At 40.1% G+C, this 107,865-nt stretch overlaps 6 protein-coding genes and 1 pseudogene across 13 annotated transcripts; 4 read left to right on the top strand and 3 right to left on the bottom strand.

Moving 5' to 3' along the window:
• Positions 1-24,693: 24,693 nt before the first annotated feature.
• Positions 24,694-26,363, top strand: LOC104604435 (jacalin-related lectin 19). Its single transcript, XM_010268764.2, has 3 exons — positions 24,694-24,820; positions 25,030-25,254; positions 25,777-26,363. The coding sequence occupies exons 1-3, from the start codon at positions 24,818-24,820 to the stop codon at positions 26,164-26,166; spliced, it is 618 nt and encodes a 205-aa protein (XP_010267066.1). The 5' UTR covers positions 24,694-24,817; the 3' UTR covers positions 26,167-26,363.
• A 1,752-nt stretch (positions 26,364-28,115) lies between these two features.
• Positions 28,116-45,891, top strand: LOC104604434 (uncharacterized). 5 transcript variants are annotated; one of them, XM_010268763.3, is made up of 7 exons: positions 28,116-28,485; positions 28,792-28,833; positions 29,117-29,199; positions 29,889-30,178; positions 33,437-33,542; positions 44,155-44,298; positions 45,510-45,891. In XM_010268763.3, the coding sequence occupies exons 4-7, from the start codon at positions 29,922-29,924 to the stop codon at positions 45,729-45,731; spliced, it is 729 nt and encodes a 242-aa protein (XP_010267065.1). In that variant the 5' UTR covers positions 28,116-28,485; positions 28,792-28,833; positions 29,117-29,199; positions 29,889-29,921; the 3' UTR covers positions 45,732-45,891. The 5 variants fall into 5 exon arrangements, with proteins under 5 accessions (XP_010267065.1, XP_010267064.1, XP_010267063.1 ...); XM_010268762.3 differs by lacking the exon at positions 29,117-29,199; XM_088890808.1 differs by lacking the exons at positions 28,116-28,485; positions 28,792-28,833 and adding an exon at positions 28,859-28,943.
• A 2,216-nt stretch (positions 45,892-48,107) lies between these two features.
• Positions 48,108-59,538, top strand: LOC104604433 (uncharacterized). Of its 3 annotated transcripts, none has more exons than XM_088890788.1 (7): positions 48,124-48,380; positions 48,690-48,751; positions 48,845-48,928; positions 57,301-57,355; positions 58,307-58,442; positions 58,880-58,951; positions 59,026-59,538. In XM_088890788.1, the coding sequence occupies exons 1-7, from the start codon at positions 48,263-48,265 to the stop codon at positions 59,123-59,125; spliced, it is 627 nt and encodes a 208-aa protein (XP_088746914.1). In that variant the 5' UTR covers positions 48,124-48,262; the 3' UTR covers positions 59,126-59,538. The 3 variants fall into 3 exon arrangements, with proteins under 3 accessions (XP_088746915.1, XP_088746914.1, XP_010267061.1); XM_010268759.3 differs by having other exon boundaries at positions 48,134-48,380; positions 58,880-58,930; positions 59,026-59,484; XM_088890789.1 differs by lacking the exon at positions 48,845-48,928 and having other exon boundaries at positions 48,108-48,380.
• Positions 59,539-62,696: 3,158 nt separating this feature from the next.
• Positions 62,697-65,653, bottom strand: LOC104604432 (putative protein phosphatase 2C 12). Its single transcript, XM_010268757.3, has 5 exons — positions 64,813-65,653; positions 63,981-64,316; positions 63,733-63,847; positions 63,326-63,549; positions 62,697-63,212 (listed from the first exon to the last, which is right to left on the bottom strand). Exons 1-5 carry the CDS (start codon positions 64,984-64,986, stop codon positions 63,036-63,038), a joined length of 1,026 nt encoding a protein of 341 aa, XP_010267059.1. The 5' UTR covers positions 64,987-65,653; the 3' UTR covers positions 62,697-63,035.
• Positions 65,654-76,612: 10,959 nt separating this feature from the next.
• LOC104604431 (PITH domain protein (DUF1000)) lies at positions 76,613-83,991 on the top strand. Its single transcript, XM_010268756.2, has 9 exons — positions 76,613-76,855; positions 77,671-77,751; positions 78,525-78,574; positions 79,965-80,042; positions 80,872-80,929; positions 81,007-81,056; positions 82,472-82,580; positions 82,681-82,742; positions 83,720-83,991. Exons 1-9 carry the CDS (start codon positions 76,772-76,774, stop codon positions 83,760-83,762), a joined length of 615 nt encoding a protein of 204 aa, XP_010267058.1. The 5' UTR covers positions 76,613-76,771; the 3' UTR covers positions 83,763-83,991.
• Positions 83,992-85,552: 1,561 nt separating this feature from the next.
• On the bottom strand, positions 85,553-91,339 carry HAG2 (histone acetyltransferase of the GNAT family 2). Its single transcript, XM_010268755.3, has 10 exons — positions 91,172-91,339; positions 91,024-91,065; positions 90,597-90,706; positions 88,768-88,836; positions 88,385-88,423; positions 88,229-88,305; positions 87,538-87,637; positions 87,033-87,114; positions 86,757-86,914; positions 85,553-86,430 (listed from the first exon to the last, which is right to left on the bottom strand). Exons 1-10 carry the CDS (start codon positions 91,245-91,247, stop codon positions 85,786-85,788), a joined length of 1,398 nt encoding a protein of 465 aa, XP_010267057.1. The 5' UTR covers positions 91,248-91,339; the 3' UTR covers positions 85,553-85,785.
• A 6,992-nt stretch (positions 91,340-98,331) lies between these two features.
• LOC104604428 (ESCRT-related protein CHMP1B pseudogene) lies at positions 98,332-102,342 on the bottom strand (annotated as a pseudogene). The gene is made up of 2 exons (XR_016077904.1): positions 101,526-102,342; positions 98,332-98,631 (listed from the first exon to the last, which is right to left on the bottom strand). The product of XR_016077904.1 is annotated as an ESCRT-related protein CHMP1B pseudogene (transcript).
• Between the last annotated feature and the right edge of the window lie 5,523 nt (positions 102,343-107,865).

The raw sequence follows: 107,865 nt of genomic DNA, 5'->3' as shown, positions 1-107,865 counted from the left end.
ATCCCTTGCTAAGGGAGCTAGCTCCGACGATTGGTGGGAATCGTGGGACAAGCTTGAGCTGAGGCCTTCTCCATCTCCTTCTTCACAACACCCGCATTGCAGATATCGGCAAAGGGGTCGCATGTATTTCATCCCATGCTCAACGTGTCTCAAATGCCCTCACCTGCACATTTCATCAAACACAACCTTCAGAGGCTGACCATCATCGGCATTCGGCAGAGACCCCAGAGTTGGTTTTCTCTGTCAGACTCAAACCATGGATGACTGAGATCAAATGTAACCATTAGGCTATGTTTGGATGGATAAAAAGTAGGTGTACAACCGAAAGTTGAGATAAAAGTTATTAGGAAATTTCACTTTTATCACGCACTACTTTCTGTTACTCTCTTGCTTTTTATAAAAACCAATACACACTTGATTAGGATTTTTCATGGAAGTGTAATATGTTAGTGGGGATGATGGAGTCCCCCTCCCCCTTGCCCAGGAGGGGAGTTCACTTTTGCTACCACAATGTTGTAAGCACACGGCGAAAACCGAGAATCATGGATTTATTGTTATGACGTTACTTCATCTAATTCAAGGTGCGGCCATATCAATACATCAAAGGGTTTGATTTTGTTGTTTCGGCACAGCACAGAAGTGATTTTGCACTGTAGGGGCTAAAGTCACATCACCAATACCTTCAAAAAAAAAAAAAAATTAGCCTTAATGCTAAGGAATGGCTGATCATTAGGCCTCTTACCATAGTCCTAAGGAAAGCCCAGTCACCTACAGCAGGCTGCCCTGCAGGCCGAACAGTGTTTGCTGTTTAGCACGTCAGGGCCTTTTGCATTTCCGAACAGAAACTTCCCAATGAGCTTAATGCTATTGTCTATGTGCCTCGGCAGGATTGGTGCCCATATACAAGGCCAGAGGCGCCTCGCTAAGCCCTAAATCCCCATATTGCATCAGCATCACATGTGAACCGCAAGTGTAATTCTTAGTTGCAACCCTCGTTTTAACCTGCACAAATTCTCACACAAGCAAAAGAAAATCCTCAAATCGACCAGAGACAAAATTAACATGGAAATGTAGTTTGTTAAAAAGTAAGAACATCCTCTGAGCAGGAAAGGATCCAGCCCACATAATAGCATCCATACAGCCCTCAGCCCCTCACTTTTAAGGATGCACACTGGACTTTGGACATTCGTTTTCTTGGAGCCAACTCAGGCCATACCTGGAACTTCGAACCCATCCTTAGGTTCAGTCCATGGCCTCGACTCAAGCCCAATTCGAGCCAGATGTGACCTAATTTTCTAGGCCCAGGACCAGAACCACGTCTAGATCAAGCCCCCAAACCCAACCTGTGCAGTGTGCACCCCTTCGGTTAGAGTAGGGGTGTCAATTGAACTGGATTTGGTCCAAACTGATCCAGTCCAACGTGAATCCATTACGAATAGACCAGGTCCAATCTGTCCAATGAATATTTTGGATCATTTTGGACCAATCCAATTCAATATCTGAACCGTTCAAATTCGTTTTAATTTAGATTGTTTCCAACCCAAACCTGGTCCATCAACACCAATATTCTTATCTTATATTAATGGACCAGATATTGGCTCAGTTAAACCCAATCCAACATAAAATTCATTATGGATGGACCGGGTCCAATCCAATCCAATAAATACTTTGAACCATTAAATTTGGATTGATTCAATTCAACATGTCTTGTTAGTCCATCCAATCCGTTAAATTGATTTTGGTTTGGACGGGGTCCAACCCAAAACCGGTCCATTAACACCTCTACGTAGAGTACATAGTTGTCACTAGGTAAGAATACAGTATAATAAATACTCTATGGGTCCTGTCCATCAGAAAGGAGATTCATTCTTGTTTTTCCTCCAAGAAATTTATACAAGTGCAAAGTTAAGAGTCTTTACCACTTGATACCGCTGCTTCAGACTCAGTCTTCAGATTGTATTTGTCACTGTACATGAAGTGAAGAGGTTATACAATATACAGCCAAAAATAAGGCAAATTAAACACAACAGTGCAAATAGATTCTGCAAACAAACAGAGCCTAAATAATAACATTAAAATCTCATAGATTTTGGCTGAACTAAAAAATAAAATGCAAACCTGTCTTCCAGCCATGCAACACTATACAAGTCCCCCAAACAGGTATGATATTCTGGTGGAGGATTTGGAGAGCCTGGACAGTATGTTGCCCAACTACTTTCTTTTGCATTTGCTGCTGTAGTTGCATAGATATTTAATCCCTCTCGAAGGAGACCTTAAAAAATACTCCCAGACTCACGAGCTTCAAGATAAAAGACCTAACAGTTTTGCAGTATAATGGTCCATGATCAAGTAATTTTACCACAAACCATATGTATTAAGTGCAACTTAATATAATGAGTAAGTTACCAAGCTCTTATAGGTTCCTGAAGCATGCTTTTTCTTTAGAACTTCAATCAAATCATTGGCAAACATGTAATGATCGTTTGGCATGTCTGTTTTAAATCACAAAAAGGACATTGAAGCGACAACTCAGCATTAGTCCAGTGCGACCAAGTGACGGGCCCATAAAGCAGCTCGCTATATTGTAGCTCACAAAAAGAGGAGTTCATCACAACACGAGCTCCGGGTTCCCCGAGCTACCTTTGAAGGGATACTCCGAGGCAACTTTAGCTCGCGAGCTAGGGGAACTAGCTCGCCCGAGCTCCCAAGCAGACAAGTCATCCCAAGGACCAATTCTATTAAGGATAATCCTGAAGTATTCCGAGCTCGCTACAAAGTAGCTCGCGAATGAGCCACGTGAGCACTCCTCAGGAAGCTTCTATCTGACAGGCCGTACCGACCGGACTGTGCCACGTCCCTTACTGACGGCGCAATTTTTGTCCTTTCGACAGTCTGCGTCCACGTCTCTCAGCAGGTGGAGGCGTGCCTGCCACTTGTGAGACGTGTCACTCACTCGAGCGAGAAGTACGTCACAACAGCCACCTGTGCAGCCCTGGCAGGAAACGGCTGTGGCAGGATCCCAATGGCGGTTATGCCTGACCTGACATGAACGCCCCTATAAAAGCCCTCAGGGCAGAAGAGAAACTTCTTCTTGAGACTTCTAACTCTCGAGAATAGTGATAATGCGCTATCTGCACTCTTAGCCTTCGTCTTCTCCTTGCTTCTCCTGCAGAGTACTAACTTAACCATCAGAGTGTTCCCGCCGGGTGGCCCCTGTGGATTCTTCTTCTTCTTCATCTCAGGTATCTTCCAGGAGCCACGTGAGTGCCAGGTAGGAGTGACCGGATCGCGCTACATCATTTGGCGTCGTCTGTGGGATACGCTTTGAAAAAGCCTTTCTCTAAACCTTCACAACTCTTTCTTCCTTGAAAACTTGACACTCATGGCTTCCTCAAGCAACATCAGACGAAGCATGAAGATAGATAACTCTAGGGAACAGCCTCAGCTTCCTATTGTCTGCATCAAACGTGCCTCTTATAGGGGCACTTGTCGTTGCTCCACTCTCTACTACAATTGGAGCAACCATCACCGAACCCTCGGTTGTGCCCCCAGTGGCCAACCCGAATCAACTGGAGGACTTGGTGCAGAGCATGCAGGCCCAAATGCAACAATTTCAACAGTTCCAACTCTATCAGCAATAGGTGCTACACCAGGTCTCCCAATACCAGTATCAGCAGCAATTCTCTCAGCTGCCTCAACCCTAGCTTCAGCAGCCGCAACTCCCTTCTCGGTACCCAGCCTCACAGCGAGCTAGGTCTCGCCGTCAGGAGGAGCACCTTTCTCGCCAAGGAGAGGCCCCCTAGAACCCTCCTAGGAGCCAAGCCTCCTCCCGCGGCAGACAAGAAAGACCGGCCACTCTGGTCTCACCGCGGGCAGTCAGGTCGGAAGGACCTCAGCTCGCCAAGTCCATGTCGCCTAAGCCCTCCAAGCCCGATACCCTGTTCCTAGAGAACCGGTTCGAGATTCTGGCCGCAGGCTCTAAGCAGGATCCCTCTGTCCGCAGTCATCACCAGCGGCCTGAGCTACTCCCTACGCACACCATTCCTAACAGTATAGAGGTGAGCAGCACCATCGTCGAGCCCACCAAGAAGCAGAGACGCCGCCGCCGCCGAGCTCGCCGATCTGCCACCCACGACCTGCCCGAGCTCGGAGGCAAGCTCAGGCAAAGTCAAGGATCCCCTCCTTTCAGTTCAATCTCCCCTATCTCCTGAGCTCCTAGCAGTCCCAATGCCTAAAGATTTCAAGCTCCCCCCTCTTGACAAGTACGATGGGTCGTTCGACCCAAATGATCACGTGGATGCCTTCCAGTCGCAGATGCACCTAGCGAGAGCCAGTGAGTCGTGCATGTGCGTGGTCTTCTCCACCACTTTCAGAGGAGTAGCCCGCACATGGTACCGGAACCTGGCGCCCAAATCAATAAAAAGTTGGGCGCAGTTCGCGCAAGCCTTCACGTCCCACTTCGTTACCAGCAAGCGGTGCCCGCGGACTGAAGAAAGCCTCCTTAACATAGTGCAGAGAGAGGGAGAATCCATCTAAAGCTATGTCAAGCGGTTCAACGATGCTTGCATGTAGATACCGCGCCTGGACCCTGTCGTGCGCCTCGCAGCAGCCAAGAAAAGCGTGATGCACAAAGAGTTCAAATGGCACATGGTCGTCAACCAACCGGCGACCATAACCGAATTTCTTAACCTCGCAGACAGGTTTATAGCCACCGAAGAAGAGATCATCCAGAAGGGCGAGGGCGTGCCCGAGAAGAGGAAAAGGAAAGGAGAGCCTTCCAGTCAAGGGGACAGCCGAAAGAAAAAGGATGTAGCTCAGGGGGCAAAGCCGGGTCAGTCATTTTGAGCTCCTGTAGCGGACCAAACTGATTACACCCATTGAACACGAAGCAGGCCGAAATCCTAATGGCGATCAAGGATGCCCCGTATGTGAAGTGACCACCCTGTTTGAGGGGAAATCCCAATGAGAGAAACAAGAATCTGTACTGCAGTTTTCAAAGAGATCATGGTCATAGTACCGAAAATTGTAAAAACCTCTGCGACGAGATTAAGGAGCTCATCCGTTGTGGATATTTAAGGAACTTTGTACAAAATAATAATAATAATAATAATAATAATAATAATAATAATAATAATAATAATAATAATAATAATTAAGCAGGTCGGCAAGGGGAGCACGGTAAGGATTCTCCAGAGTCCAGCAGCAGGCCGACCGAACAATCATAGAGGCAGCCTCCGGAAGAGAGGCCGGTTCGGGGCACCATCCACGTGATAGTGGGAGGTTCGATCGTCGTGGGTTGTACTTCAGCAGCAGCTCGGACGTCAGTTCGTGAGGCCGCCCGGGAAGAACAGAATCCTCCGAAGCGGCCGAGGACAGAAGAGCCAATTTTCTTCACGGAAGATGATGCGCGAGGGGTCCACTACCCCCACGATGACGCTCTTGTGATAAAGCTGAGGATTAATGACTTCGAGGTCAGGCGCGTACTCGTTGACTCGGGTAGCTCGGCAGATATCCTCTTCAAAGCCGCGTTCGACCAACTTCAGTTGTAGAAAAGTGACTTGAAGCCCGCGGACACTCTTTGGTGGGCTTCAGCGGAGAAGAAGTCCGACCCCATGGGAAAATAACAGTACCTGTGGAAGTCGGCACATGACCCTGCGTAGTCAGACTCAACCACGACTTCCTGGTGGTCGCGATCCCCTCCCCATACAATGACATAATAGGTCGGCCGATCACCTTTGTCCTACGAGCGGTGGTCTCCACCTATCATTTGGCTATGAAGTTCCCTACAGACTTCGGTGTGGGGGTAGCACAGGGTGACCAGATCGAGTCCCGCAAGTGCTATGTCGCCGCCCTGAAGGGAAAGACCAAGGTGGCCGACGACCTCGAACTGGAGTGGCCTACAGAACAAGGCGAAGAACGAGCCGCGCCCACGGAAGAAACAATCGCAGTTTCGACCTCAGCAACAGACCCAGCTTGGACGCTTCAGATCGGTGCTTCCGTCCAAGAACCTCTATGATCCGAACTGGTATGTTTCTTACTTCAAACTTTAGATATTTTTGCATGGTCCGCGGCAGAGATGCCCGGTATAGACCCCGACCTTATAACTCACAAGTTGAATACTGATCCTGTAGTTAGGCCCGTTAGATAGAAGAAACGCAACCTAGCCCCGAAGTGGTGGAAAGCAGTCGACGAGGAGGTCAAGAAGCTCTTCGCAACTGACTTTATAAGAGAAGTCCGTTACCCGAGCTGGGTAGCCAACCCCGTCCTAGTAAAGAAGGCCAATGACAAGTGGCGTATGTGCGTTGACTACACCGACCTAAACTGGGCTTGCCCAAAAGACTACTTCCCGCTCCCCAAAATTGACCGCTTGGTGGACGCGACCTCAAGGCACCAGTTGCTAAGTTTCTTGGACGCCTATTCGAGCTATAACCAAATCAAGATGGACCCAGCGGACGAAGAAAAGACTGCCTTCATCACGGAGTTCGGTTTATACTGTTACAAGGTTATGCCCTTCAGGTTGAAAAACGTAGGGGCAACCATTCAAAGGCTTGTAAATAAGTTGTTTGCGCCATTAATTGGCAGAAAAGTAGAATGCTATGTAGGCGACATGGTTGTCAAAACTCAATTTTTGCATGAATTAATACAAGACTTCCATTATGTTTTTGAAATTTTGCGTAAGTTTAATATGAGATTAAACCCAAACAAGTGTGTATTCGGTGTGACCTCGGGCAAGTTCCTAGGGTACATCGTCAACCGGCGCGACATTGAGGCCAACCCGGATAAAATTACGGTCATCTTAGATATGAGACCACCCCAGAAGTTGAAGGAGGTTCAGAGGTTGAACAGCCGCATAGCCGCCCTGAGTCGCTTCATGTCCAAGTCGGCGGACCGCTGTCTGCCGTTCTTTAAGGCAATTAAGAGCAAAGGGTTCGAGTGGACCCAAGACTGTCAGCTTGCATTTGGCGAGCTCAAGAAGTACCTCGCTAGCGTGCCGATCTTAACCCGGCCCGAGGAGGGCGATGTTTTAGAACTGTACCTCTCGACAAGCAACGAAGTGGTCAGTTCGGTGCTAATAAAGGAAGTAGATCGGGTTCAACGACCCATCTATTATGTTAGTAAAGTATTGCAGGGAGTAGAGGCGAGATATCCAGAGATAGAAAAGCTAGCATACACATTGGTAATTGCAGCTCGGAAGCTCCACTCGTACATCTAGGCTCACACTGTTAACGTCCTCACCGACAAACCTCTGAGGCAAGTCTTACTTAAGCCCGAGGTCTCTGGTCGGTTGACGAAGTGGGCCATTCAGCTCAGCGAGTAGGACCTCTAGTACAATCCGCAGACTGCCATTAAGGCCCAAGCCTTAGCAGATTTCATCACTGAGTACACATTCAGCTCTGAAGTTCCCAGGCGGGTTGAGCACGAGGCTCCCAGCTTGGGTGAGCCCGAAGCTCCCAGGCCGGTCGAGTCCGAGCCCCGTGAGGTAGCAGCCAGTGTGGCATCTCTCCTAGTTCGGCCAAGCGTGAGCTGGGATGAGGAGCACTGGATCCTTCACATAGATGGCTCCTCAAACCAACAGGGCAGTGGAGACGAAATAGTTCTGCACGGCCCATGTGGCACGAAGCTGGAGTACGCGCAACGCTTCGAGTTCGCGGCATTTAACAATGAAGCGGAGTACGAGGCATTGATTGCTGGACTAGCTCTAGCCAGAGAAGTAAAAGTCAAGCACATCGTTATCTGCAGCGACTCCCAACACGTGGTCAACCAGGTTACTAGAGAGTACGAAGCTCCCGAGCCAACCATGGTCGCCTACTTAGCAAAGGTTAGAGAAGCCCTACTCAGGCAAATTCCTAGGTCGGAGAACGCTGAGGCCGACACCCTGTCCAGATTAGCCAGTGCCAGCGACATCGCCATGAGAACCGTGTACATAGAGGACCTACCTCGGCCTAGCTTTCCCGGGGGGCAGAGGAGGTCGCTCCCGTTGTTCAAGCAGAGCCGAACTGGATGGACCCGCTCATGAGCTTCTTGTTACACGGGACCCTCCCTGCAGATCGCAATGCAGCCAGAAGGGTGCAGCGCCAGGCAGCCAAATACGTCATAATTGACGAACGGCTATGCCGGAGATCCTACACACTCCCCTACCTGCGTTGCTTGCGACCTACCGAAGCCGAGCTCGTACTCCGCGACACTCATGAGGGGGTGTGCGGCGGGCACTTGTGGGGCAGGGCCCTCTCCCAGAAGGCACTTCGACAGGGGTATTGTTGGCCAACAATGAAGGCATATGCTATTGAGCTCGTTAGAAAATGTGACGAATGCCAGAGGCACGCCAATATTCACCACCAACCCGCTGCCGACCTCAAGTATCTCACCAGCCCGTGGCCCTTCGTACAGTGGGGCATTGATATACTCGGGCCATTCCCGACAGCAACGGGTGGGAGGAAGTTCTTAGTAGTAGCAGTGGACTACTTCACAAAGTGGGTAGAAGCTGAGCCCCTTGTAATGATCACAACTTGGAACGTCCAAATACGTCATAATAGACGAACGACTATACCGGAGATCCTATACGCTCTCCTACCTGCATTGCTTGCGACTTACCGAAGCCGAGCTCGTACTCCGCGACACTCATGAGGGGTTGTGCGGCGGGCACTTGGGGGCAGGGCCCTTGCCCAGAAGGCACTTCGACAGGGGTATTATTGGCCAACAATAAAGGCAGATGCTATTGAGCTCGTTAGAAAATGTGACAAATGCCAGAGGAACACCAATATTCACCACCAACTCGCTACCGACCTCAAGTATCTCACCAGCCCGTGGCCCTTCGCATAGTGGGGCATTGATCTACTCGGGCCATTCTCGCCAGCAACGGGTGGGAGGAAGTTCTTAGTAGTAGTAGTGGAATACTTCACAAAGTGGGTAGAAGCTGAGCCCCTTGTAACGATCACAGCCCGGAGCGTCCAAAACTTCTTTTGGAAGAACATTGTGTGCCGCTTCGGGTTACCTCGGGTATTAATTTCTGACAATGACAAGCAGTTCGAGGACATCAAATTCCGAGACTGGTGCCAAGACAAGGGAATCCAACAAAATTTTACTTCAATCGCACACCCTCAATCAAACGGTCAGGTAGAAGTCACGAACAGAGCCATCCTCCGTGAACTGAAAGCACGACTGGACCGGGCTAAAGGGTTGTGGGCAGATGAGCTGCCCAGTGTTCTATGGGCCTACCGAACCACGGAGAAGACCGCCACGGGAGAAACACCCTTCAACCTCACCTACGGCACCGAAGCAGTTATCCCCGCAGAGATCAAAGTCTCTACACTGCGACTAGAAGCATACAGTGACGAGACAAATGAAGATGAGCTCCGTACCAACCTTGATCTACTCGACGAAGTAAGAGACCTCACGTACATCAGGACCGCAGCTTACCAGCAAAGAGTAGCTCGGTACTATAACACCAGGGTCAAGAAGCGGAACCTCCGCGTCGGCGACCTGGTCCTTCGCAAAGTTATGGTACCTGAGCCCGGCGCTGGCAAGCTCTGGTCCAACTGGGAAGGACCTTACCGAGTGAAACGAGTTCTCGGGGAAGGAACGTACAAGCTCGAAACTCTCGAAGGGAAACAAGTACCTCGGGTATGGAATATTGTCAACTTAAGACAATACTATCTGTAAGAACAGAGTAGGCCACGAGCCGAGCCTAAGGGCCAAAATGCCGAGCTAACATGACCTCGGCGCAATAAGACCCAGTCGTCTCCATGACATGGGCAAACTCCAAGAGTGGACTATAAGTCACTCCCAGAACCTAAGGGCCAAAATACCGAGCTGACATGACCTCGGCGCAATAAGACCCAGTCATCTCCATGACATGGGCGAACTCCAAGAGTGGACTATAAGTCACTCCCAGAGCCTAAGGGCCAAAATGTCGAGCTAACACGACCTCGGCGCAATAAGACCCAGTCGTCTCCATGACATGGGCGAACTTCAAGTGCCGAGCTGACCAACACCTCGGCATCAAGAAAGACTTAGCCATTTCGATGATGAAGGTAAAGTATGAGAAGCGTAAATAGCTCGGGCTTAAACCCCGCCAAGCATAGCTCGTTCTAGTACGATAATCGAACTAGGGAATAACCAACAGGCATATAGTTCGAGCACACGTGGTAACCACTTCGCTGTGCACCATAGAGATGCTTTAAATGATTTAAGGGACAATTCGAGATAACGATTATCGAGGAGTCCTACTTCGGGTATGTAGCTCTAATAGCTTGGGTGTTGAGATCACCTTAGCAAAGATAAAGAGAGCACATCATACTTGGAAGAAAAAGGGAGAACTTTCATTACCATTTCAAAAAAAAAAGAGAGAAAAATGACAATGCAATAATCGAGCTAAACAGCTCGGGAAAGTTTGACAATCACAGGGCACAACCGCCCAACCAAAGACCTTTGAAAGATCGGGTTTATGGCACCCGGGAGCCACCAGAAGTCCAGAAAAACACCGCCTCAGGGATCCGCCTCCACATCCTCATCCTCTGGGGAGTCAGACTCCTCTTCCTCCGCTTGATCCGCTGTCTCAGGAGACATGCCCTTCAAAGTGATGCCGTCGAGGTTGAGCCCGGAGAACTTCTTCCGAACCAACCACCGGCAGAGCTTAAACCCAGAGCAGTACGAACTCGAGCCATATTCCACCTGGAGGTCATGGTATTCCTGGGAGTCTCTGAAATCCCATACCACTTTCTCTCGTTCAGCCTCCACCATCTGGTCAAAGTTTCAAGTCCGATCTAGAAGAGTGGACTCCAAGTCCCGCACCTACTGCCGGAGGAGCTCCCTCTTCGCCGCCACCCTCAATGACTCCTCCTGTAACACGCTTTCTTCAGAAACCCAGGCAATTTGAGCCTCCAGGTCACGGACGAGCAGCTCTTGAGACTCACTCCCCTTGCGAGTGTGATGGAGCTCGCCCCAGATCTGGTCGAGCTCGCCCTGAAGCTTATTATTAGTAGCCCGCTGGTCGAGGGCGTCAACGCGGTGGACGTGCGTCTGGAGAGACATGGCATGGATGGCGGTATTCACCTGCCAACAGAAAAGAAGATCAGAGGACAGTGAAAGGAAGCAAAATGAGAGAAGAAGAAAGGAAAGAATCACTTACCACCATGTAGTGGGAGGAGGCGAACGCGGCGAGGTCCCCGAGCTCCATATTCCCCTAGTGAGCGACCTCGTCATTGTTAATCGCCTTCCGGCTCCTCTGGCGAGCCACGAGGTAGTCGTTAACCCCTTCTCAGTTCCCCACTGGGAACGGAGGGTAAGGGTATGGCTAGAGGGGGTTATAGGGAGCCGCCCCCTGCTGAGGGAGCTCGTCCCCTCCGAGACCAGCCCCACTAGTTCCCTCGGGTGGAGGTGCCGGGATCTCGGGTGGAGGTGCCCCCCGAGGGGGGATCCCGGTCGGGGCGCGACCTCTTCACTTTGCGCCTCTGGTTGCTTGAGAGAAGGCGACGCGAATCGATACCAGACATGATGGCTGCCAAGAAGAAATCGGTGTTATTTCGGTAAGAATGAAATATATATATACATATGAACACAATGTCGTGACAAAAACCATGCAAACTAGAAGGACAACCTACCTAGGCTCAGGCCGGCCTGCACAAGCTTCTCCTCGGCCAAGTAGTCCGAACAGAGGAAGCCTACCGATGCCTAGGACAGCATCGTTTTCCGAGTTTCGGGGTCCAGCTCGGCCCCGGGGTCCTGGATGGTGCCCCTCCAAGAAGTTGGGAAGGGCCACCCCTCGGGGTTACGGACCACAAAGTAATCCCGCTTCCAGGCGGGAATCTTATTCGGTAGCTCGTACAAGAGCTTATAGCCGCGGCGGGGAGAGAGGTAGTAAAAGCGCCTCTCCGGTGGAACCCCAGGAGTGGCATTTTTTATACAAAGAATATAGGCAAAAATATCAAGGTCCAAGGGAAGACAATACTCATAACACAAGGATATAGTCCCAACCATGTTCCGAATGGCGTTGGGATGAAGCTGATCGATGGTGATGTTAAAATGGTTTAGCACCTCCATTATCAAGGGGTGCAGGGGGAGACGCAGGCCAGCCTCGAGCTGTTCCTGGAAGATAACTATGTCATTGGGACCATGCTCCCAAGGGAAGTTGCCAGTGGGGAGGCTGTAGGCCAAGTCCCCATGGAGGCGAAAGTAGCGGATTAGAGACCTGAGTCTCTCCGCTGTCATGGAGGAAGGGCCAAAAGTGTCAAGCTCCCTCCCCCAAGAAGTAGATGCTACATCACTGGAGGCCTCCCAAGCCTCCGGGACCTGCTCCCAAGCTCCCCCCGAGCTCGAGGGAGCATCGACGTCCTAGTTGTCGCCCCGGCGGTAGGTGTGGTATGGGTACCCATACATGGTTGACAGCGATTGGGACTCACCAGAAGAGACAAAACGAAGTAAACTGAGGAACTCGGGTAGACTAGATGAATGCGCGACCTCGGAATCCGAAGACAGCAAGATGGCGTGAGAGAAAATGAGGCCCAAAGGGCCTTCCTATTTATAGTCTCCACACCTCCAAATTGATGGCCCAGATCAAAGCAGATCCAACGGCTCGCAGGCGCACTGACCGCACGCCTTCTGAAAACTGAATGTGATTGGCGGCACGTCTTCCACGATTAAGGTAATGGCGGCCACACAACGTCCGGAGTTAAGAGCCACTTCAGCACGTTTTCGGAATCCGAAAAGTCAGGAAAGTCAAAAAATCTCTTGATTCCCGCGAATGCATTTAATGTGAGTAGTCAATCAAGTTTGAATTCTGGCCAAATCAGTCCATCACGCTTCATGAACTCCTCGCGCTAAGGCAATGCTCTCAGCTTAAGGAGTGGGGGGCAATTGATGGAGGACGATTTGTCTCGACCTATGAAACGGTGACATGTGGACACTGACTCAGCACGAGCAACAGCTCAGCATTGTAGCCTAGTGCAACCAAGTGACGGGCCCATAAAGCAGCTCGCTACATTGTAGCTCACAAAAAGAGGAGCTCGCCACAACGCGAGCTCCGGGTTCCCCGAGCTACCTTTGAAGGGATACTCCGAGGAAACTTTAGCTCGCGAGCTAGGGGAACTAGCTCGCCCGAGCTCCCAAGCAGACAAGTCATTCCAAGGACCAATTCTATTAAGGGTAATCCTGAAGTATTCCGAGCTCGCTACAAAGTAGCTCATGAATGAGTCGCGTGAGCACTCCTCAGGAAGCTTATATCTGATAGGCCGTACCGATCAGACTGCACCACGTCCCTTACTGACGGCGCAATCCCTGTCCTTTCGACAGTCTGCATCCACGTCTTTTAGTAGGCGGAGGCGTGCCTGCCACTTGGGAGACGTGTCACTCACCCGGGTGAGAAGTACGTCACAACGGCCACTTGCACAGCCCTGGCAGGAAACGGCTGTGGCAGGATCCCAATGGCGGTTATGCCCGACCTGACATGAACGCCCCTATAAAAGCCCTCAGGGCAGAAGAGAAACTTCTTCTTGAGACTTCTAATCTCTCGAGTATAGTGATAATGCGATGTCTGCACTCTTAGCCTTCGTCTTCTCCTTGCTTCTCCTGCAGAGTACTAACTTAAGCATCGGAGTGTTCCCGCCGGGTAGGCCCCCAGGGATTCTTCTTCTTCTTCATCTCAGGTATCTTCCCGGAGCCACGTGAGTGCCAGGTAGGAGTGACCGGATCGCGCTACATCACTGAGAAAAAGAATTAAGGAAACATGGTTTTAAGACATATATCCAAACGATACACAATCATGTTGAGGAAGGAAATTCTAGAATTTTTTTTTCCAAGTTTTGGAAACAAGTGGGAATGGAACCATTTTTGGATATCTAGGTCATAGTCAATTGTTCAACCATCTAGGCCAAATCGATTAAGCCATGACATGGTAAAATTGATAATAAATAAATATAGATTTAAATTGTATAAAAATAAATAAAATTACAAAAAAAAGTTGGACATGTGTCTCTAGTATAATATGTTCATCATATTAAATAAAATTAGGTCTAATTAATATTACTATTAATGATGAAAATGAGTGGAAATACAAAAATCAAAATAAAAAATTAACGTCTAAACCTGTAACTTGTAACCTGCTGATCAGGGGCGAAACAAACCCAGAAACATTATTGAGTTGTAGATCAACTAGTCCACCTGACATTCAACCATGGGCTAAAAACACTAATTTTTCATTTTTTTTCCTTTACTTCAAACATTAAAATTTTTTCTGCTTTCTTTTTTTTTTCTATTTAGAGCACATCAGTGATTAGTTAGCTTCCAAGCCAAATTGAATGAAAAATATAAGGGTCCGTTTGGTTTGCAGTAATAGGGGGTCTGGAATCGGAATCAGAATGGGCTATTCTGATTCTAACTGTTTGATTGAGCGGAATCGGAATCTCATTCCCATTTCTGCTAGAACGACATTCCCCCATTTGAGGGAATGGCCATTCCCTTCCCCTCCTTTGGGAATGAAATCCCATTCCTGCTGATTTTAATTCCCATTCCCATTCCTGTCTGAACCAAACAGACTGTTTGGTTGGGCGGAATTGGAATCTCATTCCCATTTTTACTGGAATTACATTCCCCCATTTGAGGGAATGGTCATTCCCTTCCCCTCCCTTGGGAATAAAATCCCATTCCTGCTGATTTTAATTCCCATTCTCATTCCTGTCAGAACCAAACAGACTATGGGAATGGACCTTTCCGATTCCGATTCTGAAGGATTTTGATTCCGATTCCAACTACGAACCAAATGGACCCTAAGAGTTGTTACACAAGCACAACTATCCTGGTTAACAAGCAAATTCCTAATTAAAAGGATGAAGATAACTAGTATAAGGCACATGTGCAATTAAGGCTCCGTTTGAAAAGAATTCAAATACAAATATGTGGAGTGCAAAGCCTTGTATTTTGTATGTATTTATGTTGTATATATTTATATTTATATTCCCTCTAAATTCAGTTTATTAAAATTATATTATTAAATTTAACTTTTATCACGTACAAGACAAGTATCTACATTATATAGTATTGATAACAATACATTGTTGATCACATTCACTCAGCCACACATTGAAAGCATATCTCTTATACTTTATATCGCTGATATTCCTAATATGTGGCTTAGTGAACGTGGCCAGTAATATGTTGTGATCAGCAGATCTAGACTAATAATAATAATAATAATAAAGAATTTTCTACCTACTTATGAGAAAAAAGAGTGCAAATGTTTCAAACACCTTGTCCGTGCATATAAAATAGAGGGCAAATGCTCTTTTACCCCTCACCCATGTCATGCTCAAGAATGTTTCAAAAAGCTTACGGCTGAATTTTTTGTTTTTTTTTTCGTGAATAAGGTTCTCCTTACCTAATACATTAGGCCTAGGTTAAAAGAGTAATTACATCTCATTTTCTGCACATGACAAGTTAACATGTGAGTGGGATAAAAGAGTAATTACATCTCATTTTCTTTTCACCAAAAGGTTAAACATGGACATAAATAGACTAATGCGTAGGGAAAAACTTTGGCTGTTGGGCTATGAGAATATTCTTGGGAATGCCATGTTATCATGAGAGTGGGGTATAATTGTCCCTATATCCTTTTTGACAAAAAACATAGACATGGGCATGAGAAATGGTAAATGTGTCTAATCCAAAAACTCTCTCAGGCTGTTGGCCCCAACAGTCAAGGTTATCCCAACGTGTAAAGTCCACGAATGCTCTCAAGTCTCAACAGCTTAGGCTGTTGGCCCTCAACAGCCAAAGTTAACTCCATTAGTTCACCCAGCAATGCTTCTGACAACATTGCCGCAAGGAGTCTGTTGGCTAATGTGCCCAGCATGGAGAACCCAGCTGACAGCCCAAGTTATCAAATTTAGACAGCCTTTTTTTTTGTGGTCAGCTGCACTTGATCTACTGCTCGCCATGTAGTTCTCAACCCGTTATGTATGTAACCTATCACAACTGAATGCGGCAGTATTGGTTATATAATGACTTATACACAGTGTGGCGAGCAGCAGATTCAGTCTCAGTCAGTTGGCATCCCTCCCGTTAAAAGGCATTTTCGGTTGTATCTTGTGTGGGCCAACGTGTTGCCAATGGGTTTTGCACACAGAGAGCCGGCTAATCAGGTCTAGTGTATAGAACTCAGTCCTATGTGGCCCAAAGCTACAATGCCACACATCCAAAAACAAAAGAAAAATCATGTCAATGAAGCATCTTGGTATATATTTATGGGCCGAATATTTGTCATTTCTAGTTTTCTACAGGTTTTCAACATATACCATTCTTCTATCTTGCTTTTTTTCCTTTTTTTTTTAAATCCTGTGTTTAAGAAAAAAGAAGAAAACTCAAAACTCCTTCCTCATCTATATAACTCGACTTTAAGAGGTCAAGAGAGGGAAAATTGATTACCAATGGTAATGAAAAGAAATTAATTTATTTTCCATGTGTTCAATTGGGTTGTTAAACGGTTACAGTGGTGGGATGGGTGGCCGGGCACATCCCATTTTGTTTGATAAATCTGAGTGAGCCTACTTGGATATGGAGAAGGTTTCCTCATTACGTCAATGGGTTGTTTGTTTATGCCTGTTTATGTACAAAAACCGATGCAATCTGCCAATGACATACTTGAGAATGAGCTATTGCTACAGCACCCCCACAATGGAAAATGAAAAAGAAAATCACTTTTCGTAAGTTGCTCTGTTCTGATTTTAAGTATTTTAAATGCCTAATCAACACACTTCTTTAAAAACGTCAAAGAATCGGCTTTACAGTTTTTTTTTTTAACTAAAGGAAACTTGAATGGATCCATGATGTTACAAAACCTTGAACTAACATGTGAGATTTTAGCTTGGATTATAAAACATAACTCAGTAATGTGATGAAATATCAGTATTACAATTTAATAAGTTGTAATAGTCAAAATGTGAAAAATGAAATCTTGAGACCGAAAACTTTTCAACTATGTCAAAAACATCGCAGAGGGCAAAAATATAACTAGAATTTTTCCTTCTTCATGATTGAGCAAGTCGGCTGGGTACTGCTTTTTTTTTTTTCATATTAATTTGCGTGAGAGTATTCAGTTTTCTAGTATCAATGGAAAGGGGATAACTGTAACTGAGCTTTCCCCTCTACCCAATGAACAAGCAGACTAAAGTAAGGTGCCTTTAATGGCATATTGTGTCCTATGCTTATTAATACCCTTTCCTAGGGGTGTCAATGGACCGGTTTCGAGTTGGACCTCCAATCCAAAGGTCTAATGGACGGACTGGATGGTCTAAACAATTGTATGGATTCGGATCAGTCCAAATTTTAGTGGTCCATATATAATGCGGACCGAATTTGGACAAAACCGCTGAATGAATGGTCATTCATTCATTTGAAGTTTTCTTCAAAATTTTCTTCGAAGACCTGGTTAGCGGCGCTCTACAGCTCCACCGCTCCCTCTGGCAATTGAACGAAGAAGAAGGTTTCTCTCCGGCGGTGGTATTCCTTGAACTCCGTCGATACTTCCGACGGTGGTTTCTCTACAGCGGTGGTATCTCTCCAGTTATTTTCTCTCGTCTCTCTCTAGCGAATAGCGCATTAAGGGGTATTTCTCTGGCGACCGGCGACACTTTGAATTTCTATCTCCCTGGAGCGTCCAACCGCTCTCTCTACAAGCTCTGCTGCGGAATCACTTTTTCCCACATCCAATAGTTGTTCCTCATTATTTGTTTCAGCTGGGACAAAGCTTTTCTTCATCACCAATGGAAAGAGATGAGACGCAGCGGCGGCCGGCGATTGACAAACATTGGTTCCAATAGCTCCAAGTGTTGCTTGCATTTTTTTTTCTTCACCACTGCAACGACAACCAATGACTAATATTGGGTTCATGTTGCCTCTCTAGTCTTTCGGCCAACACAAATGATATTTTGTTTGTTTTTTTTGTAGTTGCAGCGACAGCCAGCAACGGAGGTTCAAGATCCGGTGCAAACCCGAATCTATGTTCTCCCAAACCTTCTCACTAGGCACCATTTCTCAATCTGTTCTCTGGTGTTTCCACCATTATAGAGCACCATTTGCTTTTTTTTTTTTGCAGTTTATACAATTTCCTATATTTTTATTTGTAATTTTTGTTTTTTCTATATTTTTTGTTTTTTTTTTTTTATAATTTCCATTATTTTTATGAAATTTCTTATAATTTCTATTATTTTTTTTCATTTTTGTAATTTTTTGCAACTTCTATAATTTTTTGCAATTTTTAATTTCTGTTTTCCATTTTTTATAATTTATGTTTTTCTTTGTTTTTATACATTTTTATTTTCTTATTTGAAAATTACTTTTCTTGAATTTTGTCATTTTTTATTCTTCCACAAGTTTTGTGTTGAAATGTAATCATTTTATTTTTTCAATTTAGGTATTTCTTTCAATTTCTACTTTTTAAAACAACGCTTTCACTTTTTTTTTGCAATTTTGGTGTTTTTATTAATACATGCATTTTTCAATAATTTTTTAATATTTGTATTTTTGTTTGGATAAACTATTTGTATCTTTTGCAGCCATATTTCTGCATTTTTATATTTTGTGAATTACTTATATATTTTTGTAGGTTTTTATAATTTCTGGGGCTTTCATGTAATTTTATAAATTTCATTCAATTTGGACTGGATTGGACCCAATTCGATCTATTTGCACCTCAATTGGACCATTTTGAACTTGGTCTGTATGGATTTGGATTAGATTGGATCCAATTTATTTGTGAATGGACCTATGTTAGATTGGATCAGATCGGAACAAATTCGGTCTAATTTGAATGCTCTTGTTTTTATCCACTTTCCTTTTTTTTAGATCTCTCGTATTTTTTTTTTTTTTTGTATTTTCTATTATTTGTTAGTAGTGTTAATTGGATCAGATATAGTCCAGCCCAATCTGGTCCAATATGAGTCATTTTGGACCATTTGGATTGGTCCAATTCAATGCTTTAACTGTCCAATCTGTTCAAATTGATTTTAATTTAGATAAGTTCTAACCCTAACTTGGTCCATTGACACCTATATTCTTTTCTTCTATCAATGGACCAGATATTGGTCCAATCCGATTCAATCCACTATAAATCCATTACTGGCCAACCAGGTCCAGTCCAATCCAATCCAATAAATACTTTGGACCATTATGTTTGGACTAGTCCAGTTCAATATGTCGTATTGGTTCATCCAATCCATCCAAAATGATTTTAATTTGGACCATTAAGCACCTTTATGAAAGTACTTTTATAAAAGTACTTTTGCAAAAGCATTTTTACAAAAGTACTTTTATCAAAATACATTTATGAAAGCATTTTTACAAATATACTTTTATGAAAGAACTTTTGTTAAAGTACTTTTATTCATTCACTTTAGATTGGATTGGACCCAATCTCATCCGTTTGCATTTTAATTGGATGGAATTGGAATGTAGCAAGTGTTGTAGTTTTTTCATATATTTTTTAGATTTTTAATATTATTTTGGTGTTTGATTCAATTTGGACCGAATTGAAATCCGGTCCATTTGCATTTTATTTGGACTGCATTGAACTTAATTTGTATGGATTTGATCCAATCCATTTGTAAATAGACCAATATTGGATTGGACCAAATCAAATCCAATTGACAGCGGTACCCTTCCCAACCGCATTTCCTCGTTTAAGTTGCTAGGAATCTTCCAAATAACCAGAATAAAAGACCCATTGTTTTGTTTGTCATCAAATCAGACACTTTTTGACCATTGATTTAGGGCATATATGCCTGATAATAAAAACCCAAAATACCAAAGTCACAACCCCACTAATGAAAGGGGCAAAAGAATATGAAGCCAGCAGGTAGTGGAGATTATGGGTCGCTTTCGGGTATCATTGATCCCAAAGTCTTCACTGATGCAATCATGCATTATTTTAGTGTTATATGGAAGAAATGCATAGAAAAGGACCATGTCTCCCATTTTCTCTTCATGGGAAAACAACTCATCAAATATTCACATCACAGGAAATTAAGAATTTTTAAAAAAGCATCATCAAGCCAAATTGGAGGAGTATCAAACATGTGCAGCAGCTTAAATGTGCAACACCAAACACATTGCCCTTGTTCTAGGAAGTCGATTATTGGTGCTTTGCAGATTAGCAACCATGGTGCTGGTTGCTGTCCATGTGAATGGATTTATCATATCTTAGGGTTTGTTTGGGTTGTAGTCGGAATCGGAATCTAAATTGAAATTGGAATGGTCTATTTCCGTAAATTATTTGGTTCAGACAGGAATGGAAATGAAAATTTGAATGAACAGAAATGAAATATCATTCCCAAAGAAAGGACAGGGAATGATCATTCCCTCAAATGGAAGAATGTGAATAGGAATAGGATTCCAATTCTATTTAAATAGGGGTATTTCAATCACAAAAAAAGCCCACTATTCCATAGACTATAATGAAAATAGGTTCACTAGTCAAGTCAAGTGGAGAACTTCCTGCATGAACCCACCATTTTTTGCCACGTGAAATACATTAGGACAACTAAATTGCTCAAATGTACACTCCAACAGTCCAATCAACCATATTCCCACCTTATAATAATGGGTTCCACTATCATACTGGAAAAACATGATATTTAAACAATTTGTGATCAATCAATCAGTATCTTGAAAGTTTAAATAGAATAAATTAACATGCATTATTTAAAAAGTGGGCGGCCCAAAAAAGGTGAGAATGTGGTTGATATGCAAACTAATGTAAAAAAAAAAGGTATTTTATTCAATGAATCAGATGAGTTGTAACCAAAACAAGTGAGATGTGAATTCAAATTTTACACTTATGGAAAATATGAACTGATTCAGTGATCGATGAAAATTGGGACTGCAAGGTGTAAAATTCAATGAAATTATTTTATTGTGTGTTAAGAGAATTCATCCCTAAAAACTAGCTGTTAGAGGAAAGGAATCCAAACATATAAATACCCCACAAGAGCATTCCATACCATCGATGTAGCATACCTCACATTAACAATATTGGACAAATGAATCATAACATATTTATGAGTGTTTGAAATATTACATCACTGTAAATTTCCGATCCAACTAACTCCTATTGCCGTTAATTGAGTTATTGCCATATATTTCCAAGGTTACCAGGATGGGTCATAGCCGTTGAATGTTGACTCCGGTATCTTATGACCCCTACCCTCGTGGGGCCTAAACTGGCAGCAACTCTGAAATCTGTAACGCCCATTAACCAGGTTCATGTGAATTGGTTTAGCGGCATAGATGTAGCTTGTGGTAATTGCTTTTAAAACCATAAAGGTACACCTTTACTAAAGTGCCCATGTTTTAACAACAAAAGGCAATAAGTACCATTGGGCTTGCATGTTGCCACTGAAGCTCTCTGATACACATACCCGGTCTGGGACTGGTGGCATTTTGGATATTTTCTTGTAGAAAGACAGAAATACAATATTACAGAGACATCTCTGCCTTGTCAAAAGATGAGGCATCCTTGGATGATCAACTTTAATTAGCTAGCTAGGAAGATCAAGAGAACTTTCCAATTTCTATCCGGAAAAGGCAAACAACAAAAACCAAATTATAATATTTTTCTTTATATTAGAGATTAGATTAGCAAATTTTTAGCTTTCTTCGTTTGAAAAATAAAAACCAGTTTAACAAGGATGCTTGCTGATGAAGGAAAATTTGGCCCGACTTCGCAAATTACGGTACGTGGCAAAAAAGGCAAGTAGCTCGGCACTCAAGACAGCATACCAAAGGTACAAACGCCAAAGGGAAGGGAGCAAGAGGCCCGAGCTCCCTACTTAGCTCGAACTCCCTACTTAGAGTTCGAACTCCCTAGCAAGAGGCCCGAACTCCCTACTTAGTGATCAAACTCCCTAGCAAGAGGCCCAAGTTCCCTACTTAGAACTCGAACTCCCTAGCAAGAGGCCCGAGCTCCCTACTCAGTGCCCAAGCTCCCTATTTAGAGTTCGAACTCCCTAGCAAGAGGCCTGAACTCCCTACTTAGTGATCGGACTCCCTGCGAGGAGCCCGAACTCTCCCCTTTTGACCCCGTCACACAAAGCAGGGACCCGAACTGGCCCGCCTTATGACAGTTCGGGGCCTCCCCTTATCCGAACTCAAGACTTGGCCTCACGCACCGCTCCAGGCACTTCGCTCCCGGAGCATTGAACTAGACGAACCACGCCGTACCTGACACCGAAGGAGTCCGTATCCAGGGGCGGCACACCTGACTGACTTGGGATCTGATGCTTGACGGCCGCATTTCCAACGGCCACCTGCCACCGTCACCTGTCACCACTGCCTCCAGTTACAGAGACGGCTCCGACAAAAGGAGCAATGACAGTTCTGCCCCAGCAGAGGCAATGACGCCCGGACTGGCAGAAGCACGGAAATACTCATTCCCGACCTGACAGGAGTCTAGGAGTGAGTGCGCGAGGTGGTTATAAAAGGCTCTCCACCCCCAAAGAGGAGGTATGCAAACTTTGCGCTATCTGGTTTATCTTGCCTTTGAAGGATTCTAACTTAAGCTTCGGAGCCTCTACACCGGGTTCCCCCCGGAGCTTCTTCATCTCCCCCGTTTCAGGTCCCCCGTTACTCGATTCAGAGGCAAGGTCGTTGACAGCTAAGACCGACCGGATTGCGCATCATCACTTCCATTTTACATGATAAGCTTGAGCTAATAAATGTGAAGGAAAAGTAGAATGATACCATTTCATTTCAACAATAATCCAGATATGCCTTTTTTTTAATTTACAATTTAAAGAAACCAATTATACTATCAATTAAATTTGCTAAAGTCAGCCAAAATTAAAAAAAAAAACTGTTAAATGGAAATTCCATGTAACAGCTGAAGTGGCAACCTAGAAAGGGTAACCCATGTTTTGAACATCACCCTCTTTTAGTAATGTTGTGAATATCGGCTTGAGTGTGCCTCTTCAACAATGCCAAATGGGTGTTATCTTCTCAGTATACTCTTCTAAAATATTAAAATAAATAAAATGTTCAAGCGAATTATAAATAAAAAATGAATCAATTATTCTTGTGAAAATGACACAACATCTGTCCAGGTATGGAGATTATATAAGCAGAGATTGGATGAGACTCTAGAGTCAATTCCCCTAACACAAAGCGAAATGAGTATCTAATATTGAGCAGTGAGCTCTGATTTTTGGGTAAATCCATTTCATTTACCAGAACAATACAAACTTCCAAATTGATAAAATATCACCAAATCTATACGCTCAACCTCTGCTTAGATGGTTTGTCAACAGATGTGAGACAAATTGGCATCATTCGCTCAAATCTAGTGGCAAGCATATAGGTTTGGCTTCACTTGGTCGGAATAGTGTATATACCTTGTTCATCGCAAGACAAAGACGATGATGCACCTTGAGTGTTTTCTGTATGAACAGAACTTCGAACCTGCAAAAAGAGATTTGTGTGTGTGTATGAGAGAGAGAGAGAATGTATCTTGTACCAGATATTCAACAGAGAAGTAGTGGCATCGGTAAGAGAGAAACCACAAGCAAGATGGAGCATACAGAGAAATGGAGAAGAAAGACGAGAGAGGATTTTTACTTCAACGGTAGAAAGGGGATAAGTTTTATATTGATAATTTTGATGTATTTTTTACGTTGATTATCCGTGTAAAGGCATTTGAAAATGGAGTTTTACACTGATTTACCGTACAAATACCTGCAAAATTGAACTGGGGTGTAAAGTTTACCCCACTTTGATTTTTTACCGTACTTTAAATCAAACACAAAGTTATGTTTCTTGATCTTTTTATTTCAAATACCGGTATGTTTGCATTTTATTGAGGGGTTTTCAGATTGTCCTCACACCAAGTCATAGGAAATATGATCTTTCTTATCTTAACTAATATCTAACCCTAAAACTTATTACAATGTTTTAAAAACCAAGTATGCTTACTTTATATTTTTAAATTTAATATTATATTTTTTATTTGTGAAAATGTTAAATATTGGGATTTGAGATCAAAAAGAGGGTTTTTTCTAGGTTAAAGTTACAAACTGTGAAAGTTTGCACATACACTGAATGTAACCTATAACCCAATGACCATGTTAAACAACTCCACGGTTTAACCATCCAGGTTGAACAGCTTTTGACCAAAAGACAGGTTTTAGGAAAAAGACTTAAAATCTTGACTGGATGACGGTTTGAACAGTTTTAACCATGCAAGTGAATGTCCATAAGAATGCATTTGTGTCTTGAAAATGGCATCAAATACACATTTCAAGACATGTATACATTTAAAATAAGAGAAAAATTGATCATTACGACAAAGGTATATTTCAATCCAGAGATTCATGTTTCTACCCATCACAACTAAAAATATTTGGATGAATACAAAATTGTCATTATAAAACTAAACCAATTTTGCATTTTCATGAAACAACATATTTGCATTTATATTGAACATTTTTGCATTTACACTCTTCTCAATTCTAAAATAGAGCCTAATAATAATAATAATAATAATAATAATAATAATAATAATAATAATAAATTTCTACATTTCCACGTATCAGTACTTTAAGCATGCTTCAGATGAGTATCTTGTCATTGACACTTTACAGATGTAGGGAAAGCAGAAATTCGTGGATGGTGCTGATCCTGCTGGAAAGTGAACCCTATTCTGATTCGCAATCCCATTTTCTCGTCCACTATATATACATAGACATATTGATAACACCCTTCTCAGTGAGAACTGAGGAGTACCAACTTGGCGCTGCAAAATTTTGTTTCTGCCGGCTCCATCTTCCATCTCTTCACTGGATATATGGTACGCAACACCTCTTCACTTGCATAAGAAATTCTGTTAAATTAGTTACCAAAGTTGGTCTGTGTTTTGGTTTGGCCATTCTAATTCGAATTAGAATTTTATGAATATGATCATCAGATCTTGTACGTTGTCTCAAGCTTTTATGAAGGGTAACTGAAACTGATGTTCATGTCTTCATGGGGTTTTGTTTTGTTTTATGTTCTATGTAGGAAGGGGAGAAGAAAAAAGATGGTGGAACGAGAAGGGCCATAGTGGTGGGACCATGGGGAGGAAACGGTGGGACCAGTTGGGATGATGGGAGTTATAGCGGAGTTAGAACAATCACCCTTGTTTATGACCGTTGCATTGATTCAATTCGTGTGGAGTATGATAAGAGTGGCAAGCCTGTTTTAGCTGAAAAACATGGTGGAAACGGAGGCAACCACACTACAACTGTGAGCTCCCTCCCTTAAGGCCTTAATCCTTTCTCTTCTCAGCTCACTTGGCATTAATTAATTAATGGGAAGTCGTGCAAGGCTGGGCTTGGGCCTGGCCTGAAATATAGGCTCAGACCCACCTTACGCGGCCCCGAGGCCTGGACAGAAAACCTAGATCCAGGCCCAAAAATTTGCAGAATCACACTATTTTTACTAACAAGTTTTGGTTGATCAATGTACAATATGCCTTGTTACGTTATATATGAAAGTTACTTCAATCTAAAATATTTTTCTTTTTATCGCTCATTTTCTATCAAACCAACACAAAGTCAGATTCAACCATGAACTGCAGCCATCGGTAAGCTTGGACACAGAGTCCGGATCAATCTAAAATTGGCCTAATCGAAGCCAACCCCAGTTACAATATTTCTGGCCCTCCCTTCCAACCCCACTCATAATCCTGGCATTTCCATTAGGCAGAATATATATATATATATCAACGACTGTATTGATGCTGTCATGTACTCATCTTAATTTCAGATAAAGTTGCAATACCCAGAAGAGTTCTTGACGACGGTAAGCGGCCACTACAGTCCGGTGGTACATGGTGGCACCCCTGTGATTCGATCACTGACGTTTAAGAGCAACCAGGGCAGCTTCGGACCATTTGGGGTGGAAGAAGGGATGCCCTTCTCATTTCCAATGGATGGAGGGTCGATCATCGGATTCTGGGGCCGCAATGGTTGGTATCTGGACGCCATCGGTTTCCGTTTGTCTCGCACCCACGCACCAACGCTCCTTAGGAGGGTGAGTTTGAAGCTTCAAAAACTTGGTGAAAGATCAAAATCCCTAGTAGCTCCAAGAAATGGTGAAGACAGTACTGCTAATAATAACAGTAATAGAGCTGCAATTCGCAAGAGGAATGCATAGAAATATATTGTTGAAGTTGAATCAATTTTGCACTTCTATTGCCATGGACATGAATGAATGCGGTCAACTGCATTCGGGTTGAGTATTTTATTAATTTGTAGCTTGCGTGCTTGAGAAAGAAATGCTTGTAATGTAATAATAGACATTTTGTATCTCCATTTTCATAGTTGTGACATGAAGAGCGTTTTATTATTACATTTTGTCATAAGAGCCATTTCATCTGTCAAATTACAGGCTTTTAAATTATTCTTTAGGCCGGCTCAGTTTGGAAGGAGTACACAGTATTTGTACTCCTTTCAAGCTGAGCCTGGCTCCAAATATTAAGAAATTGGGCTGCAGTGGAACCCACTTGACTGCAGCCCAATCCCTTAATTCTCCTGTAATCTGTAATATATGATACCAATGTTTTTAAAACTGGATCAGACCGGATGGTTGGACCAAAAAATCGGTAATCAGTCATTTGACCAGTTTTGTTTTATCCCAACGCAGTTATTTGGCCAAAAACTGTTGATTTGATCAACGAATCGCTGAGTTGGGCGATCGAATTATTCAACCCGGAAACAGATTTTGGCCGTTTTTGGGTTCTTTTAATATTTTGTCAGTATGAGCCATCTATTTGAACAGGACGGTCAGACCATTTGCCTGGGAACCGGACCCAGAACGGTTTCCTGTCCTGTCCAATTTTAAAAACCTTATATGATACCAAAAAATCATTTTTTACCATTTCATACCACAACTTTTCTCTTATCTAATGCCCTTTATTAGACATCTACTTTTATCAATTCGTTCCTCACCAATGCAGTCTCATTGGTGTCTAGACGTATAATGAAACCAGATTTAAAAAAAAAAAAAAAAAAAAACTTTTGCCCCTATTTGTGTGTGTGTGGGGGGGTATCAATGTACTTGCTTTATACAAGAAACCAAAGTAAATTCACCAATTCATCATAGTGGAATTTCTTTGGTGGAGAGTTTTATCCTTATGTCTAGTTCACATGGGCGCTTCACAGCACATCCCAATCGTGTATTGGGATATCTTCCAATAGCAAGTATAGGAAATATTCTCAATGCATGCCGAGATGTATATATGGGCTGCTGATGTGATGTCCCTCAAATCATCATTTTCCCTCAGCCAGTTGTTGGTACCCCTCCAAAAACAAGAAGTTTGAGATCAAACCTGCAAAATTATACTCACTTGTGGTCAGTAAGTCTATAATGTAAATACGTGACAAAAGAAAGAAAAAAAGAAACTCCCTTTAGCCAACTCAATTAAAGATATCTAAACTCTATACTACAAGCCTTTAGGCTATGTCTGGTTTGAAGGAAAAAGTAGGAAAAGGTAAGAAAATCTTTACAAACCTTGTATAGATTTTCTCGCTTTCTCTTCCTTTTCCTACCTTTTCCTTCAAGCCAAACATAATCTTAACGTCAAACTGGTTTGAAGATGGACTTGGAGGACCCCAAAAATAATGGGGTCATTTGATTTGAGCTCAATCGGGCTCCACTTGATCCAAAACATCAAGTGGCATAATGAATGGCAAATTTGCGATGATTATTTCTCTGATTAAAGGATAAGGACCAAATTGTAAGTTTGACTTTTCCTTTTTTATATGAAACTTACATCTATCAGATTGTAATCTTTAGCCTACATCTAATATCTAATCTACCACCCAAATATTCTCTCTGAAAACGACCCCTTATTTCATAGTTTGCAAGTCAATATTCATGGTGCTTTCTCTCTTCTCTTCTCTCCATGGGACTACAATTTGAACAGATCCAACCCAAACCCAGCCTGGCCCAATTCAATGTTTGGTCTGGGCCCAAACCTAAGTGGGGCTATGTTGTTGGGCTGGGCTTGGATGTAACTTCTGGTTTGACCTCAGTCCAGGCCTAGGTTAATAGGTTTCACCTTAGTTGGACTTAGGTTAATAGGTTTCACCTCAGTCCTTTTCCCCGCAAACTCTCATCCTGAAGCCACGGACGCCTCATCAGGTTTCTCCCTCAATCACTATGTTAGCAAGAAATTCTCTCTCTGTCGAGCGGCTCGAGCCCTGCTGCAGTCGGCCCACATTCTCTTAGAGCTTTGGACGAAGAGAGAAGAATAAGGGCGACTCAAGGCTTGTTTCAGTCCGTCATTCCTTTCCTATTCAAGCTTTCAAGTAGTGTGATGGAAGTCTGCGTCTGTCTACCCAGCATTTCTTAGAGGCATGACCCAAGGAGGAACGATCAGTGCGAGACAAGCTTGTTCTCTCCACCGACTCTTTGTTATTCTATCTCTCTAGCAACTCAAATTTCGATCCTCAGTTACAAGATTACATAAGAGTACGGTCATTTCTCACTTTTATTATTTTAAAGTTTGCATCTGGTTTCAGAGCTAAGTGCGTAGTTTGAAAAGTTTGAGGTTGTCTATCTGTGTGTTCCATTCGCTATTTGTGCATCTAGGGGGAAGAGTAATTGACCAGTGTATGGAAACGGGGAAGGGAAGTGAACTACCCCCCAACTTCCCATGACCAAAAGAATCCCTTTAGAATTTGCTTTAAATGTGTATAACTAACTTATTTGCAGGGCTATTTCTTCTTTGTTTTTAATTTATTTTTGCATTTTTTTCTTTTTTATCTTTTTCTACAGTTCTGGTATTTCTATCGACTTCAGGCATTAAAATACTCCAAGGTTCGTATAATACTTGTCTTCAATCTTGGAGGCGGACAACATGAGCTTTTTCACCTCTGATGCTTCTTTAATTCTTACTCTGGAAACTGGGATGTTGGTCAGACCCTCTGGTTTCTTCCTTCTCTCTTAAAAAAATAAAATAAAATAAAATAAGAAACTCTTATAATCACAATTGCCTGTTGTTTCATTTTCTGTCTTTTGTTCAAAACCTGTTTTTTATAATTAATCACAATTGCCTGTTGTTTAATTTTCTGTCTCGTGTTTCTGAATCACCCGGTACCAGTTCTGGCAACCTTCTTTGGGATCAGTAGGGGTGCCTCACACCTTCCCGAACTGATAACCGAGCATCCTAACCCTGTTTATTTGGTACGTTTTGATAGTTGAATCTCTTTTTTTTTTTTTTTATATATATCTTACTTCATATCATTCTATCTTTAATTCGTTTTTACGTTTTGGTCTTAATTTTTTCTCTGTTGATTTAATCTACGTAGGATCCCGCTGTCCTCACTCCTCAGAAATGGAGGTCGTGACTCCTAATCCAGCTAGTGGGTGCTGTCAAAGCTGCATCCACATCCACAGCTTTGACGACCCCACTAGGGAGTAAAAGATTCTCGGGCCTATTCTTCTTTGTTATTTTGGATGAGTTTTGATGGTGTTTTCAAGTTTCTTTTTTTTTCTCTCTCGTTTTTTTTTTTTTTTTTTTTTAACACTGGCTCTGCATTGATTCCCTACTGGTTTCAAGTTTAGGATTATTTTATTGGATCTTTATTTGCCCTGTATTTGGTATTATCTTGTTATTTCAAAACCTCATTCAAGTTAGAGTTCCATGTTTAGATATCTAAATTAAATCGGTGCCATTTTACTCCATATCTCAAATTTGGATTTCCTGTCTGTCCTGTTTTCCTGCTTCTTTTAGGTAAGAATAATAATGGTTAGGGTGGACAATTTAGTTGTTGGAATATTTATATGCTATGGTTTCTTTTTAGATGTTCTTGATATTTGCTGTTATGATTTTAGTCAGGATTTACTCTTTTCTATGTTGTCACTTCATGCAGATCCTTCAATCCCAGTACAGTCTTCTTGGTTTCATGGAGGATAGAGAGAACAAACTAGAGTCCATACCTGCAGAGGAAATCCTAGACAATGATCATGATGTTGACATGATTGATGTGGAAGAAGGAGAACTGAAGGAGCAGAGTCAAACCATTGGATCGACAGAAGAGACCATGGTTCAAGATGATAAAATGGCTATTAAGCAGCCTTGTAGCAGAAACAGCAGGCGTAGACAGAAAAGGAAGAAAAATAAGAAGAGTGGTTCAGTTTCAAATGTCACTGACATAAACAGGTAAGTTCATGCTTATATCATGATTATTACAATATTTAGTATCTTACAAATTATTAGAAGAAGTCAAGAATTGCTTTTATTTTTCAGATGGAATGGGATAGAAAATAAGACCTTTAGAAACAAACCAGAGAACTAAAAAACTGGGTAGAATTTCATGGTGATAGGGAGTTGTAGTTGGTAAGGCCACCATTTATTGATCATCTTCAATAGGCTTCATTGCCACTGTATATGAAATCACCATCTGTTACAGAGTTTGATGAAAAGGTTCTACATTTGCTCAATGTATATCCATGCAGGAGAGTAAACCTTCTTTCTTGTCCAATACTCCAATAATTGCTAAGAGAAGTTCTCCTTATGCGAAAAAAGGCTTTTTTTTTTTCAAAAAAACTTATCAAATGGAAAAAGAGGATCTGTCTTCAACTCTTTGCTTGGATTACGATTTCTATTCCAATGGCCTTTGGATTTCCATATATTTTACTTCTGATGAACCCAAGTTTTTCAGTTCGGCTTTTGACACTATTGTTTTGTTAACAATGGACAAGGCCTACCAAATCCAAAATAAGAAACCACACTTCTTCCTCTTCGGACTGCAAACAGATTGGATCAAATTGGAAATACCTTGATAAATGTGATCCATTATTATTAAGATTCAATATGAATCTTATCTGTTGGATTCATATTGAACTTGGATTGGATTCAGATATTCTATACCATTAATAAATTAAGCTATAAATAATCAGAATAGTAATGCATTTTTAATAGAATGAACTAAAAACGACTTTAATATTCTATATCATGCATATTTCTTTTATGTAGATATAAGCATACATGTTTAAATATTACTGGATAGGATTGGGGTGTATCCTTATTTAATCTAATTATAAACATATTGAATTCCAGTGGCCTTAGTTGGATCTGATTCAAATTCTAACTCAGGCCAACAGATACAATTTGCAGTCTTACTATTTATTTTGTTTTATATGTTTAAGTTAAATTTCCTTATCAATTTCAGTGTGCTTTTAATTATTTATCATATATCCTTATAGAAAAGGTCAAAGAACTTTTTTCTGATAAATAACTTTTATCATCAAAGGATTGAAACAGTACATGCAATCCTTGGAGAGGTGTGAGCTCCGACCCTTCCCAGAAACAGAAGTAAATTATAAACTATAGAAAGAAGCAGATTACAACTGAGACCAATACAACATTTCCATATTTGCCCCTTGTTTGGCTGCAAGTCAGCGATGTCATTTGCTGAACTCCCGACACATTGTATTGTCAAATTCATAATTCTAATAAGCCACTTAAACTTCTTAATTTCATCTCCAAAGCACCAAATAATAGAATCTGGATTCTTCATCCACCCCACAACCAATTTAAAATCTCCTTCAATGATTAGATTTATCATATATCCTTATGGATAATAATGTTTTATTATTTCTTATAATTTTTATTACCCTCTCTCGCAATAGAAGATGAGGAGAAGAGAAGATTATGAAGAACTTTTCTTTTCTGTGAAAATTGCTTATGTGCTATTTTTTTTCTTGAATTGGTAAAGTATTGAGATGTCATAATGTGATTACATAGCAGCATCCATGTACACCAATGCATTGTACTATGGGAATGCACAAAATGTTACTTTTGTATATTTGCTACTTTTTGGTGCTACAAAAATATGAACGAGTATTTATTGTTGGATTTTTTGTTAAATTTGTAATCCTTTTGTGCACACTTCTAGATTCTGTTGATTAACATTAAAAGTTGTTTCAGATCTGATGTATCAATTTTTTGTGCTAAGTACCTCGTCATTTGGTCTACTTCCAAGTGGCCGATGACTCAGAGGCCGAAGTGAACTTTTGCTGGATGAGGATCTGGATGCCGAGCTGGGGGCAGATTAGGTGTCGAGTTAACTGGGCTGAGCTGGGCAGGTTAGGTGCCAAACTGAATGGGCCGAGCTAGGCAGGTTAGGTGACGAGCTGACCAGAGGGCCGAGCTGGATTGATTGTTGAGCTTCGTAGTTCTTTAGAGACCCGTAAGGAATCAATGTCAGAGGACCCGGGGTGGCTAACTCGGCGAGGTTGCTTCGATGCTTAAGTCAGTACTCTCATAGTAGACTGTGAGCTAAAAATCACAAAGTATGAGAGCTAGAATATGCTTACTTGCCCCCCTATGCCATTGGGGTTGGCACCTTTATATAGGCATTGTTTGGCGTGGGCTTCACGCACCGCATCCGAGATTTCCGAGAAATCGTCTAAGTGGTCCGAGATTCCCTGAGGCAACCGCCATGCACGTTGACCACCCTCTGGATCGTTCGACACGTGGGCCAACTTCCAAGGATCGTGGGAGTGTTAGGATATGCATGTCGAATTTGTCGGCGAGCACGTCTCGCAGGTCGCCCGGTCGGCGCCTGTGCCAGGCTGCCAGTTCAGCGCCTGTGCTAGGCCGCCAGATTGGCACCTGTTCCAGGCCGCCAGGTCGGCGCCTGGGCAAGGCCGCCATGTCGTGCCTGAGCCAGGCCGCCAAGTGGGACACCATCAACTTGGCTAAGACAAGTTGTTGCCTAAGTGGTTCCGGGTGTCACCTAGTTGTTCCGAGGTGCCATGTGTCACAATATCATTGGAGGGCCAAATCCACCCTCATCAAGATCCTTCCCTTCAATATTTTTACTTAGTTTAAAAAGGTCATTACCCAATGTTGGTCACAACAATCTGGGGTCTTCAGAGGGATGGACTGGATACAGACTTAACATTTGGAATTTTTTGCACAAAGTGGCTGCACTCTACTTAAACCTGTGTTCTCACACTTGATAGCCCGAGGTTGTAACAAGTATAGCAATTTTTTATTGTACAGCCTTACCCATGGCTTGGCTCTTTGAGGATGAAGGTCTTCACTATGGTTAGGTTACTTGTTTTTCACCTGCATTAGGTTTAAGTTGAGGTTGTCAATGGTGGTTTAAAAATGAAAAGAAGCTCACCAAACTCTACCAACTCTTTGGATTTCTGGTTATGTATTTTTTTTTATGGATAAGGGTTTTTTATCAATCAATTTATGGATAAGGTTTGGGTTGACAAAATTGCTTGTATCCAAGTTCACAAGTGCCTCATTGAACTCTGTTTGTTAAACTAACCTCACTTCTCATTGCCTTTGCTAGAACTTATTCCTTTTTATCTTTTCAATTGGTGGAAGGGAGTTCTTAGTTTAATCTTCTTTTTAGTAACTATGAACTTTTTATTAGTTTTCTAATTCTATCTTTTACAGATTTGTTATAGATGCTTGCAGACGTTTGAAGGAAAAGAAATCTTACTTGGTTTGGAATGCCGTGAGTTGTCTTGGTATATCTGCTTTAGGTGATTTTGTCAGAGAGGTAAACTTTTTTCCCCATTCATGTGCTATAATTGGTGACCATGGATCATTTGCTTGTACATTAGATTGAAAATAAGATATGAGGTTATTTGATCGATCAATAAAAAAACATATGAGGTTGTTTGCATGAAATATATGATAATAAAATGGATTAGCATGTATATGGCAAGCTTCATTGTTGAAGGTATACACGACTTAACATGTATATGGCAAGCTTCATTGTTGAAGGTATACACGACTTAAGTTTATTGCTGCCTTGCTAGACAATGTCATTTGATATGCCTGTAGCACAGATGTTCAATTTCTATTTTATGTACTTAAACGAGCCCATCAACAGTCTTTGAATCTCCTATAATGAGATCTGTATAATTAAGAGCTTTTCCTAACTTCAGTCCATGTAATACTGCCATTAACTCTGTCTTTGTAGAGTTCCCTTGTCCAATAGAGCCAGAGTAGAGGGCTAATCCATGTCCCTAATGATTTCTGAATATTTGCCCCACTCCTGACAGCCTTGAATTGCCCATGCTGCACCCAGGCTCCAGCAAAGTTTAGCCTCACATATTCAAACTTTCAAAGGTGGCAACTGTTATGGGCCCGCGAATAGGATTTCATCATGGGTCGGTCCACGGGAAAAACCTCCTATTTTCCCTTGTTCCTCCCTCCCTGCTCTTGATGAACCTATCTTGGCCGCCCTAATGGTGATTTGTCCAAGAGATCACCAACTTTCCTTATTCTCTTCTTGACTGAATATTCGATGCCTTTATTCACTAATAGTGGCTCCTTAAATAGGAGATTACAAGAGTCCTGTTCTTAGGGAGACTCCTCGCTGAATAGGGAGACCTCCAGCTTTATCTTGATAAGATAAGATAAGTCTCTCTTAATCCTAATCTAATAAGATAAGTCTCTCTTAATCCTAATCTAATAAGATAAGGCAACCTAATAAGATAAGATAATCTAATCTACTAACTTAATAAGATAAGATAAGAATAACAAGATAAGTCTAATCTAATATGCCGAATGGATAAGACTGTTGCTGCCGAATTGGATAGGATGAGAACACCGGATCATTGCTGCTGCTGCTCCCAATACGCGTCCACATCATTACTCCCCTCCTGGACTACGAGCTTGTCCTCAAGCTCGAATTCAGGATGGGTCTCTTGAAACACAGTCAAAGGAATCCCGGATAGGTGGAATGACTTTGCCCTCCTAGATCGGGTTCCAGTGAAGAGGGTTCATCCCCATCTTCCTCTTGTTTCACCAGGAGGCAGAAAAGTCTCTTGCACTTGTGCCTTGCTGAGTAGAGTTCATCACAATTAAAACATTGTCCCCTCGCTCTGCGTTCCGCCATCTCAGCCCTGGACATGTGCTTAATAGGGGGTGCAACGACGCTACTCCCCACTTTGGATGCTGATCTGGAATTGTTGCTCGTCTGTGGCTTCCATTCTTGGCTGGCTGCTGAATATGGAGCCATTCCGAGTGGTTCCGGGGATGCCCATGCTGATGGAGGCCGCCCCATACTAAAGGTTCCGCGGCTGAGTTGTAGCTTGCGTTCAAAGGCACGAGCTATATTCATGGCTGTGACCAGGTTGGGGGCGTGTTGCATCTCCACATCCACCCTCAAGGGTTCTGCTAACCCTACGGTGAACATGTCTACCTGCTGGTCCGGTCATACCGAAGCTGCTCTGGCAAGGATTGTCTGGAATCGGCGCTGGTATTCAGCCACCGTTCCCGTCTGTTTGAGGTTGATCAGTTCACCTAAGGGGTTGCTTGTCAGTGGGGGCCCAAACCTAAGAAGGCAGTAGGATTTGAACTGGGTCCAACTGAGTCCGGGTTCTTCCTGTTTCAATCGATAGAACCAGAGTTGCGCTTCCTCCGTTAGGTGAAAGGCGGCTAGGCTTACCTTGTCTCGGTCGTCTGTCCGTTGATTGCGAAAAAACTGCTCGCACCGGTACAGCCAACCCAAGGGATCTTCGTTGCCGTTGTACGACGGAAATTCCAACCTGCTGTACTTGGGAATGACCACGGCTCCCTGGTTGACGATCTGCTGCTCGCCGGAAGACTTCGACAGATCCGGTCGGCAGCCACTAGTGGCTGCCTCCCCTTCTGTGTTCCTCTCCTTGCTAGAAAGGAATAACTCCATCAAACGCCATAGCTCCCTGACTTCGTCCTTGATTTCCCATACTTCCGAGCTAGTCTCCACGAGCCGGTGCTCGAGTTCGTGGACCCTGGACGGCAGCTGCTCTAGATCACCCATGACGCCTTGCTCTGATACCAAAATGTTATGGGCCCGCGAATAGGATCTCATCATGGGTCGGTCCACGGGGAAAACCTCTTGTTTTCCCTTGTTCCTCCCTGCTCTTGATGAACCTATCTTGGCCGCCCTAATGGTGATTTATCCAAGAGATCACCAACTCTCCTTACTCTCTTCTTGACTGAATATTCGATGCCTTTATTCACTAATAGTGGCTCCTTAAATAGGAGATTACAAGAGTCCTGTTCTTAGAGAGACTCCTTGCTGAATAGGGAGACCTCCAGCTTTATCTTGATAAGATAAGACTGATAAGATAAGATAAGTCTCTCTTAATCCTAATCTAATAAGATAAGTCTCTCTTAATCCTAATCTAATAAGATAAGTCTCTCTTAATCCTAATCTGATAAGATAAGGCAACCTAATAAGATAAGATAATATAATCTACTAACTTAATAAGATAAGATAAGAATAACAAGATAGTCTAATCTAATATGCCAAATGGATAAGACTGTTGCTGCCGAATTGGATAGGATGAGAACACCGGATCATTGCTGCTGCTGCTCCCAATACGCGTCCACATCAGCAACAATGTTCAAAGTATCGGAAAGGCAATTTTATGAGACATATCGGGATACACCTTGGATATGCATGCGTATCGGAGAAAAACTAAGATACGCATAGATATGCTTGGAAACACTATAAATACTTTAATAAATCATAAAAATACATCAACAACATTAAATATACGACATCGATGAGGTGTACATACATTAAATTAATATATTTTAATGGTTTATGAAGAAATATATTGTAGTTAATTATAATTTCATTAAAAATCCTATGCTTAACTATAATTTATGAATTATAATTCTTAAGTTTTAATGTTTTATGGGATGGGAAAAACCCAACTTTCCTAACCCAACCATAAAACATGCATTGGAACAACTTCTAAGTGAAAATATAATCAATAATTATTTATTATTTATGTACAAAAATTATAAAAAATAATAAACATTATATAATATATTAAAAAAATAGTTATTAAAGAAGAAATTTCAATTGCTTTGTGGATATGATAAATTATCCATAGAATTATTGTGATCAAATGATAAAACATAATTATTTATTTATTTATTTATTCTAAAAATATAAAAATAAAAATTATTAAATAAGAAATTTCAATTGATCTGTGGATATGATAGATCATCCATAGAATTATAATATATTCAATTGTTGTGATCAAATGATAAAATATAATTAATTATTATTTATTTTTTAATTCTAAAAATATAAAAAAATAAAAAAAATACTAGAGAAGAAATTTCAATTGCTCTATGGATATGATAGATAAATCCATAGATCTAAAACATATTTAGTCTTTATAGGCAAAGAAAAATTACATTTTCAAAATTTTTATTAATTTATATTTTCCCCAAATATCTTCATGAAATTTCCATAAATTTATTAATAACACAAAAAAAATTATGATTTTGAATGTAAGAAATGTAGATCAACATGAATTTAAACATTTAAGAAAAAAAGAAATCACAAGATATTATAAAATTTTGAAAAAACTTACCTATTTTTGCCATATCTTTTCAAATTTTGAAAAATTTTCGAAAAATTTAACGATTCACACTTGTTTCTTGCAAATTTTTGCAAATCTAGCACTATAGGAATGAGGTTTGGAGTTTGAGTCATTTGGGGGTGAAAGAATGCTTATTTCAGGGAAAATAAGCTTGCTTTTCCCCTTTATTTTTTTTATAGTTTTTGGTCGTATCCTTTTCGTCAATACGCCCCGATACACCCCTGATACGGGTCTGATACACATAAAAAAAAAGACGAGACGTCCGATTTCCATGCGTATGCTGTATCTTTTTGGGCGTATCGTATTGAAATTTTAAACCTTGGGTGGCAACCAAAAATATGATTTCATGTTGCTACTCAAGGTAGTGTGAGGGGTGCGAGGCACAACAGTATTGTAAATAATCATTCTTTTACCACAACTTAAATTCTTTGATGGTTATTGATGAGGGGTAATCTGGCCCTCCAGTGACATCACATCACGTGGCAATTCCAAACCGTTGCATAACACCTCAGCACCATGTAGGTAATGACTTGCCTTTTCCAAGACAGTTGAGTTCACCTTGGATGCACCCCGCGCACCTTGGAGAGCGCTCAACACCACCTCATCTAGGGCCGACTTGTATGCACTTTGGCAGGAGCAGACTGACGATCTCGTCAGGACTGAGCCAAGGACCTCAGCATGAGGGGCGACCTCCCGCCGAGGTCCCACTGACTTGACTGAGGTCTAGGAGTTGACTTGTGTGACGTGGCGACCAGCGTCTGCTACATGCAACTTATTGTCTCCTAGTCCTTCGGGATCACATCGCCTAGGGGTGGCAAATGGGTGGGTTGAGTTGGGTTAGGTTAGGTAAGGGTTGAATACCAACCCACCCATCCTGACCCATGATCAATGCTTGTTAAAGGGTCATAACCCACCCTAACGCTGACCCACCCATATTAATCCACTTGGCCCATTCATATGACCCTTGCCCACCTTCACCCATACTAACCCACCTACCATCGCATATAAATACATAAACGGGTCGGGTCGACCCGTATACCCTAAACAACAATTTTTTAGATAATCAACTCTCCCAAGATTGTCAAGTGGTATAAACGGGTCGGATCGACCCATGTACCCAAAAATAACATTTTTGATGAAGCACCTCTAAATGATGCCACATGGTAGAAACGGGTCGTGTCCGCTCGTAATACCCGAAAAATAACAACTTTTTGAGAGAAACAAATCTCCTGAGATTGCCACGATAAACAGGTTGGGTTGACCCGTATAGCCGAAATAACAGAAAATACCAGAAAATGCAGAAATTAATCAGAAAAAATTGCAGAAAATTCACAAAAAATGTAGAAAATTGCAAAAAATACTAGAAAATTGCAGAAATGCTGAAAAATAGTAGAAAATTGAAGAAAATAGCAGAAAATGCAGAAAGTAGTAGACAATTGCAGAGAATGTAGAAATTTGCAGAAAATTTCAGAAAATAGCAAAACATAGCAGAAAATTGCAAAAAAATAACAGAGAATTGTAGAAAAGGCAGGAAAATAGTAGAAAATTATAGAAAAATAGCAGAATTTACAGAAATAGCAGAAAATACAATCAAAATTGCAGAAAAATACCACAAAATAGCAGAAAATTGCAGAAAACTAGCATAATCTGCAGTAAATACCAGTAAATTTTTGAAATGCAGGAAATACAAGAAAATTGCAGAAAAATACCAGAAAATACTAGGAAGTTGCAGAAAATAGCAGAAATTTTCAGAATTATCAGAAAATACAAGAAAGTAGCAGAAAATGCAAGAAAAATGCAGAAAATATCAGAAAATTCCAGGAAATTGCAGAAAATACCAGAAAATTCAGAAAATACCAAAAATATCAAAAATTTGCAAAAAATACCAGAAAATGCAGAAAACACCCGAAAATTGTAGACAAATAGCAGAAAATAGCAGAGAATACCAGAATATTGAAAACATTATGCAGACAAATAGCAGAAAATTCCGAAAATACCAGAAAAATGCAGAAAATGCAAAAAAGTAGAAAATTATAAAAGAAAGTGTATAGCTTTTGCAGAAAAAAATGTATCACTTTCTGACATTTTGAACAAAATCTAGAAAAAAACATGCAAACATACAATTTAGGTGTATGACAAAGAGAAAAAAAATACATATTTCATATTGTAAGTGTATGAGAAATAAGAGAAATAATACAAAAAAAACATTCTTTATATTTAGCCATGAGCAAAATTAAGTACATACTTTGACCATGCCTATAGATGCTATATATTAGAGTATGACATGGAACAATACTTTGTTCATGCCTACAATAGTTTGTTGCTAATTCAAGGATGCTCCTCTAGATGGAATAATAATCTGTTGCTTCAAGGAAACTGAAACATATGCTTAATCATTTTAGCTAAATACCACATGAATTTCTAGGCATACAAAATTCCAGATGGGTGAACTCTGCTTTCAACCAAGAGATTACTGATTTGAGTTTTCGTTCTGTAAATACTGAGATGGTAATCAGATCCTACATTCCCAATATCTTTAGCACCAAGTTCAGAAAAGCTTTGCCTTATTATGATCAGTAACCTTGAACATTTATATATTTGCTACTAAAACCAAGTAAGCAATGTGGAACAGGGACACAGAGACAAGTTTCAGACAAAAAATATCCATTTTTTGTCAACCAACTTACTTATTTTTCTATTTTACAAAAGCAAGTAATTAACCTGTTCCTTAATTATAAACAAAATAAATAAAAGATTATGGCTTGTGCATGGTTTACCCCAATTTGTAATTTTCCTTCATTATGAATCAAGGCCAATTAGTACCACACAAGCAGGTAGCTGAATCAGGAAACTATGGGTTGGTCTAGTAGATTGGTGAAAATGTTCATTTTATTAAATAATACTTTCTGAATTAGTGACAGTATACAATCAAAACTCATGCCTTGCTATTTCTAACAGAAGAAAAACAAGAAGGAAAGTAATAGACCTTATTTAATTAAAAAGAACATAGAGATTTTGAGGAAATATTTGGAATGTTTATTTTAGAAGCTAGATTGGGCATGATCAAGTCTTATCATGTCTGTGCTGGGTTAAAGTTATAAACCATAAGTATCAGAGTAGTTAAAAAGCTGAAGTTGTTGAAGTGTGGCATTTCTGGTGTATAATGTTAATGTTATTTTAATCAAAAGAGTGAGCTTGGAAGATTAGACACATTGTGAATTGTTGGGGTCATCGATGACAACTAGGGACTTTTCATAGCTACTTGGGTACAAGACCTCTAACATAGTTTGGGGCCATATAACTTGCCATGTGTTCCAACCTGGGGTAAGCTACTCAGGTGTCCCATCCTCCTAGAATGGAGAGTGATAGGCTCAAAGATCAGCTAACTAGAAAATTCCAAATAAATGTTTCTAGTATCAAATATTTAATTTGGATGACACAGAGAAGTTCTATCAATATTCTTTAAAGTTCTGAAGATAATTCTTTCTAAATGAAGTCATGTTTAAACTCAAACAGTCTGCTGAAACTTTGTTGTTCTATCCAATATTCTTTATTCATTGGAGACCATCCCATGGTGTTGATTGAAAACTTCTTTACCAAACCATATTATAATGAATAGAGCGGCGGATTTGAGGCTATAAATTATAATAATACAACTGTTATGAGCTTGGACTTGTGCAGCATAGTAGAAGATGTGACCTCCATTGCTCCAATTTAATTAACAATCAGTCAATGCCGTGGACCTTAATTTAAATTTACAGAACTGATGTGGGGTTCAGTGCTGGATATTAGATAAGATTGTCATAAAACAGTGACCATGTTCAATGGGCATGGGCGCATGGCAGCCTCAGAATCTAAGTTCAGACAAGTCATCGTCAATCTTAAACAAAATAAAAGAAATGAAGTTATCAGGAATGGACGCTCACGTCAACCCAACTTAATTAGAACCATCACCTCTAGACGAGATATAAGGAGAAGACAAGCGGCCATTAAATATTTGATAAAAGAACAAATTGAAGACATACTTGCTGGGTCGATTTGCATTAGACTATACTGTAAATCTGCGGTGTTTAATAAATGAATCTCCATTACAAGCACCAAGTTAAGGGAGACATTCATTTATCCAGTCTGGCAGCCTTGTAGCCATTTCGTTCTTTTCTCTGTTTTATCTTTTTCTTCCAACAGTCGTCCAACACAGAGAGATCCCCATGAGCCCATGACTCAACTTGCCATGAATCATCCCACCTAACCAATGGGGATCTTTCTGTGTCCACTGGAGAGTAAATATATGTTTTGGGCACTTTTTGCGCAAAATATATGCAACAGGGACAAGTTTCAGACATGTTTCATGTTCAACTTTTTGGTTGAACAATATGAGTATGGGAGGTAGATAATCAATGAAGGTTGAGCAATGTCAAAAGATTTACCTATCCAAAACTCTGATGTACACGTGACTTGAGATTTGAGAACTCTTGGAAACAATGGCATTGAAGCTAAGAGGACAAACTTGTTTCAATGGCAAAGAGGACAATCTTGCTTCAGTGGCAGAACAAATAACTGCAAATGGATTGAAACCCTAACACCTTTCGATCTTGCACTTGATCTAATGACTAGTGGAACAAAGAGCAAAGATCTGAAACTTAAATAATGGATTAATCTTCAATGATGGAAGTTCGTTCGATTGAGAACTGAGGAAAACCCAAAGATCTTTGTTCGACAGTGCAGCAACTCTCTCTCGACCCTCTCCTCTTACAGTCTTACCCTCTCTTGACCCTCTCCTTACCCAAGTGACCCTAACCCCTTTTGACCCAATGGGTACCCTCGACCCAACCCACCCTGACCCTCTTTTCCTTGACCCTAATGGGTCACTTGACCCATATAACTCACTGTTGAAATGGGTGGGTTTTGAAGCGGGTGGGTTGGGTGGGTCAAAAGGGCCAAGGTCAATATTGCCACCCCTAACGTTGCCTGACCCATAGAGCTGGCTCCTGCGCTGCCCGCTTCGGAGATAACCGGATAAGCCTTATCGATTTACGCGGAAACCACCTCCAAGCATGGCTGGCCAATAAGCCACGTCCTCCTAGAGACCTTGGACGCATTATGTGAAGCTCACGACTACCTGCACCTATATAAAGGCATCCCCTTCAACCAAAGAAGGTACGCACAATTTTGTTCTATGATTCTCTTGTTCTCTTGCTTTCTAGCATTCTCAAAACTCTTCACTGACTTAGCAACAGAGTGTTCACCCCGGGTACTCTGATTGTTTTCTTGCAGCTCGGCCAGCTGGACGTCCGAGCTGTCCTCCAGCAGGGAGCACCAAATCGTGCACCATCAGTTACCAATCAAAAAAGGTCAATTAGTGGATGGAAGTGATGGGAGTTTGAGGGAAAATACTGCAACAAATGATTATTAATAGCACTAAATAATGTAGACAAGGAAAAGTTAATTTTATTTTTTCTTCTTGATTGTAGTGCAAGTTCCCTTGTAGGATTACTTAGAATTATCTTTAAATGGTTAGTTAACTTAACTCATGTGTGGATTGTAGTGCAAGTCCTCTTCTTCTTCTTGATGACTCATCTCTATTCAAGATGGGTTGGTGGTTAGGAATCCTACCTTCCATAGGTATACCCGTGTCCCTAGGGAAATCAATGAGTGTTTATCCCTCTTCCAGAAATTGAAGGATGTTTTAGTCAGTGTGATCAAATAAATGAAGTTATTTCATATTTGGAAAGAATACAGAGAAAGGAAAATTCTATGTGATGTCCTGTATTTCTTGTGCTTTGAGGGTCTCTGTCAAGACTTGCTGCACTTGGGGTATTTGTTTGGACCTCCCCTCTTCTTTTTCTCATGTCCTGGTCTTGCCCACCTTGGTTAGCCAAGTTATACTCTGTTGTCCCTCTATCATCAAAGAGTAGCAGGGGATCCATTCTTCAGTTTATGGTCCTTTTGTAGGTTTTTGTAGTTTATGGTCATCTATTATCAAAGTTTTTATAGGCATTTTTCTATTGATGCTAGTAGTTTACTGTCGGATTGGCTCTGATACTGAAAGAATTCAAAGGATCCTACATTTAATTGGCAAGCTGTTTAGGGTGGTACTCTGTTCAAGTCTGTTCTGAGAGCTTTGAGGCCTTCTTTGTACAGATCTAAGGGTCCATTTGGTTCACTTCTGGAATCGGAATCGAAATCCCTCGGAATCAGTATTGGAATGGTTTGTTCTCATAGCCTGTTTGGTTCAGATGGGGAATCAAAACCAGAATTGGAATCAGCTGGAATGAGATCTCATTCCCAAGGGGGAGGGAATGGGATTCTGATTCCACCCAACCAAATGGTTGGGCCATTCTGATTCCGATTCTAGACCCCTATTCCCACGAACCGGATGGGCGCTAATTCTTATCTGTCAAACTTATATTGTCTGTGTTTGCCAGAGGTAGTATTGCAAAATGAATTTGTTCTTGAGATTTTACTTTTACGTTGGTGAAAGATTTTTTTTAATGTGAACTCACAAAAAGACAAAGGAAAAGAAAAAGGTTATGCTTATTCTGCATTCGTATCTCTGCATTTAAGTTGTGAGTAATTGAATTCCCTGTTAGGAACCTTTGTTTACCTGCATGCTCAATGTTTTTAGTAAAGTGTTGGACACATTGCCATCTTCATTGTGGATTTCAACTATTTGAATGTTAGTAATTTTGTTATTACTGGAACATAAAGGAGTTGAGATTGTCATTGATAAAAAAAGGAGTTGAGATTGTTCTTGTTGACAAATTGAAATTTCAGGTGGAAGCAATACAGGCTAGTGGAGGCCAGATGACTGCTGATGGTAAGCACCCTCGAACAGGTGGTGGCATTCTATGGAGCATTCTGAAAGCACGTGAACCAGAAGCTTACAAGGAGATAATGACCAGGGGAAAGGAGTTTGAGGTATGTCATTAATGGAAATAGTAATGTCACAAATTTATTTTGAGGCTGGGATGAAGCGGTTATAATAACACATGATGGATCTATAGTTCCATCATCAGTTTAACTGGCTCTTGCCTGGGAAATTATAGCTGGTCAGACTAGATGGTAGAGTGACTTGACACATTAACAATTTCTTCTTGTGAAGTGTCTGTGATACAAGTCTTTCCCTTTATTAGATTACTTTGTATATACTAGATCACTCAGGGTCTCCTATCTACGAATGGAATGGTTCCCATATTCATACCCACAAGACATTACCTCCTTGTATTGGGAGCATCTCACCATGAACGACAAGGGAGATAGCGCACCTGTAGTGTCTGTGGGTATGCATGTGGGTAGGAGATCCAAGCTCATGCTAGATGCAAGACAAGCTAACTATGATCAATGTGACTGTAAATAACTAAAATGGTTAAGAATAGTTGCAAACATTACATTATTTTTTTTGGAAAACGTAAGGTAATTTTTTAGGAAAATTAAAGATACAAACAGAAACCTGCCGGAGACAGGTTAGGACTGGGGTCACCCCCCATTACATTCAATATGCACTAGTCACTTAATTACACTGTAAGCGCATTTGTTTGAGACCCACCATCCACACACAAGTCTTGAAGAATTTAGAGACTAAATTAGGTTTTGTTTTTGAACAAAAAAAAAGAAGATTTGGTTTGTAATGAGAAATCCATTTTATCGAGTTCACATCTGCGCCCCACAGAACATCCCAACCGTGTATTGGGAACATTTCCCAATGACAAGTACGAAAGATGTACCCAATGCATGCTAAGATGTGCATGTGGGGCGTTTGTGGGGCACCCTCTTTGGGGTGCAGATGTGAACTCCATTTTATCCAATAGAATGGGACCCAAACCAATGTATTGTCTTGAAAGTATTTGTGATTTTTTTTTTTTATATAAGTTGGAAAACTAAAATTAGACTTGATTTGTTATTAAGGATATGAACTAATTTAGAAACATTACCATTTTAGAGTTAGTGTGGGACCCATGCCACTAATATACTTTTAGTTTGAATTAAAATTTATTTACCCATTTTCTCTGTGGGAGGCTAGCTATGTGCTTGAAGGAAATCTCTCGTCAGCTATGGGTTATAACATTGTAATTTCCGGGACAAACAAAGAACTTGTAATTTCTGAATTATGTTTTGAACCTCCATTGCAGAAGCAATTCATGAAACAAGGTACCAGACAAGTTCCAGAGCAAAAGGAGGGCCCTTCTGAAAGCACTGTATGCGAATCTTCTAATGAGAGTACAAATCAAACACGAAATGGAGTTGAACAGAAAGATGCCCAAGAGAGGCGCACATCTGTCCTGAACAGAATACGAATACCAGTCCCTTATGATGACCTGTATGAATCGGGCCCAACAGATGAACTTACTTGATTTTCTGAAAAGAGTTGAGTGTAAATAGGCCGAATAATGCTGTTATTGAGTTCTGTTAATATGATATTTTTCCTCCCTACTTTTTTGAATTCAATATATTACTTCCTCAATTATTTCCTAATTGGAGATATATTTGATAATAAAAGTTATGATTTAAAAAGAGGCTTACGTTGGTTTTCGGATTTCTCTAAATTTGATTTCATGCATCGAGTATTTGAAGACTTAGGTTTTGTTCGTTTGCTCTGAAATCTGACATCTGAAAGTGCAATAATTACATTAAGAGGTATATTGGTATTTGTGAACTTTTCTTTCCTCTAAGTTCTAAATGGTGAGAATGTTGTTTTGAATTCTGAATTCTGAAAATTATCAAATATCCATTTTGACCCCATATATGAAAGTTTTTTGTTTGTCTTTTTGAGGGAATCATTGGAAAACAAAGAGTTGTATGATTGCACTTTAAGAGATAAGAGCTAAGAGGAATCGAACAACCAATTTTCTCTTAAAGTTAAAAAGATTCCTCTTAAGAGATAAGAGTTAAGAGGAAAATAACAAACCTTTACTCTCATCATCAGATTCATTATCATTAATTAAGGCCAGAAGACTCAATCTGGAAATTTTAGTACATTTCTAACATTTATAGGGATGTGCTTTTGCATGGCTACTGATTTGAGAATAGGGAAATGGGATGACTATTCCACTAGGGATCTATGCTAAGGAGCAGGCTGACTCCTGCTCTCTGGCCAAAATTCAGCCTAAATAAACGATTAACGATTGCAACCAAGGGGCTGAGCATTAACCTAATTGTCACTTAGGTGGCCGCGGGAGTGGCAATGGGTACCCTATTGCTTGGGTTACAATTGGTACTTCAAATTGGTATCCAAATCCAATGAAGATGCGGTGAGTCAAGATTAGGGGTGTTTATGGTCCCGTTTGGTGCAGTTTTTAATGTGGTTTGGACCATTGGTTTAGTCCAGTTAGAGAGCCTAAACAAGCATTGCACAAATGTTGATTTGTATGTTATGTAATTATATATTTACAGTTAATAGTTTGGTTTAATCAAATCGAACCGTAAATCATAATTTTAGCAAAATTTCAAACCGAACCAAACCATTTTAACCTCCAAACCAAATCAGTTTGACAGTCTGTAATGAACACCCTAGTTGAGATTTTGGAGGCTGAAACTTGCTTTAGACTTAGTTTGGAAAGCCTAGACTCCGGACCGGCAGTCTGGCCCCCAAATTCAATCTGCTGCATTTTGAGGATTGTGAATTGGTCTTGATTGAAGTGATCCCACTATAGAATTGGAATCAGGATTTGCTCTCACACCGATCTCACTTCACACCCCACCGTGTATTGGGAACATCTCGCTATAAATAACAACATACAATTATGGGGAGTTCATATCTACACCCCACAAGGGGGGTGCCCCACAATGTCCCATAGCACATCCCGACCTTGTATTGAGAATATCTCCCGATGATAAGTATGGGAGATAATAAGATATTATTGAGAGATGTTCTCAATATAAGGTCAGGATGTACTGTGGATATGTTAACTCAATTATGGAAGATGTTACCATGCCGCTGGGATGTGACGTGAGATTGATGTGAGGAGCAATCCAGACTCATAACATTGGGCCAAGATTAGCTTCATCATGACTTGACTCATTGGGAATTTGGATCACCTGTCAACAATATATGTTTCGTTTCAGCACCCTCCCAACATGATGGACATCTCATACATGTCACGTCCCACTTTTATGGTGGATCCCAACCTTACAGTAACATTTGTGTTAAATCATGTTGAGAGGGTGTTGGAACCTAGGTGATCCCAATTCACTCGCTGGATCGTTGCATTTGTTTTGGACTAATTAAAGCAAAAGGAGCCCAAAGGATCACATAGAAATGGAGGACAGCAAGATTATGTTCCACACCAGTAATAAATTCGTGCATCCTGTAAAAGGGTGGGGTCTCGTTACAGCTGTACATTGAAAAATGCATTAGAAAATCTTCCCGTGCATAATAACGTGTAAGAATGAAAAGTTCCTTGTACGTGTCTGTGATCTCATGTGGGTAGGTGTGGATAGAATTACGTGGATAGAAGATTCGGACTCTCTACGTTATAGTATTCATGCATTTGCTCCTTACGCTGCTCACTTTACTCCGACCTCACAGTCTTATCCCACCGTGCATTAAGAACATTTCTCCAATAACAAAGTACGGGAGATGTTTCCGCGTTGTAAGGTTGGTGCAAGTGAGACCAGATCTGCTCCTTACACCTGGCGCTTTACAAGCGCCTTACACACATATTCACGGAAGATGTATCCAATGCACGGTGGATGTGCTTGTGAGACGCCCATTTGTGAGGAGCAGATCCCGTCACGGTGTAACGAGTAGGGAGCGCTCAGTGAGGAGCAGATCCAAACTCGTTCATGCTTCATAGAACGACGATTCGCGGCGCGGGGCTGCGAGAGCGGAAACATATACAGGAAGTGTGTTTGTTGTGTAGGGAGTAGGGACCAGAGAGGGAAGATGATAAAGCTGACAAGACGGTGGATTAAGTCTCGCAGAGATGGAGGCGATGATAAGTTATCTCTCCCTACCCGCGACGATCCGTCACTCGACGATTCTCGTCCTATCGACACCAAAGGTCTCTCTCTCTCTCTCTCCCTTCCTCGGGAAACAAATTAGGGATTTCGTTTGCTGTTTCTTACTGCATTTGATTTTCTTTTAAAGTTGGAGATTTTGAGTTCAATTTAATTTCCTGTCTTTCTTCGTTGATTTCGTTTCTGCTTTTCCTTTTTCCCTGTTGGACAAAACGGATTGATTTTTCAGTCTTATGACTTTTTTTTCTTTTCTTTTTTTTTTTTTGCCTTATGACTTTCGTGTTTATTAGAATAATTCTTCTTCTTTCCGTGTTGGAAAAATTGAAAATTTTGTTTTTTTTTTTTCATTTCAGAACAAGAGAATATGGTTCTATACTTCGAAAGGAAACAAGCTGAACAGAGTTTTCTCTGGAGGGTAAAAATCTTCTCGTGTGCACTCTCCCAGGCGTGAGTTATATTAATGGTTTATTGGATAATAAAAAGGGCTCCTTGCTGCTGGTCTTTGTAGAGTGTGTTTGCGGCCTTCCTCTGTTGCTTTGCAACATTTTTGGTGTTCTCCATCTTGTATCAAGCTTTATATCCGTGGGAATTGGTGAGGATTATTCCTTTATGGTGCGTTCAAATTTATAAATCAGCGTTGTATTTGTTTTTCGTGATGTTTAGTGGAAGAATTTTACTTGAGAAACGGTGGTGGGGACCTTCTTTAAACAATGGAACTTTGAACTTGAAGAAGGTTGCTACACAAAACTGAGTGTCCTTTTACACTCGAGTAACCCTAGCAGGTATGCAACTCAAAATGAGCCAGTTTTTTAAAGAGCAAGGGCCAATTTGGGCCTGAGGTGCAAAATTACAAAAAATGCTAAAAAATCAGAAAATTCAATAAAATGCCAAAAAAATATTAAACATAATGTTAGGAAAAAATATAAACTTAAATTTTTAAAATAAGTGTTTTAAAAAACCTAATATCTAAAATTAAAATACATAAACATAACATATAAAGCGTATTCAAATGAAAATTTAAAAATAAAAGTAAACATATAAAGCATTTTCAAGCATGTAAAACCCACAATCTCTTTTTTTTCCACAATTGCATTACTTCAAGTAGCTAATGTGATGTAAAACATATTGCATTCTTGACTCTATGAGTCGCCTTTGTACCATGCCCCTCGAGGCAAGTTCAAACAAGTCCATGTTAGGGTCTTAAATTATTATTTATCACATAAAAAATAATGATTTTATAACTTTAATTGCCTTTTAAGTGCAAAATTTTAAAAAGGTGCACACCTAGGTTAAGGCGCAAGGCGCATCAGGCTCATACCTAGGTGCACCAGGTGTGTGCCTTTTGAAAGGGGGTGCACCTAGGACCTAGGTGAGGCGCATACCCTAAAATGCACCTCACCTGTGCGCATAGGCACACCTTTTTTTTAAATCACTGAAATGAGCAACCTTGATCGGTAACAGATCAGTAGAATTTATAAATGCTGGTAATAATTAGTAGAAAGGGAGCAAAATGGAGAACAAAATATCACTAAGAAGAAACCCCAAGGCTGTCTTACTACACCCTCCCTGTACACCCATTAAAGTTTGAAGCTCCCTACTCGGGTAAAACAGCACCACAATTCAACTTGCTCCTATCTGCTTCACCTCTAGAGAAACTGTCAACTAAGTCATTTGCAATTGCATATCCCCTAATCCAGTGAAACAAGGTATTCCCTCTGGCTTTTATAGATATGGCCTCTCTAATGTGGCAATTGCATATCCCCATCTCTCAACCAGCTCACTACCATCTGAGAATCATCCTCAATCTCTAATCTTGAGTGTCCAAGACCAATGGCAATATAGAGGCCACTTAACAAGATAAGTGCTCAGCTGCAGTGGAATCTCTCCATGCAATTGGGCTTTTGTTATATTTGTTTTGATTAAGTGAAGTCATATTACTCAATCAGGTAACCTGAAGAAGCTAATTCAAATTTGATTAATGATTGGCAATTATTCTTGTCAGTATTTCTAACCCTTTAACCAATCTTGAAATTGGGGTTGCACACCCCAATGCTAAATGATCCATGATCCATCACAAAGTGAACACCAATAGTTTTCTTAATTGGAAATTGATGTGGTATACCCTTGGCCCTACCTCCAATTTTGTCCTCCCTTTTGGTATAAAGTGATAAACACTTAACTAATTGAGAGGTAACATGGTCTCAAAGTTTGATGACTATAAAAGGATATTTTTTTTACTCTTAAAAAATCCTCTTTAGCATTGCTGCACCCATTCACTATCAAATTGATGCATTTGATTATATTCTCTGTATTTGTGAGAGGCTTTAATGCTGATGCTGTGGCTTTTAGCCATTTACCAGGTGTTCATGATGGTAGACCCTTCATGGATTTTGGCTTGGCTTAGAAAACAATTGATTGCCATCTTAGAGTTGTCTTGAAGCCATATGCTTGAAAATCCATGGTCTTTAGGCATCTTGATTGCCTTTCATGCTGCTGTTGCCTCTGTCCCATTGATGGTAGCTGTAGAGAAACTGATGTGCTGTGGGGCCACTCTGTCCGTAGGGTAGAATATACCTAGTCTATCTGTTATGTTACTCTGTTATTCTAGTTCTGTTATTTACTTTTCAGTTTTTTATATTGTTAAGTGTTATGATGTAAACACCAAGGGCAAATATGTCCTTTCATGTAACTAGCATAACATATAAATATTAAATTGAAGTGGCGACGGCAGATTATTTTGAATCTGTCCTTCCTTTCAAACCTGTGTTCTACTGCTCTCTCACTAATCTTTCTCCTCTTTCTTCACTTTCTCTTCTGTTCGAACCTGAAATTCCTTAGTGTCCAAGACTGATAGCAGTCTTGATCATCTTCATGGTATCAGAGCCAAGTTAGGGTTTCTTATGTGAGTCTAATACCAGCCGACCACATGAGAATCTCCTAGGACTAGAAGCTGAAAAGGTGGAGTTCACAAACTGATTCTTGGAGATCGCCAGAAGTGCTAGCAGCTGTTGGAAGTTTTGTTATGGTTGCAGAGTATTGGTGGTCAGGAAGGATCAAAGAAGACTAGGGTTCGGGTAACCCTAGAAGGCAGCGAACAATTCTTTTCTTGTAAGTCGTCTACTTTTCTAAGAAAAGATAGGTTGGACCTATCTGGAGAGGAAGGCTGAACTATTCTAGGTTTTCATCTCTTTGATTCACTAGGGTTTTACAGCAAACCCTACTGTTCTGCTGTGATTAAAACCCTACTGTTTTACACTTCGATTCACTAGGGTTTTACAGCAAACCCTACTGTTCTGCTGTGATTAAAACCCTACTGTTTTACACCGAACTGTCTCAGCCTTGTTTCTTTCTGCACTAGAAGTTTGAAAGTGATCTTGCGGCAAGCCCTAGTGCTGGATTGAATCTTGTGATCTATCTAGAGCTGTCCTCAAATTTATTGTTAGCATTGATCAGATTCTAGGGTTTCATATTAACCCTACTGCAAGTCTATCCATACAGTACTGATTAGATTGTGCAACTGAATTGATCACTTTAAGGACTGATTAAAACCCTAATTCTGCAAAGGCAAATCAGACCTCCTTCTAAGCTGTTTTTCAGAGTTTTTTGGGGTTTTCGAACTCTCTTAAAGGGGTTAGAGCTCTACGGATAGCCACTGTTGTGTTTGTTAGTTGATTTCAGATCAGAGTTATCCCAGTTTTGTGCACATACACTGTGAATACAGATCAGGCCTATACTGTTTTTGATTGCGATTGGTAGTCCAAGTGCTGTTTTAAGACTTGACCGAGATGGAGTTTAAAAATCAGGCAGAAGGCAGCTTTGGGAGCATCAGTTATGGCAGTGTTTCTGAGATGGGTGGTCAGATTACAATCGTAAATTCAGTTACTCTAGCTTCAGCCTACCATGCCTCAGTTCCAGGTACTACTGAACCTTGTTGGGTAATAGATTCAGGTGCATCCGACCACATGACTAGCTTGCCTTCACTGTTTACCTCTTACCATTTGTCATCTGGTAGGGATAAAGTATCTATTGCTGATGGCTCCCTGGTTCCTATTTCTGGGAAGGGGGACATTAAGTTATCAGATACGATCTCCTTGTCTTCTGTCTTACATGTTCCTAAGGTTGATACTAACCTCCTTTCAGTCAGTAGTATTACCAAACACATGAACTGCTCAGTAACTTTCTTCCCTGACCGGTGTGTTTTTCAGGACCTGGAGACGAAGAAGGTGATTGGGACTACCGTGAGACGAATGGGATCTATCTGCTCGGGGAGAGTTCTCGTCGGGAAGAGTTAGTGGGTAAGAGGTCACTTGTTTCCTAGAGTGTGAGTTCGGTTATGCTTTGGCATAACCGATTGGGTCATTTGTCTTTTCGGTCCTTAAAGAGTCTGTTTCCTACTTTGTTTGAGTCTGTTGAGTTGTCCCAGTTGCAATGTAAAAGCTGTGAGTTTGCTAAACATTGTAGAAACTCTTATTCATTGAGTAATAAAAGGAGTAATCGTTCTTTTGATCTTGTGCATACGGGTGTTTGGGGGCCATATCACATTCCTTCTATGGGTGGGTACAGATATTTTTTGTTATTTGTTGATGACCATACCCGGTTTTCTTGGGTTTATCTTCTGCATTCACGAGATGAGGTTCCTGCCCTGACCCAAAACTTTCACCAAATGATCCTAACCCAGTTTGATGTCAAGATTAAAGTTCTTAGATCTGATCATGCAAAAGAATACTTTGCTAAGTCATTGGCATCTTACCTTCTTACTCATGGGGTTATCCATCAGAGCTCTTGCCCTCATACACCCCAGCAGAATGGGGTTGCAGAAAGGAAGAATAGGCACATCTTGGAGGTGGCTAGAAGTCTTATGTTTACCTCCAATGTCCCTATTCTCTTCTGGGGTGATGCTATCCTCACGGCGGTATATCTTATTAATCGGATTCCTTCCCGGGTACTTGATTTGCGATCTCCTTTTTCCCTTCTATACCCACATGAAGAGTTGTTTACTATTCCCCTTAAAACATTCGGTTATACCTGCTTTGTTCAGCTTCTCAGACCCCATCACTCCAAGTTTGAACCCAAGGCCTCCAAATGCATTTTCCTTGGTTATGCACAAACTCAAAAGGGGTATTGCTGCTATGATCCTGTCACAAGGAGGAAGTTCGTCTCCATGGATGTCACTTTCTTTGAGGAGACACCCTATTATCCTCGGGTTTCTCCTCAGGGGGAGAGCAGTGAGAGTAGGAGTTTAAGTCCTTGTCTTCAGGGGGAGAGCAGTGAGAGTGGGGTAGTTCCTTTACCTATTCCATTGGGTGATGGGAGCTGCAATGGTGAGGGTGGCTAGAGGGATCAGGAGTTGAGGGGGAGCTGCAATGGTGAGGGTGGTCAGAGGGATCAGGAGTTGAGGGTCTATCACAGGCGGTGCAGGCAGGTTGATCCCGATCATCAGCAGTCCAGGCCAGCTCCAATCTCATCTACGGCTCCAGGTCCAGACATTATAGTCCCAGGACCCACAGAGACTTCTTCTATCGTTGCCATTTCACCTCCTACAGATGACCTTGATCTTTTGATTGCAGTTCGTAAAGGGAAACGACATTGTACCACATCTACAGCCCACTATATTTCCCATTTTTATCCTATGATCGCCTATCTCCTACCTACAGGTCCTACCTTAGTTCCATTTCCAAGAACAGTACAAGAGGCCCTATCAGTCCCGGAGTGGAGAGGTGCAATGCAAGTTGAAATAGATGCCCTGTTGAAAAATAATACATGGGAGCTAGTTGACTTGCCCAAAGGAAAGAAACCAGTTGGATGCAGATGGGTATTTACTGTGAAGCACAATGCGGATGGATCCATTGAGAGGTACAAAGCTCGGCTAGTTGCAAAAGGGTTCACTCAGACTTATGGTATAGATTACTTGGAGACATTTGCCCCGGTAGCCAAGATGACCACCATTCGGGTTCTATTATCTCTTGCAGCAAGCCACACTTGGCCTTTGTATCAAATGGATGTTAAAAATGTCTTCCTGAATGGGGACTTGCAGGAAGAGGTTTACATGCAGTTGCCTCCTGGATACTATGATACAGAGACAGGTAAGAAGGTCTGCCGGCTCAATAAGGCATTGTATGGTTTGAAGCAGTCACTTAGAGCTTGGTTCGACAGATTCAGACTAGCTCTTGGAAAGTTCGGTTATGTACATGCCCAGTCAGATCATACACTGTTCATCAAGAGGGTGGAGTCTTCACTGACACTACTTGCAGTATATGTTGATGATATTGTGGTGACAGGAAATGACAGCCATGAGATTGAGTCCCTCAAACAGCTCCTTCATCAAGAGTTTGAGGTGAAAGATCTGGGTACACTACGGTATTTTTTGGGCATTGAGGTTGCTAGATCTAAATAGGGGATCTTTGTCTCTCAGAGGAAATATGTTTTAGATCTGTTGGCTGAAACTGGAAAGCTGGGTGTCAAACTTGCAGATACACCCATTGAACAGAACCACAGGATTAGTGCAGAGAGTGGGGAGCTGCTTGAAGACAAAGTTATGTTCCAGCAGTTGGTAGGAAAGCTCCTATTATCTCTGCCTCACTCGGCCGGATATTACTTATGCTGTTAGTGTTGTTAGCCAGTACATGCATTCTCCTAGAACCACACATCTTCTTGCAGCAGATGAAGGTGGAGGTCTATACAGATGCCGATTGGGCTGGGAGTGTTGATGACAGACGATCTACCTCAGGATATTGTGCCCTTGTGGGAGGAAACATTGTCTCCGGGAGAAGTAAGAAACAAAGTGTTGTCTCCCGGTCTAGTGCTGAAGCAGAATACAGGTCCATGGCCAACCTAGTGGTTGAAATCCTATGGCTAAGATCTCTACTTGAGGAGTTGGGTGTTGAGTATGAGAAGCCTCTGATGCTGTATTGTGATAATCAAGCAGCCATTAATATAGCACATAATCCAGTGCAGCATGACAGAACCAAACACATTGAAGTTGACCGACATTTTGTACGAGAGAGGGTCTCATCTCAAGAAATATGCCTCCCTTACATCACATCCAGTATGCAACTAGCAGATATCCTCACTAAAGCTGTATCAAGAAAGAAGCTAGAAGCGGATCTATCCAAGTTGGGAATGATAAACATTTACTCCCAACTTGAGGGGGAGTGTAGAGAAACTGATGTGGGCCCCACAGCTATACCTAGTCTATCTGTTATGTTATTCTGTTATTCTAGTTCTGTTATTTACTTTTCAGTTTTTTATATTGTTAAGTGTTATGATGTAAACACCAAGGGCAAATATGTCCTTTCATGTAACTAGCATAACATATAAATATTAAATTGAAGTGGTGGCGGCAAATTATTCTGAATCTGTCCTTCCTTTCAAACCTGTGTTCTATTGCTCTCTCACTAATCTTTCTCCTCTTTCTTCTTCACTTTCTCTTCTGTTCGAACCTGAAATTCCTTAGTGTCCAAGACTGATAGCAGTCTTGATCATCTTCAGTAGCAGTCCCAAAATCTTGCCTTGGTGGTCTCTTGCCACAATTTTGATTGGAACTTCATCATTATTGGTGGCCACCTTGCACTCACATAGAGTTATACCTGGAACCTAGGATTCTCATGGCTTGAAGAGTGGAATGGCATGCAGGAAATGAAAGAATGGAAACTGACTGGCTTCTATTTCCCACCTTCATGTGGTGCTACCTACAAGTAATTACAGAAAAATGAACCTCGAGCATGATGCATTTTCATTAATCTAGTGGAACTGATGTAGGACCAGCTCAGTTCTAGTCCTTAGAGAATGTGAATGGCCTTCTTGGATCAGAATTTTATGGCTGTTGATGGCTGTAATGGTTTCTTGAAGGAATAAGAGAAAAAATACCTGGAACCACTCACAAAGGTGCCTAGAATCACTCTAGAGCATGGGAATCACTCACCATAGCTAGCATGAACTGAAGAAAACTCAATAAACTTCATTGCCTTTGTGTAAAACGTCCATACATATTTATAGGCTCTAAACTCGTAATAATCCTAGAAGTCAAACTGTTAGACTCATAATAGTCTTATGAGTCAAACAATTAGACTCAATAATCCTAGTAGGACTCAAACTAGGTTGTCATATCCTATTTCAATTCAAAGAAGACTCAATAACTCTAAAATCCCACTTATGCAATGACTGAAATTTTAAATATAAACAAACTATTACTATACAAATTAAACCCTATCAATGGACCCCACAGAAAATTGAAAAATGACAAAAATACCGCTACTGTCCAAAAATACAGAAATACATAAAATTTCATAAAATTCCAATTTTGACTCTTCAGCTCCTGCATCAGGAACCCTTTACTACATGGGCAGATAGAATATCTTAATATTCTAAAAAGGCCTTTTTGTATCATAATATGCATCATCTTTCTCTCCTTGGAGGCATCCAATAGAATTGAATCTGTATATAGAAGATTAGATGAAAATGGATATGGCACTGAACAGAACAGGATTCATGTGTCCAAACCCCATATAGTTGAGACAAAGCTTAGATGATGATGATGTTGATGATGATTGGCATGGTTCATGCACAAAGGATGACATAATATTTATTATTTGATTATTCATGATTGGCATGTAGCTGACCCCATATAGTTGAGATAATGCATGGATGATGATGATACCCCACTTATTTGGAGGACAGATGGGAGGGAATATAATGCTTAGAACTACAAAATCTTCCTTATAAATGCTTTCTCTAAGTGGACTGTTATTTATTTTATTTCAGAGAATGATTTATACATAGACAAGTATAAGTGTATGAAAATCACATGGGTGATAGGTCCATTTTCAGTTAGCCAGTATAAGTGGATCCTCTAAAAGCTAAGAGTTATTCATTGTGCACTTCTGGCTTTTTTAAAATGATGATGGGCATCTTGTTTTGTTATTATAAGGTTAATGTCGTGTTTCTTACTCTGTTTATCTTGAACAGCGCTACCATGCTTACTTCATGGATGAGATTGACTCATGGGTTGTCATTTCTGCAGGTTTGTCATCTTATTCCTGGTTCATGTTCTTTAATAGTCAATTATATATTTATTTATAAAAAACAGTTAATTACATATATTATGTTGTGGACCATGATTATGGTATATCTTTTAAGTTTAAATGGTTTTGTTCTCTTTTAGGGGCTCCACTCCATGAATGTTTTCTATCAAAATTATCATCTGTTGAATTCATTATCCATATGTGCCAAGCTGGTTACTCTGTATTTTTACAATCAAAGTATTTCATTTGACTGTTAAAATAGCTGAATCATCATCATCAACCATGCCTTATCCCAAATATATTGGTGTCGGATACACAAATCCTGTCTTGTCAATCTATTCTATTTAAAGCCATATCCACTGTTAAATTATTAGTGCTTAAATCATTTCTTACTACTTCTACCTATGTCATTTTTTGTCTACCCTGAGCTCTTCTAGCCCCTCCAATGTGTAACAAACCACTTATTCTAACTGGAACAATTGGTGGTCTTCTATGCACGTCCCCAAAACATCTTAATCTACTCTCTCTCATTTTATCACCTATTGAAGCTACTCCTAGGTTCCTACAGTTCACCCATCTTAACATTGCATTTCTGCCACATTCATTTTCTGGACATGTTTCTTGACTGCCCAACACTCTGCTCCATATAACATAGCTGACCTCATAACTGTTTATTGAATTTTTCTTTTAATCTAAGTGGTATTCACCTATCACATAAAAGTCCAGATGCACCCTCCATTTTGCCCGTCCTGCTCTAATTCTGTGGGTGACATCTTTCTCAATTTACATGTCAGATACTCTATTTTTGGTCCTCTGCTTATTTTAAAACCTCTTGTTTCTAAAGCTGTTAAAATAGCTGAATCATTAGTCAATTTTGTTCTTTCAATATTCAAAGCACATAAAATCCACAACTTGTGTATAATGTGTGATCAATTTAAAACATATTACAGATTCAGTAGCTGTTTTTGCCTGCTTGATGGCAATTTTTGGGCTACTTCAAAGTTCGGAGTCACATCGGCAGTGGATTTGGTACTCCTGCTATTGTGGCATATTACTAGCAGTCTTCTGGTTATATTACATGCTGAGGTAAATCAAGCATCATGAGTGTCTTTTCTCTTTCAGATTTCTTATTTCTTTAATTATCATGTAATAAATAAATTAATCTGTTTAGAAAAATGAAATACATTGCGAGAATTTTAGGAAATCAAGGAGGCCTATTGTTGACCTCTCTATCAATATGTGCCACTTCATTTGATCCTTAACATCCATGTGCACACACACACACAGACACTTAAAGGACATTCTGTGTTTAAACATGTTCATGGAGCCATATGATCATTCTGAATATGCAAAACTAAATCCCCTTGTTTGTTCCCCATGCCTTGTTTTGGTATTAATGAAAGATGTACATATCCTCGGTTGGATTTCTTTGTTAGCTCAGTCTGCCAAAGTTTAGTTCTTGTTTTATTTTTCCTTCTTATGTGGTTTAATTAAAATATACCCCATTGGCCATTGTATGATAGGATGCCAAAGTTCCGGTGGGATATAGTATGGCTTCCATTTGGGCCTTTGAGGTACCATCTCTATCCATCCATGTATGTGTATATATCTCTCCATCTCTGCATGGGTACTGTATATGTTACTTATCGTTTACTCATTGAGATTGCAGTGCTGCTGGAATCTGCCTATATGTGGACCATCTACTTACTGAGTCATCTAAAGAAGTAAGAAAGCTACGTAACTACATGTATGCCTACAAAACCACCTAACAATTAAGGTCGAGATTTTGATCCTTCCGCTTCGACTTTGAGAAAGATAAAATAGTTGTTTCTGAACTTGAGTAGTGGATCCATTTAGCAGCATTGAACTATTGAAGGGTTTTTAGTAGTGGATCCATCTGCACCATAAGGAGTTCCTGCCAACCTTTTCTTGGTTGCTGGCATTCACTGCTTCATCCTTGAACATACTCCATATATGACCTCCCCTGTATATAAAACTGATTAATGGAAAATTGAGCATTGTAGATTTTTTTTTCCTTTCCTGGATTGCTTTTTGTTGTTGTAGGGAAATTGATGGATTGAATGTAAAGGCGGTTGATTACTTAAATTATTGAGTTGGAGGTGGTTTATTTTTGAGACTACAAAGGGCGTGCCCTCATGGAGCCCAACATCTTAAGTTGATATATGCGTCTTCTATTTGTCCAGAGTGATCTGTTTGTATCAGGCCGTATCAGCAAATTGACCTGATGCAATCTCAGTTTGATATAAAATTAAAAACTAAATTCTACTATGCAGAAACCTCTTTTTTTAGATTCTACTTCAACACATGTCCTATTTTGTGCCATATGATCGGGAAATACAACCATCTTTAATTTCTATCTGCTGCTCTGTTTTCACTTTTCACTTTTCATCAGCGATCCAGTGGTTTCGCTTACCAAAATTTTGAAGTTTGAATGGAGTTATTGCTGGAAAATGCAAGGTTCAAAATATCGATACGTCCGATACGCTGGTAGGGTGAATTGATATCCTTTTTTTTATTTTATTTTTTGTTTTTTTTTCAAAACCAGTTCAGGGGGGCAGTTTAGAGCTCTTCCACCCCCTGAACTGGTCAGAGGTGTATCAGAGGGGTCTCAGAATGATACGTATCGGCCAATACGTGTTGATACTTTGAACCCGATATAAATAATAGCTGAAATTTGTCATATGAAAAATTTTACATCAAACATTCTCTGCGACAATCGTGTAGCCTGTTCTTGTTTTAAAGAATTTGCTTCCAGCATCGAATATTATAATGTGTTTTGTATGTAAAGGTTTTAAATATCAACACCAACACCTGTCTCAATTTATTCACGCTGTTCAGTCTTCAGACTTCATATCTAACTCCTTATTAATGATCAACTAATCTGGCTTGTATCTGGGCCTGCTATCAATTTCAATAACTTGGAATCAAATTTCTGGATTTGGCTTACCTAAATAAATGTCTACGGTTCCACCCCTCCAGGTGCTAAATATTTGATTTCAGAAAAGTAAACAACCTCTTTAGTGTCAGTTACACGTACTCTCTTCTCTTTGATGTTGCTTGCTTTTAGTTTGTTTCCTGAATTGAATAAAGGTTCCGTGTTGAATCATGGTTCACTCTTGTTGGGCATTTCACCAGTTCATTACGTGTAGTACAACTTCACTTTCTCATTCTTTTAGTCTGGGAGTTAGGCACTTGGGTGGGCATTGTTAGTAGGTTGCTTTCAACAAATAACCAACAGGAAAGTTAAATGTCATTGCATGTTGATCTTGAATCCAAGAGAAACATCACTGTGGGTGTGCCAATAGGCCCAATACTACTCTCTCTCTCTCTCTTTATATATATATATATATATATATATATATTGTTTTAAGATACTGATTTTCAAGAAGTTTGCTAAGTTGCTCATGAGAAGACTACAATGGATTGGGCACAAAGATCATTGAAGAGGGTGAATGATTCACTGTTTTTTTAAAGAACCTCTCCTAGGGCTGTTCATAAGAAGGCCCAATCCGACCAAACCGACCAACCCGGACCAACCCAACCCAAGTCGGCCGGGTTATCTTCAGCACCAGTCGGTTTCAAGTTGTAAAACTTCATAAACCGATGGTTCGGGTTGGTTTCAGTTTTCTTGTGTGAAAATCGAAACCGACCCGAACCGAATCGACTTAATAGTTAGATTAATGATTGTAATTAATTGTCCTGAAGTCTCCCTACAGAATTCACCCAAATCCCAATTAAGACAATTAAACTTCAAAATGAATATATAATCAAAGGGAAAGATTGGTGGTTTTGGAGATAAAACTTAATTACTGAAAAGATATATAACATATATACCTCTATAATAGGCATTATTATTATATATGGGTTTTGCTCTTCTTCTCCTCTCCAAAGTCCAAATTGTGGACTAGAGGTATATCCTGTTTATCAAAAACAAGGCTTTTCCCACGTTCACTACCTCACATATTGTGGTGCCACAGTCCCCACATATATATTGCAGTTGAGTTTCTGTCAAGCAAAACCGACCCAACCCGACTCAAACCGACCAGGTTGGTTTTGCTTAACACTGGGTCGGTTTCGATTTCAAGTTCAGGTAACCCGATCAGGTCGGGTCGGTTGGAAAAACCTCAATAAACCGACCCAACCCGACCCGTGAACAGCCCTACATTTCTAGTTAGAGCTGTTCATGGGCCGAGTAGCCCGATGACCCGGCCCGCACCCCGATCGGGCTTGGTCATGTAATTAGGCCTGCGGGCCTAACCTCGGGCCTAACACAGTAAGCCCGATTGTGTTTCGAGCCGGGCTCAGGATTTGTCAAAAAAGCCTGGCCCGACTCAGCATTATATATTTTATAAAATATATAATATGTATTTTATATATTATATATTATATAAAATATATAAATAATATAATATTTATTAAAATATATATTTATAATTTAATATATACATTTTTTATTCTTTTCTTTATAATCTCTCTCTCTCTCTCTCTCTATTCAGCCGCTAACAGTATGGGCTAAATTTCGGTCTCGGCCCCAGGCCCGAACTTCGAGCTTTTTATGAGGGCTGGGCTCGGGCCTTAGAAAATTATATTAATACAGAGTGAAAACCCGGCTCGAGCCCAGCCCGGCCCGGCCCATGAACAGGTCTATTTCTAGTTCTTACAGACGTTGCTACCATTATCTGAATGTGGCTGTAGTTCTATTTTATGCCCATTTGGGAGGCCTTTCATGCAGCAGCTACTGGCATTACATGAGCTTAGGAACCTGAAACGCCGTGACCGCAAAATCGACTTTCCAATAAAGCTATGTCAGATAGCTCCTCCAAAGCGGCTCTGTCAACGCAGCTCAATCATCTCAGAAGCCCTCCCAAACGGGCTCTTCTTCAATGGCATCACTTTATAGATCAATGGTCTACAATTTGAATATTCCGTTGCATTAAAAAGTGTAATGGGGATCTGCCCTACTCTTTATTAATTAGGTTGATTTAGGTCTGGAGACTGCACTACCCTGAATAAACCTTTTCACCGGTTTCTACATAAGTACATAACTAACAGATAAGGATATGGTTTCTTCATTTGGGGCGCTTCCCATCATTTTCACAGATTTCGTGCCGTCAACAAAAGGAGAAAGAGAGGATAGCTTCGGCTCAACTCCTCAACTTGACCGACCAAAAACTAGAAAAGCGACACTTCACGGGAGGAGACCCTTGAAATTTGATCATGATAATTTTATTATAAAAAATGTCTGAACCATCTAGTCAAAGAAAGGACGTGGCGTGCGCGAATTATTGGATTATTTGCAGAGTAAAACTGTAAAATTGATTTTTTAGGTAATTTCTCCTGCTAACCTTTTATTTTTCTTTTGGGCTGAGCATCCATGCTTGTGCTTGCGATGTTGAGTTCAAAAGCATAAAATAAGAAAGCTATTACTGAAAATTGATTACAGATTTGTATGTGGGTCTGTTCAACAATGTGGCTACCTGTGAGTTCATTGTGATGCAGCCATGGAGGATCCACGGCATTTTTTGAGAACTGGTACCATGTGCCATGGCTATTTCACCCAATGGGTCGGTGATTAATGGGTTTCTCTGATAGAGCTCATTGAACCTTCGGCCTTTGGAGAAGAAGAGAGAAAAATGTTCTGAGACAGAATTGTTCATGTCATCTTTTCTCCTGCAAGAAGAGGCAGACAACGGTGCAGTCATCCACCTTGGATGAAGGGAACTTGTATCTCCATTTGGTAACAGCTGCATCAACCACTGCTTTTGCTGCTGTCTCTCTATTCTCTGCAAACCACAGAATTGACGCAACTTGCTTGACACTGAGTACATCCCATACCTGCACCACCCCGACTTATACAATCAGTCTATCAAACACTTGAAGAAAACAGAACGAACAGAAGTTGTTGGGTCTCAATTTTTCAATTTGTTGAGGTTGAGGAGCTGCTTTACCCCGTCGGTAGCAAGAACAAGAAATTGGTCGTTCACAGTTAAGCGATGATAGGAAATCTTGGGGATAGAAATTATGCCATAGTTCTTCAGCTGGAAGTCTCCAAATGCTCGTGTCATGGCAAGGCCAGGAAAGTTATCATTAGGCAGCCATACACGTAGAGTGTCTGGTTCGTTCCTCAGTGCGAATATCCGACCATTGTTCTTCTTTATTCTTTCGGCTTCACCTGCATATCAGCTACCATCAGTGGGTCGATACCATCTAGTCAGGGAAAACGTGCTTGTGCAAGCTTGCTCTTGCATGAAACACAGAAAGATCACTGAACATGTGAGCTTAATTGGTTCTAGGCTGCTCATCAGATGATTAGTTCATCCTGCACAATGAAAATGGAGAGAGAGAGAGCTCTTACTGGGTAAGCTAGGCTTTAAGTCAGTTGTGAGTTGAACAACCATAAGCCCATTTTCAGTCAAGGTTCCCAACATCGCCCTTGAGTCACCAAGATTAGCAATGACAAGATCTTCTCCCTGAGTAGTTTCGTCAGACAAGTTAATAAGAAAGAAATCCACAGATCCAAATAAATCTCCCAAACAGAAGTTCCTAAATTGAACAAAGCAATCTGATAATAAATTCAGAAAGACAGAAACCATATATTCATACCTGTTTTATGATGGTTACTGCAGTTGTCCCACTGGTAGAGCAATCCAATTTCTCATTAAGCTTAAGCTCTTTGTCCATCACCTTGAAAGCACTGAGATAGGCTTCTTTCCATTCATGAAATACCTTGTTGGACATCAATTTACTGTCTGACTCTAATCTGTCCTCTTGATCTCCACAGTCTTGGTCTCTAACAGCCGTATCAAGCACTGAGAGAGCATTCTTTCGGTCGAGCAACAACGACGGCAAGCGATTTCTGACTATCTTGCTGATTATGTGGCCATTCTTTCCATGTCCATCAAACACTCCACAAAAAACTCCATCTTCCCCTCCATATCCCTTCAGTTTGAAATAGCCCAAGGCATTATCAGAGAGTTAGGACTAAAAATTAATAATCATAAACCATCTTATGATCATCCACTCAATGAATTAACTCTGTTCAATCTATAAACAGAATTGTTTTCTCATTAAATATACTCTAAATGCTTTCAAGAGAAGAAATCTACTTGAAAGAATGAAGACTGTTTATAAGCCAAAGATGCCATCTATTCGCATAACCAAGGTAACTGACAGAAAACCAGAAATAGCAGAACCAAGTCATGAAATTCCCCCAGTTGATCATACAATATTGAAACGATTTTCAGTAGAACCCAAGTTATATCAGTTAGAACAGAACCGAATCTATAAGAAAAGGAAAAAAAGAGAGAAGCTTTATTCGTCGTGCTGAAGAAATTTGGGAAAGAAAGAAAAGGAGGCACTGCAGTCATGAATCATGATCGACAGATCTTAAGATAAACAAATCCACATGTTTTGAGAGAACCCCATAACTGTATACCTGAAAGAGAATAGCAGCATCTTGGTTTGGTCCTTTACTCCCTTGTTGCGAATGAAAAGAATCAAGCTTGGGAATTTCTTCGTTTTGTAAACTATTTTGAATGACTACCACATTATCACTGCCATCCTCGGCTTTGTGGGTCTCCGAAGATGCAGTGGATACACAGATTCCCATCTCAGTTGATAAATTTCTCTTATTCTTTGCACTTTTAAGAATCCAACCGAAGATGGGAAAAACAGAATCTTCTCTCCTCTGCACCAAAGGACCCAGGGTGCTTAAGCTGACAAGAGATATTCAGTGTGGAAAAGGCTCCCAGTGATCAGAAAACAGACCTCCCTATCAATAATTGACGCTTTCTTTGGCAGTTGGGTATTATTAATGGATAAGTTCAGGATTCATCAGAAGGCCATATGAAAGGCAACCCATCTTGGATTGACATCTCTAAACATTAAAAAACCACAAAATCTAGTGGCGCCCCTCTTGCATGTGCCATGAACAGTTCTTTCTTCTTACCTGAGTGAGCCCCACCGCGCATGGTTGAGCTTTTCTGTATCGGTGGAAACTGTAAGGTAGTGGGTGGTTTAATCAAGGTGATGCACTTTCAAAGATAGGGAATGAAAGGGATGGGTTATTAGTGGTGAACATTCCGTCAACCTCCAGGGAGAAGAGTTGGATCATTATTCACAAGGAATTTAATTCTACCATTACACTGTTGGATCGTACCCACAGAATCTCCTAAGCTGATAATTAAACCGAAAGAATGCGACATGTTAGGAGATTAGGATGATCAGACTGATTTTTTTTTTCCACTTGGATTTCTTCATGTGGGATCCTTGTGATGATCGGTCAGATTCTCTTAATGTATGGAGCTTAACGGTACCTGTATGCTGTATGGCTCAAGACCTGAGAATGATTATCATTTATTAATTTATTAATTGTTGTATTAATTGCCTTTTAATACAACAAGAGAGAGAGAGAGAGAGTCAGCGTCTAATAAATTCTAAGTTTTCTAACTAAAAAATAGAAAGAAAAGAATAGTGCATGCAACTTGAGTTATTAATCTATAATTTATAGCTATAATTAGATTATCAAGCTACAATTAGGTTAAATGAAATGTAGAAAGTAATTAAGCACCATTCCATTGCTTTTTCATTCCAACTTGCAGATAATTCTTCAGGATTCTTCATGGTGTTTGCAATATTTGGATTATAGAAACATTCATTTGTTTCAGATTATTTGGATCAGACCCCATAAACGGCCTCCGCATATTGATCAACACAGTCAATATGCCTGGGCAGATGATATGGCTAAGGCAAAATACTAGCTTAGAGCTTTGAAAAATTGAAATCATCTTTACTCTTTTAAATAAGAAGCGCTGGAGATTAGTTAAAAGGTTAATAGCCATGAACTCATCTACGTCAGAAGCAGCTGCAATGTTTAATAAAGAACTCAATTAGAAGGCCAAGTCTGCTGGCCTGCTATATACTATATACTCTGAGTCTATACTAAATTTTAGATAGATAGATAGATAGAGAGAGAGGGGGAAGAGAGAAATTAAATAATATTGGGCTATTGATGAATGATCACAGTTTCTTTTTTCCTCACTTCCCTTTCAGTCTATTATGAATTCCTTGCTTACTATTGCCAACCAATAATGATCAATTTTTTATAGCATTTTGATCTTGTCCAAGTATGTTGACATTCGCAAGTCTAAAAGTTGGTGGGAATGCATAAGATCCCTGGTTCTAGACTCAATAAATGTATTCAAATAAACTGATTGACCACTATCCCCGATTAGAAAATTAACAATTGTGATTATGTTGTTTGGGTCATCAATCAGCTATTTGTAGTTAATTCTAATAGTTACTATTCACTTCTCCAATTTCTGGTTGGAATGATGAATCCTAGCTCAACCCAACAACCCATATTTACCTCTGTTTCACTTGCTTTGTCTATTAATGTGGTTCAGTGAAGGTGTTAAAAACCGGACCAGACAGGAACCTTTTTTGGCTACTGGTTTCTAGGTCAAATGGTCCGACAGTCTGGTTCAAATAGACAACCTGTTTTGGTTTTAAAAAAATAAAAAATAAAAAAGGCCAAAACTGTTGTTGGGGTTGATTGTTTGACAGCCCGGGTTAACAGGTCATTGACCAAATCAACAGTTTTTTACTCAGAAACAGTTTTAGGGTGAAAAGGAATTGGTTGCCTGACCAGTTCCCAGGTCAACTGGATCGACCGTTCGGCCCGGTCTGGTTCTCAAAAGCATGGGTTCAGTTAGTTTTTTCCCCACTAACTATTAAGACATTGATTTAAAATTTAGCTTGGAACATTCTAGTGAACTTAAACTGGCCTTAATCCCAATTATCCATTAAAAAACAAAAATATGATATCCATTAAACTGTCCATCACTAAAGGGCAGTCCAGTGCACGAGGCTCCCGCCAATACAGGGTCAGGGGAGGGATAGGTGTATTCAACCTTATTATCCATCACTAAGTAATAAATGAATTTCTCCCAATGTTGAATTTGATTAATCAAATATGTTCACTTAGTTTCCCATATAAGAACAGAGGAAAATGTTCGCTTTCGTAGTACCCGTTTGGGATGATTCTCGGTATCCCTTCCTGCTTTTTTGGCTTTTATGGATTTTCAGCCACATAAAAACAAAAGGTGACATTGAGTGAAAAATATATGGAGAGAGAGATGAAATTGCCTCTTAGGCTCAATTTGAAGGAGCACAAATGTAAATATATAAATGTAAAATCTTGTATTTTGTATGTATTTGTACTGTACATATTTATATTTGTACTCTTAAGTCTTCCACTCTTATCTTAATTTTACTTTAGGCTGTGTTTTGTTTGATGGAAAAGGTATTCCTTTCCCTACCTTTAGGCTGTGTAAGTGTGTTTTATCTTTTATTAATGACAAAAGCGCCAAAGTGTTCAGCAATGGTTTCTTCACTCTTTTCAGCTGTTAAATATTGCCTGCTATTTTAAGCAGCTCAACTTACGCTTGAGCCCTCCCTAAATAGGCCCTTAGTATGTAATTCTCCCTTCAGAGTTGTTTTTTCTGGGTTTTAAATTGGATTTGGATTTTATCCCAATTTCATTATATTAAAATAGAGAAAAAGATAGTAAATTAATCACTTCTTAACATATAAATAGAGAATAAACCTATATAAATAATGAATACTGAATTTATTAGTTATAGATTTAAATAATCATATATATTATCTAGAGGTATAATTTGGGTCATGTTGGGTTGAGAGTTGTCAAATTCTCAATGGGCTTGAACCATAACCCAAGCCCAATATAGTCGGGCAACCCAACTTGTAGCCCTAATATTGCCCATGTATAATATCATGTAAAATTCAATTGGATTGAATAGGTTTTGATGAGGGCAGATTTGGCCCTCCAGTGAAATTGTGACACATGGCACCTCGTGACAACTAGGTAAACACCCAGGCAAACAACTTACCAAGTTGGTGTCCCACCCGGGCACCGGTCTGCCTGGCCTGGCGCGACCTGCACACGGCCTAGCGCGGCCCGCGCGGCCTGCGCGCGACCTGGCCGGATCATCCTGGCACATGATCCGACCTGGCAACCTATAAGACGCCCACCGAGAACCATTAACGGCATACCCCGTGAGCTCGGTAGCTCACCAAAGAGCTCGCCAAGGAGCTAGGCAGCTCTCCAAGGAGCCAGGCTGCTCGGCATAGCTCCCCCGGGCTTCTCGCCACTTGTAGGGTAGCTCGGCACAGAAGAGTAGTTTGGCGTATCGCAGGAAGATCTCCTGCCTTACAACCTGGCCCAGACATCGACCCACCGACTGACACAGGCGCCGACCTGGCAACCTGGCCCGGACACCGACCCACCGACTGACACAGGCGCCGACCTGACAACCTGGCCCAGACACTGATCCGCCGACTGACACAGGCGCCGACCTGATAACCTGGCCCAGGCGCCGACCTGGCCGCCTAACACAAGCGCTAGCCTAACAACCTCGAGGAGTTCATCACCGTACCCCAGTTCTGACGGGATATGACGAGTCTTACCGTTTGAAGGTTTTTCACCCACCTAACCCGCGAGGACACCACTATATAAGGACTCCGACCCCCAAAGCCAAAGAGGGAGGGAAAAAGGATGGTAACCCCTGCTCTCTAACTCTCTCATTTCTCTCCAAGCTCTCTTTAATCAGAATGCTAACTTAGGCATCAGAGAGTCCCCGCCGGGAAAATACCCCCGGGTCCTCTGATTCAGTTCTCGCAGGTCCCTCAGCTCCCGCCGCCTACAAAGGAGAGGAAATCACCTCACGCGGAGGGTAGTCGGGTTGCGCTGCACCAGGGAGCTCCACCATCCTCTGAGTTAAAGGCCGCCTAGGAGCAAGTCAAGTGACGAGTCCACCAGGCAGTTCGCCACCAGGGAGTTCGCCACCAGGCAGTTCGCCACCAGGCAGTTCGCCACCAGGGAGTTCACCACCAGGCAGTTCGCCACCAAGCAGTTCACCACCATGCAGTTCGCCACCATGTCACAAGTGACTCCTTCGTCGCGCCATCAAGCACCTACAGTGAGCCATCCGAGTGCCAACCGCGTGCCTTCATGGTGTCAACATGTGTGTCATGGGTGGGCTTTACTTGTATTTTGTAAGGGGGACCGCCAATGGCGTTATTGTAATTACTTAGTATGCTTTTCCATCATTTTGATGTTTCCTATTGTCACTCCCCCAAAAGCTTAACGTACTCTTTGAGGGGAAGTAGGTAGTCGAGTGAGCTCATAAGCGTGTAAAGGTTAAGCACGAGATCCCCTCGACACTGTACTGTGCGCTTGTGCTTACCACTGATTAATGCAATACAAATAGCCTTTTGCTAATTCGTGTGCCTTCTTGTTGCCTTTGTGTGTGTGTTTGCTTTGTTTCATAGGCTTACTCGCCCATTTCGAGTGCCGCACGGGCCCCAACGATTACCCCCGTGACAGTTGGTATCAGAGCAGGTGCTCCTACAAATACTCTGGACCGTCTTCGTCCCTACATCAACCCAATGAAGAGCAATCGGGGCGTTTCCGATGACACACCACATGGGCGGATTCAAGCCCACGACACTGACGAAGCTCCTCTTGACGAACCTACCAAGACACAAGCCCCAAAGGGGCGTACAACCAAAGCTAGCAAGCACGACAAATCAGTCGACCAACTAGCTATCGTGGACATGCGCCTCCTACGTTGCGAGGTGACAGTGGGAGAAACCCGAGATCGGGTTGATGAACTCCACCTCAACCTAGAGACGGTTGAGAATGCAGTGGTGGAACTAGAAGGACGTTTCAATGGCGCCTTCAGAGACATGCACACCACCATACAGAATTCGGGAGTTGGGCCTTCCCAAAGCAGCCTACAGGGCTTGCTAGACAGATTCCAAGCGCAATTGGATGAGATGAGAGATGAGATGACTCTCCTAAAGAGGGCAGTGGCCAACACACCAAGCACTCCCTCCACCCTAGCTTCCATGAATATCAAGATCCGAGAGCCAACACCTTACTCGGGTGCCTGGGATGCTAGGGAGCTTGACAACTTCTTGTGGCAATTGGAGCAATATTTCTCTGCCACTGGCATCATTGACAACCAAACTCAAGTACGTACAGCTGCTATGTATTTGACTGATATAGCAATGTTATGGTGGCGTAGGTGTTGCCAAGACATTGAACGTGGAACCCGTACCATCGACACTTGGGTTGGATTCAAGCGTGAGATCAAGCGGCAGTTCTACCCAGAAAACGTGGAGTACTTGGCGCGCCGAAGAATGAAGAATCTCAGACATCAAGAATCACTACATGACTATGTCAAGGAGTTTTCGGCCTTGACGCTGGAGATCACGGACATGTCAGACAAGGATCTTCTGTTCAATTTTATGGACGGTCTCAGGCCATGGGCTGAGCTCGAACTCCAGCGACGCGGGGTTGAGGACCTCGCCACCGCCATGGCCATAGCTGAACAGCTTGTTGATCTGAAAACACCTAAAGAAGATGTGCAAAGACCATCCAGCCCAGGTACCATGAGTTTGAGTGGGAGAGATCCACAATCAACCCCAACAAAGGAGAAGCCAGTGCCCATGAACAAGCCCTACACTTACCAACAAGGGAAGAAGCCACAAGGAGGCCCAAGCTACCAGGGCCACCAATCCACTAGAAGACCTCCTCCTGCGCTGTGTTACCTTTGCAACGGGAAGCATTGGACGAGTGATTGTCCAACCCGAAAGAAAATAACTGCCCTCATCGCCAAACTCAGCGATAGTGAAGAGAGTGATGAGGAGAAACCCACAGCGGCGCCCAGAGTAGGCGCCCTCCAACTCATCAATGCCATGGTCAAGAAAGAGGCCACATCAAAGCGGCCCACCAAAGCCCACAAGGGGCTGAGTTATGTAGACATCACCTCGGCGGGAGGCCGACCCAAGCCTTGGTGGACACTGGGGCCACCCATAACTTCATTTCGCTTGCGGAGGCAAAGCGACTCGGCTTGACCACCACCAAACAAACTGGGTGGGTCAAGGCTGTCAACTCCGGGGCCAAAGCAGTAGAGGGCACGGCCCGTGGAGTAGAACTCCGAGTTAGACCATGGAAAGGACCCATCAATCTATCTGTGGTTCCCTTGGATGATTTTCAGGTGGTTCTTGGAGTGGAGTTCCTCAAGCAGGCGGAAGCAGCACTTATGCCACACATCAACAGTTTGCTTATTCTGGACGAACACTCCCCTTGCATGGTTCCTGTCTCATCAGCCTTGCAGATACTTGGGAAGCAGCTTTCAGCCTTGCAGTTGTACCAAGAAACTATCAACCATGAAGACAGCTCTGCGTCAGCAAGGAAGAACCCCTGTCAAGTACCTCTCATCGACACTGGAACTGGTTGGGAAGTCGTCACCAGGAAGAAGTCACCCCCAAGACAGTTCCATTTTCAGCGCCAACACCAATGCCAGCGCCCAAGTCAACACCAGCAGTAGCATCAACTTCAGCGCCAACCACATCAGCAGAAGTCGACTTCGTGGCAGAAGCCGCAAGTGCCCACAACTGGTGGGCCCAACAGAAGAAGACCCAAGGCCGTGTCAAACCTTGCCCACATCTACTACCACGACCACCGGGGAGAGCGAGTGCCACCCAAGCCATTCAGGGACCACATTCACATCATCCCTAAGGCTAGTTCCCGTAGTAGCCCGGTGAGAAACCCTTGGGGAAAGATGCATGGGAATCCACACCTTAATAATCCAAAACACTATTTTGATCCTTACTTGGCCCAAACCTACCCCTTAGCCAAACAGAACCAGCCACTAGCATACCTTGAGGCTGCCAGGAAAGGACTTAGCCATAGGAAACCCCTACAGAATGAGCCAACCCGACCATGCCACCAAAATATACACCTCGGCCTTGGACGACAGCCAGTTCGGGGAGCAGCAGAAGAACCCTCCTTCCGCAACAGTGACTCTAAGGGACCAGCCGAAGCCGATCTCCGAGGACGTAGATCGAATTGAGTGGGGGAGAATGTCACAAGTGACTCCTTCGTCGCGCCATCAAGCACCTACAGTGAGCCATCCGAGTGCCAACCGCGTGCCTTCATGGTGTCAACATGTGTGTCATGGGTGGGCTTTACTTGTATTTTGTAAGGGGGACCGCCAATGGCGTTATTGTAATTACTTAGTATGCTTTTCCATCATTTTGATGTTTCCTATTGTCACTCCCCCAAAAGCTTAACGTACTCTTTGAGGGGAAGTAGGCAGTCGAGTGAGCTCATAAGCGTGTAAAGGTTAAGCACGAGATCCCCTCGACACTGTACTGTGTGCTTGTGCTTACCACTGATTAATGCAATACAAATAGCCTTTTGCTAATTCGTGTGCCTTCTTGTTGCCTTTGTGTGTGTGTTTGCTTTGTTTCGTAGGCTTACTCGCCCATTTCGAGTGCCGCACGGGGCCCCAACGATTACCCCCGTGACAACCAGGCAGTTCGTCACCAAGTAGCTCTCCACCAGGGGGCTCGCCACCGGACAGTTCGCCACCAAGTAGCTCATCACCAAGGCACGTCACCACCGGGTCAAACAACAAGGTACTTAGCCAAAAAATTTATACATCACAAAAAATGGTACGTGACCAGAAACGGTTACATCAACACGCTACAAAAAGCTAAGTTCTCATCCTACAAAAGCTAAGTTCTCATCTTACCAAAGCTAAGTCCTCACTTTTTAGAAATTGAAGCTATCACTTTATAGTTTACATTTTTTATGAACTCAAAGACTATGCAGGGAGCTAACAGACTAAGTAGCTCTACCAACCTTACTTTCAATTCAGATAATGCCTCATCAGTCCTCTCCGCAAGGTCCCCCCTACAAAGATGAGCTCTTCGTGGCTTCCGCGGGAGTTGACGGCCAACAGACTACATAGGCGCCCTTACCAGTCGAGCCTTCCAAGGCTCCCGTGTGAGCTGGCGACCTAAAGTTAGTAGTGCTGCCCCCGAAGGTCGAACTCCTAGTAGCTTCTTGTAGGAGTGAGTGACAGGCATTACGAAGCTGATGCAGCACAATCATAGCTCGACACCTCACAGGCAAAGCCTACGGGCCACGTTACTACTTAAGACCCGGTCGCCTCTCCGGCACGAGCAAAGTCAAAAAAAGAGTAGACTACGAGTCACTCCCAAAGCCTACGGGCCACATTACTGCTTAAGACCCGGTCGCCTCTCCGGCACGGGCAAAGTCAAAAAAAGAGTAGACTACGAGTCACTCCCAAAGCCTACGGGCCACATTACTGCTTAAGACCCGGTCGCCTCTCCGGCATGAGCAAAGTCCAAAAAAGAGTAGACTACGAGTCACTCCCAAAGCCTACGGGCCACATTACTGCTTAAGACCCAGTCGTCCTCTCCGACACAGGCAAAGTCAAAAAAAGAGTAGACTACGAGTCACTCCCAAAGCCTACGGGCCACATTATTGCTCAAGACCCGGTCGCCTCTCCGACACGGGCAAAGTCAAAAAAGAGTAGACTACGAGTCGCTCCCAAAGCCAACGGGCCACATTATTGCTCAAGACTCGGTCGCCTCTCCGACGCAGGCAAAGTCAAAAAAGAGTAGACTATGAGTCACTCCCAAAGCTTATGGGCCACACTATTGCTAAATATCCAATCGCTTCCTCAGCAGGAGCAAAATCAACAAAAGTGAACTATAAGTTGCCCTAGAGCCTAAGGGCTACACTACTGAACTGGCGGAGACCCCCTCGCCTTAGTGGCAGCTCGCCACATACAAGCAACTTCCGAAGCCTAAGGAATTGGATCAGCACCTACTAGCTCGTCGACTTACGGGCCAAAAGAAATCTACTCCCTTCGCTGAGTTACTCTCAGCTCGGGAGTGGGGGGCAATTGATGAGGGCAGATTTGGCCCTCTAGTGAAATTGCGACACGTGGCACCTCGTGACAACTAGGCAAACACCCAGGCAAACAACTTACCAAGTTGGTGTCCCACCCGGGCACCGGTCTGGCTGGCCTGGCGCGGCCCACGCGGCCTGCGCGCGACCTGGCCGGATCAGCCTAGCACATGATCCGACCTGGCAACCTATAAGACGCCCACCGAGAACCATTAACGGCATACCCCGTGAGTTCGGTAGCTCACCAAGGAGCTCGCCACCAAGGAGCCAGGCAGCTCAGCATAGCTCCCCCGGGCTTCTCACCACTTGTAGGGTAGCTCGGCACAGAAGAGTAGTTTGGCGTATCGCAGGAAGAGCTCCTGCCTAACAACCTGGCCCAGACACCGACCCGTCAACTGACACAGGCGCCGACCTGGCAACCTGGCCCGAACACCGACCCACCGATTGACACAAGCGCCGACCTGACAACCTAGCCCAGACACCGATCCGTCGACTGACACAGGCGCCGACCTGACAACCTGGCCCAGGCACCGACCTGGCCGCCTGACACAAGTGTCAGCCTGACAACCTCGAGGAGTTCATCACCGTACCCCGGTTCTGACGGGATATGACGAGTCTTACCATTTGAAGGCTTTTCACCCACCTAACCCGCGAGGACACGACTATATAAGGACTCCGACCCCAAAGCCAAAGGGGAGAGAAAAAGGATGGTAACCCCTGCTCTCTAGCTCTCTCATTTCTCTCCAAGCTCTCTGTAATCAGAATGCTAACTTAGGCATCAGAGAGTCCCCGCCGGGAAAATACCCCCGGGTCCTCTGATTCAGTTCTCGCATGTCCCTCAGCTCCCGCCGCCTACAAAGGAGAGGAAATCACCTCACGCGGAGGGTAGTCGGGTTGCGCTGCACCAGGGAGCTCCACCATCCTCTGAGTTGCAGGCCGCCTAGGAGCAAGTCAAGTGACGAGTCCACCAAGCAGTTCGCCACCAGGCAGTTCGCCACCAGGCAATTCGCCACCAGGTAGTTCGCCACCAGGGAGTTCGCCACCAAGCAGTTCGCCACCAAGTAGCTCTCCACCAGGGAGCTCGCCACCGGGCAGTTCGCCACCAAGTAGCTCATCACCAAGGCACGTCACCACCGGGTCTAACAACGAGGTACTTAGCCAAAAAATTTATACATCACAAAAAATGGTACGTGACCAAAAACGATTACATCAGGTTCTTACCACAAAAAAAAAGCATCGAATAGGTCAAAAGTGGATTTAATAGTCCAATTATTAAATGTAAGAGTTGTGGACTTGGTACCGACAGTCTATTCCAAAGGTCCAAGGCAAGGGCAGTGGAAAACCAGAGGCAGAGTGGAGAGAGAATGGGTTTTCCGCTCTCCATAATGGGTCTCCAATGAGTAATGGGTAAAAATCCCTTAAAATGGATATAAAACCCATATTTATGGAATTTGAATGAAGTAAGTTTTAGAACCTTCTTTATCTTTTCCATTTTACCCTTATTCTAGAATATTCTCAACTGACCAGTGCACATCTTTAATTACATTATGAATATTAGATGCTTAGTATTTCAATTAATTGGTCTAAAACAGCCCGATCTAACCCAGGTTCAGCCCAAATCAGCTAAGTCAACATACTTATACAACTCCATCTTCTTACAGTATGCAAGTTTCAAAACCCGAATTTGATAATCTGAAATAATAAGGTCGAATCTCGATTCAGATTTCTTTTTCTTTTTGGTATTTTAGTGATACACACCACTAATATCCCTCCTTCCCCAAAATCGGTGATACACAATCTAGTATCAGATTTCAGGGCTGATGGCAGATGGGTTTCAAAAACCCTATTAGAAAAGAGAATCTTGCTCTTTTCTTTCTTAGGCTTCAAATTTCAAATGGATCAATTTGATCCAAAAATATTCAGATTCAAATTCAATCTTAGCGATTAGCTACTCAAATTTTATTTGGAATCGGATATTAAATAGCATTAATAATCAAAACGAAACTGATCTAACTATTATTAACAACTTTGATATTGTTTAGCATGAACGTAATGAATTGAAAATAACTTGTTTGAAACTCCAACCTACATTCTTTTGTAAAAACGCAGCATTCAAACCAAAAATAGGATTGGGTCATATCAGATCGGACATGGGATATCCGCATTCGGTTCAATTTCAATATAAACGAATCGAATTTGGATCACCTTTAACAGTCAACATTATTTTCTGGGCCGTGGGCCTAATGAACTAGACCTACACAACAACGGTTCAAAAGAGTGCGTACAAATTAAGGAGTGAACATCATCAGAACCCCGCTTTTACGAGATCACATCTGCGCCCCACAAACGCCCTACAGCATATCTCAACCAGGAGAATCTCCTACTGACAATTTATTGAGATGCTTCCAATGCACGCTGAGATGTACATGTGGGGCGTTTGTGAGAGCCCTTTGTGGGGCGCAGATGTGATCTCCGCTTTTATTCCCCCTCCCTTCTGGGTTCTTCCTCCTGTTCTTTGCCCTCTCACTTGGAGCTGTAGTTGCAGAACAAGCAAGCGAGCAAGCGCGGGAGAAAAAGAGAAATGGCTTGCCTGCATGACCACAGCTGCGAAGATCACGATTGTGCAGCTGATTGGTCTCTCTACAAACACATCGACCTCCCTAAGGTCCATTCATATTGAGTTCTTTATTTTCTCTTCTTTAATCTTTTAATTGCGGTAAGCCAGCATATCTAATTGATCTTCGGTTTCTTAGTGTGTTTCTGGGTTACCCAGATCGATATCATGCAATTAACAAATACCCAATACTTCTAAATGAAGACTTTCCTCCTCTAATAATTGCGTTTGATTTTTATTCGTGCTTTCAATGTATAACTGGATGGATATCTCTGAAGTAGTTCGTTTATGGTAAATTAGGCGTTTGTATATGGTGTAAAAAGGAAACGGAAATTTTGTGTGGTTACTCGAGTGATGTCGAATATAGATTTGCTTTGAAGTATCTGCAGTGTTCGTGCCTTCTGATACAAAGTTGTATGAGTTTGTATTGATTATAAGTAGACTTCAGTATAGAATAAGAAATTCATGGAAAGATTGCAATACCAAGTTTGTGATGACGCTAAAGTCACTGTTTAAACATGTTATTACTTAACAGTATCACTTGCTATTGTTCATATTACCAATAGTGGACAGATATATCAAGTTGACTCCAAGTAGCTATGTCGAGGTCATCACGCTTGGAAAGGCTAAATGCCATTTCTATGGTCATCGAGCATCTGCAATATCTGTCATAGTTCATTTATTCTTGCAAGTGATATAGAATAGAGGAACATTTGCCCATCTGCTTGCATTTCATTCTGGAGTAAGCAATATAGTTTTTCCCTCGTTAGTTTTCTTAATTCTTTTTATAGCCTCCTATAATACGCATCCGGCTATTTCCCCTAAGAATGACAAAAATAACTATTTCTTCTTTCTGTTTTCTTTAGGTATCAGCATTAAACGAGGCTGTTCATGGAAGTGTAAAGTCAGTTTTTAAAGCATGGGAGTGTCGTCTGGATTCTTCCGGGGTATTAATCATGCCTGATTGAAGATGCATATCATTTAGCTAGATGTTATTTATAAAGAAGGTTCATGCAAGTATCCCATGATGTTGAGATTTGTCTATAATTGGTTCCATGTGAAGGTGGTCTACTATAGAGCTATTTGCTGGATTGGGGGCTTTCCTGTACATTTTTATACACACATTTATACATTAATAAAGATTTATTTAGTTACTCATAGAAAAAGGATCTTTTATAATGTTGGCATGATTCATAGTTTCTGTAGAAAGATATGGATTTATATTGGTCTGTGTCTGTTCAGCCATTTTTAATGAAAGATGGATTTTCAAAGAATAATCAATTTGTACTGTTTCCAATAAAAAATAATAATAATCAATTTGTTGATTTTGTCTGGTGCTTTTGCATCTTTGGCACCAGTAAGTAGTAGCTATAATGCCTTTTCAGATAGAAGTCTGGCAGTAGATATGATTCTATTTCTGCTTTTATGCTCTCTTCTTTTCTAATTAGTTCCAAGATAACTTTCACTAGTTGGTGCTATGTTTGGCTGTTGATTTATATATTGTATGCCCTTGACTTTGATTCCTTTTTTCTCCACAAAGGGCATCTGTTTATATTCCTTCATGCAGTGCTACTCTTTACACCTTTCGCTGTTAATTGGTCCCATCAAAACTGAAATTAGGTCATTTACTGTCATTAAGAAATGTCTTTGGCATGATTAGTTTTCAAATTAAGTGCTCAATTATTGTAAATTTTTCTTTTAATCCTTCTCATCATGTCAGGGCTATTTGGAAAGCAATGATGGTGATCCTGAGTTACTTGTGTTCATCCCGTAAGTTATTGTTTTTGCTCTGTCAACTGTAATTTAATATTGGGTCATCATGAAAGCTCCAATCTTCTAACTAACTTCTTCAATATTTTTGTCTATTATCCATTTATATGTGCAATTAGGGGCCATTAGTTGGTGTAATGGTAAAATGTAGGCTGGCAAGTGTGAAAACATGGGTTCGAGTCTGAGGGTAATGTGCAGTTGGACTTGCATCAAGCAGGGCCTGGTTAGCAACATATACGACAACTACCTGAATAGGTTGATTCCTCTACTTGATACCGGGCCAGTTTCCATCCTATTGAAAGGAAGCTAACTTCCTTTTCAAAAATCCCTTTAGAAGTGTTGCAATGACCTCCAAGTTCTTTGAATTAATATCAGTCAGAAGATTGCTGATTGGGAAGGGGGTGCATAAGGCATAATTATGATTTTGTTGCTGCCAAAAGTGGAATGTCCCATTATTGGTTCTGAAGGAGAAACTATCATCTGTAGTAAAGTGCTTGACTTTGTAATTGCTTGACATCAGATTTCTCTTGAGGATCTCAATTTCCCATTACCATGTGGTGCTTGGAGAACAGCCTTAGTGTAATGTGGTTCGATTGTTATGCACTGAAAGAAATTTTTTTCAAACTACTCTCATTCTCCCCATTATATATACAACATTTGGAAACATCTTCCCCACATATGTTGTCGGTATCCTATCACTGGAATGATATGTTCCAATTACGTATCAAGTCATATTTGGTATGAAATATGCAAGGGAAGTTTATAAGGTTTGTTCCTTTAATACTTTCCAGGCCAGTGCAACATGGACCTCCCAGACAGAACTACCAATTAGAAAGAGTTTTCCAAACAACCCAATATGCTAAATTCTACAATGTATTCTTCTCATATTTTAGGTCATTCAGCTCGTCTACAGGGACATAATGAATAACAGGCATCATTTTTGGCCATTTTTTATGTATTTTATTGTTTACTTTGATACAAAGCTATTCATAAGTGTAGAGGATTCAATCATTAAAAGTTGCACAGAGATCATATGATTGATGAGATTTATGATTGTATGCTTATTTCTTATGTGAATTGGCCTATTTTGGTCGTAGAATCTAGTTCATCTCGAGAAATTACAGCCTTGTTTAGAGACCATTCTATTGCTGGTTATCTTTTTGTCATTTATTTATTTTCTTTTCTTTTTATTTTCCATTTCGCATATCTGAATATGGAGTTCTAATTTCTAACTTTGACCTCCACTTGTGGCAATGTTCAGTTTTCTTCCTAAACTTTTTTTTTTTTGATAGATTCCTAAACCATTTGTTTCTTATTCACTTTTAGTTGCCGACAAGGGTTGTTGCAATCTATCTTTTATTTATTTGTTACAACTGACTGTGCATAATAGGTTTACTTCAGATGTAAAGATCAAGAGTATTTCAGTTGTAGGTGGTGCAGATGGAACAAGCCCTTCAAAAATGAGAGTGTAAGTTTAACCTTCACAGTAGCATGTCCTCCACCATGATGTATTCTCTTGTCTGCTCTACCGATGTTTCCATGTAACAAGCTAAAGGTGGATCCATCATTACTCCAAAAGATATTGAAAATCAAGCTATTGTAGTTGCATATCTATTAAACATTTCTCTGTTATTCTATCAATTATCCCACCATGTAAGGTCCTAGATACTTTAAGTTGGTATCATGCATCTTGACTTACCTGTCTACGAATGCATGTATTTTATTGGTGTTGGAAAAAAATGCTTCTGATGTAGTGGACTAGTGCTCACTGAATTTGTTGAGCGACCCTAAGTATCCAATGTTTTGCTTGTTGACTTAGTTAAACAGTAAACATTTTCCCCCTTCTAAGGTATGGTGAGAATGCAGTTTTAGTGATTGCACAGTATTACATTTGTTACCCATGCTTCTAATTCATGTATGCTTAATTGGCAGCTGATTTTTGAGTGGCTTTATGTTGATTTGTGACATTGTCTTGTATTTTTCTCTTTTCAAACTTGAAACCCATTATTTATAAATTCATTGGCATCAGCTTGTGTTCTCTTTTCAAACTTGAAACCCAGTATTATAACCTCATTTGTTGTTTTTCTTCGTTCTCTTTGTTCTAGATCTACAATTTTTATGAACCCAACACCAGATGCAATAAAAATGGGACATCTAAAGATGCTAGATAGATGTGGAATCTTTTTCTGCTTAATTTATTAATTTCAATGAACACCTGGATTTCCTATTCCAATTTTATGCTCTATCTATTCTAATGGTACTTTATTCAGAAATGCTAATTCCAACTTGGGTTTTAGGTTCATTAATCGAGATGGGATTGACTTCTCAGATGCTCAGAATATGCAACCTGTGCAGGTAACTGCATCATGTTAAGTTGGAAGGGCTGTTCTTCATTATTCTTATCTTATATGATGTGTTTTTTGGGTCTTAAGGAGTGGGACTTGGTAGAAAATTTACAAGGAGTGCTGGAATACCAGACAAGGTAATTATGCCATTCACCCCATTTTAGCTGAGATATGATGTTGCTTCTCTTTATGAATTGATCATATCTATCCATTTCTGTCCTACCTCAGAAATGATGCTTGTGTTACTCCTGATTGAAATATAGGCATTAAAAGTAAATTCAAAATAGTTGTCCGTACAAAGACCTTGGTCATCAGCTTTAAAGAAATTACCATAGTTTAGAATTATTATATACCTTATTTGGTTCCTACCTAATTCATGAAATAGATCTGGGTATAAGATGAATCAATAAATTGACTTGTGTTCTCAAGGATGCTAAAATATACCAATCGCAAAGCTCTAGGACATATGGCTTCTCCTGCAAAGAAAAGTGGTTAGTAAACATTTCATTACCATTCACCATAAGTTATTGATAGTGCTGATATGTTGAACTACGAATCAGATGGTGTACAATGTGCAGATTTTGCTTTGTTTTCTTGAAGTTGATGACTGCAGAATCCAACAAGCACATGAAATGTCAAGTTAATGCTGTCAATGTGACTTGAACTCAAGACTCCTTTCGAGGTCTTTATGCTGTAGGGCTTGTCAAAGATACTTGAATAAGTTAAATGTTTCATGAAATGGAAGAGAGATGATTACTGGTAGTTTGTACTTAAACATGCTGAACTGCCAGAAAAAATATGCCAACTATTCCTAGGTAAATAATGTCTTGGAAAGGGAGGCCACCTTATGTTTTTCTCTTCGTTTTTTATTAATAACAAGATCATATGAGATTTTATGGAGGTAATACATAAAGAAGGCAATGTAGTATGCCATAGATCTAAAAATAAGAGACTTGTCCTAGGTGGTTCAGCCTATGGTTGAATACCAGGATCAAAACCTTAGACCTTAAACACAAAATGTTGACTTGTCTCATTTGATAGTGTCTCAAGACCAAAACCAGCATAATTTAATGATTTTGATCATCTGGTTTGCAAATTTATTTCTGGAAATTTTATAGGAGTTTTTTTTTTCAATCTAATCAGCATATTGATATTGGTAATCTAATCATCTGGTCTGCAAAACCAGCATGTTGAAGTCTGTTTGGATTTTACATATCCATGCTTAACGGGTACTTGAATACTTGGTTTTTCCTTTTAAAAGAGTTTTATATTGGTGATCTATGGAAAATTAAAGCAAAAAAAAAAAAAAAAACATATGGAAAGTTCAAGTAATGAAATGTGTATATACAGTTGCATATGATCAAAATGGAGTCTTCAACATGCTACTAAGACATTCTTTCTAATTCTTGATGAAACATGGAATTCTCACTTTCTAATGGACCTTTTGTTGTTGGATTCACTTCTTGAAAAATAATGATGAGGATCTCTATTTCATATTTTATATTTACTTCACTATGCTGTTGTCTAATGTTATGTCAAAAGATTTCAACAGATATTCTAGGTTTCAAGGTGTAGCTAGTCTCACTTTGCATTTTCCGGAAAATTTTGGTGCTGAGACAACTCAGATACATTATATTGGCTTACGAGGTGAAGCCACCCAGGTAAATTTAATAGGTGTATACCTTTCGTCAGTATTGTATTTACCATGAAGGAATATTGTTACAATTTTTGTTTTGGTTTCGTACTTTCCTTGAAATACAGTTGAAGAGGGATGTTGTTGCAACAATTGTTTATGAACTCATGCCCAATCCATCTGATCACAAGTAAGTCTTACTTAGCATCTATACAATGTTCTTAATTATCTGGTTTCTCTAGAACTATGCTCTGTGTTTTATGACTTTATCAAACATAAGAATGCACTGCCCATTCTCCTTATGATGTAATAGGAAGATGCCAATTTTACATTATATGTGCTTGTCTGTAATGTGTTTAGTGTTGGATCTCTGCCTATTACTTTTCCCTTCTGCACCGCAAGTGTTCTGTGTAACCTTATTGTGGCACCAGAAGCAGCCTTTTCACAAAGGAGATTAGTGAAACCACAAAGGTCTACAAGATAGAATCTATCTTTGATCCTCATAGAACCCTAAAGGTTAAGACCTCCATTAGCATTGGTCACTTGAATAAACCAAGAACCTGGTCAGGGAATAAACCAGATTTCTTAAATGCAGAGATCTTCTCAAATATAGGTGGGGAAGGTTCTTTCCACATGCAAAAACCTGAGTATAGAATTTAGAAAGCCTTTCTCAATTTTTCATACTTGAATTTTGAGATTGTTTGCTAGATTGATGTGTTCATGCATTATAAATATATCACCCTTCAAGATCTTAATGGATTTCATTATGCTGTAAGATCCTCTTCAGCTTCTAAGTTTTAGTTTATGATGATTATTGAGCTTTTCCAAAGCCTGTGCTTGCTAGATTCATATCATCAGTTGTTATGGACCATGCTTGTGATATTCCCCCTTGTTTATGGAGTTTGTCCATGTCAAGTGAATGCTGCCTTTTAACTCTTTTCTTAATTTATATTGAATGTGTATACGTATTTTCTATTAGTGTGTCACGGTTAATTCTGCCACGTTTATTCCAATTTTTTATTTGTTTCATTGATGCATCGGTGAAACAAACTTCACTGTAGGCATTTATTTTATTAAGAATTTCATAGCCACTGTCTCTGAGGAATTTCTTCTTTTCTTTTTTCTTTTTTGTTTTGGTCCCCTTAAAACTTTTGGTTTCATGAACAGGACACCAGCTGATGCTGGAGGGGGCTTTTCGCATGTGGAATGAAGAACTGTAAGACTTTCATATGCAGGGGGTTTTGGGGGTGCTAATTGTAAATGTTTATTTGGTTTTTGTTTCATTTTACTTCATGATGTTTGATCTGAAGAAATTACTATCCTGATGCTTTTCGGTGGTTTAGCTGTTTCTTGTGTCCTTGTTTGATTATTGGAGTCTATAGTCCATCCATGGCTAGAGGACGTTGGTCATTAATACCTGTTGCTCACAATTTCCGACATTTTTGGTCATTCCTACTGCAAATTTGTTTTAGTTTAGGCGGGCTTAGGGCCAGGGCTGCAGCGGGGTGGACAAATACCATCCTCGCCCTGTCCCCAATCCCCAGAGTTTTGGGTTTTCCCAAAACCCGGTTCGACCCCTGATCAATTGTCAAAAAACCTGCACCAACCAGGGCAGGGTGGAGTGCACATGCCAATGGGGCTATTTGATAACCACGAAAGTGTCTGAACTAAATGATTTATTTCTTTGTTTTAAAAGAAAAAATTATTCACTAAAAGACAACACAAATCATTGAGTTCAGCCACTTCAGCTATTAGTAAGCGGCCCCAACGTTGATTTTGAATCAAGCATTGTTGTAAATCATTATAAGCATGGTTTTGATTGATGAGACTACGGAGAAACTAAATTTAAGTAAAATATGGTGGCTGGTCTTGGGGGTGTATAGGTTTTGGTAGTAAAGACTAAAGAAAGGCAGAGAGGAGTTAGCTAAGAATAATGGCCCAGAGATTCTCTGTGTTAAGTGTTAACTACTTTGCCCGTTTTCATGTATTGGGTCAGTTATTTATAAGAATGGAAACCACTGAAAATGACGAGTTTGCAAAAAATAACGTGTTTTTGGATGAAATGGTGATAATGCATGTGCATTAATACTTAATTCTATGGAACGGTTACGAAAAGAACCTGTAAGTGAAAGCAAGAAATTTTTTTTTGGTTTATAATCGTCAGCATTCGGTAACAGTTCTTTCCATCAAAAAAATTAAAAAAAAAAAAGACAACAGTTCCAATTCTTTTAGACCAAATCTAGTCTAATGAACAACAGGGTGTTTGTTCTATACGGTGCATATTCCGACGATTGTTAGGTTCTGGAACATGCCACACGGCCCACACCCATCAGGCATTCTTTCGGGGTAAAGCATGTTTTGAAATCCAAAATATCACAATTTCTCTTCTCTCAAAATGGTCCACCCCTACAGTAAATTAGATGATTAATATATGTAATGCAATAAATGAGTGAAATATTTCATCTAAAATATTGAATAACAATACATCCACGGTACACTACAGAACACTTTTTATGGAGTTTATGGAGTGTGGTGGTGTAGTTCAGTCATTTTCAATGATACCACAGTTGAGTTTAGGATATCCAAACAGAGACCTCACTACGAAATACTCCCAAGTTAGCTGGTTGGTTAAGAATAAACAGAGGCCAATTGAGGCAAAATTCATTCTATAATCAGTTCATGGTTCCATCTGAGCACCAACCTCAAAAGAAGAAATATACCCGACCGGTAGCAGCATGCCAGCATGGGAATCATACCCAACAAGCCAGCTCTAATTCAGCACTCACTGTACTCTGCTTCCACCCTGTATTAATGAATATTTTAACCCTTTAGGCGATTAAGAATAATTGCACTTTTAGAGAGTTATGTAAGTTGCCACGTGGAAGTCTTTAGTCACTGGGTCGTATTAGATCTCTAATCTCTTAAATAACCCCTCTTAACAAAATTACTTCAATTTGAAGAGAGAGAGAGAGAGAGAGGGGGAGAGAAACCGCTACTAAATTGCTCGGAATCACATAAAACTTAAGATTATAACTAAATGATTAAACAGGCATTTGTAATCAATTGATAGATTAAAGAGAGCAAAAATATAAATGCTGCTGCTACATAATTTACAAGCAAGCCCCATCAAAAATTAAATCAAAGAGGCTGCACTTTTTGGCAGAGTTGAGACCTCTTGATTGGCCACAGGCCCACAACACCAGCAAGAGACAGACAGAGTGGCTCACCCGACTTCACACACGACGTGAAGAAACCTTCTCTGCAACCAACTTGATCTCTTTCATCCGTCCCTCGGCTAACTGACGCAATTGCTCCTCTTGATTAGTTTGAGTTTTGTCAATCTGGGCACCGCCTGCTTCACCACCAGTTTGTGTACGGAACATTACAAAAGTCATGTCATGGTCATAATCATTTGGAACCTCAATCACCCGCTTTCCAGCAGTATCAGATTCTTTCCCCAATATATCAATCTTGATACGTTCAGAAATAAAGGTCATGTAATTCTCCATGTATTGGTCAATGGAACCAAGTCCAAGATAGATGAGAACCTCCCAGCATTGAATAAACTGTTTCTTGTTGATCTTCAAATTCTTTCTAACATCCTCTACTACAGATGCAGATGGATCCAACTGAAGCCTGCAGTTTCCTTCAGAAAATTTCCCTTGCTTTAGATGCAAGACTGCCAAATTAATTGATGGCTGAATTGAGTCAAAAGCAAGCAGGCGAAGCGTGTCAATGCAAGTACGCACGTGTTGAAGATAATCAGATGGCTCTTCTACTGTGACATCATACATCTTTTCAGATACTGCAACATGATTGAGAACCTCCAAAAGGTGACGACCATGACCTTGACCCTGGTATGGTGGCAAAACTAGTATCTGCAATCACATAGATAACATCAGCATTTTTGCATTTTCTTTCTTTTTTTAAACTTTTTGTGGGGTAGGGTGGAGGGGAGGTTTACTTCACACAATGTTAAATTATTGATCGTTGCTTAGTAAATTCATTGAGCTCATGGTTTAACGTATCTTATGAAATGCATATTTCATTTGCAGCACCTCCACCCACTCGCCCAGAAAACATTATATTCAAAAGGCAGGCAAAAAAAAGTGCACTCAAACAGGACGTCATAACGCATCAAAATTTGGCACTTGATCCATTTAGGGCATTAAGCCATACTTCAACTTAGCAATAATTAACAAACCTGGCTAATTCGCAAGCGTGAATCATCAGGATATTTATAGAAGCGGTAAACAGCTGCAAAGCCAATCAACTTAAAATTAATATCCCCCTGTTGATCTGTTCTCTGAACCACAAGATAGATCTCCCATTTTGGATCAGTGATATCAATAGGACTGCTACCTGAAAGAAAACCTCTGTTGTAAGATGGCATTACACCTCATAAGTCATAACCCCATATTGACATGAACAAAATACAGGAATAAAGTGTTGTAAGAATCTAAGCATTAAAAGGAACTACCATCAACAAGAAGAAGTGCAAGTGGCACCAACCGACTGTAAAGTTGCCCAACAGGCATACTGTTTACAGGCATGCAAATGACCTGATACCGTGCAAGGAGAAAGTTTCATGAGCAGTTATCAAAATCAAGAACATATAAACTAAATATCTTTCGAGGCAAAATACATTCAATATAATGATGTGGTATAAGTCAATAACCAATAAAAAGTCAAGGCTCTCCAGATAGAGACAATACCAGCTCCTGTTCTTCATTGACACCATATTGAACATATACAATCAGGGTACTAGCATAGCAAATTCTCAGCTCCTTTCTAAAATGGCTTAAAAGCATTCGATGGTATATTGATTGTAATAGGAAGATTGGACAGAAATCATTTTCACAGGCAGGTTATAACTTTGCAACCACAACCTTTAAACTGAGAATAAAATACCATGCTAGACTATAATTTTGAGCTGGCATTTATTCTAATATCCTGTAATTCAAGGACACAAATATGAAAAACACCTCCACACTTGAAGCTTCTGATTCCAGACAACCATTAGTTTCACCATTATGTCCCTTGGGGGCTTTATAATGTATGACCTCTCCATTTGAAATGATGGTTCTGAGAATAGCACATAGAAAAGAAAGGATTAAACTAATGCAGATACATATTCAAACACATACAAGAAAATATGAGGTTGTATTTTAGAAACATATGGTTTAAGCACCAATAATTTAACAATGGATATGGCATTAAAAAGAACGGACTAGCAAAACAAGATTCATGTAGCCAACCCCATATAGTTGGGATAAAGCTTGGATGATGATGGTGGTGGTAATTTTAGAAACATAAAGCATGTGTTTGTTCCATGGGTGTTTCGTGATAGGCGTTTATCAAAATGCCACCATGTCTTCGCCAAATCAGCATTTAGCCCATCATGGTGATCTGCATGCATAGATATTCACAAAAGCTGGCCTTGATTTATGTGCACACCTACCATTGGGAGAAGCTTCATTTTAACGCTTCCCCCAACGGTTAGGCATTTATTCACTGTTCTGCTGATGTGGCACCTAGTGGCACTTGTCATAAACGGTTGACATTATTACTTTTCTCGGTTTTGAAGACAAATCAAGTACAAATATTTAGTTAATAAATGGAAGCTCTACCAAACACATACAAAGTGGTAAAGATATTACTGGGACAGGATGCCACCTGATATAATGACTCTCAGCAGTGAAAGTATCGAGGAAATCATCCTTTTTCTCAACCAGAGATTCACCAAATATATTCTGTACAAATTACTTAAAATTCAGAATATAAGTAGAGGTAAAAGAAAAGGATCATTTGAGACAAGTGATTAAAAGATACCTGCAGTGCAGGCTTCAGATCTGTGATCCCTCTCCCTCCCTTGCAATAGGTCAAAACCAATTAATAGAGTGTAGCAATAAGATATGGAGCAAAAACTCCATGATGTACTTAACTTTTTTAGAGAAATGGAAAATTGACCACATAATGCAAACCGAAGGCAGTAATATGGTCAACTTTGAAAAAGAACAATAAGTTCAAAAACTTTAGCAAGCAAATGAAGTGAGTAAGAATATATCATCCTAGTTGGCCATGGTACCAGTGCTCTACGAAAAGGGGTTTTGGAAAAATTCTAGTTGCAATTGGATGACCAAGTACAAGACTTCAAAAGTTAGGGTACTGATAGAATAAAATCCAGAACCATAGATGCAAAAGTCAATACTTACCTCAGATGTGCTCTGAAATGTAATATCAGCATACGCATGTAATGAAATGGTACTTAACCAGATGATGATCTGCACAAAAAGAATGAACATAAAAAACATTATACAAGGACAGAGAATTGGATTCTAAAATATTTTCTGGAGAGTTAATCTTCTTTCTTTTACTTCTCATAATGTAGTAATCTAAGTAAGCTGAGATACATCTTGCTTTTAATTAACCAATTCAGGTCGAAAGAACTATATATTATCTCCCAAGTTATTGTGGTTCAATATTTGTGTCATTCATATACCATGTGGCAGTATTCCTTTACATTAAGCAAACTATGTGAGTAACATCAGACGAATATTTAGAAGATTTAGAAATCTCCCATTTTGGGGCACACCACCCTTACCCCCAAGGCCCCAATGTTGGAACTTTGGATCTATGACATATGCAAAGTTGTTTCCTTCAAAACTTATAAAATGCTAGCCACATCTGACAGAGCATTCGATACATACAAATGTCCCCCTTTGTTTTCAGTAGCTTGCAAATACTGCACATAAATGCAGTTTTGTGTTTTTGAGGATCTCCATGTTCGAATACAGAACATGATTGAATAAGAGGCTCGGTATGGGGCTGATGTGGATTACATGATTGAATATTTGGCCTGTCCAGTGTGTTCCTATCTGATGGATGGTCTGGATCATCCAGAGGATCCCTCAACATGATAGAAGTTGGTTTCAATGTGTAGGAAAGTTCCCTAGTTGACCCAATTAGGAAACATTTTTCCACACACACATACATATTTATATCCTTCCTTGTGCATGGTGTTTTATACATGTAATAACATTAAAAAAACTCATAACTTTCGATTTGACATATAATATCACTTGCAGAGATGAATCACAGAAACTTCATGAATCATTCTTGGACTCCTTGATTGAAAAATCCACCACGTTATTATTCACATCCCTCTTTGCAGGGAAGTTAAAATGCCATCTCTATGATGGCTATTCTGATACTCCCTCCCCCAACACCAACCAAGTGAACCAGGCAGCTCAGATTGAATTGGATTGGCAAAACCCAACCCAGCAGCGTAGTATTGGTTTTATGGATTTCTTCTGCCCTGGGCTAGAAGCTTGGCTTGACCCCAGCTCATGTTGGGCTTGGGTTGAGGCTCCACACTGAGCCCCACCTGACCAGTTGGCAGCCCTAACCCCCATTACAAACTACTGGTTTCTTTTGTCTAGAATACTATAATTAGTGTCATTGATTTTTATCAGGTCTCCTGTCTCCATAAGCTATTTCTCTTATTCCCAAGTGTACATTAATATTCAACTAATTCAAGCTTGATATGGAAGGCAAAACTACAGAGTAACTAAGCTAGGGCTGTAGTGATATGCAGATCGCATCAACGAGTAGGTTGCAGAAAAGACAAGTGGACAAGTAAAGACCCAAAAACCTTTATAGATTGACACAAAAGAAATAATGTTAAAAAAAATCGCATTGAGGTAGACTATTAACAGAATAATTATTGAAGGTAAGCATCTAGCAAGATGTAAACACATCACATGCCAATGCCATGTAACAAGAGGGACATCCGACATTTATTGGGTGATAAGTGATTAGAAAAGTTCATTTTAAAAATAATTCAGGAATAAAGATAAAACAGTAACAATATTCTAAAGATGGATGGGAAGAGGAATGACTAAGATGCAGATAATGGATGTGCATTCCAATGCAGTTGGAGGGAATCACGGTAAATCACTACATTTATGAAATGGAACTAGAGAAACTAGTTTGGCAGGGGAGGAGCAGTTGAATGAGCTATATCAAATTCGACGTGAATTACCTTTAAATCTTTATAGCCATATATTTTCCCATCTTCACCGAAAAACTGATTCAGGTCAATGGGTTCAATTAGAAAGCCGGACGCAGCATCAACTTCATCTTTGCTGTTAACTACAATGTGCACAAGGAAATAAAATGCAAGTTAATAGACGCAAAATAATACGCTGCTCCCAAATGAAATATCCAGTTGGTCTTAAAATTTTATAATATGCGCATCACAGCAAACGTTTTTTTTTTTTTCGGGAGGCGGGTGACGAGGGAAGGAGGCTGGTCTCCTCTTGGTACCTGATCACCAATTTCTTCCCCAAAATGCAGTTGTGTTGTGGTACGAAAAACAGGATTAAAAAGATCGATCATACATGAATTACTATCAGCATAGATACCATTTACTAAATATTAAAAGAACTTGGTGATTAACGAAATCATACCTAGGTAAATTTTAATACACTCATTGGCCTCGATTCCAACATCTGTAAGGGAACCATGTAAACAATAAAATCAAGAGGAAGTGCCTAAGTTACTCCGAAAAAAAAACTAAGAAATTCCAGGTTTCTTGACTAATCACGGTTAACTCACCAACGACATTAAACCCGACTCGCCTTCGCTTTTTAGCATCTGATATTGGATCAGCTGCTGCTTGCTTCAGCCCCATTTCTCGCTTAATAGCTTCTTAGGGTTTTTGTCTCACTGAGCGGGAAAAAAAAAAGGAAGCGGGAATTTAGTGTGCATACAGCATACGAACAAAAGAGGGAAGACACTTGATACTTTATATATGCCGGGAGAATGAGTGCGTGCGTCCGAGTCACCCGATGTTGCGACTCGGTTCATAATAATAAACCTAAAACGTCCGAGTGAGTCGCGACTCGACAACGCCTGAGGCTGTGTTTGGTTGCAATGCAAATTTTATTTGCACTGATGCAAAACTGTGGCAGTGCAAATGATTTGAGTGTAAATTCTGAATTATTTTTGTTTTAAATTTTAGCTTATTTTGTTTGATTGAAGTAAATTAAGGCATGAAGCATAATAAAGTAAAGCCTAAAACAAAATTAAATGAGAATTTTCTTTTTTTCACTTGCACTCCCATGGCATTTATACTAGTGCAAATAAAATTGCACTGCAACCAAATATAGTTTGGACATGGGAGGAGTTCCACTTCGGTCAGCAAGCTTATTCTCACACCATTGGAATAACCTCTTGCAACCTTGAATTTATAATATTTCTACATGAAATAAGGCACATAAGTACAAAAATATTCCCCAATACAAGGTTGTAAAGATTGTTCGAACAGGCATTGCATTGACTAAAGTCGAACTCACATGAGAGCGCATTGAGTCGGATGGAACGTAAAGTGGAACCAGGATCCCCCGCCACTCTATCATGTTGGAAGAATTAGGACTATTGAATGAGTTCCACCAAAACAGCATATGTGCCAAAACTTATGACAACTAGATGGATACTAATTCGAGAATTTATTTTTGTATTTTATACATTTTTTAATCTCTTTGACTAATTAATTCCTACCTTTTCTTTCCTTTCCCTACCTCTTCCTTCAAACCAAACATAGCCATAAGATAGATTAAAATATCGTCATAATAGAACCATCATTTCATTGAAGGGGATTCTAGCATAAGTAATCAAGGTCTTCAACGGGAGGAGAGAAGATCCTCCATGGAACATTAAAGGTAAATCTCTTAAACTATCCCTTACTATTCATGGAATTGACAAAACTGTACATTTACTATTTAGATATTGTCTTGTGCTATCCTTAAGTTTTATTACAATTGTCTAACACTTCCATTGCCATTAAATTTTCATCACACTCCATTCACATGTGACATCATATGAGTATTAATTATTTTAAAATTCATAAAATACCCTTATTGTTCACCACCCTTATCCCCTTCCTCTCGACCCGGCACACCCTTTCTCATCCGACCTCTCTCTCTTCCCTATGGTTCGTGGGAGAAGGGCTTCTATGAAGGACCAACATACCAAAGTTGAAGGTTGAGGGTGTAGGATCCGGATGCCTGCAACCTGCATGACAGAATCTTTCAGCTCACAAGAGAACTTGATCACAAGTCAAACGGTGAGACCGTTCGGTGCCTCCTCGAACACAAGAGAACTTGAAATTTTAATGAATAATGATAAATAAATTCGATTTCATTTTTTGTTCTCTTATTATTTAACGCCGTGACAATTGTAAAAAAACTTAAGGGTAAAACAATATAATATCTAAACAGTAAAGATACAATTTATCAATTTCATAAACTCTAGGGATTTACCCAACCTTAAAACTATCATTGATGAATGATATGAAGTATGTGGGAGTTTTGATCTGACAGTCACGTGCCTGCATGTGTTGGGAGAGACCACTACGCTGCAAACTGAACTGCTGATAGCCTGATATTGGGTTCTTGAAGAATATTTCAACCGCTGTGTTTAAGTGTAATAAGCTAGCTTATCTCTGTTTCTGTGATGTGTGGGTCGTTTCACCCCTCGTGGTTTGTAACTTTGTTATTTGTAATTTTCCGATCTACCCAAAAAAAAAAGGTAATTAATCTCGATCGCTACGAAATAATAAACATTTTATTAAAGACAAATGAAGAAATTGGATCAAGCTGAGCCCATCTCATCAAATCCAACTCAATCAAAGTCATCAAATTAGGTTCAGCAACTCGGTTTGGCTGGAGGTTGACCTCAAGCCAGCCCCCACATGCCACATACACCTCTAACTGAAAGCCCCTTTATTTCTTTCTTTTTATCTTCCTTTTTCTTTTTCTCTTCTTTTTGCAGAGATTGAAAATTTTTGTATTTGTTCAGTGAATTAAATCTGCGCTCTTAACTTGATTACTTAGACCTGTTGATAGGTTGGGCTCGGGCCGAGTTTTGGCCAAATTTTGAATGAATTCAGCCCAAAGCAATGTAAAATGTCCATGGACCAAGCTTCGGGCCCGGCCCATAAACAGGTCTGTTGACCATCATAACACCATTCCTACATTAACTATAGAGACATTCAAAACTAGGAGAGACATCTCATGGGCACAATTTCTATATTTAGGCAGTCTGAAATTAAAAAGAAATTGTGGGTTAACTATTTTCAGACCAAATAGCAACCATTGGTTTGTCACATTTAAGCGTTCCCGCCTCATCTTCAGTCAAAAGACTTTATTAACTTAAAGCTTACTGTATTAGTCTCCCTTGTAGTAACTTAGTTTGGGCCACTTAGTGGCTCTCAACATCGCCATCAACTTTAAAGACTACCATATCAACTTGGAAGTAGGGGTGTAAATGGATCGAATTCAAATCCAATTGGATAAATTGGTATTTGAATTCGTTTTGGTATCGGTCGAATATTTAAAATTAGTAACTGAATTTTGAATTCAAGTGAATAATCGAATATTTGACCAATTTGAATTCAATTGTTTAGATTTGGCAAAAAAACATAAAATTATAATTCGAATAAAAATAAAGAATTTGGGGATAAATGAAAGATGAGCACATTGAACCAAAATCTCCTTGTTCCAAACCCCAAAAACAAGCAAGGCTATCTGTTTCTATTTGTGAATTAAAATACAAAAAATATTACTTGGAATCAAAATATAGTAGCTAGAATTTTGACAAACCTAAACCTGAACCTAAATCCGGCAACCATTCCCACTGTAAAGAATACGCAAAAGAATAAATCAAAAAGCTCCAAACACTAGAAAATTTATAGAAGAGAAATCAAAAAGAACAAGTCAGAATCTAACCTTAGTTGATTCGCCATGCTGTTAATGCTTCTCGTCGTCCATAACAAGTCGTTGACAACAATCGCATCATAGACAAAAACGATCCAACGTGGGCATCGATCTTTGCTGGAGAGCTGCTAATAATGCTGAGCTTTTGTGAAGAACGTTGCAATAACAGAGGTTTCTCCAACTTGTTCATTCTTCATTTTGCTTGTGCAAAGTATTAGCACCAAACTTTGTAAACAAATGTTGCAGTGGGATGATTTCTCTGACTTTGGTTGCCATTTTGCCTCTTCAAATAACACACAAGAAGTACATAAGAGTTGAATTTTCGAATGAGAAATGAGATCTCTTGGAGACTTTGCTGATATTTTGGGGGAAGGGAATTTGTTGGAGGATGTGCCAGATTTTCGAATAGGAAAGAAGATTTGTTGGGAGGTGTATAGGGTAAATGGTTTTACCATTATACCCTCAAACTATTAAAGAAACATAGATACAATGGGGTTATGTATGTAAACTTAAATATATGTAATTACAATCGGTTGGGATATATATCAGGTCGAATCAAGTCATATTTGAATTTGATCCGATTAAATAATTGGTATGAAAATTAAATTCGAATTCAACCATTTATTTGATTTGAATATTCAAATTTGATTCATTTTAAGTCGGATTTGAATTCAAAATTGAATTTCTAGATACAGTTTACATGCCTATTTGGAAGGAGACTCAAAGCTTTTCAATGATTCCTTGAGGAAGGCTGTTTAATCACCTTGGAGATTGAAGAATATCATTGAGAAATGCAATTGTGTAATCGTGTTTACTCTTATTTGAAATCAGTTATCAACTTATCACCTTTGATCATGTGTCTTATGAAGCTAATCAAGTTGCTGATTGGCTAGCTCATAATTACTCTTTCTAGAGATCGAGTATAGATTTTATTTCGTGGTCTCTTGATTTTATCTGTTTTTGTGATGTATGGGGACATGCTATCCCCTCCCCATTGTGTAGCCCCTTCCGATTAAAAAAAAAAAAAAAGACTATTATTGTCATCACTCATGGGCATAGTGCTATTGACCCCTTAACTGTGATTGTCTCCTTTGTATCCTTTTATTATTATTATTATTATTATTATTATTATTTTCAATAGTTTTTTTTCTCTTACCAATCTTCATCATTTAAGTTAATCCCTAGGGCTCAGTTTGGAAGGAGTACAAATACAAATTTGTAAAGTGTAAAACCTTGTATTTTGTATTATTTTGTATGCATTTACACTCTAAAAATTTGCATTTATAGTCCTTCCAAACTGAGCCTGAGGTGGTTGTTTTGGTTGCAATACAAATTTTATTTGCAATGATGTATGCATGGGAATAGAACTTTTGCTTTATGTTTGACTTTGTATTATTTGTTTGTGCAAAGTAAAATGAAGTGGCGTCCATTTTAAATGAAATAAAATAGAGGTAGAAAGAGAGTTATTTGTTTAGGATGATGTCAAAATTTGCATTAGTTTTTGAGCTATAAAATTTGTACTAACAAAAAATGCAAAAGAGGCAAGTACAAATTTTACATCGGATAGGAATGCAAATTTTGCACAGTCAAGATTTGCACTGCAACCAAAAACAGCATAATAAGTTATATAAATAGTTACTCAGGATATAATGGTAGAAAGTAATGCAACATATGCTCCAAGGATTCCTTTAGGTTATGTTTGGTTTGAAGGAGAAAGGAAGGGAAAGGTAGAGAAACATATACAGGTTTTGTAATTGTTTCCCTACCTTTTCCTTCCTTTCCCTACTTTTTCCTTCAAACCAAACAACTATTAGGTTTTGTATCGTAAGAGAAAAAAGAAACCTGAGGATTTATATAAACATATTAAGCTGAAATATGTACTTAAGAAGGCCTAAGGATGAGGTAAATGAAATCTAACAATATTTTTTGCCATTTTTTCATAGAAATTATAAGAATGCCACTCTCTCTCCTACAAATTCTCTCTTTTTTTTACAAATTACAATAATGCTCTCTCTCTCATTATAAATTACAAGAATGCCACTCTCTCTCCAATTAAGGGAGATTTCAGTTCGGCATCTCGACTGCTAGGGGACCTGCAATCAAAGGTAGTTCAGTTCGAACCGAGCCGATCTTGAACTTCTAAGCTCAAGCTCAAGTCTCTAATTTGAATCAAGCTCGAGCTAGATGACACCTCGACTACTGAGAGAGACCTCAGCTCGGCACCTTGATTGCTTGAGATACCTGCAATCAAAGGTAGTCGAATTCGAACTTCCGAGCTTTTGACTCAAACCGAGCTCAAGTCTCTAATTCGAATCGAACTTGAGCCTGATAGTTATGAGTAAGGCCCTGCAAATGCAGGGCCCCCTCCGCTAGTAAGTTGTTAAGAAATTTCTGTCACCTTTTTTTTTTTTTGTGTGTGTCTTTGTCCAACCAACCACAGATTTAGGAAGACAATAGCTTAATTTACGAGGGATGAAAGACGGGGCTTGGTGCTCTCCCGAATAAATTGGAACGTAATGCAGTAACTACACATTGCAAAGAAAAAACAAAAGATGCACGAACTACCAATGTCCGTAAATTTGTAAAAGTAATCAAGCTCAATGGTAATAAGCGTACATTTAAACCCTTTAATAACCATACAAAAAAAAAATCCATAGCTTATTATAGATTATTAATAATAAAATATAGTGGAATGTATTTTCATTAGGGATACATGCCCAGTTTATCAGCATTTCAATAATGGGATGGGATGTGCCCAAATCAGTCTCATGAATAATTGCTGAAAATTGTTTTCTAATTACTAATAAAAGTTTAACGTTTAGTTTTGGTTTCTCCATTCAACAATAGATGAAAACTCAGCCTCCTTTCACATCTAAAACGCTTAGCTCAACTGCAAAGGAGATGGAATTTGAGGAAGCCTGGAGTCAATTAGGGTTATTTATGCTCAATCAACCTATAATGGATGATAATTGCATCACCACTATCGTGTGTTGTCTGGTCCATAATTTTCAAGGCAACTCTGATCCATAATTTTCAAACCACCAAGGCAAAACTAGGCGATAGGAGAATGCCTTGTCGCCCAGCTGTAGGCATCACCTTGGTGATGAGTTTTTTAAAATTAAAAGTATAGATCCTAGGATAGTTTCCTTCGGTTTCATAGTAATAACTAATAAGCAGTAATCTTTAATTAATAATTCCCCCCATCCTAATGAAATAAGTATAAACTCTATATCAAAAGATAAAAAAATCAACATATTTATGAAAAGAAAAAATGAGGAAAGAAAAATATACAAAACCATAAGGGTTGACCCTTGTTTTGGCCCTAAGAAGAAGAAGTCCTATTGATTTGTTTGATTGTTATTACATGTCAATTGGATAAAAATCTTCAAATTATTTCTTACGTTCAAGACTATCTCACTGACTTGTGTGTTTATTGAATCCAAACAAATAACAAAATAATAAAAATAAACTAATACAAGAATAACAATATTAATACTATAAACACCTAGCAAAAAAATATTAATAATTTAGTCTAGTAATATCTATTGTACTATTATTAATAACATAAAATACAAACATAAAAATATGTGGTGTCTTACATATATATATGTAGGCGTTTGGGTGAGGCGACCCTCCAAGGACGCCTAATCACCTAAGTGCCTTGACAACTATGCTCTGATCCCTGTGTTCTCCTTCCACTACCAGAAGACACATATTTCCCAAACAGTAGTAGTCATCAAAACAAAGATCAACGGCTCAAGATGGCAGTGACTATCAAATTTGTGAAAAGACAGTTTCAATCACAAATAAATAGATAGACAAGTTTGCCTATTTCTTCACAGAAAGGGGGAGAAGAAATTTTCCAAGATCTGTAACAATGGTTCAAGTTTGCCTTGTGGCCCTCTTTCGCCAATGAAATCAGCTATTGTATAGATTAACCATCAAGTGAATCTAACACAAATAGACTTAAGACATGCACAACACTTTTGAGGTCACGCATAGTTTCAAGAGCCAATAGATTATAACCTCATTCCTGTCAAATTCTGTTCGCATGACAATACTGCACACCCACTACTAAGAATTTAATTGTCTCATAAAGTCATAAGCGTAGATTAATTGATCTTCAGTCAGAGTAGAGAATATATGATCATCATAATGGCCCAAGACTCTCTATACCTGAGTCGGTGCTGAATCTTACTTAAAACATTCCGCAATACTTATGATCATATCCTCCATCAATGTGTTCTAAAATCATTTCTGTCGCAGTATTGTGTTGTATAGTTGCTAAACTTGGGTAACCTTCATAACAAATAACAAATTAATCTCAAGCAGAAGTCATTTTACCTTGTTTTGATGGATAAATAAGCATTAGTCTTACTAAAAAAAAAAAAAAAAAAACCTCTACAGTCCATAGAAATAGACAATAATAACCAGTTCAGATGATCCTCCTCCCATACATATCCGTACTAAACTGTGCAATACTATATGCAACACTATTATATTTCCTAGGTACATACAAAAAAGGCAATGAAATTCTACAAGGGACTTAATACTGTCAAAGTGTCAATAACAGCAAAACAAGGCCAAGGCACAGAACCTGATCTTTCTAAAAAAAATTGATAGTTAGAAGGGAATCCAATTCCACAATCACTGACAACCATCCTCTTCTTTTTACCTTATCATCTGTTAAAGCTACTCAGGTTTCCTGGGGAGTGCCCTGTCTTCAACTTCAACTCCCCTCCAAAAAAAAATAGAAAAAAAGAAAAAGACAGAAAAGAAAAGAAAAACTTGTATGGTAATTTAGGCTACAGATTGGTCTGCAGAACAAGAAACCTAAAGTTGATGTTATTCATCAAATAAACCATATCAATTCTGCTAAAATAAAGAGATAATAAAGCTGTGTTCACTAGGGGCCTACTAGTATAAAAGAACCTAGTTTTTTAAAGACTTTTTTTTTTTTTTTATAAATCTAGTGTTTTAAAGACTTCAACCACACCTTTGGGGTTCAAAAGAAAAGAGGGAGGGATTAGGGAGGTGTTATGTTACCTACCCAAAAACATTTAATTGTGCATTCAAATTGTCACATCAAGTATGATACCCAGATAACTTTACAAGAATAACATACTTGTGAATACAAATAAGATACAACATTGTATACTGCATGGACACTTCTAGATATACTCTATACCTTCTAATACTTACAATTACGTAAACTAGTATGTTTTGACAAATCATAATATTAGAAAAAAAAAAAAATCTACACATATTAGAAACATGATTAAATTTGGAAAGGCAGTCTTGAGAAATGTCACTCAGCTTCAAAGCTAGATAAAAGGCATGATATAAATTTATTATACCAGATACCCATACCAAATCTGGGTCAATGTTGATATATTCAGATTTAAGTGTAATAGAAAATTCAATCTATTAAATTGAGCAAAGCACAGCTAAAAGGCATGTAAGAGCTCTACTCCATTTTAATTCCATTATGTTGTTGGACTCAAGTTCATTCAGGATATTTAATGGTAAGCAACAAAGGTTCAAGCTGAATCGTGCAAATAATAATGTATTCAACTCAGCACTCAGCAGACCTTGTGGAATCATTTACAAAAACAAATGATTCATATCTCCATCAAGTACCCTCACCTAAAGTCAAAACTTAAAGGGAGTTAAAAAATCACAATCAAAAGAATGGAAGATGCTCACAATGAGTTAACATATGCTGCAACCACAGTTCAACCACTTAATTGCACACCCCAATAAAACACAGACACAATACCCTTTTGATTTAAATTCAAACTGCCAAAGTAATCTGCTTTTTGTTTGATCACTGGTGTGTCCATGTTTCATTGGAGGGTTGCAACTTGCAAGATAGTCTGAAGAGGTGCTTATAGAAGATATGATCCTGATCACAGTGCCTTCTAACACTGTGCATCAATGATTTTAGAGTCCTGCTCTCCTCTAGTTTACTTGTAGCCAAGAAGCCCTTGTTCCCTCCTTGTTTTCTCTCTCTATAGCATCCAACTTTCCCAGTTCGCATGTGGTCATAACTCGTGTCACTGAAGCAGGACAAAAACAAATTGTTTCAACATTGAACAGTGCTTATAGAATTATGGGAGAATGACGGTTCAGCCCAGGGTCAGAATTTGTAGGCTCAAAGTACTGTTGGGGTAGGTGCCAGCTCGGAATTGATGCCAATTCACGGGAGGGCGTTGGTGCATAGAGTGTGGGTTGTTGACATTTTGAATGTTTATAGCTCTGCAGTGGAAATCAGAAATCTGCATTGGGCCTGTCGGTATTTTTTCGTAGAATTACAGGGTTCTGACTAGGAATTGAATTCAGCAGCAGATGGCACCCAAAAAAAGGATTTGTACATAGTTGAACTTGTGGTATAATGTATCTCTTAATTCTTGAAGACCTCTCTTTGGGATTGGAGAACCTCTGAAACGAGCCCCAAAATTCTTAAGGATGTCAGAAAGGAGGTATCAGAAGGATGCATGTGATGGTGAGCTGGGAGGTTATGAAATATGAGAGGACCAGTTATTGCAAATTTTTCTTTTTTATTTTTCCTTATGAAATGTAGTTATCCTAATGCCAGTTCAATTCAGGACTCCCAACAATACCTCCCTGCCACAGACCTTAACTTTTTCAAAACAGACTAAGAGTAGCGAATATAGAGAACCAGCTAGCAGCGGCATCATACCAACATGGACAAAAAACAATGAAGAATGACTCAACCAAATTAGTACATTACTATGATCCTGATCCTGATTGACAGACATTTGAGTCTACAACCGTCTCGTTCAGAAGCGAGTGAGAATGAAGAAATCGGAGAAAACAAAAGAAAAAAAAAAAGCATGTTCTTACATGGTTGAAAGCACATTAAATAATAATAAAGTCATCAAAGATAGGCACTTACTCATGGACTAAACAATACCCATATTCCCAAACTTAATCATAGGCAAATATCAGAAGAAAGTATCAAGTAAAACATTCATTGCATGAAGCCAAGAAAATGGAATGTAAACATGCATCCAGAGCATATAAAGAGTGTAGCCATCTCTATAGTTTATACACCAGATACCGTAACCTATTTGAAAACCGGAAGTTTAATACAGTCAATTTACATATACGTTCTTCCAATGGAAGCTGGATGTTTATATTACATAAATCTTCAGCATAATATCACTTACCCAGATGGCACAATTCTCTTATCCTCTGGCCTTGAGCTCGGCAAGGCGCCTTGACAGATCGTCCTCGTCCACCTTCTCCGATGCCTTGGTCGGAAGAGGGTGAGCCGCCGGCTGAGGAAGCCCAACCGAAACCTCCAAGCCATAATCGTCCGCCACCTGCTGCATCAAGCTATTGACCTCCCCCTCCGGAGTTGATAGAGACGTGCTTCCAGCCATGGAACTCTCCATAAATTCTGCCTGAACCTCCATGTTGACAAACTGCTTTTCGAACTGATCCATCGTCTCCGACATCTTCTGCAAATTCCCAGTCGCGAGAGACGAATCGAGGGCTTTCACGATCGATGACATCGACTTGCTGATAGTAGTCATCTTTGCTTGTGTGTCAAGCCGAGCAACGACGGCATCGAGGCGAGACGCTAGCCGGAGGTAATTCATCTGTTCGTTACGCTTGCGGATCGCATTTTCGGCGTAGATTCGAGCCCCGTCCATGTTTCCCTTCTCGATCGCCTTCTTGACTTTGAGCTTCTCGGTCTTCTCGTCCTTCTCGCACTTGCGGGCTTGGCGTTGCAGACTCTTGGATGTGAATTTAAGCTCCATGATCTGGTTCATAAGCTTCTCTGTGTTTCCCATGGCGACTGATTGCCCCTGCAACTGCTAGGAATTCTTTATTCTTCGCTATTAGACTCTGGCGATGAACCGAATCCTTGTATTCCTTCCTCCGGTGGAAGATTTTCTCCCCGGGAACGCGTTAAGGCTTTTCTACTTTTTGTGCAAATTGCGTGTTTAGTGCTTTCTAAGAATTTTCTTCCTTCTAGCTTTCTCAATTCTGAGTTTCTGACCATATATACGGTTACGGTATACGTACATATTCAATGTATGTGCATAGATAATACGCGTAGGCAATTTCCAACTCAGCCCAATATGAGTTATTATCTGGGCAGCTGGCCTGCCCTGTATAAAAGCGTGGCTGCCTGTTTTCAAGTTGGATTTGCTCAACCTGAATCTGATCAATGGCTCAATGCAGGCTGAACCTTCCAATAAGAGAAATTTTATAAAGCAGTTATAAGATTATTTATGTTGTCTAGATCAAAGTGTTTCATGAGCATGAGGGTCCGTTTGGTTCGTGAGATTAGCGGGTTTGTAATCAGAATTGGAGTGACCATTTCGATTACAACTGTTTAGTTGGGTGGAATCAGAATTTCATTTCCATTCCTGGTGGAATAGCATTTCCCATGTGAGGGAATGGACATTGGGAATTAAATCCCATTTTAGCTCATTCTAATTCCTATCTAAACCAAATAAACTATGGGAATAGACCATTTCGATGTCAAGAGATTTTGGTTTCAATTCTGATTGTAAGTCAAACTGACCCATAGTGCAATAGAAATGCATGTGTTTACATAAAAGGTAAAATTATGTAATGAGCCCAGTATGGTGAGAACAATAAATCCAACCACACATTTTGGGAATTTCTCCTATAGACTGTGGGAATAGACCATTCTGATTCTGAGGGATTTTGGTTTCAATTCTGATTATAAACCAAACTAACCCAGTGCAATAGAAATGCATATGTTTGGATAAAAGGTAAAATTATGTTATGAGCCCACTTCATTTTTAACACTGCCCATGAAAATGCTATTCCCCTAGGTTGTATTTGGTTTGAAAGAAAAGGTAGGCAAATGTATGGAAACCCATAAAAAGTTTGTACAGGTTTCCATACATTTCCCTTTCGTTCCCTACCTTTTTTCCTTCAAACCAAACACAGCCTTAGTATGCGCTTATCTTTGGTGGAAAATTCATCAATTTAAAATCAATTGATGAATTTAAAATTTTAATGGACCATTGGAGTTTTTTTTATGTGATAATCAATGGAAAATTCAATCATTGAAACTTTTTACACTGATTTTCGATGTAAGCATTACATTGAAAACAAACGCGTGAAAATACAGACCGATAGTGGAGCTTTATACAAGTCCATATTTACATTGAAAACAAATACGTGTAAATGCGAACGGAATGGTGGAGTTTTACATTGGTTCGCATTTACACTGAAAAACAAAACCATACAAACAAAGTGATAACACAACACCCATCTTCACATTAACATATCTCCAATGAATTTAACGTTAATGTGCGATTGGATTTCTTATACATTGGTAGAATCCCCCCCCCCTTTTATTCGAAAAAAAAAATACATATAAGTGATAGTCTCACTTTATGGCCTAAACTTCCAAATGTACCACTTTAGTATCTAAATTTTTAGACATACACATTTTAAGTCCAACTCCATTAAACCAATGCTACAATGAGGGATATGATTATGAGAATGCCAATGCTCTAATTAACTCTCCTTTTTCATTATGTCTTCTTCAACTTTGGAAACCAATGATGGCAAAGTAAACTCACCTGATCTGTTCATTGGTTGGATGCTTACTTTGCCGCCACTGGTTGCATCCGAAGTCCAAAGGTAGAAAAACGATGAAAAATGAAAACAAAAAAGGTTAAAACATTAACATTTAAAACAAACAGAGTTGAACATAAAGGCTGCATTTGTTTTAAGTGTAAATTCAATTTTACACCAATGAAAAATTTGAATCATTTAGTTGTTGATCGAAATTGGAACTGATAGATTTTGAAAATTTACACCGACCATGTTTAGTTGTCAAGATGTAAATTCTGTGAAAATTTACACAGAGGTGGAGGGAAGAAGAAGAAGAAGGAGGAGGAGGAGGAGGAAGATAAGAGAAAAAAAGAGGGAATGAAAGAGAGATAGATTGTGAGAGAAAGGTCGGAGGTGGATTCAGATCTGCTGCTGCAACTGCAGTGGCGGTGATGGAACAGAAAGAAAAAAGGGGGAAGAAAAAGAAGGAGAGAGAGAGAGAGAGACATTAGTTTTACACCGATAATTTTGATATATATTTTACACGATTATTGGTGTAAAAAAAATTAAAAAATCAATTTTACACCGATTTACAATAGAAAATTACACTATTTCCAAACATGTGTAAAATCGAACCGGGGTATAAAGTTTACCTCAATTCGATTTTCCACCTTAGATAGTTGATATATAGTTTATTTACATTTATGGTAAAGCTGTATTTGCTAGTTTATGAGCTAACCCATTATGGTTTATATTAACATTTATTTCACTTCCTTGATGTTGATGGCATATGATCTGGCTTCACTAGTTTTGGTGAAACCTCAAACCCCATTAAAAGGACAGACTCTCCTACACTGATCAATGTAAAGAAAGACGGACGCTCCTATGCTTAATGTTAGTGGGCTTATACATGCATACCAACAATCAAGGTTCAAAGTATTGACATGTATCAGCCCATATTGGTTGATACGTATCGTTCTGGGACCCCTCCGATACACCTCTATAGTGAGTGTATCGGAGGTCTGACCAGTTTAGGGGTGGAGGAACCCTAAACCACCCCCCTGAAATGGTTTTAGAAAAAAATAAAAATAAAATAAAACAGTAACGGTTCGCTCAATACGCCCCCTACCGGCATATCAGGCGTATCGATATTTTGAACCTTGCCAACAACTACCAATCCATGACCCCATTAAGGGCCTATTTATTTGCATTGAAGTCTAACATTTGAATGCCTTTGAAATTGTGATAATTATTTATAGAGGTGTGTATTGGAGTTGATCAATTTTCTTGGCTCTAAAAGTTTGAATGAAGAGAATGTTATAAAATCTGAATGTTGAGTTATGAAAAATGACAATTGACTATTTTAATTTTAGATATGAGAAAGCTTGTTTGACTTTTAATAAATTAACTACCAATTAATGAAATAACAATAATAATTATAACAACAATAAACAAATAAAATAACAATAAAATAAAAATAAAATATTGACAATGAAGTAGTTTTTAAAAATTATTATTTAAATATTTAATACTAATTACTCAATTAACTAATTATACATTATTGATGAAGTAATATTTGGAAATTATTATTTTGTTAGTTATATGTATTATTTAATTGCCAATTTAATTACATGTTTTGTTTTCCAAAAGATTCCCCCAAGTAATTTATTCTCCTCATATGTTATTGTATTTTAATCAACAATAACAACAACAACAACAATAATAATAATAACAACAACAACAACAATAACAACAACAACAACAACAACAACAACAACAATAATAATAATAATAAGGTAATACTTATAAATTATTGTTGTTTTATCAATTATATATGTATCATTTAGTTGCATATTTAATTATTTTGTTATTTGTTCAATTATTTATTAATTATTTATTTAATTAGCAAAATATCAAATACAAAATTATTAATTTACGGTTGATTCATTAATTAAAAATTATGCATTTTAAATATATTAATTAATTATTTTGATTAACTATAAATTTAATTATTATTAATTATTAATTATTAATTTAATAATATATAGGGTCCTTATAGCATATATAAAAGGAGTAACCTTTTGGTGGTATATTTGGAAAACAAAAAGTGAGCTTTATTGCTATTATACATGATAAATGAGAGACATTCAAAGCAAACAAACGGGCCCAAATTGGATGTCATGGGGAAGTGCTCCCAATGCACAGTTGGGTTGTATTGAAGGGGCATGCTTTATGGGGAGTCATGTGAAATCCAAAGGAACATCACATGTATCAAAGGAGTATGTTTGTTTTTCAGTAAGAACACTAAGGGCCCGTTTGTTTTTCAGTAAGTTATTTACCTAGGTAAATGCAGTTATTAGAGTAAGTTTTTATTGGAAAATACTTACCCAAGTAAGTGTATTTACCCATATTCTTTTATTTCTTAAGTATAAAAGAAAATGACCATTTTAGCCATAAAATCCATTATTAAATGAGGCATTTTTTTCCTATTTAAATGTTAGAATCTTTCCCCCATGTGGGAAAGTTATTTACCCACCTAAGAGATGGGTATTGGGTAAATGATACCTAGGAAAATAAACTTTCCCTCAATTCCCTGGTCCCCACATTAATATGAAAAAATAACACATGGTATTCTTGGTCAATTATCCCATTGACCAATTTTCCCCACTCTCAAAATCCAAAAAAAAACACCCCCTAAATATTTTCATGCAAATCTCCTACCCACAAGAATCCTAGCCACATCTACTCATAAGACACTATAATCGCATATTGAGAACATCTCCCACGAATGGTTACATGCAAATACAGGAGATAGTTCTCAATGTGCAGCTGTAATGATGTGTGGGTAGGAGGTCTTAACACTAAATATTCACACATGAGACAACACTTGTAATGAAATGCTTTGTCACTTGTCACATACTGAATAAAAGTGCAAGTTAAGTTTAGAAAGATAAAAGTGCAGCGGACCCAACTATTTTTATAGCGACTTTGAATCTCCTATCCACAATAACTATACCCACACCTACCCAACGCCCCTCAGCTAATCCCAGTCGTGTATTGGGAGCATCTCACAATGACAAATATGGGAGATATTCCCAATGCATGCTGAGATGTAGTGTAGGACATTTTTGGGACGTGTTGGGTGGGGGCACATATGTGAACTCCAAAATACTATAGCCTTGGGAAGATCTCCTAATGCATAAGAACATACACCGCACGAGATGTTCCTGTGGCTGCAATGTCATTTGGGTAAGTGTGGGTAGGGGTGTTCACGGTTTGGTAATTAAACCATAGGCAATTTTTTGAAATTTAACTAGTTCTACTGCTTTTTTATATTTCTCGAACCAATACCACCAATTGACCGATTGCAGTTTTCATAGGCTGGATTTTTCAGTTTGTTATATTTATAGCATATATTATAAACAAATATATAATATATTATACTATAAATAGTAAATAATATATAATATAAATAATATGTGACATGTATTAAATATATAAATAAATATAACATACATATAAATATATATAACAGTCGATTTTGTTAATCATCGCTTTTTTTATAGGTTAATTGAAAACCAAATCAATCATTCGGTTTTTTTTAAAATACAAAACCATAATTGAATCAATTGATTTGATTAATCGCATTTTTCGATTCGGCTTTCTCGATTTTATTCAGGTTTTTAGTTTTTCAGCTTTTTATGAGCATTGTGGGTAGGAAATCGAGTTGTTGACTTTACGCACATACATGTTTAGTAGGCTGAGTTTGGAAGGAGTACAAATGGAGTTTGGGTCTCTTGTCCACACAAACTTTGTCCACGCCTACCCACATAACATCGCAGCCACACATGGAAAGCATCTCATCCTCCTACATAGTATTAGGGGGAAATGTTCCCAATTCACAGGGATAGTGTATTGTGGGTGGATGTGGGCAGAGTTCTCGTGGGTAGGAAATCCGGG

The sequence above is a fragment of the Nelumbo nucifera genome, chromosome 6 (genome assembly GCF_055504915.1).
Source record: "Nelumbo nucifera cultivar China Antique chromosome 6, China Antique-T2T, whole genome shotgun sequence".
Taxonomy (NCBI): Eukaryota; Viridiplantae; Streptophyta; class Magnoliopsida; order Proteales; family Nelumbonaceae; genus Nelumbo; species Nelumbo nucifera.
Note: the sequence above shows the minus strand (reverse complement) of the source record. Positions and strands in the feature narration are given on the sequence as shown.

Excerpts from the sequence above, each read along its gene's own strand:
- LOC104604432 (XM_010268757.3), bottom strand. The coding sequence starts at position 64,986 with ATGGGAATCTGTGTATCCACTGCATCTTCGGAGACCCACAAAGCCGAG. Across the intron at positions 64,317-64,812 it reads ATGCTGCTATTCTCTTTCAG|GGATATGGAGGGGAAGATGG; the intron begins GTATACAGTTAT and ends TTCAAACTGAAG. Across the intron at positions 63,213-63,325 it reads TTGTTCTTGCTACCGACGGG|GTATGGGATGTACTCAGTGT; the intron begins GTAAAGCAGCTC and ends GGGGTGGTGCAG.
- HAG2 (XM_010268755.3), bottom strand. The coding sequence starts at position 91,247 with ATGGGGCTGAAGCAAGCAGCAGCTGATCCAATATCAGATGCTAAAAAG. Across the intron at positions 87,115-87,537 it reads CAGAAGCTTCAAGTGTGGAG|GTCATTTGCATGCCTGTAAA; the intron begins GTGTTTTTCATA and ends GCACGGTATCAG. Across the intron at positions 86,431-86,756 it reads CACGCTTGCGAATTAGCCAG|ATACTAGTTTTGCCACCATA; the intron begins GTTTGTTAATTA and ends ATGTGATTGCAG.
- LOC104604435 (XM_010268764.2), top strand. Across the intron at positions 25,255-25,776 it reads GAGGCAACCACACTACAACT|ATAAAGTTGCAATACCCAGA; the intron begins GTGAGCTCCCTC and ends TCTTAATTTCAG.
- LOC104604434 (XM_088890808.1), top strand. The coding sequence starts at position 28,874 with ATGAGCTTTTTCACCTCTGATGCTTCTTTAATTCTTACTCTGGAAACT. Across the intron at positions 29,200-29,888 it reads ATCCTAACCCTGTTTATTTG|ATCCTTCAATCCCAGTACAG; the intron begins GTACGTTTTGAT and ends CACTTCATGCAG. Across the intron at positions 30,179-33,436 it reads AATGTCACTGACATAAACAG|ATTTGTTATAGATGCTTGCA; the intron begins GTAAGTTCATGC and ends TATCTTTTACAG.
- LOC104604433 (XM_088890788.1), top strand. The coding sequence starts at position 48,263 with ATGATAAAGCTGACAAGACGGTGGATTAAGTCTCGCAGAGATGGAGGC. Across the intron at positions 48,752-48,844 it reads AACAGAGTTTTCTCTGGAGG|AGTGTGTTTGCGGCCTTCCT; the intron begins GTAAAAATCTTC and ends TGGTCTTTGTAG. Across the intron at positions 58,952-59,025 it reads TACCATCTCTATCCATCCAT|TGCTGCTGGAATCTGCCTAT; the intron begins GTATGTGTATAT and ends TTGAGATTGCAG.
- LOC104604431 (XM_010268756.2), top strand. The coding sequence starts at position 76,772 with ATGGCTTGCCTGCATGACCACAGCTGCGAAGATCACGATTGTGCAGCT. Across the intron at positions 78,575-79,964 it reads GAGTTACTTGTGTTCATCCC|GTTTACTTCAGATGTAAAGA; the intron begins GTAAGTTATTGT and ends TGTGCATAATAG. Across the intron at positions 81,057-82,471 it reads GTGCTGGAATACCAGACAAG|ATATTCTAGGTTTCAAGGTG; the intron begins GTAATTATGCCA and ends AGATTTCAACAG.